At 40.7% G+C, this 144179-nt stretch overlaps 1 pseudogene; it reads right to left on the bottom strand.

The window, feature by feature from the left end:
• Positions 1-48956: 48956 nt before the first annotated feature.
• Positions 48957-123564, bottom strand: Tox4-ps1 (TOX high mobility group box family member 4, pseudogene 1; annotated as a pseudogene).
• Between the last annotated feature and the right edge of the window lie 20615 nt (positions 123565-144179).

The following is a 144179-nucleotide window of genomic DNA, read 5'->3' as shown; positions in this document are numbered from 1 at the left end:
AAAATTTCCTGAACAAAACACCAATGGCTTATGCTCTAAGATCAAGAATCGACAAATGGGATCTCATAAAACTGCAAAGCTTCTGTAAGGCAAAGGACACTGTGGTTAGGACAAAACGACAACCAACAGATTGGGAAAAGATCTTTACCAATCCTATAACAGATAGAGGCCTTATATCCAAAATATACAAAGAACTCAAGAAGTTAGACCGCAGGGAAACAAATAACCCTATTAAAAAATGGGGTTCAGAGCTGAACAAAGAATTCACAGCTGAGGAATGCGGAATGGCTGAGAAACACCTAAAGAAATGTTCAACATCTTTAGTCATAAGGGAAATGCAAATCAAAACAACCCTGAGATTTCACCTCACACCAGTGAGAATGGCTAAGATCAAAAACTCAGGTGACAGCAGATGCTGGCGAGGATGTGGAGAAAGAGGAACACTCCTCCATTGTTGGTGGGATTGCAGACTGGTAAAACCATTCTGGAAGTCAGTCTGGAGGTTCCTCAGAAAATTGGACATTGAACTGCCTGAGGATCCAGCCATACCTCTCTTGGGCATATACCCAAAAGATGCCTCAACATATAAAAGAGACACGTGCTCCACTATGTTCATCGCAGCCTTATTTATAATAGCCAGAAGCTGGAAAGAACCCAGATGCCCTTCAACAGAGGAATGGATACAGAAAATGTGGTACATCTACACAATGGAATATTACTCAGCTATCAAAAACAACGAGTTTATGAAATTCGTAGGCAAATGGTTGGAACTGGAAAATATCATCCTGAGTGAGCTAACCCACTCACAGAAAGACATACATGGTATGCACTCATTGATAAGTGGCTATTAGCCCAAATGCTTGAATTACCCTAGATCCCTAGAACAAAGGAAACTCAAGACGGATGATCAAAATGTGAATGCTTCACTCCTTCTTTAAATGAGGAAAAAGAATACCCTTGGCAGGGAAGGGAGAGGCAAAGATTAAAACAGAGACTGAAGGAACACCCATTCAGAGCCTGCCCCACAGGTGGCCCATACATATACAGCCACCCAATTAGACAAGATGGATGAAGCAAAGAAGTGCAGACCGACAGGAGCCGGATGTAGATCGCTCCTGAGAGACACAGCCAGAATACAGCAAATATAGAGGCGAATGCCAGCAGCAAACCACTGAACTGAGAATAGGTCCCCCGTTGAAGGAATCAGAGAAAGAACTGGAAGAGCTTGAAGGTGCTCGAGACCCCAAAAGTACAACAATGTCAAGCAACCAGAGCTTCCAGAGACTAAGCCACTACCTAAAGACTATACATGGACCGACCCTGGACTCTGACCTCATAGGTAGCAATGAATATCCTAGTAAGAGCACCAGTAGAAGGGGAAGCCCTGGGTCCTGCTGAGACTGAACCCCCAGTGAACTAGACTATGCGGGGAGGGTGGCAATGGGGGGAGGTTTGGGAGGGGAACACCCACAAGGAAGGGGAGGGGGGAGGGTGATGTCTGTCCGGAAACCGGGAAAGGGAATAACACTTGAAATGTATATAAGAAATACTCAAGATAATAAAAAAAAATAAAATAAAAAAAAATAAATAAATAAATCCTGGAAAAAAGAAATAAAAGAGCATGACATCTATCTGCTAGCTGAGAGATAAGATCTAAAAAAAAAAAAAAAAAGAAAGGCAGGCAGGCAGGCAAGCATGACGACAGACCAACAAACACAGACACACAGATGCTCCTCTTCCCCTATATACACATTTAAGTAATAAACAATTTCTATTCTAAATACTGCATAAAAGACTCATTTCCCTATAAGACAATGATTAAACACATTCACCTTTGCCCATGGATAAAGGAACTTTTTATACAGATTAGAGTAACTTACACAAAGCAGAGTACATCTTCATTTAAGAAGTGTGTTCTCTCTCTCTCTCTCTGTCTCTGTGTGTGTATGTGTGTGTGTATGTGTGTGTGTATGTGTGTGTATGTGTGTGTATGTGTGTGTATGTGTGTGTATGTGTGTGTGTATGTGTGTGTATGTGTGTGTGTATGTGTGTGTATGTGTGTATGTGTGTGTATGTGTGTGTGTATGTGTGTGTATGTGTGTGTGTATGTGTGTGTATGTGTGTGTGTATGTGTGTGTGTATGTGTGTGTGTATGTGTGTGTATGTGTGTGTGTATGTGTGTGTGTGTGTGTGTGTGTGTGTGTGTGTGTGTGTGTGTGGCTGTGGGCAGCAAGGAAGGATGTGTGTTGGAAATGTGATCATCTTCCATTTCCACATGAGTGGAAGTTTCCTTACAACAAAGCAAGTATCTTCTGCAAAGGTGAACTCAATTGCTCACGTCTTAAAAAAGAATTATTTTAAGGTTTTGAAGTAAGAGACTTCAAAGACCTTAGAACAGGGATTGAGTTAAAGTTCAATGTACACGTGCCTCTCTTTCTTACCACACACCACAGACTTTGCTCCTACTGGCCCAGGAGTGGAAATTGGAAGGGAGCTCTAGGACGGAAACAGGTGCATATCTGTTCCAGCTCTCCCTGATATCACCCAGGTATTCCAGCATCTTCACTCTTCCCCCTGCCTCTCTTCTGAATGTGTGTGTGTGTGTGTGTGTGTGTGTGTGTGTGTGTGTGTGTGTGTGTGTATGCTGGTGTGAACATGAAGGCAAACTGAATATAAATTTCATCAAGCATCCAGCTGTTTTCAGAAATCTGTCATCACATACTTGATTGAAAGACGCTTTAACTCAACACCTGATCTTTGTTGTATCAACTCAGTAAAATGAAACAGCTTTTTAGAACTGGTAGGGACTACTTTGGCTCAAATACTTTTTAAGTCAATCTAAAATCATTTGTCTCGTGTAATGGGTCATATCTCTTATGACCCTAGCATAAATTAACATCTCTTAAATCCTGGCTCTGTTGGGATGGACAATACTGACAGAACTTTTAGGTCCCTTGTGGAGGTGCTTCTCCCACCGAGCTCTCCTCACGCATTGTTCTCATGGATGCTAATGAGCAAGTGTTACTGAACTTCTCATAGTGAGCCCCAATTTGGAAATTCATAGCGTTCACATGCATAGTGCTTACTCTTGAGAAATGAGAATCCTACTTCTCTTTTCTAGCTCTTAGTTGGTAAACCATCCAACACATACTAGACCAGCTGTTCACACCCCGTGGATTGAAATCCCCTGCACATCAGATATTCACGTTATGATTTATAATAGAAAATTTACAGTTATGAAACAGCAATGAAATAATTGTATGGCTGGGGATCACCACAACATGAGGATCTGTATTAAAAGTCCCAACATTGAGAAGGTTGAGAACTACTGTTCTAGACACTGTTCTCTAAGGCATAGGAATAATGTGTGCTTCCAAGTATTCAACACATTCACACTAGCAATGCTCTTGTTATAACATACCTTGTTTCTCTCACATATTGTCTTCCTCTAGTCCCTCCATACTCTTAGTTAAACTTGTTGTACATGTATGCCTAGCTGAAGCCTTAGTTTTAGGTGAGCTCAACCTAAAAGAATTTGTACTAAAAGTGGTCATAGGAGTTTCTCAGAATAGGACCCTGGAAATGAATTATGCACTGGCAAGGGGAAAATCCAGTGAAGATTGAAATGAGAGGCACTGGCATGCAAGGACATGCTATTTTAAAAGACTTGCTATACTGATGACCAGATACAGGGGCAGGTGGGAGCTAAGTTGTAGAGTATGTGAGGAAAAAAGGTCAAAGGTAACTTTAGGTTCTGAGGACAGGTTGCTTTTCTTAAAGTTTTAGCAGCCATAAAGAAAGCAAAGGATGACCAATCTGGGATAGCTACCTATTGTGATGAAAGCCAGCAAGTCTCCAGCTCCACTGAAAGAAATCCTTATCTCTTATAGCTGTGGGGATTACTAAACTGAAAATCAGAGTCAGGACCTGATTACAGGGGTAAAAGCCTGTGGATAGAAGTCCATCCATATCCTCACATGTCTCTGAAGTCAATCTCATAACTCAAGATCTAAATTGAGTGGACATGCCTTAGAGTGTCAGACCTCTTTTCTTTTACAAAGGAGATCCCTCTTTTGTCTCAAGAGAACCCCAGACTGCTGCACTCAAGGCAGGTACTTCACAAGCTGACGACCATTGGCTTGAATATATGTATGTCATTCACCATTGCTACTATGTTAATTACTAGAAATTTCAGTTCACTATGAGGCAAAGAGGAAATATGCCTGCAAACAGAATTAGAGGAGCCAGCTAATTATCAGTGGACACAATCCTAGAGAAAGGGAGTAGGGTTGCATGAGAAGATCAGAATCTAAGGGCAATCAGCAGAGGATTTATGGAGATAAGGATCTTGGGATTTGGGTTTTAACCTCTTGGCAAAGGCACTTGGACCTGGTCCTCATGTAATTTTGGCATGACTCCACAGCACTAACCTGGATGGAAAAGAGTGAAGAACTTATCAGAAGGCACAGAGCTTTATTCTTTAAGAGCAAGGAACCCAACATCTCACTATTCTTGAAAGAGTCCAGAGGACATCTCTTTCATTTAAGCAATAAGATCCCCACTGGTTTTATTGAGACTTTCAGTAATAACTTTCTTCTTAGCTATGCTTCCCCAAAGGAGATTATATTATGGAACTCCCTGGTGTCAATGTTGATGGTCGGCTTTTTGGAGTATAAAAAACACCATTTAAACAGCAGAGGCAACACAACTACCATTGCTGTTATAGCCAATAAGAGTAGACTGTGCACATAGGAATCTTTGACTCTTGGAAATGTGGGCCAGTGGCTAATAGATGGGAAAAGTCCTAGAGAAAATGGCAACAGATGAGCTTTGTTTTACTTATATAAACCAAAAATAAAAATAAAAATAAAAATTTGTCAAACACAATTGAAAAATGGTGACCCCTTATCTAGTTTCTAGATCTAGGCTGGTTCATAATTGAGAAGCTGCTTCTCCTTCTTCCTCTCTCTGTTCTTCTTCCCCCTTTCCTTGTCTTCTCTGTCTCTATTCTCTTCAATGTCACCATATCACCACAAATAAATATAGCCAACATCCTTTTAATCCTTCCTCAAAGCACTTTCTAACAAAATTGGCTACTGGGGATATGAACACACCACTTGATTTAAAGAGCTAGGCTCATACCAGGAGAATTAAGTAGCATCATATTCCTTCCTCTGGAGAAATGAGGAGAGCCAAGGAGATAGTGCATTTGACACTTTTCTTGCTATGAAAAAAATACCTGACAAAAACAGTTTGGGGGAGAAAGGGATTGCTTGAGTTATAGGCCGGGTCATCATGGCTGTAGAAGCTTGGGACAGCTTGAAGCATGACACTGATTATCAGGATACAGAAAACAACGGATTCTGGTGCTTATCTTATTTTCTCCTTTTTATGTATTCCAGTACCTTGTTCCAAGTAATAGTGCCACCCAAATTCAGGGGGAGTCTCCCCACCTTAATTAACCTAATCAAGACCTTCTCTCAAAGACACTCCCAGAGTCTTGTCCATGATACTATTAGGATGACAAGAGGATCAGTAATAAAGGAAGAGACTTGGGCTGAATCTACTTTCGTACATAGCTATGGGTCTGCACACTCACCTTCTCTGTTATTTCTCTGTTTTCTCTGTGTGGTATAGAAATAGAGTTCCCTAGCCTCTGGCAGAACTGAAACTGTTGTATTCATTTTATGGCCTGTGTTTAAAAAATCCATTAAAATAGGAAAGGTAAAGTCAACACACATAAGTTTTTTTTCTTAAAGTAGTGCCCTTAGAATCTACTCTCTGAGGGGCAACTCATAAAATCATAATTTATTCCTATCTACAAGGATAATCCAGAAGGCGTATCATCTTTCAGATGAGTTACAACATTATTGCCAGTATCAGAAACACAAGGGATGCAGGAAGGTCTTCTAAATCAGATGTCAGCTATCCTATAGTCAACATGGTGGCAAAGACTCTGTAGAAAAGTCTATGTGGATATTGTTAGTCAGTTTAAGAAAGGGTAGTCTAACTGCCAGTGCCATATTGCCGACGTTATCTTTACTGGGACACAGCACTCCTGGCAATAACTCTGTGTCTATTAACTTAGCATACATTCTTTTAGCTTCTTTAGTATGGAAGACCAAACGCACTATAGTACGCTCCACATGGGCTTTAGTCATCTTGGCCATGTGTAGAACACAGTGTCGTCTTCAGCTTTCCCATGTAGGTCATTATCCTCCATGCTGAAATTTTAATAGAGGCCAGAAAAGGTTCTCAACAATCATGGCTTCCCTTCCATGAAGATTGGCATTCTCTGGACATTGTTATTTAATTCTCACATGAAACCTAGGCAGATAATTTACCAAACCTATTTAAAGACTGAAAGAAAGAGTGGTCAAAGTTTGCAGAAATCCAAAGTAGACATCTAAGACTCAAATCAGGTCTGCATATCAACATAGTACCATACTTTGTATGTTTTAGTCTGAAGGTCAATTTAATGTGACACTGTTGATCAGTCTCTCTTGCTCTAAAAAATGCTTTCACAGAGTACTCTATGTATCAAGTTTGTGTATTGCTTTATGTTTGTGTTTGCTTGCTTCCTTTTTGAGACCAGGTCATGTGTAGCCTTAGTCTAGCTTCAATATATCTATTCAACTATGGCGGCCCTTCCTTGCTTCCACCTCCCAACTTCTGAGTTTAGTAATAAATGCTACCTACAACTGGTTTGCATCCCTATGTAACAGTAAAGATGTCCTTCCTACATCTTAGAGCCCTTAACTTAGTGCTTTTTTCTGAATTACCTTTTCAGAATCTTGTGACAGTATTAAAAGATACATAAAATTGTGAGTCAACATTAGTAGGAGAGAAAAATGGATCTTGATGGTTTAAATCATGTTCAATATCATTTAGACGTCTAAACTGTATCTATCCACTAAGCTATACTATATTTTTCTGAAGATTTCAGGGCGAAAGAGATGCAGAAGTGGGGTGCTGAACTAAAAGCTGAAGTCCAAAGCATGCATGTGTAAGCACATGAATTATATAAACGATGTGGCTGTGATTCACCCATTTCCATATGTTGTGTTGCACATTTTGTATCACTGACTTGTCATCCCAGGTTCTTCCAGAAACAACCTTCAGTTCCCAATTTCTATGGTCCTATATCTCATTGTTTGAGGACAAATAGATCTGAGGAGGGAGAGTTAAAGGGGGAATCTAACACACTTTGTTATGTGGGCAGCTGTAGTTAGAAGTGACATGCATTAGAAGAGAGACATATTTTTTGGCTGGAGCATTTTTTGTCACTTGTTGTTCAAGGAAAATTACAAAGTTGTGAAAATAAGACATCTGGCTATTTCACCTTGCTGACAAGTATTCAGAAGTGATTGATGGCTCCAGCTTGGACCACAAAATACACATGTAATGATGCTATAAAATCTTTTCCCGTTCATACATCTCAATTAAATTCCCAACATTATTGATATACTTGGTGAACAAATACCAAGCATGAGGTTTCAGGGAGGAGGGTAAGCCTAGAAAAGTGAATTGAGTTGACATAAGTGAATTAGACAGATGCTCAAAGACAGCACCCTATGAAAGTAAATATTAAATGGAGGATGGCACATGGGTCAGTCCTCTCCACCATGGGACACAGGTGACTTATGATGGTAAGAAACGTATCTGGCCCAAAGAATGGTTGTGAAAGGATGTTTTAGTTCCAGTGTGTCCCACCATAGCGCTGGATGTCATCATTTTACACAGTAATCATCCTTAAAGCATTCTTTGGTATTGGATGGCCTATGAGCTTGGGAGTACAGGTTTGGAAGAGCCACTATCTTACAACCATAGGTGGAGAAAAAAATAAAAACAAAGCTATTCCCCAAACACAGTCATGGGCCTATTACCATATTTCTGACAGGGTCAGAAACTTATCTCTTGAAAAGTGAGCAGAATTTGTGGTGAGAGGAGAAGAAAGAGGTCCATACATTGGATGCAGCCTATATATATCACAGGGGAACTAAAGTATCTGGGACTCTCAGACTTATACAGAAAGAGGGCTGATGAGACTGAGAGATAGAAAAGCATTGACAATCTAAAAAAATATGAATTTTCTAGATATCCACAAAGATTGTTGCAAAACACAAGAGATGAATGTCAGGACCAGTGCGTACTGCCACCAAATAGAGGCAATGATACACCTAGTGGCTATGTTTTCCCATTCATTCTTTTGAAAATCATTCATGTACATGTTAGAACAATTTTGAGCTAGGACATACATGTTTACTCTGAACTGATAAGAGAATGGCTCAGAATCTAGCCAATGAAGACTGTGATTACTGTAGAAATCAAAGAAATAGAAAGGGGTGAGGCTGATGTGGCAAGGCCCAGAGAGAAGCTGACCCAAGAATAGCATTGCATCACTTGTAAACTTATGGGGAACTGTCCTAAAACTTGTCCACAAAGCTCATTTCTTCTGAGCAAGACAAGAACATGCTAAAAAAAAATTTCAAACCCCATACTATTCACTGATTCATAATAAAAGAGTTTGTTCACTGTCTGTACAGTTCCAGATGTTTCTACCCACAGTCATCTGGTTCTCTTTCCCCCAGGCCTATATCCAGGCGAAAACACCATAATTTAAAAGTTTGGTAGAGGAAAGCTGTTTGCTTCATGGAAAAAGATGGCAGGGAGGGGCTGAGGATACCAGATGCCTTTCAAAGGAACCATTGCACAGACCCATCTCTTCCAACAGTGTCTTCCAATTAATATTCCTTTCAGTTATGAACTCAAGCATTTGTCCACCTGTGATAGACATCATCATGATCATCTCTCAGCAGGACTACCCACTGGGGACATGTTATCTATTGGGGTTGATCTTTCTCATCCAGTGTTTATGGAACAGTGGACTGATCTTGCATGTGTGGCATGCACCTGGTCCAAGGAGAAGAATGTACATATATGTCAGTGTTACAAAAAAGGCTTGTCATGTGATTGCAATCTGCAGAAGCTGCGGGAGAACATGACCACTTGTTTCATTTTCTAGGGGCAGCATTTCTACTGGGAACTGGTTTTGTCTGTCCATGAGTCATGTTTCCAAATGGATTAATGTATTTCAGGACTGAGGATTTCCAATGAAGTGGCTGATTGGAGAACTAACATCAAGTGACTGAGCATTCTGTATAGTGTTGTAGTCTATGTTCCTTTGCTAAGGTGGCCATGAATACCTCAGACTAGACAGGCTAAACAATAAAAATTTATTCTCTGGAGTCTGGAATGCTAAAATCAAGGAGTTTTCATTTTGTGTTGTCTCTGTAGCACTTGGAAGTGACAATATTCTTTTTGTATCATTTTAAGGACTCTCCTCAGTGTGTGTCTCTATGTCCAAATTTCTTTCCTTTTCTTTGTTTCTTTGATTCTTTGATTTCTTTCTTTCTTTCTTTCTTTCTTTCTTTCTTTCTTTCTTTCTTTCTTTCTTTCTTCTTCCTTCCTTCCTTCCTTCTCTTTCTTTCTTTCTTCCTTCCTTCCTTCCTTCCTTCCTTCCTTCCTTCCTTCCTTCCTTTCTTTCTTACTTTAATACTCACACCAGTAATACTGTATTTGGACCAATCTTACCACCTCATTTAAGCTGAGCAACATTTGTGAACACCTTACCTCCAAATTCTTCTATATTTTTGTTTATTAGAGGGCAGGACCTTGGTGTGTGAGTTTTAAGATTACATAATTCAACTGATGGCAGAGCTTCATGTAGCCATGTCAAAGTGAAGGCAGCCAAAGTATGAAACTGTATTACTGTTCTCTCTGAACCGTAATCAGGATGCCTTTGAAGACATCCTGTCTGGCATGACGCTATAATCTCCCTGATAAATTGTGTGGCTAGGAAGATGACTCAGTCAGTTAACTGTTTGACTTGAAAGCCTGAGGACTCATGTTCAGTTCCCTAGTTCCTACGTAAAAACTAAGTTTGGCAGTGCAGATTTTACTCCCAGTGCTGAGAGAACAGAACAAGGTGGATTCCTGAAATTCACTGGGAAGGTGGTCTAGCTGCACTCACACATATACACACAATTGTAGTTGTGTTCCTCCAGCAATGCATGCACATATATTTACACACATTCACACATACATACCACATATACATACACATCCACAGAGGAGAGACTTTAAGCAACACGGAGATAGTTTTCTTTAAGCTCCCATAGGCTGGGGTCCAGACCACTAATTTTGGAGGAAATTCAGCCTTGGAAGAGATGGTATTTGGTGGTGACCCTGTTTTATCTCTCTTAGTGAACTGCTGTGGTTGTAAGACATTTGGCTCAGTGTATTCAGAATCATATCACCCACTTTGGGGACAGAGAGAAAATCCAACAGAACCCTACACAGAAGGTTTTGAAATATAAGTTGTCTACCCTATGACTTAAAGAGCCATTAACTAAAACCAGGAATTCTTACCTCATACTCCTCCTAAGCTCTTCCTCCGTCACCTCTGCCTCTAGAGTTACATGTAGAGTCTTACATGCCTCAGTTGAGTTTACATGCATTGTTCTATTTAACACAAAATGTTACAGGCAATAGTAACATTATTACTGTATACTTCCAAGTTTATCATTCAGTCCAACCTTATTTTGAAGGTCCCAATATTAAGGAAACAGTTGGGAAGGAAGAGACTCAGACATCAGACTTACAAAGCCTCTTTATTGGCACTAGTGATACAAATTCTGGAACCTACTTGTGTATTTATCCTAAGATCCACCAGGGCCACATGGGCTTGATCTCACTTGAGTTCTACTGAATCAAGTTACCCTTTCATTCTTTATACATCACTCTACTGTATATTGATTGTAGCCAAAAACAGCCTGATCTTTTGGCATTACAATTTCATAACTCAAATTACTTGATATTATCGCAAGATAACTATGTCTACATATTGATTCTTGTCATCTATTTCTTCATCAAAACTAGTCAGTCTAGGTACACTCATTTTTATCTCTTTCTCTTTATACTGTCAAAACCACCATGTCTTTCCCCCATCCTCCTCTATCTGCTCCACTGATTAAAGGGTTTGTCCCTGAGAAAGTTCAGACTTCAGGTGTAAGGCTCACAGCTTCAAGCTCTTTCTCTTCCAGAAGTCAAATATCATTTTATTTTGGTCCTGGATAATAATAATGTTGATGATGATAATAATATTATGTAGGTTATTCTATACCTTTTAAGCTATCCCAACGAATGTTTTGCTTTTAAACATTAAAAAAAAACCACAACACTGGGTCTTGGGGGTGATGATTTAGTGGGTAAATATTCTTTCTATGTAAGGTTTTAAATCTCCAACACCCATATTAAAAAAAATTAAGCTGGGCATAGCTGCATATGCCCGGAACCACAACATTAGGGGTAGATATAATCAGATCATGACAGCTTACAAGCAGTTCATTCTAGCAAAAAAGATAAGCAAGTTTGGCAAGAAACCATGTATTAAGGCAGTAAAGCTGAGAGCAATAGAGGAAGACAACTCATGTTCAGTTCTGACTTCTGCATGCAGTAGCATAGGAACGCATATTTTCACAGTCATGTGCATGCACCACACTCATATGCTGCACACACACACACACACACACACACACACACACACACACACTGGATATATCTAAAATGTAGTAATTGCAATGCCGTGAGAGTTACCTATTTCTGAGGAATTAGAGTGGGCCTTTTGGAGAGTGTTGAAATGTGTCTATCAGGCCAATTCCAATGAATGGCAATTTATCAAAATGCATCCATGTAACTGTCTTCTCAGCCATCCACTGGTACTTAGTGGTCAAGGCACATCTATTTATTCCATTACATCATGCAGATGGCCCTCAGCAACACCACAAACTCACCAGTAACCATCTCTCTTGTACAGCTCTGGAGTGATGTGTAGGAAGGGATGAAGATGGTGGAGGATGGCTGCATTTCTGCAAGCCAGGACCCATGATCAGAGAACTGCATCTGCCCACCCTTGCGGCACTGAACTCTTGCCATCCCTCAGCAGTTTCGTAGGTGGGTTCATTTAGACAAGCTTGTTCTGTTTTGGTTCTCCTTTTTGTTTGCTTTACTCCTATGTGCAGTTACTAAGTACTTTAATGCCATGTTGGTATCTCTTTCTGCATCCATTGATAAATAATGAGGGCATCCTCTTTCCCCATAACTCCCACCCATTGTCTCCTAGTTCTTCTGCATGAGAGACTGGAATTATAAGTCTTCTCTTTGCTCATCTTATTCAGAATAAAGCTTCATATTCCACAGATATCACTAGGAAGATCCTGCAGGTACCTTCTCACTTTCTCATCTTCCCCACCTTCCTTTCTCCTATATTTCTATCATTCCTTTCTTACATAGTCATAAACAGATTTGTGACAGAAAGGTATATTGCAAACTCTTTACCATTAAGAGTTCACGAAGGCATTATGTTTAGCTTGTTTCTAACTATGGTGGTTTGAATGTGCTTGGCCCAAGGAAAGTGGCACTATGAAGAGGTATGGCCTTGTTGAGGTGGGTGTGGCCTTGGGGTAGGTATGGCCTTGGAGGAAATACATCACTGAAGGGGTAGGCTTTAATGTCCTGTGCTTAAACTTTGCCCCATGCAGAAGAGACTCTCCTTCTGGCTGCATATGGAAGACAGTCTTCTCTTGACTGCTTTTGATCAAGATGTAAAACTCTTGGCTCCTCCAGCACTGTGTCATGCCTGCTGCCATATTTTCTGCCATGATGATAATGCACTGAATTTCTGAAATTGTAGGCAAGCCCCAATTACATGTTAGCCTTATAAGTGTTGCCTTGGTCATGGTGTTTCTTCGCAGCAGTAAAACCCTAAGGCATCTACCATGTCCGTGGTGACTAGCAGTGTCTCACCTATGCAGAGGTCAGCTCCTATTTACTAGTTGTTGTCAGAAAGACAAGCAGCCCTTAAAGAACTTACTATGTAATAAAAGGACCATAAGAAAACATTTTATATCCAGCGTGTGGGGTCTGAAAGGAGATTTGTGTCCAGGACAGTTATGTTCTTTGGAAAGGATCCTTGATTTTGGAAAGAAAAAGCTTTTCAGAGGAGAAGAGTTTTGATGTGATTTGATGAATATCCAAGGATTTACTAAGCAAGGAAAAAGGATGTCTAATCAAATAAGTGTAGTATGTGCAAGGTACTGAAGCCAAAGAGAAAGCCAAATGAGGAGGAAAATCCCTAGCATGTCAGTGTGTGCTGAGCCTTCACTGTGTACAGGGGATGCTCCATGTACCTTGGTTATGAGATGACTGCACGAGGATTTTAAGTCCAAGAGAAGGAGAGGACCAAGAACGCCTGTTATATTCCCACATAGACTTTGATCTGTTAATGGCTTCTTATTCACGATCCTTCCACTTTACAAGGTGCAGTCAACCACCCTGTACTGAGTAATGCATCATAAAATAGCAAGTGAAAAAAATAATTACATGTTCCTGAAATTGCTTGGTGGTTATCTTTGAAATATCAAATCATCCCGATGAATTACTTGGTAATGTAACTTTTCTTTTTTAATTTCATGATAATGTTCCAATTTACTAGTCCCAAAACTCCCTGACATCACTACCATCCCAGCAGCGTGGATATTTTAAGCAGTTTTGACAATATAATTATGGTTATTAGGTGGATATTTGTTTCCAATCAACTAAATAATAACACCTTGTCCCAAGAATCCAGGTTTCTTGGAACAGTCTCAAAGTGCTTTACCAACACGTATTATTTTTTCTGAAGGGGAAGCACAAAGCCCCCTGGATACCGGAAGCACGTCCCAGAGTATGCATGGAGGGAAGATAATTAAAGGAGATTTGGTCTAGGGGAGTGCTCAAGAGGAGCAAGTGTTAGGCTCACATAATCCCTACCTTGTCAGTGGGCTTGGAGCCTTAATGTACTCAGTCCCTGATCAGAGGACATCCCCATCGAAGACATTCAGGAATTTATTGCTTTCAATTTTGGAAGGACAGCTCTTAGAACCCGATACTGCTCCAATAACTAAATTATGTCCATGCAAGTTGACTGAACTTGACAAAGAAGATTTTACCCAGTGTATTCTTTTGCATCACAATAGCATCCATTAAATTATTTTGTGAAACATATGGCCTTATTAGTAATCGGAGTTAATATTGAATAAAAATTGCTTCTGATTTAGCACAAAATATCTTCTGGAAAAACAAATGCAGCTGGGAATAGAAAGAAACATGAGTTTTACATTGCTAGATCTTTGTAGAGAAAATTAATATTCAAATATACCTATCAAAACTGTTCCCTGTGTTGTGGGTGTGGCCCAGTGGTAAAGTATTGCCACATATATGTGTGCCAGGTACTGGGTTCAGTTCCTGACACCGCAAGCAAAGCAAACCCTGCCTTACACAAAATCCAAATCAAAAAGCAACAACAAACACCTTGTTTTCTTTGACTAATAAATTACTTTATATTTAAATGTAATTAAATAATGATGGTTTCAGTATGTTTCCTGGCACTGGCCATTGAGGAAGGTATGGAACTACTTTAACTCAGTCTTCCTAGAAAAGTAAAGCCTGCTATAGCTTGTGTGCTAATGTCCTTTTATATATAAAATACCACAATGGGAAAGGGGGGGTGACTATCAGTCTTAGTTGTCTCTTCCCCAATCCCTCCTTTACCCTCCTGGAGAGGATTTCTTAGCAAGTGAATTCTCATTGCCCATCTCTCTATTGTCAGAAGTCACTCTCTAATTATATATACTCCCAAATCATATTCCAGAGGTACCAAGAAACAGAGAGCAGAGGGCCGAGAGCCAGAAAGCAAGTGATGTTTCCTGCAAGTTAAAAACTCAGAGAAGGAACACAAATGATAGGGAAGCTGTTATAGCTGAATTGTGCCTAGCCCCAATTCACACTAACTCCAAGCATCCCTATGTAATTTTACTGGAAAATAATCTTAAGGATAACATCAGTCTAAGATCTGATTGTTTGAGCGGATGCCATCCAATATGACCTGCATCCTTTCTAAGAAGAAGCAATTTGAACATAGATGCACTCGGAGCGAAGCCCATGTGACGGGATAGATTCTCGTTGAGAAGACAAAGAAAGGCCTCCGAGAAAATCAATCGCTCCCAGTGCCTTGATTTTAGACCTCTGATCTGCAGGATTGTGAGAAGGCACATTTCTACTTGAGGAATGTAAGCTGTGGTATCTTGTGTCAGCCTGTTCAGGGCCACGATACAAAGTTGTTCACAAGGTTTGTGATTTACAAGCACAGATTTTATTTATTTATTTTTTTTTAATTTTTTTTTTTATTAACTTGAGTATTTCTTATATACATTTCGAGTGTTATTCCCTTTCCCGGTTTCCGGGCAAACATCCCCCTCCCCCCTCCCCTTCCTTATGGGTGTTCCCTTCCCAACCCTCCCCCCATTGCCGCCCTCTCCCCATAGACTAGTTCACTGGGGGTTCAGTCTTAGCAGGACCCAGGGCTTCCCCTTCCACTGGTGCTCTTACTAGGATATTCATTGCTACCTATGGGGTCAGAGTCCAGGGTCAGTCCATGTATAGTCTTTAGGTAGTGGCTTAGTCCCTGGAAGCTCTGGTTGCTTGGCATTGTTGTACTTTTGGGGTCTCGAGCCCCTTCAAGCTCTTCCAGTTCTTTCTCTGATTCCTTCAATAGGGGACCTATTCTCAGTTCAGTGGTTTGCTGCTGGCATTCGCCTCTATATTTGCTGTATTCTGGCTGTGTCTCTCAGGAGCGATCTACATCCGGCTCCTGTCGGTCTGCACTTCTTTGCTTCATCCATCTTGTCTAATTGGGTGGCTGTATATGTATGGGCCACATGTGGGGCAGGCTCTGAATGGGTGTTCCTTCAGTCTCTGTTTTAATCTTTGCCTCTCCCTTCCCTGCCAAGGGTATTCTTTTTCCTCATTTAAAGAAGGAGTGAAGCATTCACATTTTGATCATCCGTCTTGAGTTTCGTTTGTTCTAGGGATCTAGGGTAATTCAAGCATTTGGGCTAATAGCCACTTATCAATGAGTGCATACCATGTATGTCTTTCTGTGATTGGGTTAGCTCACTCAGGATGATATTTTCCAGTTCCAACCATTTGCCTACGAATTTCATAAACTCGTTGTTTTTGATAGCTGAGTAATATTCCATTGTGTAGATGTACCACATTTTCTGTATCCATTCCTCTGTTGAAGGGCATCTGGGTTCTTTCCAGTTTCTGGCTATTATAAATAAGGCTGCGATGAACATAGTGGAGCACGAAGCACAGATTTTATAAATGACAATCATCAGGACAATGTCTCAGACAGCCATTTTATGAACTAACATGCAACTGCTAAATAAAAGTCCTCTTCATACACATGAAATTGCCTGCATCAAATAATAGCCAGTAAAGTACACAGGGGTGGGAACAGAATGCCTATTCCATTCCCAGAAAAAATAAATGGCAGGGACAATTTAGGTACTATACAAAGAACCCCCTACCCATGAAAATGACTTGATTAGACTAATGAGAAGCTATAATTTAAAAAATCTGTCTTGCGTTTATTATTATTTCTTCTTTGAGTGTTTTGTTCTCATACATTTTTAAAAGAGAAAGGGTGTTTTCTTAAGTCATGGGCTCTTGTTTGTTGTGTTTACTCCTGGGAAAACTAAAATGCACCTCAAAGTTGTGTTGAAAGGGATTCTGAGGCTCTGCCTAGGCTAAGCATGGTAGCACTGTTTGGTGGCTGCCATGGTACACAAGTGCTCACCGTGACCTGGATCACTACGATATACTTTGGTAGTCACCATTCAACCCTCAGGGTTTGTGCAGGCTACTTTGAAATGAAGTTTTCTCCATTATCATCTACATCAGGAACAGTAAGGATATGTTTGAGCAGGTGTCCCAGAAACACTTGTCTGAGACATATGCAACCTCATTGACAGCCTGAAACTGTTCTCTGGTCCTGATGTGGGTTCAGATTTTTCTGCTCTCAGGGTTCGAGAAATCCATTCTTACTCAGATCGTACTATTTCCTAGCTGACCCCATACAGCTTGGTTTATATTTTCTAAAGTAAATGCAGCAATGAAGCAAACTTAAAGCCTTACACCTCTCTATCATTTAGACCTTTCATGGTCTATTTTAAAAAATGAGGCAGTGCTGTCATTTATGGGCCCAATTCTGTCTTCAGAATGTTCTTGGCACTTGTTTGATTCTTATAAATCAACCCCTGAGAAGGCAAGTACAGTCAAGTTACTGTTCACAGCTTACAGAGGAGGCTCTATGTGATTTTGCTGAGGGAGCATGGGAACACATTTTTGAACCTGGATTTGGTATATGATCATGAAAGTGAAAAGAAATCTGAAACTGATAGGGGTGAGGAGAGGGGCCATCTTCAGGATGAGACAGAGACCTGGGATATGGGAGGGTGTCCTTAGCTGTGACTCACAACATTGGGGATAAGGAACCTAAAGAGGCCACCTCCTATAGCCATAGAGGAACCCCAGTAGAACAATAGAAACACCAACTCACCCACAAATCTTTCAACTCAAAACTTACCCTATCTGTAAAAAAAAAATACAGGCATGGAGGATATAGCACAGACTGAGGGAATGGCCAACCAATAACTGCCCCAACCAGAGACCTATCTCCTAGACAAGCACCAATCCCTAACACTATCAATGGTACTCTATTATACTGCAGACAAGAGCATGTTGTCTTTTGAGAGGCCCCACCTAACAGCTGACTCAAACCGATACAGACACCCACAGCCAAAACATGGATGGAGCTTGGGGACTCTTAAAGAAGAATAGGAGGAATAATTTGGGGCCCTGAAGGAGATAGGAATTCTACAGGAAGACCAACAGATTCATCTAACCTGGACCTTTGTGGAGCTCAGAGTCTGAACCATCAACAAAAGAACATACATGGGCTAGACCTAGGCCTCCCCATTCATATGTAGCAGATGTACAGCTTGATCTCCGTGTGGGTCCTGAACAACTGGAGCAGGTGCTATCCCAAAAACTGTTGCCTATATGTGGGATATGTTCTTCTAGTTGGGCTGCCTTGTCTGGCATCAGTAGGAGAGGAAGTGCCCAGCCTTGTAGAGACTTGAAGTATCAGGGTAGGGGGTACTTAGGGGAGCCCCCACTTGCTCAGAAGCGAAAGGGAGGAGGAATGGGAGAAGGATTGTAGGAAGAGTGACGGGGTGGTAGTGAGTAGGATATAAAGTGAGTAAGTAAAAGTAAAATTTGATGATGATCATGATGATGATGGTGGTGATGATGATGGTGGTGGTGATGATGATGATGATGATAACAACTACCTGCATTTAGGTTCAACAGACACAAAGCCTCATGTCACACACAACAAATGACACCAAACTGTGTGGTGCACAGCACCATATTTCATTGAGTCTTGTGAAGACTATGGTGTGACTCTACTCCAACGTAGCCCCAATTTAGACTCAACCAATGTTCCACTAGGCAAGGTCAGTGCCCCACTCCTCCTTGACCATTCTGTTGTGTTCAGTGTATTTTAAGGGACATCATGATTGCCCTTGGTATGAAAAGTTCTCTCTCTCTCTCTCTCTCTCTCTCTCTCTGTGTGTGTGTGTGTGTGTGTGTGTGTGTGTGTGTGTGTGTGTGTGTGTGTGTAGACAGTTTTACTTTTAATGTAAAGAGGGATATGTTAGTCTCCCTGCCTAAAATGGGGTTCAGCACTCATAGCCAATGGGGAACAAGAAATGAGATGGAAAATAGAGGGTACCCTTTGCCAGCTCAGTGCTGCTGTCTGTTCAATAAGACCATCTGGGACCTCAACAAGGATTGATAAACCAACCCTCTTGATTTATTGAAGAGGCTCTTGAGGTTCTGAGAGGATTTTAATGTGGGGACGACAACTCTAGCTAGCCATCAGTCCAGAAATACTTCAGAGGCTTCCCAAGGCATTTTTCTTTCCTCACCAGAGCAAGGTCTCCAGCAGTGTGGGATCCACTGGGAGAAGACATAGACAGGTGGAGCGATGCCAAAGCAAATAGAAATGGACAAAGGAAAGGTGCTATGGGTATGGTACTGATAGCTGTTGCTTTGCTGAAAATTTGGCAGCATTTGCCAGAAAAGTTCCATTGCAGAACCCTGAGCATCATTCTGGACCATAGTGAGGTTGCTACAAATGATCAGACAACAAATGAGCCAGTGGATATTTGATGGGTTCTTTTATAGTTCTCATAGTGGTGACCTACTCCTATTCTAAGGAAAAAAGAATACTTCTATGTCTACAGCCATAGTCAAGTTATTTCCATAGCACAACTTTACCCTCTCTCTTTCTCTTTCATCTCTCTGTCAAACTCTGTCTATCTGTCTGTCTGTCTGCTTGTCTGCCTATCATCTATCAATCATATATCTGTGGTGGTTTGAATGAAAATGGCCTCCGCAGGCCCATAAAGAGTGTCACAATCAAGGGATGTGGCCTTTGAGTACGTGTGGCCTTATTGGTGGAAATATGGATAGGCTTTACTCCACTGGGGGTAGGCTTTAAGGTTCAAACCAAGCCTAGTGCCCCTCTTTGTCTGTCTTTCTGTCTCTCTCTGTTTCACTCTCTGTGTCTTTTTTTCTATCTCTTTCTCTCTTCCTGCTACCTGCCAATCAGGATGTAGAATTCTCCCTTCTTTTTCTAGCACCATGCTTGCCTATGCACAACCATATGTTCCACCATCATGACAATAGACTAAACTTCCAAACTGTAAGCCAGCCCTAATTAAATGTTTTCCTTTATGAAAGGTGGTGTGGTTGGGATGTCTCTTTACACCAATCCAAACCCTAAGATGCTATCATTGTCTATCAATCCACCCATTCACCCACAATCCATCCCTATCTACTTAAAAACAGTAATGGAGAGGAATAGATAGGTGGATAGCCCCTTGCCTGCCGTGTGTCTGGGGGATATATGAGCAAAAGAAGTGGGATTCTAGCGTTGTATAGTTTAGCTTACTTTCCACAGCTAAATTATAAAAATTGAATTTTACTGTATTTACTGATGTGGAACCAGAGAACAAAATCTAAGTCACTGTGTCAAAGTTGCATGGCTAGTTAAAATTGAAACAGGAGTTGGAAGTGACTCTATGGATTGTCTGTGAGAGCTTTGTGACTGCAGCTGTCTGGTCCCCTTGTCTGAACCACCTTACCACACTAGCCATGCCATTCAATTGCCTTTAAGACATTCTCCTCAAAAGTCTTCCCAGAATAGAATTATTCTCACAGTTTATTTGTTAACTTTGACTGGTAGACAGTTTACTGAAAATCTCCAGCTTAAGACAAGAAAAGAAAAACAGAATAACTAGAAAGGACTACAAGATGATGGGCTGACTGAAATTTCTAAGCTGTTATCAAATTAAAACAGGTTCACAGAATAAGTCAGGTTTAAGAACACAGAATGAGCTCATTGTTCCCAGCCCACCGCTCCCTGCTCCTAAACCCTGTGGGAGAGAAAGCTCATAGCCCAGACATGTGGGCAATCCTGAGACTGCAGGGCAGGAGAAACCGCCACTTCTGCCCACCTTTGCCCACATCTCTGGCCTAAGAGGAAACTGTATAGGGCCTCTGGGAACAGGAAGATAGGGACATTCAAGCTGCAGGAGCCCTGCGGTCTAGACTGCGCCCAGATCTGAAGGGACCTGGTTAAATAGCTCCCTGCACCCAAATCCAATGGGAGGGAGAGCTAGACCTTCAGAGGGGCAGACATGCCAGGGAAACCAGAGGAGACTACCCTCTGCCCACATTTCTGACTCTAGAGGAAAACACCTAATGCCATCAGGACCCCCTGAGCACAGGGACCCAGAAGTAGGGGCAGGCCTTTCTGGTTGCTGCCCTCAGGGAGAGCTGAAACCCAGCGCCAAGGAGCGACTTCAGGCCCGAGACCAGAGGTAAGACCAACTTTTCTGCTCCAAGTGATCTGCCTGGTGGACTCAGGACACATGCCCATAGGAACAGCTGAAAGCCAGTGGACAGGAACGACTACATGCCTGAAAATAGAACACTCTGTTCCCATAACTGATGGAAAGAAAACAGGAAAAAAGGTCTACAGCACTCCTGACACACAGGCCTATAGGAAGGTCAAGCAAATGTCAGAAATAGCAAAACAAGTAACACCAGAGACAACCTGATAGCAAAAGGCAAGCGCAGGAATCCAAGCAACAAAAACCAAGAATACATCGCATCATCGGAGCACAATTCTCCCACCAAAGCAAACACTGAATATCTAAACACAACAGAAAAGCAAGATCCAGATTTAAAATCACACTTGATCATGATGATGGAGGACTTTAAGAAAGACATAAAGAACTCCCTTAGAGAAAAGCAGGAGTCTACAGCCTTACCACCCTGAATGCGCCCGATCTCATCTGATCTCGGAAGCTAAGCAGGGTCGGGCCTGGTTAGTACTTGGATGGGAGAAAAGCAGGAAAACACAAGTAAACAAGTAGAAGCCCTTAGAGATGAAACACAAAAATACCTGAAAGAATTACAGGAAAACACAATCAAACAGGTGAAGGAATTGAAAATGGAAATAGATATAATAAAAAAAAGCACAAAGGGAGACAACCCTGGACATAGAAAAAAAATAAAGGAAGAGACAAGGAGCCGTAGATAGAAGTATCACCAACAGAATACAAGAGATAGAAGAGAGAATTTCAGGAGCAGAAGATTCCATAGAAATCACCGACACAACTGTCAAAGATAATGGAAAATGGAAAAAGCTACAGGCCCAAAACATACAGGAAATCCAGCACATAGTGAGAAGATCAAACCTAAAGATAATAGATATAGAAGAGAGTAAAGACTCCCAATTCAAAGGACCACTTAATATCTTCAACGAAATCATAAAAGAAAATTTCTCTAACCTAAAGAAAGAGATGCCCATAAACATACAAGAAGCCTGCAGAACTCCAAATAGATTGGACCAGAAAGGAAACTTCTCCCGTCACATAATAGTCAAAACACCAAATGTACAAAACAAAGAAAGAATATTAAAAGCAGTAAGGAAAAAAGGTCAAGTTAACATATAAAGGCAGTCCTATCAGAATCACATCAGACTTCTCACCAGAGACTATGAAAGCCAGAAGATCCTGGACAGATGTCATTCAGACCCTAAGAGAACACAAATGCCAGCCCAGGTTACTGCATCGAGCAAAACTCTGAATTAACATAGATGGATAAACCAAGATACTTCTTGACAAAACCAAATTTACACAATATCTTTCTACAAATCCAGCCCTACAAAGGATAATAAATGGTAAAACCCAACACCCTAGAAAAAGCAAGAAACTAATTGATTTGCAACAAAACAAGAAGACAAGCACACAAACATAATCTCACCCTCAAATACGAAGATAACAGGAAGCAACAATCATTATTCCTTAATATCTCTGAACATCAATGGACTCAACTCCCCAATAAAAAGACACAGGTTAACAAACTGGATACGTAATGAGGACCCAGCATTTTGCTGCCTAGAGGAAACACACCTCAGACACAAAGACAGACACTACCTCAGAGTTAAAGGCTAGAAAACAACTTTCCAAGCAAAGGGTCTGAAGAAGCAAGCTGGAGTAGCCATTCTACTATCGAATGAAATCGATTTTCAACCAAAAGTCATAAAAAAAGATAAGGAAGGACATTTCATATTCACCAAAGGGAAAATCCACCAAGATGAACTCTCAATCCTAAATATCTATGCCCCAAATACAAGGGCACCTACATATATAAAAAACTTTACTAAAGCTCAAAGCACACATTGCACCTCACACGATAGTAGTAAGAGATTTTAACACCCTACTATCATCAATGGACAGATCATAGAAACAGAAATTGAACAGAGACATAGACAGACTAAAAGATGAAACAAATGGACTTAACAGATATTTATAGGACATTCTATCCTAAAACAAAAGGATATACCTTCTTCTCACCACCTCATTGTACTTTCTCCAAAATTGACCATATAATCGGTCATAAAACAGGCCTCAACAGATACAGAAAGATAGAAATAATTCCATGCATCCTATCAGACCATCACGGGCTAAAGCTGGTCTTCAATAACAATAAGGAAAGATCACCCACATATACATGAAAGTTGAACAATGCTCTACTCAATGATAACCTGGTCAAGGAAGAAATAAAGAAAGAAATTAAAGACTTCTTAGAATTTAATGAAAATGAAGGTACAACATACCCAAACTTATGGGACACAATGAAAGCTGTGCTAAGAGGAAAACTCATAGATCTGAGTGCCTGCAGAAAGAAACAGGAGAGAGCATATATCAGCAGCTTGACAGCACACCTAAAAGCTCTAGAACAAAAAGAAGCAAATACACACAGGAGGAGTAGAAGGCAGGAAATAATCAAACCCAGAGCTGAAATCAACCAAGTAGAAACAAAAAGGACTATACAAAGAATCAACAGAACCAAAAGCTGGTTCTTTGAACAAATCAAAAAGATAGATAAACCCTTAGCCAGACTAACAAGAGGACACAGAGAGTGTGTCCAAATGAACAAAATCAGAAATGAAAAGGGAAACATAACAACAGAATCAGAGGAAATTCAAAAAATCATCAGATCCTACTACAAAAGCCTGTATTCAACAAAACTTGAAATTCTGGAGGAAATGGACAATTTCCTAGACAGATACCAGGTACCGAATTAAATCAGGAATAGATAAACCATTTAAACAACCCCATAACTCCTAAAGAAATAGAAGCAGTCATTAAAAGTCTCCCAACCAAAAGCACCCAGGTCCAGATGAGTTCAGTGCAGAATTCTACCAGACCCTCATAGAAGACATCATACCAATACTTTCCAAACTATTCCACAAATTTGAAACAGATGGAGCGCTACCGAATTCATTTTATGAAGCCACAATTAATCTTACACCTAAGCCACACAAAGACCCAACAAAAAAATAGAACTTCAGACCAGTTTCCCTTATGAATTCTTGAAAACCAAATGCAAGAACACATCAAAACGATCATCCATCATAATCAAGTAGGCTTCATTCCAAGGATGCAGGGATGGTTTAATACACGGAAAACCATCAACGTAATCCACTATATAAACAAACTGAAAGATAAAAACCACATGATCATTTCATTAGATGCTGAAAAAGCATTTGACAAAATTCAACACCGCTTCATGACAAAAGTCCTGGAAAGAATAGGAATTCAAGGCCCATACCTAAACCTAGTAAAAGCCATATACAGCAAAATAGTAGCTAACATTAAACTAAACGGAGAGAAACTTGAAGCAATCCCACTAAAATCAGGGACTAGACAAGGCTGCCCACTCTCTCCCTACTTATTCAATATAGTTCTCGAAGTCTTAGCAAGAGCAATCAGACAACAAAAGGAGATCAAAGGGATACAGATTGGAAAGGAAGTAATCAAAATATCTCTATTTGCAGAAGATATGATAGTTTATTTAAGTGATCCCAAAAGTTCCACCAGAGAACTACTTCAGCAAAGTGGCTGGTTATAAAATTAATTCAAATAAATCAGTAGCCTTCCTCTACACAAAAGAGAAACAAGCTGAGAAAGAAATTAGGCAACACCCTTCATAATAGTCCCAAATAATATAAAATACCTCAGTGTGACTTTAACCAAGCAAGTGAAAGATCTATATGATATGATATTCAAGCCTCTGAAGAAAGAAATTGAAGATCTCAGAAGATGGAAAGATCTCCCAAGCTCATGGACTGGTAGGATTAATATAGTAAAAATGGCCATTTTACCAAAAGTGATCTACAGATTCAATGCAATCCCCATCAAAATTCCAACCCAATTCTTCATAGAGTTAGACAGAACAATTTACAAATTTATCTGGAATAACAAAAAACCCAGGATAGCTAAAACTATCCTCAACAATAAAAGGACTTCCAGGGGAATCACTATCCCTGAACTCAGGCAGCATTACAGAGCAATAATGATAAAAACTCTATGGTATTGGTACGGAGACAGGCAGATAGACCAGTGGAATAGAAATGAAAACCCAGAAATGAACGCACACTCCTTTGGTCACTTGATTTTTGACAAAAGGGCCAATACTCTCCAATGGAAAAAAGATTGCATTTTAAGCAAATGGCCTTCGTTCAACTGGAGGTCAGCATGTAGAAGAATGCAGATCGATCCATGCTTATCACCCTGTACAAAGCTTAGGTCCAAGTGGATCAAGGTCCTCCACATCAAACCAGATACACTCAAACTAATAGAAGAAAAAGTGGGGAAGAATCTTGAACCCATGGGCACTGGAGAAAATTTCCTGAACAAAATACCAATGGCTTATGCTCTAAGATCAAGAATCGACAAATGGGATCTCATAAAACTGCAAAGCTTCTGGAAGGCACAGGACACTGTTGTTAGGACAAAATGGCAACCAAGAGATTGGGAAAAGATCTTTACCAATCCTACAACTGATAGAGGGCTTATATCCAAAATATACAGAAAACTTACAAAGTTAGACTGCAGAGAGACAAAATAACCCTATTAAAAATGGGGTTCAGAGCTAAACAAAGAATTCACAGCTGAGGAATGCTGAATGGCTGAGAAGCACCTAAAGAAATGTTCAACATCTTTAGTCATAAGGGAAATGCAAATCAAAACAACCTGAGATTACACCTAACACGAGTGAGAATGGCTAAGATCAAAACTCAGGTGACAGCAGATGCTGGTGAGGATGTGGAGAAAGAGGAACACTCCTCCATTGTTGGTGGGATTCCAGACTGGTACAACCATTCTGGAAATCAGTCTGGGGATTCCTCCGAAAATTGGACATTGAACTACCAGAGGACCCAGCTATACCTCTCATGTGCATATACCCAAAAGATGCTCCAACAAATAACAAAGACACATGCTCCACTATGTTCATCGCAGCCTTATTTATAACAGCCAGAAGCTGGAAAGAACCCAGATGCCCTTCAACAGAGGAATGGATACAGAAAATGTGGTACATCTACACAATGGAGTACTACTCAGCTATCAAAACAATGACTTTATGAAATTCATAGGAAAATGGAAGAAACTGGAAATATCATCCTGAGAGAGGTAACCCAATCACAGAAAAACACACATGGTATGGACTCATTGATAAGTGGCTATTAGCCCAAATGCTTGAATTACCCTAGATGCACAGAACACATGAAACTCAGGAAGGATTTCGAAATTGCGGATGCTTCACTCCTTTTTTTAAAACAGGAACAAGAATACCCTTAGTTGGGAATAGGGAGGCAAACTTTGAAACAGAGGCTGAAGGAACACCCATTCAGAGCCTGCCCCACACGTGGCCCATACATATTCAGCCACCAAACTAGATAAGATGGATGAAGCAAAGAAGTTCAGGCTGACAGGAACTGGGTGTAAATCTCTCCTGAGAGACACAGCCAGAATACAGCAAATACATAGGCGAATGCCATCATTAAGTCACTGAACTGAGAACGGGACCCCCATTGAAGGGATTAGATAAAGGACTGAAAGAGCCTAAGGGGCTTGAGTCCCCATATGAACAACAATGCCAACCAACCAGAGCTTTCAGGGACTAAGCCACTACCCAAAGACTATACATGGACTGACCCCGGGCTCCAACTGCATAGGTAGCAATGAATAGCCTAGTAAGGGCACCAGTGGAAGGGGAAGCCCTTGGTCCTACCAAGGCTGGACGCCCCCCCCCCCAGTGAAAGGGATTCTTGGGCGGAGGTCAGTAATGGGGGGAGGATGGGTAAGGGAACACCTATATAGAAGGGGAGGAGGAGGGGTTAGGGGGATGTTGGCCTGGAAACCGGGAAAGGAAATAACATTTGAAATGTAAATAAGAAATACCCAATTTAATAAAGATGAAAAAAACAGGTTGTCAAACAAAAAAAAAATCCTAACAGAATAAATGCATTAGGTGCATCCAGAATAAACAGATGGTGCTGAAAAGTGGCTCAAGGGTAGAGGCTCTTACTGCCAAGACTAATACCCTAAGCTTGCTTTCTGAACCCCACCTGTTAGAGAGGAGAACCAACCCCAAACCTTAGTTACCAATTAACAAACCTTAGATAGTGTTTCTATTATTTCAACTAAGCACTATGACCAAAAGGTGTGAAGGAAAGTAATTTGGCTTAAACTTTGATGTCATAGTTGATCATTTTAAAGGAAGCAAGAAGAGGAACTCCAACAGTGTTGGAATGTGGAGGCATAAGTTGATGCAGAGGCCATGGAGGGGTGCTGCTTACTGGCTTACTCCTCATGGCTTCCTCAGCCTTCTTTCTTATCGAACTCAGGACTACCAACCCAGAGATGGCACCACTCACATGGACTGGGCCCTCACCCATGGATTACTAATTAAAAAATACTTTATATCTGGTCCATAGAGAAATATGAAGACCCCCCTTCTTTCTGATGACTCTAGCTTGTTGACATAAAAACTAGTTACATACATGGTGGCACATGCCTCACCCCACCCCCAAATAAATAGATGTAATAAAATTCTTATAAAAGAACAAAGGTAATGTATAAGTATTTCAGAGAGAGAGGGGGGAGGGGTGTGTTGGAGATTTTTTGAAAGCTCTGACAATCTATTGGCACATTCATATTAAAAGGCTTGAGAACTTTTTTTTTATAAAAGCATGATTTTTCTCTAAAGGTTGGAGAGCAATAAGAGATAGCACAATTTCTATTTGGCAAAATGAAACAGCAAGATTTCTCTCACATAAGATTCAGGGAGGGAAGAGACTGGTTTGTCTCAGCTGCATTAGGGGAGCTTGGGAAACAGAGCACTGTTCCTGACCTGAGAGCATCTCTGACTGGCTGAAGCAGGGGAGGATGGACCTGCAGTAAGGACAAGCATGGATTCACACAGCCGGTTTCTATGTGGTACTACTCAATTCTTACTTTGCAGACTGCCAGATTCTTTCAAACATCTATCAGCCTCCCTATAAATTAAACACTATCCTAAAACGATGCCCCACTCACTTAGAATATTTGGATGCTGTCTTATATGGTATCTTAAACTCTGAAATGTGATTACATCAAGAGTTTGAGAGAGGATGGTGATTTAGATGGGGATTAAGAGTGGAAATGAGGTCCCTTACCAGAGATAACCAGGGGATGTTCAGTGATAAGGAGCAGCCAAAATGATGCCTGGGGCTAGATGCTGCTCTGTCCACTTTGAAGATAGAAGAGGCTAAGAGCTGAGAGGTGAGAGTGTAGTCCAAATTATGAGAAAGATGGGTGAAAACTGATCCCTCACTTTTGGAGAAGGAAAGCATTTCTATAACTTGATAGCATACTCCTGAAACAGGAGTTAGGGCTCTGACCTCTAGAAATACAAAAGCTAAATACACACATTCTTTTCAGCCCAATGTTTTGCAGTAATTTGTCACAGCAGAATACTATTTTGTTTTGTTCAGTTTTTGGTTTGATTATTTGTTTGTTTGTTTGCTTGCTTGCTTGTTTTTTACTTAAAGAACCAGCAAGAAACTAAAAGAACTGGTACTTGAACTCAAATCCTAGGATCAACAATCTGGTGTTACTCCCAGAAGTATATTGTTTCCTGCTCTGTGTAATAGATTATATAGTCAAAGGCACCATTCAATTTTTACACAGCCTCTACCTTCCCACATTGACTCCCAAACACCACTGTGAAAAGTCCCAGAGCCCATAGACCAAAAGCCCCCATAATTCCATTTAAGAGTAGGTGAATTCGATGCCATTTCTAAGGTCTAATTTGGGTAGCAGCAGCAGCACTTTCTATTTTTAATGCATCTAACATATATATTAAGAAAGAGAAAAAACTACACCAGAAGCCTCATCTTCCCTTTGAACACACAAATAATTGAGTGGAATACCGAGGTTTGGAAATGTTCCTATGTGGGAGATACATGTTCTTAGCAAAGCATCTACCTTCCATCGCCCCTGGGAGACCAAGCAGCTTTCCTGTCCATGAAGAGACTACAACAGATTCAGGCAACTTGATGTGGTATTTCTTAGGTATATGGTCACAAGGGACTATACATCATGTGGCCTAAAACAGCAGGTACTAAGTGACTCATGGTGCTAGAGGCTGGATGCTTATTAGAATCAAGGCATTAAGAAGGCAGGGTTTCCTCTGTAACCTAAAGAGGAGAACCTTCATTTTCCTGTTCCAGCCTGAGAGGTTCCTCACTGTCCTCAGTACTTCTTGGCTTGCTCTCTGTCTCCGCAGCTATGCAGTGGTCTTTGCCCCTAAGTGCCTTTGTGTTTCTTTTTACTTTCTTTTGGATGGGAGACCTACACTGACTCCAGCATCACTGCATCTTAATTTAACTAATTGCGTCTGCAATAATCATTTCCAAACAAGGTCATAGTCTGAACTACTGAGAGCTATGACTTCAGTGTATCTTCTGGGGGTACGCAATCCAATCTGTACCACTTGCCAAGGCCATTTAGCTAGTAAATGGCAGCGATGGACTCAAATATAGACCTGGCCCTTTTCCATTCTCCAACCTTGATGGAGTCTGTGTGCAAGTAAGTGGGTGTTCACCAAAAAGAGAATGAGTCTTAGGGCTTTTCCAGAAGCCTTCTTAAGTCCTTCTAGCAAGTTCCTGGCGCCAGGAAGTCTCCCAGGTACCTTTACTTGGGAGCTGCTCTTTGCTCCACTGAGCTCAAGTTGGAGGGAGCTTATGTTTGCAAGTCTTTTGTCCCTATTCCAAAAGGCTTAGCTACTTTATTTCCATTCTATTCTATTCGGCATGAAATTGCTCTCCTATGTGCAGACTAGGAAGCCTTTTATTGGAATGCATTTGTTTCTACCTAAGAACAGTTGGGTCTCCTGGTCTTTTGGATCATCTGCTGAAAGTTAACCATTTATATACTGGACATATTTTGAAATGTGGGGACCTTTGGTCTTTTTCTTCTAAGTTTATAACAGCTCTAACTACATCAACCTTTAGCTAACATATAGATTATAATTTTGATCTGTCACTTGTCTTTTGACATTGCTTTTTACTCTTCTCTCATGCAAACATTACACTCCCCCAGCGATCATGCATTTTGTTCTCCTTTGTTGCTATTAGAGTTCACATATGTCTCAGGAGCTTCTCTCTGCTCCCTTGGTGACACACATATACCCTCCTCAATTTCTCCTTTCTGCCCATTCTGATTCTTTGAATAGCTTTTTCTGTTATGCATAAATGGAATATGCAAATGATTAGGACGTTGATAATTCCACTAACCAGATTAATTGTGCTAAAGTTTGTTTATGTAGCACAAAATAATTGTAATAGTTTAGACTATTAACAACCCTATATGTTTTATGCATTTCAGTGAATGGGATCTTAGCTCATGGAATCCACAGTGTTGATCTCATAGGTGTTATTGTGACTGGGAGAATTGAAGTGAGACCTGTTGGATAGAAAAACAAAACAAAACCTACTCTCTTTTTTGTTCTTGTGTTTTATTTTAGCAAAGCTTGAGATTAATCATTAAGCAAATCAATGCCCTTATATCTACACACATACATGTTTAGGTCAGAGACTCTTGGGAATGGACCAAAACTCACATGCCTTCTGTAAGAGTGGTAAGATCACCAGAGTCCTGGGTCATAGCTGATAGTCCCAGGACAATAACCAACATATATTAGAAAGAAAAACTTATTACAGAGATGACTGGGCCAAAGGAACATATTATGATGCAAAAACTGGGGTAAATCTCTCAGGTTCTGTCTGTGCAGATCTCTCCTTGCCTTGCCATACATTCCTTCCCCAGGTGATGAGAAGGACCACTGTGTAATGATTACCTCGTTACCTCATTCCAATGGAAGCTGGTTATTGAGGGGCCTTTCTAAGTTCATAGCTTGCTTAGGGGAAATAGAGTTCTTGCTTTCATGATCGACCTTTAGAAAGATGAATTCTAGTTTCTGTGCCTTTCCTAGGGAGGAAATAGAATGGGAAAGAGGAAGAACAAAGGCCAGAGAGACTGCTTTAAGGCCTCCCAACCTCCTTCAGGTCAAAGTGTGCAGCAGCCAACATACTATTTGCCAAGGTTGTTTTAGCCTGACTCTGGTAGAAGGTGGGAAAGAAACTTGATGATTGTTTAAAACTGGCATGTTGGTGTGTTGTGGTAAATACTGTTTGAGGGTTTCTGTCCTACATTTGATCATTAAGTTCCCAAATAAAACCTAAAACATTGATATTTACAATAAGCCTTAAAACACTAGAGCTGGGTAGACATCAACCCTTTCTGCTATCTTGTTTACTTCTCTGTCAATAATCCCAATATACCACTTGTTATGTTCTACCTGGACTGCTCCTATTCCAACTGGCTGGACTTCATAGCCATGTGTTCATGATGGCACCTTCCTTCCTCTCCTCTCTCTCCTCTTCTGGTCTTGTCCCAGATTCCGTGTCCAGGAACCAAAGCCTCACCTACCTCTCTTCTCACCAGTTACAAGCTATAGCCATCTTTATCTAACCAACAGTTTTAAATTAAGGGAGCAAGGTTTGCACAGTAAAAACTGGTATATGAGAGAATTTGCTCATATTGAGGCAACTAGACCTTGAAACACAGAATTTAGCATTATAATACATAACAACAAGCCAAATCTCAACATTGGTGAAGTTCTGTAAAACTGTGAGAAATTAGGCACCTAGATTATATTGAGGCCTTCCCTTTGTACTCCATGGCCAGTTATAATACCTTATTTAAGCTTCCTATAAACAAAAGATGAGCAGAGTTTTTGGTGGGCCTCTTTGGATTTAGAGACTACCATATATGGTATCTCTGCTCCATTGTCCATTAGGATAACTCAGATATCTGCCAGTTTGATTGGCATTAAAAAAATGAGGCCTTGCAATGGGTTCATGACGGAGTAAAAGTTATTCTGCCTTGAATTTATTTAATACAGCTGACTGATGTCATATCCATCAGTAGCTGAAAACAGTATCAGCCACCCTGGGAAGCTCAAGAGAGAAATTAGCGTAGGTCTCTAGATTTTGTTTCACGAATGTGCTTTTATCATGGAGACACACATAGTGCTGAAAAAAAAATCTCTGCTACCAGTCTTAGTAAGGGCCACATATCTGTCTACAGAACACTGGCAAGGCAATTGTGGATGCCCCTTGATATCTGGGTATTGTCAGCTCTGCTAAGTAATAATGGTGGGTAGGTATAGCAACACTGATGACATGATGAAAACTGTCCATGATAGATCAAGTTTAGACTGGCCAAGAAATCACAGGTAAATTATATAAGGAGATAACATTTGTCACCTGCCTCTCTTATACCAGGCCCTTCCCTACCAACTATGGTATCTCACAGAGACAGCTCCCTACCCTATGACCAGAAAATGAAATCCCCAATCGTGGCTCTTGAGTGGGCTAGCTCTGTCAGTGTGCTGACCGTGGTTGGCTGCCCCACTCTGCCTGCCTCAGTAGGACCCATGAGAGTAAAGACTGTCTGTGAATCTCATTGATAAGTGGCTATTAGCCCAAATGCTTGAATTACCCTAGATGCCTAGAACACATGAAACTCAAGACGGATGATCAAAATGTGAATGTTTCAGTCCTTCTTTAAAAGGGGAACAAGAATACCCTTGGCAGGGAAGAGAGAGGCACAGATTAAAACAGAGACTGAAGGAACATCCATTCAGAGCCTGCCCCACATGTGGCCCATACATATACAGCCACCCAATTAGACAAGATGGGTGAAGCAAAGAAGTGCAGGCCGACAGGAGCCGGATGTAGATCGCTCCTGAGAGACACAGCCAGAATACAGCAAATACAGAGGCGAATGCCAGCAGCAAACTACTGATTTGAGAATAGGACCCCCGTTGAAGGAATCAGAGAAAGAACTGGAAGAGCTTGAAGGGGCTCGAGACCCCATATGTACAACAATGCCAAGCAACCAGAGCTTCCAGGGACTAAGCCACTACCTAAAGACTATACATGGACTCACCCTGGACTCTGACCTCATAGGTAGCAATGAATATCCTGGTAAGAGCACCAGTGGAAGGGGAAGCCCTGGGTCCGGCTAAGACTGAACCCCCAGTGAACTAGACTGTTGGGGGGAGGGCGGCAATGGGGGGAGGGTGGGGAGGGGAGCACCCATAGGGAAGGGGAGGGGGGAGGGGAATGTTTGCCCGGAAACCGGGAAAGGGAATAACACTCGAAATGTATATAAGAAATACTCAAGTTAATAATAATAAAAAAAAAGACAAAAAAAAGGAGTTTTCAAAAAAAAAAAAAAGACTGTCTGTGAATAACAACCGTGAGACATGGACCATCACCTTTCTATGGGAGTTGATGTGGCCTGAGAAAAGGACATGTTGAGTGGTGAATGGCTTAACTGAAAAACAAAGTATCTAAAGGAACAAGACTGGAAGAATGGAAGCAAGGACATCTACAGCAGAGTAACGTGTACAGACAAGATGAGTAGACCTTGAGAATATTGACATTTCTGGCCTTGCCACTACAATTTCTCTAACAGGTTTCATTGATCTTAAAAATATGCAACCTTTGTTTTGTTGAACTAAACATATTGTTACCAGGAGATGTGTTCAAGGATATTTCCGCTAGCCATCTTAAAGATTCTTCTAAGCTTGATACTGGCTGCTGTCTGCTTATGCTGATTGCTCATCCTAGTAGATCGAAAGGCTGATATCAAAGTAGTACCTGTCAGAGATGTGATTAGCTGCTTATCATGAGAGTTGAGGCCTCTGATTAGTTTAAAAACAAAGAGAAGCCAGTGTGGTCATGAGCAGATGCGGGTTATCAATGCCATTGGTAATTACAGTGAACATCAGGCATGGCAGAGTAAAGTCTTGTAAACAGAGGCTTCATGCCTTGAGGCTCAAGCACTGAGGTACAACTTTGCCCAGCAACATATGCTACCAGAGTCCCAGTCAAAGCAGAGAACAACCGGGTGGCTAACCCTGTGGTCAAGTCTAATACAGGCAGAAACTTCTTATGCTGTCACTTCTGCATGAATGCTTTGTCTGGGTAGAGAATTTTGCCAGCCTCAAGATTAGATTTAAAGGCCAGGTAGCTATTTCCCATCAGCTCCTACTCCTAAGAGTAACCATTATATAATAATGAATGTGAATCAATGAAGCTTCCTCTGTGAAGTCCCTCAGAAGTTCTTCTGCAGAAGCCAACATTAATAACCCACTGGTTACACACCCTTCCATGCATTCTATTATTACCCATTTCCACTCCCTCACTGTGCTCCCCCACTGTGTTCCCTTATAAATGGTATATAATAGCTCCTAAACTTTCTGTGTGTTTTTGTGGGAAGTCAAGCTTGGATCTTCAGTAGGCAATAAACACTAGGTTTTTTTTTTTCTACACCTCTTGGAGCATGCTTTTAATTCTTCTTTCTGACTTTGAAAGACAGGTTGATTACATTTCAGATGCCACCAAATTCTAAAACAACAGCAAATGCTGGAGGATCGGAAAGAACAAAAGAATGTGAGGGTTTTTTTTTTTGAAGCAAATTGGATGAGATTTAATATAGATAAATATAAGATAACACATCTGGGAAAGTCATAATCAGTGTTAATTTAAAGAGGGAGTCTGTAATTTGTAAAACAATCAAACCAAGGAAAAAACAGAAATAATAATGTGCAATAAATTATGAATGAAGAAATGCACTGCTTGCTAAATCAGTAGAGTCTGCAGTCTTATAACATATGGATGAAACATAAGCAGAAGCATCATTCTAAGACTTTTACTAAGACAGAACTAGACACCAAGGTCCAGTCAGTCATGGTGGAGTGGGCAACATTAGAATGGGTGTGAGATTTGACTGACACATGGGATAAATCTAGGACTGTAGAGCTCTGTTGCACCTCAAGTGTGTGATGATTATTAGGATAAGGGCTCAGCAGCAGAGTGTCACCTAGGCTGAGGGAGAGTATAGGGCAGCAGACACACAGTATCATCAGCAATGAAGGTCTTACTTGGGTCTAAGTGGCTTTGACCTCCTTTCTTTACTTGTCTGTGTCAGAGGAGAAATGAATTGCAGGATATGCTGATCTTCCTCTCTCCTAGGAACCGCAGGTGGGTCAAGGTACATACCTAATGGAGACAAGAGCTACATGCCTGGGGTGGTAACAGAAACCATTCACTTCTCACACTGGCTTATGTCACTTGTGATTCTATTTAGCTGTAAACGAGAGGAAGCTGGACATAGCAGCTTATATAAGTGCATATGTTATTTCTCTTATGAAGCAAGACAGGTTAAGTGTTGTCTATTTCTGGCCTTGGATAAGCTGTTTGTGGACATCAGGATCAGGTGCTCTGAGCATATCTTCGTAGGATGGCTTCCAAAATACTGGCTGTTGTGTGTGTTCCACTTACGTTAGGAAGGAGGGAACATAGGAAGGGGAAACAGGCATCATATACATGTTTTGATTCCAATAGATGGAAAAGGATACACTAAGCACAAGGACTTCTTTAGATAAACACAGAAATACTCAGTAGAAGGATGTGTCCAGCTATCACTATTAATTGCCTATCTAGAATATTTTGCTCCCTAATTGATTCAAAGCCCTAATTTTGTTTAGAAGCAAAATAATCAGCTCAAGTGAAGTATTTGCTTTCCCAACAATCCAACACATCGAGAAATAGCCAGGTCACAGAGTATGACCTATGAAAATTAATCTAAAATGTCTTTTCTCTGGTAATAATTAGTCCCTAATGATACATAAATAATCATGTAAGCACAGGGAACCACACTCTTCCATCCTCTTCCCTTCTTTCTGACTTGGACTAAAGCATCTTCCTAAACATTGGCAACCCCCTTGAGATCAGAAGGAAGGTCTAAGATGAGCACAGAATGCTCTATAACTTAGGGTTCAACTGCACTTGCCTTTTAACACAAGCGTTCCCAACCAGTTACAAGTAGACTTCGGACCTCTCTTACTTAGTCCTTCTATATTTTTTAACCTGCATTCATTGAATTCATGTTGCAGTGTATGTTTTGCATGTGTATTTTCTTGTCCATTAAAATATAAACATCTCAGAGCTGGATAGATGTCTCAGCAGTTAAGACCACTTGCTGTTCTGACAGAAAACCTGGGTTCAATTCCCAGTGTTCACGTTGTAACTTAGAAACAACTGTAATTCCAGTTTTAGATGACACAATGTACTCTTGTAATCTTCATGGACATGAGGTATACACTTGGTACACATATCCTCCATGCCAGCCAAAATTCATATATATATGAATTTACCTTAAAGTGTTTAAGATCCAACCAGCTCTTAAGGGGTAGGCATGGTGCTAGGCACAGAGTAAATATTTGCTAAGTTCATGCATAAGGTCCCTAGAAACTAGGAATCCCTAGTTCTAAGCAGTCATTTCCCTGAAAGAACCTCAAAGATTAAGCACCTTATGCAGAAACTGAGCTTGGAGGCCCAGTTGGACCATTCCATGTCTTGGGGCATTGGTTAAAGTAGTTCAGCTCTCAAATTTCATCTAAGCAAAGAGCAGGGTGGGACACGATCAATTTAAGGTGCTTTTCGTTAGTAAGGAATGCATTGACCTCTGATTTCTCTAGGTAACTTTTCTGATTTTAGGGAATGCCTTGGTCAGTATTGTACTGCTGTAAAGAGACACCATGACCATGGCAGTTCTTATAAAAGAAAGTATTTAATTGGGGGGTGTGTACATTCAGAGATTTAGTCCATCATCATCATGGCAGGAAGCATGGCAGCATGCCGACAGACGTAGTACTGGAGAAGTAACTAAGAGTTCTATATCCAGATCAGTAGGTAGCAGGAAGGAAGAAACGCTAGGATTAGCTTGGACTTTTGAGACCCCCAAAGCTCACCCCCAGTAATGTACTTTCTTCAACAAGGCACGCTTTCTAGTCCTTTCCAATAGCGCCACTCCCTAGTGAGAAAGTATTCAAATCAGTAAGCCTATGAGGCCATCCTCATTCAAACTATTACAGAGTTTGTTTGTTTATTGTCATTTAAAAGAGGTTTTCAATTATAAGACTCAGAAATAATGAATTTTACATCACAATTTACTGTGTATTATTTTGGGAATTATCTTTTCTTTGTACTTTCTCAAGATGCTTTTAGATTTATATCCTGTGTAGAATGTTAGCTTACAGTTATGTATGTTTGCTGTCTATGTGCTTTGTGCATGTAGAGATCAGAAGGAGGGTGCCAGATCACCTGAAATTGGAGTTACATATGACTGGAAGTCACCACATGAGTATTGAGAATTGAAACCAAGTCCCCTGCAAGAGGCTTAATAAACGCTCTTAACCCCTGAGCCACACATCTTCCTAGCCTTTATCTTTTCATTGTAACATTCAAATTTTTCATTTGAATTACTCTGTAACTGGCTGGTTACCTGAACTTGGGGGCCTTGTCCCATGCAATCTCTAATTAAAGCATAGCTCACTTGAAAAAATATTTAGTGGTGATGATATTAATTATATAATATATTATTAATAAATTGTAAAATCATTATTGTAGTGTAACCATATGCAACAACATGATAAAATAATAAATTCAGCATATGTATAGCCCTTCCAAGCTCACAGCGTATCTCATTTATTTATTGCATTAGTTCTCTAATGAGACTAAATCTAATTTTATATCAGAAAATGAGCTCAGAAAGCAATTAGTATGTCAAAGGCCCTTTTGTAAGCTAGTGGCAAAGCCAAGACTCAAACCATGAATTTAAATTCCTTGCTGAGATGTCTTTCTCCCTTAAAATGTGAATAAAAGTGTAGAAAATTAGGGGAGCCATGTCCATGACTCCTGCTGTAGGATTTCCTCTGCTGCAGCTACTCTGAGAAGCTAATTCCACTCTGGATGTTGGACGGGAGACCTAGGAACTCACAGACATGCGCAGACATGCTCCAGATGTCTAACAGCCTCATCAGGAAGATCCTGCCCCTTCTATGCCGCATAGGGCGAGTTGCTTGTCTTATTATCTTTTCGCTGAGAACACTTTTTATTTTTTCCATCTTTATTAACTTGAGTATTTCTTATTTACATTTCGATTGTTATACCCCTTCCGGGTTTCCAGGCCAACATCCCCCAATCCCTCCTTCTCCCCTTATGTACGGGTGTTCCCCTCCCCATCCTCCCCCCATTACCGCCCTCCCCCAACAATCACATTCACTGGGGGTTCAGTCTTGGCAGGACCAAGGGCTTCCCCTTCCACTGGTGCTCTTACTAGGCTATTCATTGCTACCTATGAGGTTGGAGCCCAGGGTCAGTCCATATATAGTCTTTGGTTAGTGGCTTAGTCCTGGAAGCTCTGGTTGCTTGGCATTGTTGTTCATATGGGGTCTCAAACCCCTTAAAGCTCTTTCACTCCTTCTAAGATTCTTTCAACAGGGGTCCCGTTCTCAGTTCAGTGGTTTACTGCTGGCGTTCGCCTATGTATTTGCTGTATTCTGGCTGTGTCTCTCAGGAGAGATTTACATCCAGTTCCTGTCGGCCTGCACTTCTTTGCTTCATCTATCTTATCTAATTGGGTGGCTGTTTATGTATGGGCAGGCTCTGAATGGGTGTTCCTTCTGCCTCTGTTCTAAACTTTGCCTCCCTATTCCCTGCCAAGGGTATTCTTGTTCCCCTTTTAAAGAAGGAGTGAAGCGTTCGAATTTTGGTCATCCTTCTTGAGTTTCATGTGTTCTGTGCATCTAGGGTAATTCAAGCATTTGGGCTAATATCCACTTATCAATGAGTGCATACCATGTGTGTTTTTCTATGATTGGGTTACCTCACTCAGGATATTTTTCAGTTCCATCCATTTGCCTATGAATTTCATAAAATCATTGTTTTTGATAGCTGAGTAATATTCCATTGTGTAGATGTACCACATTTTCTATATCCATTCCTCTGTTGAAGGGCATCTGGGTTCTTTCCAGCTTCTGGCTATTATAAATAAAGCTGCTATGAACATAGTGGAGCATGTGTCTTTTTATTTGTTGGAGCATCCTTTGGGTATATGCCCAAGAGAGATATAGCTGGGTCCTCTGGTACTTCAATGTCCAATTTTCTGAGGAACCTCCAGACTGATTTCCAGAATGGTTGTACCAGTCTGCAATCCCACCATCAATGGAGGAATGTTCCTCTTTCTCCACATCCTCGCCAGCATTTGCTGTCACCTGAGTTTTTGATCTTAGCCATTCTCACTGGTGTGAGGTGAAATCTCAGGGTTGTTTTGATTTGCATTTCCCTTATGACTAAAGATGTTGAACATTTCTTTAGGTGTTCACTGAGAACATTTTAATCAGTTTAACTACTTCAGACCTTGTTAAAGGTTGTTGTGGGAGCCCTGTAGGCAAGTTGAAGCTGTGGGCTTTTACGCAGCCCTGTCCTTTGCCAGGGATGTCTGCCTTTCAGCTTAACAGAGAGCCTTGCCTCTGAGATCGTGTTCACATGTCTGCTCCTGTTCTTTGACTTCTGCCTAATGTTATTCTCACTTTTACTCTTGCTCTTTCCATGTCCCAAATATTTGCTTCACATACATAACATAGCATCTGGCCATGTAGTGGGTGGTCATTAATTCTCTTTTAAAACACTCATTCAAGAGGCTGAAGGATTAAGGTGATGCAGAGCATGTGTTCTGCAGCAAATGAATTGCCAGAGACAGATCATTGATGAATGGGGAATCTCCTCATGCTTTGGTGACTTTACACGTGAGCCACATGGATGATGGCATGTGTAAGACATATCTCTCATTGCTGCTTTTCATTGCCTTAGGAACAAGCTGTGCCTTCAAGAGTGACTACATCAGTGGTTTGAACTCAGATGGTCTAGAGCTGGTGTTATGTTCATGAGGTCAATATCCAGGAGAGAAAGGGCAGCACTTTGATGTGGAGATGAACTCAAAGTATAGAAATTGTCACTTTTCTCCAGGAGCCAGACACAGATAGAGAATGAGGTGGGGGATCTCTAGGAGTTACTCTCAGGTACAGAGACTCTGTGACAACTTGGGGTCACAATGGTCTGTGCCAAAGATGATCTACTTTCTTCCTTCTTTCGTGCTACCCTCCTCCAATATCCACTGAGCTTCAGCTAGGTGCTGCTTTCAAATTATCAATCCCTGGGGCTGGAGAGATGATGTAGCATTTAAGAGCACTTGTTTCTCTTGCAGAGGACTCGAGTTTAGTTCCCAACAGCCCCAGTCTGTAGCACCAGTTTCTGGTGATCCAATGATCCAGATTCCAGGTGAACCCTCTTCTCACTTCCGTGGGTACTGCACACATATGGCACCTATACATTGCATGCAAAAACACTTATGTATGTAAAATAAAATGAACAAATACTTAAAAAGTTAAAAGAAAAAAGGAAACTGTAAACTGTTCTCCTTCATGGAGCTTGTCTCCTAGTAGGAGAAAACAGATAACAAATGCCTAAGGAAGCATTCATCATAGTCCTCATAAGCACAGAACATGTAGGATGTGGTTTGTTCATGGACTTGTCCCTCATGTGACAGTACTGGCAGATGTGGCCTCCTAAGCTTGAGCTCTTGAGCTTTAAAAAGTAGAAGCAGGGGGAGGGGAGATGGTATAGGGGGTTGACAGAGGGGAAACTGGGAAAGGGGATAACATTTGAAATGTATCTAATAAAATATCCAATAAAAGATAAAAATAAATAAAAAGTATGAACTAAACAAATGTCTTTCTTAGTAAAGTATATAGTCTCAAGTTTTTTTTGTAGCAACATGAACAGACAAATAGAGATAACTACTCTACTATTTTAAAAGTAGAATAGGGCAATTGGATAGAGAAGGTGGGGCAGATGTAAGATATTTAGTGGGGTCGTCACAAAAGACCTTTCAGGGGAGATTAACTTCTGGTTTACACTTGCGTGATATAAAAAAAAAGCCTACCACACAGTTTTGGTCACACAGAGGCAGAAGCCCCAGAAGGAGAGCAAGTCTGGTGTGTTTGAAGAACAGGGAGATCAGAGTCTCTGGAGTAGATCTTGATGAGGAGAGGAATAGTGGGTAAGATCAAGGGAAAGCTATAAGGACATCTCCACAGACATGTTCAGCTACATAATTCATGGTGCCCAGGGTAAAGTGAAAAAAAAACATGGCTCTTCACTCCAGAAGTATTACAAATCTCAGGACAGTGACACCAAAGAAACAAAGCAAGCTTGGAGTCCTGAGCACACAACATACTCCATTGTCTCTGTTTTTTTGTGGGGTTTTTTGTTTGTTTGTTCTGTAATAATATGCATGAACAAAGACAACTTTAAGGATGAAAGGATTTTTGTTATGGCTACAATTCCAAATCATGGTCAGTCACTGTGTGAAGACAATGCCCCAACCACAGTCAAGGGCAGAGAGAAAGGATCCATGCATACGCATTGCTAAAGTCATTTTCTCCTTGTTTGTCCAGCCCAGGTCCTAAACCCAGAGGTTGGTGCCTCCCCCTTTCAGGCTGACTCTTCCCTCATCAATTTTCATAATCATAGACATGCCTACAGGCCAACCTGATCTATAAAACCCCTCACTGAGAGTTTCATCCCAGATGAATCTAGTTTGTAGCAAGATGGCATTTAAAGCTAACAGTAATAGATATCAGTCTGGCTCTGTGTGTAGGCCTAGAAAGCCATTCCACTACATAACTCCGTATTATCTCCAATAGAAGATGCCAGAGGATTGGTGTATGGGGTTATAGTGAGTAACTTCCCTAAAATCACCAAATGTTTTGGGGAAGTTAATCGGGGCTATGGGATAGAGGAGGGCTGTCAACAAATTTCAGATCTACCATCTGAGGCAGAAGAAATGGTTGTCTTAAGTAGGATTTATCAATGGTGTAAAGAACTGGCATGTCAACAATATTGTGTGTATATGTGAGGAGGGGAGGAGTACTTCCTGATGGAAGTCATGAACTTGAAGCTACCTTGTTAGGTTTCATGGTGGCCTGTGGAACGGAGCCTCATGTTATTGACCAGGGAAGGTGGAGACGTCATGGTCTATAGAAGAGATGGAGCCTTGAAACCCATGTAATTAAACATGTGAATTACATATCTGAGTTGAGATATAGAGAAGATAGGGTAGATCAGACAGAATGGACAGACTAGAGATTATGATCTGTTTTATAAGAATGGTATGAGTTTGTAGTATTCAATAAAGAGTGTACACACATACATTTTATGTTCATCACAACCAAAGTCACATTAATATGTTGAGACAGCCCTGCAATATATCATCCATATGCCCTTGGACACATTTTTTGGTCTATTTGTATCTATAAAATAAGGGAAGTTGTAGAGATTAAATGGATTAATGTACCTAATGTCTGGTGTAGTGTCTGGCATAGTAAAGCTGGGTGGACAGTCATTTTTAACATTAAGGCAAATTGGCTTGTCTTCAAGAGATCAGCAATGCTGTGAACACTGTGCTCTGAAAGCTTTTTATCCAAGTAAAATGGATGAAGAGGTACAGTCAGGCAGGAAGAGTTCCCAGTCATGCCTGATACTGCACCCCATAATGTCAGAGGTTAAAGTTCATTTAAAGGTAGAATTGGTTAAGAGGCCACACAAATTCGTGATTTTTTTCCTTTTTTTTAATAAAAAATATTTTATGTTTCTCAGAATGGCTATAGAACCTCAGCTGTGCTTTCCGATTTTTCTTGCTTGTAGAATACTAAGGACCTTGCTGAGAATCCAGACCATCTGCTATATCCAGATAAGCAAAATAAATCTCTAAAGGACATAAGCAAACCTAGTTCTTTTAAGTATGTGATACATGGGGTTTGAGGTAGAAGTGCTGATTGTATTTTAAATCACAACAATGATACTCAAGAATATGGTTCTTGTTGGGGATGGTGGCCTACTAATTCTGGCAGCTGAGAAATAGTGCTTTCCCTAGCTTGTCAATTGCTATGTTTCACAGCCAAGCATGACAAAAGCTGCTTAGCTCTAATTGCTCAAGTTACAGAACAACCTACAAACTACAGAGAAGGATCAACAAAAACCCTCCACCTTGAGATTTGCTTGATATACCATTAATAAGTAATACACAAAACAGAAATGTCTCCACTCAGTGTTCTCTCTCTCTCTCTCTCTCTCTCTCTCTCTCTCTCTCTCTCTCTCTCTGTGTGTGTGTGTGTGTGTGTGTGTGTGTTTGCCTATACATGCATATGAAGAACAGAGGTGATGCCTGGTTTCTTCTTTGATTACTTTCCGTGTTCTATATTGAAAGAAGTTCTCTAATTTGAACCGAGAGTTTCTCATTTTGCCTAGTCTAGTAGTTGGGTTGCTCCAGGAATCCCCATCTCTGCCTTCCAGCTATTGGGATTACAGCTGATTCACCATTTCTGCTTGGCATTTACATGAACTCTGGTAATCTAAACTCTGATTCTCACATTTGTACAGCAAATCCTTTACAATTAAACCATTTCTCCAAGATCCTAAAATATGTGTTTATACACTTAATATAAATGTTTATACATTTAATATAAATGTATAACACACACGTGTTTTGTGACATATATAAACATTTCTCTGCTCAAATATATTTTGTATTTTTCAATCTTATTACTGCAATTCTTTATTTTAAATATAAAGTCTATTAATGTGTGCCCAGTTTATGAATTTTACTAATAAATATAACATCTCAAAAGTATATAATATTTTATCATTATTTCTCTACTAATGACTAATATCTTAGTTTCTTTTCCTGTCATTCTGATAGAAAACCCTGGCAAAAGCATTTTATGGGAGAAAGGATTCATTGTGTCATGCAGTTCCAGAGGGACACAATCTTTCTTGTCAGAGAAGACATGGCAGAAGGCAGGAAGTTGGTTGCTTACATTGCACCTGCACTGGGGAAGCAGAGAGTGAACACGCTATAAAAGCTCAAGGTCTTCTCTAGCCTTGTGTCTCTCTAGCACCCTCCAGCAAGGCTTCACCTCCTAAAACTCCCAGAAGCATTCCAAAGAGTTCAAATAAGTCTATGGGAGACATTTCACATTCAAACTACATCATACAGGAAGGTTATCAACCCCACCCCAACTTCCTTTCTATCCTTCCTTGCCTCTCTACTTTTCTTTCTCCTATGTTTCCTTCTTTGACACTTGTCACAAATGATTGTGGCTTTACCCTGGGGCATGAAAACCTATACACACTTTGCGGCCTCCCCTGTGCACTGTTAGCAAGTTAGTTGGAAGACGGAGCGGCATAGTAACTTACATTGCCAAGAATACCTTACTGCTTTCCTGGGTAGTTTTCCTTGTTTATACCTCTACAGTGATGAATGTGGGTTCCAGGTACTTCACAGTCTCATAAACATTAGGACTTTACTAAGCACCATGCAGGAAAGATACATCATTGTTACTTTAATTATATTTCTTTGATTTGTGTGTGGAGTGAACTTCTTTTCAGGTGCTTATTTTGGCTCTATTGCCCTGGCTGGGTTTCTATTAAGTTCAGCCAAATGTCAGCTCCTGTGGGTTTTTGTTTGTGACCTCTGTTACCCAGCTTGCCAAGGTCTACAGTGACAGCTTATAAAGGTGAGAAGGCAAAGAAGATTTAAAAGGATGTTACAATTCAATTCTGATTGTGCTGAACTGTTCAAGCCCAAATCTAAACAACTATATTTTTCCAAGGTGGTTCCATTTTGTGTCTAGCACATGGGTCCCTCCTTGACATGTCCTTAAAGGAACTGTCTAAACTTGGGAAAGTCGATTGACTTGACAGAAACATTTATGTAGTTCAATTCTGTATATATTTGTCAAATTTGTGTTATGAACTACACAGTGTTCCCCAGCACAGAGCAATTATTCCCTTCCTGAGCCAATTAAGACAGTGATTAAAACAAGGAACAGATGTGTCCTAGCTATATTTTTTTTCTCCCAAGGAATCAGGAACCCCAAGAGTGACAATATCTTCCTACCTCCTAGCCAGAGATGCCCATTCAGCCTCAACAAATAAGTCATCAGAACAATTCCCAGTCTCTGCAACTTTCTGTTCCCAGCACCTGAACACATCCTTCCATAGGATCCCCACACTTATGCCCACTCCCATCTCAGGGCTAGTTTGTGTATCATTACGAAAGCTCCTAACATTAACTTCAGCCACATTTGTATTTAAGAAAAAAAAATCACACATGAGAGTGTGCGCATGCGCGCGAGCACGCGCGCGCACACACACACACACACCTCACCACCACCACAGATGGTATTGTGGTTACAGGCTAATTGCAGCATATTTATCTGATAAGTAATTCTCATTCCACACTCGTCAAATGATTATGGAAACAAGTGATGGCTCCAGCCTTGTGCCTGTCAGGTCTGGTTAATAAAAAACAGGAAACAAAATTAAAGAGAGGAAAATTGCTCAGCCAAGAGTGGTCTTGGGACCAGGAGGCAGAATGTAAAAAGAAAAGCATACTTCTAGGCAATTAACAAGGATGGCTCAGGCCCCACAGCCTGTGTTGTCTCAGGAACATTCTGTTTCCTTATGTCCTCAAGCCTCAATTCCTGGGGTCAGATGGAAGATCTCAAGAGCTAGCTAGCCTGGCTCTGCCCTTTGCTCCCTTGCTTTGCTCCCTTGCTCTTGGTCCTTTGACCAAGAGACTTCTCACAGAGGGACTTGCTCTTGTACCTGGGGACATTGCTCTTGTTCTTGCATAGATCTTTGGGTCTAAGTCAGTGTAGAGGCTAGGGATGCAGGCTGAAAAGCGTCTGTCGTAGGTTCATAGGTCCAATCTCAGGACAATCACTCTTGAATCACTGTCTGACTCTGACAATCAGACCCTTCTGAGTCTCAACTCAAACAACAGCAAAGCAGTGGGCAGCATAGTCCTGCTACCTGCACAGCTCCTCTGGCTTCCAGAATGATAGTGAATGCAGAACTTTTCTCACAGTGGGCTTTCAGTCAAGGTCAAAACTCTAGAGCCATTTACTCCCAGAATGCTCACTGCTTCTCTTCTTTGTGGGCTGAGAAACCCCATGAGCTCAAAAACACTAGGCTTCCACAAGAGCACAGCATCATTTCAACTTAGGTTGATTGAGGAAATCAATGAAAATCAAAGGTGACATCTGGGGTCATCCAGAGATCAGAAGGCCAGAGTCATGAGTAAACAGTGATTGACAAGGAAGAAAAGGTGGGACAGCAGAAGGTCACACACTTAATAAAAGTATATTAAGTATTATCATAGTTTTGTGTGTGGTATGCATGTACAGACATTTTAGTGTGGATATGTAGATGTGTGTCTACATGTTGATGTGCAAATGCACATAGAGACCAGAGATTTATGACGAGGGTCTTCCTCAATCACTTCCCCTACCTATACTGTGAGGTGGGTTGAACTTAAAACATAGCTGTTTAGATAACCAGTGAGCTCTAGGGATCTACCTATCTTCACTTCTCCAGTGTTGGGATTATAGATGTGGGGTACCACCCCTAGGCTTTTAGGGGGTGATAGGAATCCAGAAGCAGGTGCTTATGCTTTCATGGAAGTCCTTTTATTGACTGAGTCACCTTTAGGACTCCTAATGTATTATCTTATGTGTAGAAAACTAGAAAATTGTGGGACAATAAGACACAATAAAGAACATATCTGGATAACCTTTGCAATTGGTAGGGCAAATACCAAAATTATAAAATAGATTCTATTTAGTTTTTTTATTACTCTGCATTTGAGAAGTAGTATGGGAACCTGGACAGCACTCTGAGGGGGCTAATGAATAGTAACTATTGGTTCTAATGTCCATGTGTTTATTTATTTATCCATCTACCAACAACCATTCTGGATTCCTGTGAAGACCATTCTTCAAGATCCAAGGCCATGACACCAGAATCTGAGAAGCCACTCAAAAGGAGACTGCACCATTCAAGCACAACAGGGCTCTGTGAGCAGAGTTCATGCACTGGTGCAGGTGAAGAACATAGAACTAGAGACTCTATGTCCAGCACAGGTGACAGTCCATGAAACAGGTGGTGTGACTGGGTAGCCCCTGGAACATCTTTGCACGCATGCTCTCTCAACTGCATCCTGACTTTGATGATACAGGTTGAAGGTCGGAGTCTTGTGACAACTGAGTTCTTGCTGCATTGTTACCCCTTACTAGACTACAGAATGCTGATTCTGCAGGTGCTAGACAACTGATGACATACAGGAGGACCCAGATCCTGCCTAAGTGACTTTTCTGACACCTAGAGAAGAAAGACTGTCCACAAGGGAAAGCCCACATGGCTCTCATAAGAGATTTCAACCTTGAAGAACCAGAAATGCTATTTAGACTTTTTCCTATTACTTTTATTTTAATACTTTCCATCCCTCCATAGTCTAAAAAGGATCAGAGACATCCAATTCTGCCCAGCAATGTAGCACTACAGCAAACCAGATGAGGAGAGCTGAACTTGAGATTGAACTAAAAAATGCAGGCAGATAATTCTACATGGAACCCTCTGCAAATCATCTCTATGTCCCAATTCATAACACGTCCTTCACCAAGAAGCCTTTTTACTCCTCCAACCCCCTTTTCTCCTCTTCTGCTCATACATTTTCTTTGTCCCATCCACAGTCCCTGCCTGGGTTCTGGAAGGCCTGTCTGCCTAGATGACTTTGGGATCGTAATGTTTGTCCTAGGCTTTTTGTTCGTTTTGGCACACTGTAGCTTCCTTTCCACATCTGAGTATTTCTTCAGGCAGGTATCTATCCTCTTATCCAAAGGAAGTTTTACAGAAAACACCAGGATGTGTGAGCTTTATAAATGAATTGACCCCTTGTGAATGTGTTTATTAATTTATTCACTCATTAACCATTTTTAATGCTAATGTTATTTTCCAGATTGGCGCTGAGGGTTTTAAAACAGAAGTCTTGCTAAAAATTAGGGCATCAGAGTTCCTGAACATGCAAACGCATCTCAGTGGGGGTAAGAAGGCACATTAGGAACCAGAGTCTAGGCAATTCTCAACTTTCAAAGTATCCACAGATGTCTGCAATAACTCACTCACTGATTAGTTACCGCCCTGATTGAAGTCCGACAGAAGGAAGTAACATTTGGCCTTTGGAAAGGTTAAATGTGTGTCCTAGGAACAATACTTATGTATACATAAACAGAGATTGGAATTCCAATCTCACTCCTATGCTATTTATTTTCTCATTAAAGGGGCCATCTAAGGTTAGAAAGTCAAAGGCCACCCAAGAGTTAGCAGCAACCCCCATTGTTTAAAATGGGCAGAGGCACAGAGGCATTAAAGTGAACATCTTTTCTTTGGGACCTTGCTTTTGAATTAGGCAGAGTTCAAAGTGAACTGATTCTTGGAATCCTCTGACAGTTTCTTGGCCTTGTGTATCGATCTGACTGACAAGTCCCTGGAGCCCCTTGTTTCCCAAGGGCTCGAGCCCTTGTTCTGAGCACATCAATAAATAAGGAAGCTTTATAATCAGCAAGTCACACACAGACCAGGGGAAGCAGAGACACTGGCAGGCCAGGAGGAAGAAGAAATAGGCAGAGGGTCCTGAGGATAGGGTGAGTGCTGGTATCACCCACAAGGGACTGACCCCCAGTGAGGCAGCTCTTCTTCCTCCTTGCATCTATCAATGGGAAGAAACACTATGTAAAACTGATTCTCAGCTCCTAGGATCCCTGGTGACCATATGTGAAAGGTGCTTATTTAAGAAGGGGCCCTCTCCCTCTGGGGCTCCCAGCAACGTCAAGCATCCAAGATGACTTTTGAGTCATGTACTCTGCTCTTGGCCTCTTCCCATAGCCTCAAGAAAGTTTAGTCTCGGGTTGGGGATTTAGCTCAGTGGTAGAGCGCTTGCCTAGGAAGCACAAGGCCCTGGGTTCGGTCCCCGGCTCTGAAAAAAAGAACCAAAAAAAAAAAAAAAAGAAAGTTTAGTCTCCTAATTCTTCTCTGTGTGCCCTCCCACCACTAGCCTGCCCTTGCTGCATTCAAAGCCAGAGCCCTGGGTCTTTTGGGTCTGGAAGATCTGGTGAGGAAACAAAGAAGAGATGTTCAGAGAAAGAAGAAATGTTCAAGATACTTAAACTAACTCCCCAGAACCCAGCACATTTTCTGAGTCTTTTTCAAAGTCACTGTTCTTGGCCTGAAGGCAAAAATAATGTTAATTATAGTTAGAATTAGGCAGTAAGACCTAGACATTTTACGTGCTAGCATTGTACTGGGTCTCACACAGGATCCTGACTCAGAGAAGCACAAAACCAGCCCTTACTGTATCCATCCAATGGTGAGAAAGAGAAAGAATGGCTGTGTATATAGCTCAGCCTTCTCTCAAGTGCCCATCCAATCTCCTCTTGCCTCTCCTCTAGCACCCTTCAGAAAGGGGATCCCAAGTCCAGAGAGCAAGTCTCTGACAAGCTTTTCCTTATCAGTGCATAGTCCCTGGTGAGGTCTGTTGTCTGTGCAAGGTGGCAGTGCTTGCATATAGGATCCTGTATTGTTAATGGATTCGCAGCTTTGATATCTACAGTCAGAGAAGCTATCAGACAGACCTGCATTGCATTTGTTTTTAGGCTTTATTTCCTCAATATCAATGTGATGGGTAATTTTCCTTTGTGTATTTATTTTTGAGATTATAAATTAATTACAGCATTTCCCCTTTCCTCTTTGCCCTCCAAACCGTTCCATTATCCCTTTTCACTTTTCCTTCACATTCATCGCTTTGTTTTTCATGAACTGTTATTGCATGCATATATGTATTTGAATATATATTACACACACGCATATATATATATATGTATATATATTCCCAATTATAACCTGTTGAGTCCCTATAATGTTTGTATGTATGTTTTTAGGGCTAGGACTAGCACTAGACAACCAAAGTGTGCTCTTCCCTGGGAAGGACCCTCTTTCTGACTCCCAGCTTTCCTCAGTTGCCTACAGTTCCTTTGGAGCCTTATGAGTTTATCCCCATCCAGTTTGGTATACTCTTTATTGTCAACCTTATCCAGCTCATGTTTGCGGGTCCTATTGGTGGCACTTTATCATTAACTTGATGGAATCTGAAATCAACTAAGGAGCATGCCTCTAGGACAGTCTCAGAGGGCATCTCTAGGGAGGATTAACTGGGAGAAGATCCTTCTCTAAGTAGGTGGTGGTCAGAGAAAAAGGTGTGTAATTCTTCATTTAATCCTCCCGACTGCACTGTTCGGTAAGAACAGCCAGTTTGCTTTCAGTGGAGGAAATGAGAGTTTCGGGTTGGGGTGACGGCTCATCGGATCACCTTATTTTGAAGGTGATTCAGGGTGGCTTCCCTAGGACCAGACCTGGACAGGGCAAGTGTAGAGTGATGTCTTAGGAGGTTTCTTGAGAGCAAACCCCACATATAGGGAAGTAGAACAAAGGGACAGAGACAAGTTAAAAAATGCTTAAAGAGCAGCTTCAGGACAAATCCCAAGAGTCCCAGAACTCTTTGCATATCATGGACAAACACAATTCACTTGCTCCCAGTATTCCTCCTTTGATTAAGGTTACACATGGCAAAGGCTAATCCTCAATATGTGGGGCTCTCTCTGACCAGCGAGGCAGTAAGTAGCATGCAGGAGGTTGTGGGGGTGTTAAGAGTAAGGTTTCAAATGGGGAGCCAGCATGGGAAAGATAACAAAGGGATTAGGTCTAAGACTGTGAGCTATAACCACAGCACCAAAAGGATTACTAGAGGTGCATGAATAAATAAAGCCTCCACAGAGGAGGTGACATTTACGAGAAGGAGTGAACAGCAGTGGAAGCTGGCATGGGATGGCACAGAAAGCACCACAGAGCACAGAAGGTTGGAAATGGACACTAGTCAGCTCCTCTTTAGCCTTCTTATTTCATATAGGTAAGAGAGAGGGAAAGTGATCTCAAACAGACTGAACAGCTTCCCCAGGGCGACACAATTCTTGAGGTCAAAGGGAGCTCAACCCAGACTTTAATTCTGACACGCATGTCCAGGTGATGGGTACAGCATGCAAGAAAGACTCCGTTGTTGGCAGGACATTGAAGAGCTGGAGGGATGGCTCAGGAAAAGCAATGAAAGAGATAAAGTCCCAGATCCCTGCCTGCTGCACACCCCACCCCCACACTCGCATGTTATTTCTTAGAACAGAAGAGCCTCTCAAGTACATGGATACGACTCAGCAGACACAGTTATAAATAAAGTGACAGATACCATGGCAACAGGGGAAGCAAAATGAAATGCATCATCTTATTGTAAAGGGCAAAACCTACTCTATATATACAGCAGCGAGCGTCTCCGTCCTCTTTCCAGCCCTTTTTTTGCACAAACACTTCAGACTTCACATGAAGAAGGTTTGCCTCCTTAGCAGCAATGATTCAGTCACATAATGTATGTGTATTTTTGTACATGTCTCTGGCTCTCTGTGTGCTCATGTGTTCAATTATATAAAGAAGTGGCTAGGTCTCTGTCTATGGAGACACATACTGAGATAGATACAAACATAACAGTAAAATAGTAAGATGGATGGATGTAGGATCTCTGGCAGATTGCAATTTTCAAAGGTGGCCATGGTGATATTTTATATCTCCTTGCTTGCCTACAGGGAGACCCTGATGCTCTCATCCTTGCTCAAAGAGTCTGTAAACAGTCATGATTAACTCAGCCAAGTACGCGGTCAATGTGGTGTTACGTAGCTTATGTGGATTCATTAAATACCAGACTTCTTCCTCTGGTTCTTCTTGAGATACTCACTCCATGGAAAACGAGTCCTTATGCAGAGAGGCTAATGGCTCCGAGCCTACCTCCCACCTCCAACCCTGGGAAGACTATACATTATAACTCTAGCCCAGAGTATAGGCTCAGATTAGTTCTACAGTGTCCATGCTGGAGATCTGAGCACGGCAATCTGGATGCTTCAGGAGCAAGTTCCCCAAAAGACTCCTGGGATGCCTCAGAGAACAGAAAATCAACCACATCCTGCTTGCATCTGCAACCCATCGAATTCATGAGGTATAATTAATGTCGTTTCTTAAAGCCACTAAACTTAGGGAAATCACTTAGACTGCCCTAAATGATGGAAATCCTCCCGCAGACATCAAAGCAGATCCCATTTTCACCTGCCCAGCATGAGCCCCACTCTAGACTGAGACTTCATGTGTAACAACTCATTTAGTGGCCCAGTCCACACCATCAGGAAAAACTGTTTGCTTTTAGATGAGAAAATTGATGTTGATGGCTGGGGTAATGGTTTATTAGTTAAATCCCTGGACAACCCAACATGAGGGCCAGAGTTCAGATCCCCAGAACCCACATGAATGCCAGGTTGGAATAGTAGCTTACCTTTCATCCTAGCCTTGGAAGGTTAGACAGCAAGCGAGCTATTGAGACTGTCCATATCAGAGAACTCTGGGTTTGACAGAGACCTTCAGCCTCGATGAACGAAAGGGATAGAGCAGTGCAGATGTGGACTTGAACCTGGGGCCTGCTCATGCATACTCACACATGAACACATACAGTGCCATGCATGGTCCCACACAAAGCATGCATGCCAACCACACATGTAAAATGGAAAAGAAAAATTAAATAAAAAAACTGAAAGTAGGAGTTGAAATGGCCCCCAGACATGTCTAGGAGCTAAGAGTAACATCTGTTTCCCTGGGTTCCCCTTCTTACCACAAGTTGATCCCTGAGATCAAAAGCGGATGTTAAGGCCTCATTGATGTACTCTCTTTACTTTTCCCTACGTAGCTCTTCCTCCCCTTTTTCTTTCTTGTCTTTTTTTTTTTCAGAGAAATGGTTGCTACTATGTAACTCGCCCCTGTCCACTAACAGATTCCTAAGCTAATTCTCACAGATCTGTGTTATTATTATAGATGGCACACTGTAGCACACTGGATAGATTTACTCTGATTCATTATCCAGTCCTCCTGAGGGTGGATATTTGGGTTGTTTAAATCATTATTTTTCACTCCTACAAATAATGTTTTAGGAAACGACCTTGCATGTGTGTCTCCATGCCCCAGTATAATTATTTTCCACTTGCTGCACATCAATAAATTGAGCTCTGTGGAGGTTTTGCTCGAATTCTTCCTTCTGTATACTGACTTGTGTTCAGTCACAGCCTTCGAATCATGGGGGAGTCTCCTCTGACTTTTATTTCTGACAACGGCATTCTTTCCATGTTTGTTGAGGTCTGATGAAAGTTGGTTTGGTGGTGAGAATATAGTTTCCTTCCCTCTATAAAGTGATAAAAGGTGTTTTTAAAATGCACTTGAATGGACAGATTGGAGGTATAAATCTCAATGTTTGATTGTACTGGGAATGAGCCTATAGGGACACCATTGATAGGTCACGTGACTTGTCTAGGCCAGTTCCTTTACCTCTGACATGGGCATAGAGATTGTGTTTTCTCTCAGGATTCATATCAAGGCAATCATGGGTATTCTGAGCTTTTAGCCTGATATCTATTTAGCAGCGAGAATATAAACCTGAGGCCCTGAGCAGGGCATATCACTAAGTTAAGACATAATATTATTTTGGGTAAGAGAACACCTCTCAGTGTATCTGACCACAGAATTTCCAAAGTCCTAGGGGAAAAAAAAGCAGACTGTGGGTGTGAAAGCAGGTGGCTCAAACAACACCAGTCTCATCTCCAGAGACTCACATCCCACAAACTCTTAAGTTCTCCTGAAGACTCACCGAGCATAATCCGTAGCATCAAGTTACTTAACAACTGTCCTCAAACTTGGAAAAACTTAAAAACATTTTAATTTTATGACTGTTATCAGTTGAAAGTGCCTTGTCTCTCATAAAGTCTCCATATGCTTGAGTACTTGCTGACTAGTTTGTGGCATTTCTAGGAAGCAGGGACTGGCTATCAGAGGTGAATCTCTGTGGGCTTGGAGTCTATTGATTCGAGGGTTATAATCCATCTCTGATTCTGCTCCTATTCTCTGTGTTTTTCTCTGGTCCAGGTGCCAAGTTAGCATTATCTCAGAGACAGAAAGCCTCCCCACCTGGCTTTCCTAGCCATAATGGACTGAAACTCTGAAACGGTGAGCCAATATAGTCTTCTCCACTTAAATTGCTTCTGCTGAGCATTTTATTGCATCAAAGAGAAAGTGTAACCAACATGAATAGAGAAAAGAAAAGATAGGAGGAGGGAGATTATCCATGAGAATGTGGCTGGGCTCCTTATATGTATTCCACTGGACAGAGCTTGGCCGTCCAAACTGCAGGAGTAGTAGCAGCCTAGCAAGCCCTCACCCCTTTTCAGTGTATCACATCTCTGCCCATTTTCCTCAGCAAAACAAAACTACCTATCTGGAAATAAAAGCTAAGTGTGGAGAGCAGCAAGCAATGAAACCTTGAGCATGGGGAGGAAGACAGACAGACAGACAGAGAGAGACAGAGGCAGAAAGAGACACAGAGAAAGAGAGAGACAGAGATAGAAAATACAGAGAGAGAGATAAACAGAAAGATACAGAGACAGATAAAGAGACAAAGAGACAGAGACAGAGAAACAGATTTATTTTTTCACCCCTTTGCTTCCTTTGAATCAACTGGGATTGTCAGCTAGAGGTACATTATTCACATCACAGACCCTAGACATGCCACAGGTCACCCAAATACCGCTTCTTTTTTCCTACCTGTACTTTTCCTAGGTTAACCTTTGCCACAAAAGACTCCAGTGTCAGTTTTTCCTAGGCTAAGGAACTTACTCCTTATTATTCAATCCAGAGTCCTCAGTAAGCTCAACTTGTTGTCCACAGAATGTCTAGATGCTTTACACTGGGAATAAGTGTCCCAAAAGACCCTTAGACACATGAATCCTTTTGTTATCAGCCTTTCTAGGCTTGCTCCTGAGTAGATAGCATTAGGCTGGTATGGGTACAGCTTCTTCAAACACTCCTTGATTATTGAAACTGAACTGTGGTCTTTCCACACCCACTGTATAAAGAGCTAACAAAAGGACTATAGCACAGAACTACTCTTTCCTCAACTTTCACTCACTCACCACCAATTTAGCAGTGATCCTAGGGTCTGATCTCTAACTCCAGTGAGATAGTCACTGCCATCAAAGAATACAAGGAGGATCCCAGGGCATCTAAGTGAAGACAACAAATACTGGTTGCAATTGCCAGGTGGGCTATCACAGGTGTCAGGTTCATTGGCTGAGAGTGAGGAATACATGTATCGGTTGATTTGTTTCCATATGAATTATCTCCCTGTCTATTCTGTCTCTGCTCTTTGACGGTAGTTGTTGGGAAATGTCTGTCTGATTAATAAAGTGCATTACCAAAAGCAAGTTTGAAAAAAAAGACTTTATTTTGGCTTATGATTCCAGAGGGATTGCTAGAACCTCTCATGGCAAGCAAGATATGGCAACAGGTAGACCTAGAGACAGAAGCAGGAAGTTACATCCACATACTGGAAGCAGCAAGATGGAGATCAGGAAGTAAGATAAGGCGACAAACCTTCAAGGCTCACCCCAGGGAAGCACTTCTTCCAACAAAGCTCTACTTCCTAAAGGTTCTGTGATTTTCTTCCAAACAGGCTGACATGAACCTATGGGAGACATTTTTCTTTCAAACTACCATATGTGTGTACCTAACTATCCATACCTGCTATCAGTTCTAAGGTGACTCTGGTTCTCCTGTCACCATAAGCCAGAATCACTGTGATCCAGCAAAGCCTACCAGCTGCTTGAGATGCAGGGCTTCTGTTCTTCTATGCCTCTCACTATGACCTCATACTGGGATCTACCTCTCACACAGAAAGATCCTAAGCAGAATATTTGACTACTGAAATGGCAGACCTAAAGTCTCATGAGCTATGATGTCTCTTGGGAGCTATGACACTGGAACTTTACTTCCCCTTAACTTTAGCTTTATAACTATTCAAGCTTTAGAAGTGTCACCCAGGTAACAACTAAATATGTCTTTCTCCTCTCCTTGGTAGAACATATACATTTAATGGTCCAATTTTTGCTAATTTCTAAACTTACTACTAACATCTCTTTTTTTGGTGGAATTCATATCATTAGCTTTCTTCTATAACATTCTTTTCCTTTTATACCCTCTTGGCATAGCCTTTTTTGGTTTTGTTTTGTTTTTCATTATTTTCCCTCAGCTTTACTAGTAAGGGAATTTCATTTTCAACAACACTGTAGATTTTAACTAGTGAGTGTAATGTAGCAAAACAGATGAGGTCAAGAAGATGTGGGGTGCTGACATGCTTTGATATCATCTTTAGAGGCCCTCTACAGTAACCATGCTTTTCCTGGATTCCAACTCTAAAACTTGTGTGTGAATTTTATGTGTTACTGCCATCCTTTTCTGGCTAACCATTTGGCTAAACTGTCCTAGAGTCTAAGTAGAGGTTGCTGAGTTGTCAAAAAATAATGGGTCTACCTAGTTTTGAGCATAAGCACCATAAGGTGTTTCTGACCCAAGACTGGCTCACAGAGCATCACTGTGGTTTACTTGCTTAGCTCCTGGATCTTACTCTGTGAAAGGCTTGTTTTGTCCTTGCTATTTTCCATGATTTCTGCTCTACTTGATCCACCATCAAGAATGTTAGCCCCAAGTGTATGTCCGTTATCTCTGCACATCTGTTTTGCTTAACCTCTGGGAATTAACTGCTACTTTGAATGGATCTAGATCATAACCTCGGGCAAAAGGCAACTGCCTCTTTCTAAGGTTTTGTTATCCTGATTTCTTCCATTTCTATTTCTTGGTTTGATATCAAAGATGAGACTTTCAAATTAACTAGTTGAATTCATCCATGACTTTATGCAAAATTAGATACATTATTACTATTTATTTTCTAACTCAACTTGAGAAATTAACATTAACCTTATGTCATAAGAAGCTATAACCTTTCAATTGTTCACTGAAATTATCCTATCTCTGTCTCCGTTTCTACCTCTACCTATAGCTATCATTCATCTATCATCTGCCTATTTATCATCTATCTACCTACCTATCATCTCGATAGCTAGCTATAATCATCTATCATACAGCAATCATGTACTTACCTATTCATTCTCCATCTCCATATGTCACTTTTTATGTGTCTCTTTCTCTCACTTTTTCATGATCATCACTGGTGAGTGGGTGCAGCAAAATCTGTCTCTTAAATATAAACCATGGTTTCAGATAAAGTCCCAGTGTTAAGAGTGAATAACGAATCTAAGGATGTACCTCAACCTGCTCCCTTTCTTGGCATTTTGGCTTCAATACCCAACCTTTATACATTTAGTAGCTCTGCACCTCATGTGAAATTTAATCATTTTTCCAATTTTAAGTTCTGGCTTACAATCCTTGCTGAGAAACACAGTAAAGGAAGCAAAGTGATTATTCCTCCTACCACCGTCTTAAAAGCCCAGAAATGGAAGCAATGACTGTCTTTGGGCTGAGCTTCCCTGGAAGATCATCATGTGAGCTGATACTTGCCTGAAGTCAGAGTCAGCCAGCCAAACCTTGGACAAGAATCACTAGTGACCTATGGCTGGTATTCTTTAGGAGTTGTTCAACAACCACAGTAGAAAATGCCAAAAATCACAGAAGGAAGTTCATTTTCCGAAGCACAGAAGCCTTCCACTCTGGCCATGCCAGAAACTGAGTCTCTATGTATAACTTTGTGCTTCAAGTGACCACATCGGAAGGTTTCAGATAAATTCATTCATGCATGGGAGTTTAAAGTAAGGCATTAAGTATTTTTGGGTTTCCTTGGAGTTTCAAATAAATCAAACAGCAGCACACAAGTGCCAGAAAGGTGAAAATTAACACATCAGTCCATTTGTCAGCTGACGTAGGGAAGGGAATAATATGCAGCTTCAATGAGCTTTCTTCTTCCCTCCAGTCCTACCACAATAAACTTGGCCAGCACTACCTCTAGGCTTTCTTCACCAGCGGAACAGTTTGCTATTCCTCCAAGTCTGTCATTTGAAAGCAGAAGTCCAAGGCAAATGAAGTCCCCAAACCACTCATCAGAACCTAGCCTGCCTGCTTTTCCCCCAGTTTTCTGTAAGAACCTAGAGCTGGAGTGGTTCAAAGAAGGTCCACAAGTAGGAATTCCCAGAATGTAAGTAAGTGTTCCTTTAACAGTGGTCCTGGTGCATGTTTTTCTTTCCTCGATACTCTTGTTTACATCATTCTAAAGTTCCATGTGCATTCAGAGCACGCTGAGTCACAATGGAATGTTCCACTAAACACAAGTATATACCATACTGAGCAAGATGAAAGGCATACAAGAGCTGGGAAGTATCTAAAAATGTTCTACAAATTTCTGCATATGCTACATCTATAGCACATCCTGTCTCTTTAAATCTATCAGAAGAGGTCACACTCCAGTTCCAACGTAGGTCCACCTTTAGGAGAGACTCAGTAGAGAACAAGAAGGTGGAGGTAGATAGGAACTCAGTGATCACGTCCAGGGAGACCTCGAGTGAAATCTCAGCAGAATGAGGATGGAGTGGGCTAGGAGTTAAAGAAGATTTTAAAATAATGGCCTTCCTGCTGCACAAAGCATACACTTGCTTGACCCCACTAGGCAGAAGGGTGAAGTTATTGGATTCTAAAACATCTTGGTTTAATAAATAAGGAAGCAGAGAGCTGTGAAGGCAAAGTGTATTAGTCACTGTACACTGTGGCTGAGCTGGAATTTGAATCTGCATTTCTGATTCCCACGCTCCTGCTCTCTGGTAGCAGTAGTCTCTTTTTGGACAAACATAACCAAGGCTACATAACTCTGCCATATGTCTTCATGCCACAGAGGGGTCTCCAGGTCAGTACTGGACTCCAACGTTGCTTCACAATTGACATGCAGATCACCTCCTACCTTAACCTGGAGTGACGTGCAGTTCATAAAAAGACCAGGCATGTATACACAAATATTCCCCCATGTTTGGAGTAGGTAAGAATTCTTTTGGCATAAGTGGGGAAAGGCATAAACAAATGTATAACATATAACATCACCAGTAATGGCAAAAACAAAGTCTGAGTTGAATCACAAAAGAACAAAATCTTAGAACAGAAAGCAAAACCACTTGAAGAAAATATCATAAAAACAGCATCCTCCCCCAGCTTGCAGCTTCCACTCTCCTTCCTCGTTTGCTCCCACCAGCTGGTGTCTCAGCTCCACCTGACACAGCTTCCAGACCCTGTTTGAAATTCTTGTAAAGAGACACCACCCTGTTCCTCAGCTTTGAACCTTGGAGGTCTCAAGTTTACAGGGTTTTTCTTTCTCTGATATTTGTTTGACTGACCCACCTCATCCTTCCTGGCCAAGTTATCCATTGATTCTTTTGAGTGGACTCTCTGCTTCAAAATATTTTATGGCATAAAATTGTACCAGTTTGTATAGGTGCATGGAAGCAAAATATACAGAAATATGATAATCCCAAAGGCCATGAACCGTAATATTAAGTTGTTTGCCATTATCAATAGAACTATAACATGCTTTTTGAGGACAACACTTGGGAAGTCTATAATTCATACAGTTCACTGCAGTAGTTTAGAGATGAATGTTCACAAGTATTAGCACATTCTTTTCAACTGAGAGAGGAGAGTCTTTAGTGTGCCCACCTATAATTCAGTTAAGGCTTATGAAGACTTTCCTATTTTTGACACAAAATTGAGGTTGATTGATTTTATACTGGAGCCTATAAAATTCAAACTTAGATAGAAATATTGCAGCTACAATAGCTAATAAGGGTTATCATATCAAGGGTTTAAGAAAATATAAGCCTAAAATTAAGTGGCATTGGTAGGGGATGAGAGATATCTGACTTAATGTTTAATAGCAATCCATATGTCAGTGTCAAAAATCACAGAGGTTGAAGATGGTGTTTTGAAAAAGTTTCCCAGTATGCATTTCTACCAATGTCAGGTCTTTCAACCTAGTAATCTACCTTTGGAATACTCTTCTCAGTAAGTAGCAATAAACTCTCACAAAGATATTTACAAACAAAAGAATTAAATTAATGTAGCATTAAAGTAATATGAAATAGAAATAACTTTAAATTCCAGTAATAGAAATGTTCAGTGGGGCAGAAGGAACACCCATTCAGAGCCTGCCCCACATATGGCCCATACATATACAGCCACCCAATTAGACAAGATGGGTGAAGCAAAGAAGTGCAGGCTGACAGGAACTGGATGTAGATCTCTCCTGAGAGACACACCCAGAATACAGCAAACACATAGGAGAATGCCAGCAGCAAACCACTGAACTGAGAATAGGACCCCCGTTGAAGGAATCAGAGAAAGGACTGGAAGAGCTTGAAGGGGCTCAAGACCCCGTATGAACAACAATGCCAACTAACCAGAGCATCCAGGGACTAAGCCACTACCCAAAGACTATACATGGACTGACCCTGGGCTCCAACCTCATAGGTAGCAATGAATAGCCTAGTAAGAGTACCAGGGGAAGGGGAAGCCCTTGGTCTTGCTAAGACTGAACCCCCAATGAATGTGATTGTTGGGGGGAGGGCAGTAATGTGGGGAGGATGGGGGAAAAAAAGAAATGTTCAGTGGACTATTATATACTCATTATGAGTTAAACTTTCAAAAAACATTCAATAGCAGTGATTCATCCATTGCATATTTTAGTATAAAATATTGCATATGTATTTATATAAAATATAACTCAGTTTCTCTAATGACAACATTTGAGGCTTTGTTAAAAAGTTGGAGAAGAGGATTAAGGAATAAGTGATCTCATCCATGCAGTGACTTCCTCTGACTCTATATAAGGTCATCCTCTGAATGCTCCCATTGTTCTTCAAGAAGGTGCAACTTGGAAAGGCCATCTGAGAATAAAGAAAGATCAAACATCAGAGACCTGGGATGAGTACCCATCTCATCTAGACATGGGACCAAAGCTAACATTAGTCATAGTTAGTGACCCTGAGAGAATTATGCTACAAGGCACTTTTCTATCCATATTTATTCCTCAACCAAAATATACAGATTACTTAGAGCTGGTCTTTGTTTGTGCCCTATGACATCTATCTTTCATGTTGTATGAAGAAATAGATGTTTCTGTCACTCTCTCTGCAGCTGTCATTAACACCAGAGAAAACCATGCTTTCTGTTTCTTCCTGGATCTTCCGTGTTCATCCTCAGGCCTGACTGAGAAAGGAGATAAAGATGATAAACTCCACTGTCTCCTCTTCTTCATCTGCCAGAGAATAGCAAGCGAATGAATCTAATGAAACTCTAGAGAGAAGGCACCAGGAAATTTCTGGGACAGAGTGAACTAATAGGTGTCTTGGATCTCAGGCTCCTGCTTACAGGCACAGGGATCAAAGACATTTTAAAGAAAAAGGGAAGATTATTAGGGTCATCTATCCTGAGAATGGGTAGGGAATATTGAAAAGCAGTAAGATCAGAGGTTTGTGGTTAAGCAAGACCTTGCTTTGTACAGGTTAACCCTTCTACCATTTTAGATGAAAGCATGGCTGACCTGTTGCTTGGATTTTAGTGTAATGCACACAAAACAGCATCTACCTTCCAGTAGCACTCATAGAAGTGATGGTGTGTCTAACAGTATTGAATGTGCTGGCCAACTCAGTCATTACTGGACAACTAGGGATCACTTTCCTATTACAGTGAATATAAGGCTTCAGAATAAATCAGACTTGGGTTCAAATCTTTATTGTTTTATTTGTTGTCTTTCAAGATGTGAAATGCATTCAGGTCTGTTAAACTTTGGTTTTACATACTTAACATGGAAGTAAATGCTTCTTTCTGTAGGTACTTGATGTGTTAACTTGTCTTAGAAAATGATCAGTATTCCGTGTTTTTCATCCTCTCTTTTGCATTATTCTGATGAGATGCCAAGTGATGTGCTGTCTTATGGGCATATATCTTATGAGCGCCCAAACCACAATCATTCACTTACATAGGACAGCCTTGCTTTAGCCAGACATAATTTATCCAGAATTGTGTCTTTAAAAGCTTCTTCTCTGTTTATTTGTGTTTAAAAAGATTCCATGAAAAAGAATAGTGTGGGAGTTTAGACCAGGAAATAAAAAGATGTTTCCAGATAGAAAAGCAACATTCTATTTGTTTAGAAACTCATCCAGTACAGGCCACAGGCAACACTATGGTGGGATAAAACATGAGACCCCTTTCCTTTCAGACTGTATTTTTGAAGCTTTCTGACCTTTGTCCCCTAGGAAATGAAGCTATTTTGGGCTTGAAGTGACATCTGAAACATATCTTACTGTACACATGAACTACATGAGACTCTGAGAAGAAAGGTTTCAACAGCAGGGGTAGATAATAGCCAGGACCAGACCAAGAAATATTGGCACATTTGTTCTGGATCATCCAAACACAGGAACTACATGCACTTCCTGTTTCAGGCTAAACTATGTAACAAGATTCAGACTCTGGCCTTAATAAGCGCTGGTATTTAAAGGTAGACTCTGACAGGAGAGCCTGCCAGCACGACCAACCAAGGTCTATAATAGGAAAGGTATCTGGAGCATCTTTCAGCACAAAGGAGAGCTCCCAATGAACCACAAAATGTGAGTCTATTATAGTAATGGAGAGGGGGAGGCACCCAGGAGGCACCCAGAAGACAGTAACACTCACTCTTCAGTGATTGATGGGAGAGAGATATTGTCTTTGGTAGTATAGCCATGGGTAATGTACCTGCGCTCCTTACCTAAGCATAGATAAGGGATTGCTTCCAGTATAACATGTTAGCTCATGTCAGATTCAATTTGAAATTCTGGTATTTTTAAAAATTTCCTCTTGCTCCTCAATGTTGCTATTCTCTCCCAATAGTTGTAGTCATATATATTATTTAATAACATTCATATACTTGTATAAATACATACCATTTTGAGCTTATAAATGTTAAAAATATAAATAATGTTGTCCTGAAATTCATGTTCTCTTTTTATTTTACTATTTTTCTACTCTGGTTTTGACCAACCATGCTATTTTAAGCTTATCAAGTTCAATGCCTTTTCCCATTGCATATAATTTAAACGTATGTAAGTACTGTATTATATGAATCCATTTCCTTAGTAATAGGCACTTGGTTTGGCTTCAGATTCCCATTAGCACAAAATTGCTGATCGGTCATGTGGAAAAGGCATGTTGAATTTTGATAAATATTTCAACAGTTTTAAATCATGATTAAATTTTAAAAACAAAAAATCGGTTTCTCTATACCAGCAACAATCAAACCTCAAATTCAATATATGCATGAAATGGGAAAGGTTTATGGGTCGAGTCCAGTGGGAAATTCTGTTTAGTAGGGGAACCTTAACTCATCTATTGTCATAACCCTCATGCTCATAGCTGACACTTTTGTTGAACTTGGCTATAGAATTACTCTCAGGGGGAATGTCAGGTTCCAACCAGTCCTCTTCTGAGGAGAGCTGTTCTTCTGCCATCTATGACAGACACTGTGTGTTCCATTGCCTCAGAACTTCAAATACTGGAAAAACTAAGCAAGTTTTTATTCCTTTTTCCTGTAAACATTTATTCGATAACTACTATGCGTCAGACACTTCTCCAGTGCTGGGGATGCCAGATGAATAGGCATGGTTCTTCCTTGTATAATGTGACATCTGTGTAAACAAAAAGCTACAAGAGTAGACATGTTGACAGACAGAGTGGTACATGATGAATGAGAAAAGAGAAATCAGTTGGGAAGGAAAGTACATGTACCCTTTTCTCCCCATGAGACTCAGACCTTTTGGGCAAGCACATCTATGTTTTTCTTGTCCATCATTGTACTATGGTGCCTGATAAAGATGTTGATACACAGTATAATATGTTATTCTGAATGGATACATAAAATGAACTCTTGACAACCATGATGTATTTACATGTCAAGGTAAACGTATACCATATTTTAAAACATATTAAATATCCCTGAACTATTGAGAATCTTGATGTGATTCCAGATTTCCTGAGGTTTAAAGCTGGGTAAGACTGCAAAGGAATAGATCTATGGATTATTTTGAGGAGACTAGATTTTATCCTGTGAACAATAGTGCCTATGAAAAAAATTTAACCCAGGAAGGAGAATGATCAAATCTGCATTTTAGAAATAAGCATGGAGAAAGACTGATGCCTCTGTAAGAGGAAACATGAAAAAAATGATGTATGAAGACACCTTAGGAGGCTTGTAATTGTGGCATTATCAAAAAATGATTATGGTCTGACCTAATTTGAAACAGTGTGAATGATTGGCTAGACTATGAGTGTAAGTAGACAGGAGTCTCTTGGTTCTTTAACACAGTAGTAGGTGTCTGTCTACTTGTAACTGTGAACAGAACTATGGGACAGAGATAAAACTTGTCTTCTCATGCAAGGTCTAATCTAGTCCAGTTTTGTTCTAAATAGTTGAAGACTACTAATGCCTGTAACACCAGGAGCATAAGTCCAACAATTAGATGTCCGGTGGAGCCACTCAATAAGTCGTCTTCCTGTAGGAAGTAAAAGATGGAGAAATTATCCTAAGGGAGTGAGACAAAGGGATGTGAGGTTGTGGCTACCATTTCACAGTAAAAAAAAAAAAACAACACATTTCACTTGGAAGTTAAGGAGTCCGACATGCTAATAGCATGCATTCATGGAGGATCTGGTGAAAGCTGGAGGTTTTCTCAGGGCTGTTCCTTAGAAACTTCTGTGAAGACATGAGAAGGCACTTGGGCTTTGCTCTAGGAACAGGAGCTGCCATGGGATGAAGAGAGAAGTCATGTGACCATACTTGCTTTCCTGAGTACTGTATGATCTCAAGAGCAGGGTAATCTTGAGAGACAGGGGAAGTGCTCTGTCTGACTAGGCCAGAAGGCAGAATGATGCTTGGGGTGTGATTACACGTGAAAAGATACTTTTGCTACTGTATTCATAGGAGTTGATAATCAATTTTCCATGAAGGAAAGGAGATGGGAATTAAAGATGAAGACCATTTTGAGTAGAAATAACTGGATGATACCAGTAGCCTCCTTTAAAAGGGCATACTGGGGAAGTCAAAGCGTATATTGAGGGCATGCATGCCCCTCTTCCCTCTCCTTCCCTCCCTCCCCCCATCGTGTGTGTATGTGTGTGTGTGTGTGTGTGTGTGTGTGTGTGTGTGTGTGTGTGTGTGTGTAGTATTACAATATCTAGTTGAAGTAATTTTGAATGTAAGACAACCTGAATCAGGAACTGTAAGCTCTTGGGATAATGCCATAGATAAACCTGCTAGTCTAAAAAAACACTAAATGAACCAATAACTTAGGGATAAATGACCAAGATGAAGTGGTTTCACCACTAAGCCCAGAGAGAATTCTGGACTTCTTGGTCTTCAGTTTGCTCTTAGTCACATCTCTTGGCCCCTTCTTTTGGAGAATGGTAATTTTTCTTTCTAAATATTGGTGCCAATATGGGGAAGGAACAGACGTGTGAACAGAGGATGTAACTTGGTGGGAAATTTGTATTTTTCACAATGTTCTAGGAAATGAGATTGAGAGATTACATCATTTTCTAAGACATAACAGAAAATCCTGCCAGATTCAAGTCTGTAACCAACCCCAGATGTCTAGTGAGGTACTGTCCAGATCACTGGTTTCTGCCATGCCCCCTTCCTATTGATTTAGGGCTGATGGTGGAAATGCAGGGGAAAATGGTTCAAAGAGTACTCATTGGTAAATAGCATGACTAAGGTTCTGGGAAGAAAGTTCTAGAGAAACTTTGCATCTTGGCTCTACCTCTTGCTTTTTTAGTATGATTCAGTTTTGATGAGAAATGAAGTGTTTTGGCTGCTCCTCAAGAACAGAGCCTGTTGTCGATATGGATTGGGGACAACGTGCTCTTCTTTGCTCCAAAGCCCCGCTGTCCTCTCTTCCAGCATCCTTATGTGATGCTAGGGAAGAAACAGCAAACCCAGCATGGGTATGTCAGCTCTGACCTGTGTTTGCAACAGCAGGCCACCTGCAGGGGGCCAGATCTGCCAGCCTGTCACCAAGTAGAGAAATCCTCTTTACAAAGAGTGAATGTTTTCACCCTTTCTCCTCTTACCACTTAGAAGTTCTTGCTTCTGTAACTGAGTTTTTGGAGGCTTATGATAAATATGCCCATACCTGAAGTCAGGGGTGTGGTTTCTTATTCTCCACATTGTGTCACAGTTGAATATCTGCTCACAACAGTGTACAGAGGCCAGAGCCAAGAAGAAATTCCACGTTGTAAATTTGATGCTTAGATTTTGAAAATTTTCTCTGTTATCCCCCTCAGAGTTTCAATGCAACAGTTACAGGATGTGGCTTGGCATCAAAGTTCTATGATTCTTTAAACCCTAGTTGAAAAGGTGTCTCTCAAACTTTAATTTGCACTGGAGTCAGCTGGGCATCATATAAAAATAAAGCCTTTGATTCAGTGGCCCGAGGGCTAGCCTAGGATTATTAATTTCTACAAGATCCAAGCTCCAACATGGTGCTGATGTGGCTGATCTAAAGACATGCCAAGCAGCGAGTCTCTAGACTACTGCTAAATCTTGGCCTGTGCAGAGAATGAGTTCAAGTCTCAGTTACAACATCCCTTGTTCCTCAAAGATCTTATTAACATCTTAGGACATTCTTCTGACCTCTATAGAAAAAAACATACCTTTTTTTCTGTCCTCATTTGAACTGGCACGAATTTCTATCACAACTCTGGAGCCATCTACTCTCAGGCTCTTGATGTCTCTATATATGTCTACTTTCTTTGAAAGCCTTTGCAGAGTACACAGAACAATCTGGGAAAAGGAAGGAGTCTGTCTTAGCTGTTCCATTTCTTCTGCTTTATTCTTCTTCATTGCTATTATGATATTTTACAGGACCTGTCTCTCCTCAATAGAGTGTAACAAAACAGTACAGAATAACCAAGATACAGTCCACAGACTCAAAAGGTCAACAAGCTGAAGAGCCCAAGTGAGGATGCCTCAGTCCCACTTGGGAAGGAGAAGAAAGCAACCACAAGGGGGAGGAGGAAAGGAGAAACCTGGGAAAGAAAGGGGACAGGGGTGGGTGGGTAGAGGGGGACATGATCTAGTATTCAGTGGAAAAGAAAGGACTGAATCCCTGAGAACCAGCAGAAAGAAAGGAAACAGTCAACCTTGGGAGATAGGAGGTTGGGAAGACCCTCCAGAGTATACCAGAGACCTGGGAGTTGAGAGACCCTCAGGACTCAAAAGGAGTGACCTTAGATGAAATGCTCTACAGTGGGGAAAGGGAACTTGTAAAGCCCATCTCCAGCAGAAAGACAGGGCATTCAAGTGTGGGATGGGGTTGTTATTCCAAAGTCAAAACTCTGACCTATAATTATTCCTGTCTGAAAAACTGCAGGAATGGAAATGGAGAAGAGCCTGAGGAAAAGAAGGCCTAGAAACAGGACCAAAGTGGGATTCAGCTCAAGGGGAGGCCCCAGGCCTGACACTATTACTGAGGCTATGGAGCACTCACAAAAAATGACCTATCATGACTGCCCTCCAAAAGACCTAACAAGCAGCTGAAAGAGTCAGATGCAAATATTTGCACCCAACCAAAGAACAGAAACTGCTGACCCCTGTGGTTCAATTAGGGAAAAGCTAGAAGAAGCTGCGGAAGAGGGTGACCCTCTAGGAGGACCAGTAGTCTCAATTTAACCTTGACCCCCGAGATCTCTCAGACGCTGGATCACCAACCAGGCAGCATACACCCACTGATATGAGTTCCTCAACACAGAGAGGAGGACTGTGAGGTCTGAGTTCAGTCAGAGATGATGAACCTAACCCTCAAGAAACTAGAGACCCTAGGGAGTTTAGAGGTCTGGTGGGGATGGGAGGTGAGAACCTCCTCATGGAGAAAGGGGGACAGGGAGGAGGTATGGGGTGTGGAACATTCAGAGGGTGAACCAGGAGGGGAATAAAATCCGGAGTGTTAAAAAAAAGAAAAGGCTTCAAATAAGTGTGTGTGTATGTGTGTGTGTGCATGTGTGTGTGTAGTAGTAGTAGTAGTAGTAGTAGTAGTAGTAGTAGTAGTAGTAGTAGTAGTATACTACTACTACTATACAACAGATGATAAATCTTTCTTGAGGGATGATGAGAACAAGCACTAGATAAGGCACCACATGCATATGAGCCAATGTCTAATCACAGATGACAAGGTACTTGTCATTCATTAAGATGGACAGATGGGGAGTGGGATGAAAGGAGGAATTCAACTGGAGGACACAGTACAACAGAAATAGGAGACAAATCAGAATTAAACTTTCTAGGCAACAAAGTAGAGTCCATACTAGCTACCTCTTAACAGAGTATGATATACGCTCTTTGCTGAACCATTCATTTAGCTTATCCATCTTCTACCATCAAATGGTCTCTCCTCCTTCTTTTCTACTTCTCCTCTTCATACTTTCATCATTTTCTTGTGTCACCACCACCACCACCACCATCATCACAGTCATCATCATCGTCATCGTCGTCGTCGTCGTCATCATCATCATCATTATCATAAGTACTGGAGTTCACATCCAGGGCCTCATAAGTACTAGACAAGTGCTTCACACTGGCATATGTCGGCAGTCCTTTTTCATTGACATTCAGAGAGCTTTCTAGAACCCATCACTGCCTTGTCTGTGCACACCAGCTACAAACCACCTGAATACTTTACACTATTGACCTTCTCTTACTACCTATCTGTTGTAATAATATTATTTAATCACACTGAGCATTAACTAGTGATGAAATGAATTTGCGAATGTCCCTTTAGTTTTAGTCATTTTTTTCCAATCTTGAAGTTGCCAACTGTTTTGAACTGTTTCCTCTAGAAAGAAAAAGCTGTTTGGCTCAGCATTATCTAATTCGAGCACTATGATTAATCCACTATCAGTTTGAGAATATGTGCAGATATCTGTGAGCTGCAAATTATCCAAAAACTATCTCCATTTGTTCTCTCAGTCAAGTGGAAAATTATGAGAACAAAGCCTTATAAATTATTTTTTGACCTGTTCTATGATATCTGGCCAGATTGTTACCTATCTCTAGTGTCTATATTACATATGTATGTATATACACACATTCCTTGTTACTAGGAAATATATATATATATATATATATATATATATATATATATATAGAGAGAGAGAGAGAGAGAGAGAGAGAGAGAGAGAGAGAGAGAATTCAGAGGTGCCATAGTAGCTGTGAAGGGCATCCAACAACCATTTGAGTTATTCCTATTGATTCTAACATGAACAATGAATTTCCTGGATAGTGGGTGAAAATAGGGTTATTATAGGCAGATACTGAAATAATGTACAAGCACGACATTCACAAATATGTCTAAGTGTCCTAGGAAAAGTGAGGGTCAAATTCATAGATGTTAAATGTCACTAGTACTTTATTATTTGGCACTTGTAAATGCAGGATGATGAAATTGAAAAAAAGACCAAGAAAGTAGAAAGTATGGAAGGAAAAAAAAAACCTAACCATATGTTACCATTAATGGCTACAGCATCCTAGGGAGCTTCAAGGAGTCTCTGCAGGTTGCTTGGAAGGGGGTCTACTCCACATGTGAGCTACAGTGGAATGATGGGATGTTTGAGGACACCCCACTGTGGAGCAGAATTTTGCAGAGAAATGATTGCAAAATCACTTTTTTTTTGTCTAGGTTCTGTTTCTTCACTTTAAATTAAGTAAAATACCATTATCTTGACAACCTCTCTTCTGCATCCTCTAGCGTCTTTAGTGGATACTAAAAGTGCTAGGTCCTACATCCTACTGTTTCGTGACATTTCTTTAATTCTAGAAATAATGTTAGGAACCAGAACTTGATGGGTGCAGCTTATCAACCTGTCTACGTGTTAGTGGCCAATTCAGAGATACAGATCATCTTCTTACTAATTTGCTAACCATGAAAGCCACAGTCATCTGAAAGCAAGGTAGTCAGAGTAGAAATGGCCCATGATATTATATGTAGTCCATATTCTATACAGTTGGGATCTTAGGGAGATCTCAGACCAATTTATTCATTTCACTTAGAAAAAAATAACTTGGAGTGAGATTATGGCTTGCCTAATTCCCTGAGCCTTATAAATGTCACACCTGGCATACAGAAGGAAGGATTAGTGCCTATGACTTTCTTGGCATCTGCTCCAGCGACATGGTGGGTAGTATCTATTTATTTTAGCACCATAGATACCTGTATTTCTTGGTAAAATGACTGGATGGTTAAGACCCTGTGCCTGGATAGGTGTCCTACATCAAGATTAAATTCTGACTGTTCACTTACTTCCTTTAGAGTTCTGATCAACCAATTTGATCCCAAATGTTCTCATCAATTAAGGGGATATAAGAACAATGGAAAATGTCTGGTGTTATTAAGAGACCTCTGAAATATGCAGTATCTGATACACAGATATACAAACAACCTAAAATTACTATAGTTAGCAATAGTGTAATACATTTTCTCTAATTCAATATAGTTATTTCAGGGTTGGGGATTTGGCTCAGTGGTAGAGCGCTTGCCTGGCAAGCACAAGGCCCTGGGTTCGGTCCCCAGCTCCGGAAAAAAAAAGAGAATGCCATCAATATAGTTATTTCATTGCCTCTGTAATAAGCCCAGTGTCATATATATCTATATTCTTATGCTCATTCCATCCATTCACCCCTCCATTTATTTACCCTCTACCTATCAGTCTAACCATTCATTTATCTATCTATCCACTCATGCACATATACATTTTTGTTAATAGTCAATAATAGGACAAAGAATTTTATTAACCAGGAGAATATGCTAGTGACTTTATTCAATTGTTACAAACAGCAAATATATTATTAAAAATACTTTTAATTGATGAGTGAAAAGTCTAAGTGCCAGGATAACTCAGAAAGAAATGCATTTAATACCAAAGGCACAAAAAGAACTCTTTTTTTCTCTTCATTTTCACCTCAGTCTTGCATAGGCATGCATATTCATCTTTATTTATAATGAGCCGAGGTCAATCAGAAATGAAATATCTTGCCCATTGCAGAATTCATCTCAGAATTTTTCTGGACAGAATAGGAGGGGAGAAGAAGCAGAAAAAGGAGGCAGGATTAACTTTTCAGGCACATCCAATGTAACACTGTTGAGAGATGATATTGTCTAGATGGTTCTACAGAGACCTGCCAAAAATAAGATTGGAGGTAATAGGGCTGGACAGGGCTCATCCGGACAATCACTTCACATTGCTCACTAGATAAAATGGTTCCCTGAGATGTGCTTTACGGTTATTTGTCCAGATTTCTATGATCTTAACAGATTGCTCCTGGGTAGAAAATAGCTTGCCTTTTCCAAGCCCTGACTTAATTCAGCCTCGTTAATTCCTTTGTAGCCTATATGAATCCCAGAGGGAAACATAATTATCTAACTATCTCATTTGGTGCCTGGTTTCTCAAAGATAGTCAGGGATACTGTACTTGATGACTTCGAGTGGTGCAGATACCAGGAGAAAATATTGTGCTTCTCATAGGTACTTAGCTTTAGCAAAGCATCAAACCTATTCCAACTGTGTTTCTAAAAATGGTCTGTTACACCAACCCTGCATTTCTCTAAGATCTAACAGGCCAGGGACTGGAGTGACATGGAGAAGTAGCAGCAAGGTTTGTTGAGACAATAGTTTTAAACTTCCAGTGGTTACAAGCAAGGGCTAGCTTTCTGACATGATTGCCCTTCCTCATTATTCACCCTCACTGTCAAATGATTATCAAATAAAAATTGACATTTTCCTTTTGATGTAAAAAACAAATGAACAAAAACACACATGGTATGTGATTATTTTGACTGATGGTTGACATTGTAAAGGAGTTTGGTTCCATGTCAACCGAAGATCAACAATGGCCAGATCCTTGCACTTCTCTTTGTTTCTGTCAGCCTTTATTCCAGCCTTTTTCTACAGTAGAAGACACAGTACACTCGCAAGTGCACGCTTGGTATTCATGTCCAGCTGTGCCCTGCACTTGCTAGGTGACCTCTCAAAGTTTATCAGCATCATTATTGTCAGTGGTGAAGTAGGGATCACAAAAGCACCAACCTCATGGGGGTTGGAAAAGAAAAATATGCATTTCTATTTACAAAGTATTAAAAATAATGCCTGATGTCTAGCAGGTGTGCTGTAAACATATGCAACTTTAAAAAAATAAAGAGTCCATGACTTTAGGTAAAGAACTTTTTTGCAAGTCTGGGGACCTGAGTTTGGATTCTGAGAACCGATGTAAAGCCGAATGTGGTAGCACTCATCTGTAACCCCATCAATCATATGGTGAGATGGGAAACAGAGACAAGACATTCTTCAGAAGCATGGAGGTCAGCAAGCCTGACTGTATAAAACAGCAAACAAGAGACCTTGTCTCAAGCAAGATGGGAAGTCAGTGCCATTTATACACACATAAAGATAAATAGACACACCCACTCACACATACACACTAAGACCAACACACATTCACACACACACACACACACACACAAACACACACACACACACAAACACATGGGTAATGCACTCATACACATAAAACTGCATATACCACAGAACACATGAAACTCAAGAAGGATGACCAAAATGCGAATGCTTCACTCCTTCTTTAAAAGGGGAACAAGAGGCAGGTCTTCCTGGCTGCTGCCACCGCGGAGAGCTCGTAAGCAACACCCCACGAGCAAACTTGAGCCTCGGGACCACAGGTAAGACAAACCTTCCTGCTGCAAGCGACCTGCCTGGTGAACTCAGGACACACAGAGGCAAAATTCCTCTAGGACAGGGCACTTCCGGTGTTTACAGGGAGTCCCAAACCCGCGGATCCCGGCCCACAGCAGCTCTCTGCTCCCAAACACCTTGGGAGAGAGACCTCACCGCCTGGTCAGGTGGGCACTCCTGAGGCTGCAGAGCAGAAGAGACCACCAACACTGCCCACCCCTGCCCACATCCCTGGCCCAAGAGGAAACTGTATATGGTCTCTGGGTTCCCATAGAGGAGGGCCCAGGAGCAGCAGGTCCGCTGCGTCTGAGACACTACGTGAACCTGAAGGGAACGACCAGATAAACAGTTTTCTGCACCCAAATCCTGTGGGAGCTAAACCTTCAGAGAGGCAGACATGCCTGGGAAACCAGAAGAGCCTGCACAATGCCCACATCTCTGATGCCAGAGCAAAACACCAAACGCGCCATCTGGAACCCTGGTGCACAGAAGCTCCAGGAAAGGGCGGCGCAGATCTTCCTGGTTGCTGCCGCCATGGAGAGCTCGTAAGCAACACCCCACGAGGAAACTTGAGCCTCGGGACCACAGGTAAGACAAACCTACCTACTCCAAGCGACCTGCCTAGTGAACTCAGGACACAGGCCCACAGGAACTGTGTTACAGCTGAAGACCTGTAGATAAGAAAAACTACACACCTGAAAGCAGAACACTCTGTTCAATAACTGGCTGAAAGAAAATAGGAAAACAGGTCTACAGCACCCCTGACACACAGGCTTATAGGACAGTCTAGCCACTGTCCTCTCGTAACACTAGAGATAATCTGATGGCGAGAGGCAAATGCAGGAATCCAAGCAACAGAAAGCAAGACTACATGGCATCATCGGAGCCAAATACTCCCACCAAAGCAAACACTGAATATCCAAACACAACAGAAAAGCAAGATCTAGTTTCAAAATCATATTTGATCATGATGCTGGAGGACTTCAAGAAAGACATGAAGAACTCCCTTAGAGAAACACAGGAAAACATAAATAAACAAGTAGAAGCCTACAGAGAGGAATCACAAAAATCCCTGAAAGAATTCCAGGAAAACACAATCAAACAGTTGAAGGAATTAAAAATGGAAATAGAAGCAATCAAGAAAGAACACGAGGAAACAACCCTGGATATAGAAAACCAAAAGAAGAGACAAGGAGCCGTAGATACAAGTTTCAGCAACAGAATGCAAGAGATAGAAGAGAGAATCTGTGGAGCAGAAGATTCCATAGAAATCATTGACTCAACTGTCAAAGATAATGTAAAACGGAAAAAGCTATTGGTCCAAAACATACAGGAAATCCAGGACTCAATGAGGAGATCAAACCTAAGGATAATAGGTATAGAAGAGAGTGAAGACTCCCAGCTCAAAGGACCAGTAAATATCTTCAACAAAATCATAGAAGAAAACATCCCTAACCTAAAGAAAGAGATACCCACAAGCATACAAGAAGCCTACAGAACTCCAAATAGATTGGACAAGAAAAGAAACTCCTCCTGTCACATAATAGTCAAAACACCAAATGCACAAAATGAAGAAAGAATATTAAAAGCAGTAAGGGAAAAAGGTCAAGTAACATATAAAGGCAGACCTATCAGAATTACACCAGACTTTTCGCCAGGGACGATGAAAGTCAGAAGATCCTGGACAGATGTCATAAAGACCCTAAGAGAACAAAACTGCCAGCCCTGGTTACTGTATACTGCAAAACTCTCAATAAACATAGATGGAGATACCAAGATATTCCATGACAAAACCAAATTTACACAATATCTTTCTACAAATCCAGCACTACAAAGGATAATAAATGGTAAAGCCCAACATAAGGAGGCAAGCTACACCCTAGAAGAAGCAAGAAACCAATCGTCTTGGCAACAAAACAAAGAGAAGAAAAGCACACAAACATAACCTCATATCCAAATATGAATATAACAGGAAGCAATAATCACTATTCCTTAATATCTCTCAACATCACTGGCCTCAACTCCCCAATAAAAAGACATAGATTAACAAACTGGATATGCAACGAGGACCCTGCATTCTGCTGCCTACAGGAAACACACCTCAGAGACAAAGACAGACACTACCTCACAGTGAAAGGCTGGAAAACAACTTTCTAAGAAAATGGATAGAAGAAGCAAGCTGGAATAGCCATTCTAATATCAAATAAAATCAATTTTCAACTAAAAGTCATCAAAAAAGATAAGGAAGGACACTTCATATTCATCAAAGGAAAAATCCACCAAGTTGAACTCTCAATCCTAAATATCTATGCCCCAAATACAAGGGCACCTACATACGTAAAAGAAACCTTACTAAAGCTCAAAACACACATTGCACCTCACACAATAATAGTAGGAGATTTCAACACCCCACTCTCATCAATGGACAGATCATGGAAACAGAAATTAAACAGAGACATAGACAGACTAAGAGAAGTCATGAGCCAAATGGACTTAACAGATATTTATAGAACATTCTATCCTAAAACAAAAGGATATACCTTCTTCTCAGCTCCTCATGGTACTTCCTCCAAAATTGACCATATAATTGGCCAAAAAACGGGCCTCAACAGGTACAGAAAGGTAGAAATAATCCGATGCGTGCTATCAGACCACCATGGCCTAAAGCTGGTCTTCAATAACAATAAGGGAAGAACGCGCACATATACGTGGAAGTTGAACAATGCTCTACTCAATGATAACCTGGTCAAGGAAGAAATAAAGAAAGAAACTAAAGCCTTTTTAGAATTTAATGAAAATGAAGGTACAACATAACCAAACTTATGAGACACAATGAAAGCTGTGCTAAGAGGAAAACTCATAGCTCTGAGTGCCTACAGAAAGAAACAGGAAAGAGCATATGTCACCAGCTTGACAGCACACCGAAAATCTCTAGAACAAAAAGAAGTAAATACACCCAGGAGGAGTAGAAGGCAGGATATAATCAAACTCAGAGCTGAAATCAACCAAGTAGAAACAAAAAGGACCATAGAAAGAATCAACAGAACCAAAAATTGGTTCTTGCAGAAAATCAACAAGATAGATAAACCCTTAGCCAGACTAACGAAAGACACAGAGAGTGTATCCAAATTAACAAAATCAGAAATGAAAAGGGAGACATAACTAGAGATTCAGAGGAAATTCAAAAAATCATCAAACCTTACTATAAAAGCCTATATTCAACAAAACTTGAAAATCTGCAGGAAATGGACAATTTCCTAGACAGATACCAGGTACTGAAGTTAAATCAGGAACAGATTAACCAGTAACACAACCCCATAAATCCTAAGGAAATAGAAGCAGTCATTAAAGGTCTCCCAACCAAAAAGACCCCAGGTCCAGACAGGTTTAGTGTAGAATTCTATCAGACCTTCATAGGAGACCTTGTACCAATATTATCCAAACTATTGCACAAAATTGAAACAGAGGGAGCACTGCTGAATTCCACCTATCAAGCCACAATTACTCTTATACCTAAACCACACAAAGACCCAACAAAGAAAGAGAACTTCAGACCAATTTCCCTTATGAATATCGACGCAAAAATACTCAATAATATACTGGCAAACGGAATCCAAGAGCACATCAAAACAATCATCCACCATGATCAAGTAGGCTTCATCCCAGGCATGTAGGGATGGTATAATATACGGAAAAACATCAACGTGATCCATTATATAAACAAACTGAAAGAACAAAACCACATGATCATTTCATTAGATGCTGAGAAAGCATTTGACAAAATTCAACACCCCTTCATGATAAAAGTCCTGGAAAGAATAGGAATTCAAGGCCCATACCTAAACATAGTAAAAGCCATATACAACAAACCAGTTGCTAACATTAAACTAAATGGAGAGAAACTTGAAGCAATCCCACTAAAATCAGGGACTAGACAAGGTTGCCCACTCTCTCCCTACTTATTCAATATAGTTCTTGAAGTTCTAGCCAGAGCAATCAGATAAAAAAAGGAGGTCAAGGGGATACAGATCGGAAAAGAAGAAGTCAAAATATCACTTTTTGCAGATGATATGATAGTATATTTAAGTGATCCCAAACGTTCCACCAGAGAACTACTAAAGCTGATAAACAACTTCAGCAAAGTGGCTGGGTATAAAATTAATTCAAATAGATCAGTAGCCTTCCTCTACACAAAAGAGAAACAAGCCGAGAAAGAAATAAGGGAAACGACACCCTTCATAATAGACCCAAATAACATAATGTACCTCGGTGTGACTTTAACCAAGCAAGTAAAAGATCTGTACAATAAGAACTTCAAGACTCTGAAGAACGTAATTGAAGAAGACCTCAGAAGATGAAAAGATCTTCCATGCTCATGGATTGGCAGGATTAATATAGTAAAAATGGCCATTTTACCAAAAGCGATCTACAGATTCAATGCAATCCCCATCAAAATACCAATCCATTTCTTCAAAGAGTTAGAACAATTTGCAAATTCATCTGGAATAACAAAAAACCCAGGATAGCTAAAACTATCCTGAACAATAAAAGGACTTCAGGGGGAATCACTATCCCTGAACTCAAGCAGTATTACAGAGCAATAGTGATAAAAACTGCATGGTATTGGTACAGAGACAGACAGATAGACCAATGGAACAGAATTGAAGACCCAGAAATGAACCCACGCACCTATGAGCACTTGATTTTTGACAAAGGAGCCAAAACCATCAAATGGAAAAAAGATAGCATTTTCAGCAAATGGTGCTGGTTCAACTGGAGGTCAACATGTCGAAGAATGCAGATCGATCCATGCTTATCACCCTGTACAAAGCTTAAGTCCAAGTGGATCAAGGACCTCCACATCAAACCAGATACACTCAAACTAATAGAAGAAAAACTAGGGAAGCATCTCGAACACATGGGCACTGGAAAAAATTTCCTGAACAAAACACCAATGGCTTATGCTCTAAGAACAAGAATCGACAAATGGGATCTCATAAAACTGCAAAGCTTCTGTAAGGCAAAGGACACTGTGGTTAGGACAAAACGGCAACCAACAGATTGGGAAAAGATCTTTACCAATCCTACAACAGATAGAGGGCTTTTATCCAAAATATACAAAGAACTCAAGAAGTTAGACCGCAGAGAGACAAATAACCCTATTAAAAAATGGAGTTCAGAGCTAAACAAAGAATTCACAGCTGAGGAATGCCAAATGGCTGAGAAGCACCTAAAGAAATGTTCAACAACTTTAGTCATAAGGGAAATGCAAATCAAAACAACCCTGAGATTTCACCTCACACCAGAGAGAATGGCTAAGATCAAAAACTCAGGTGACAGCAAATGCTGGCAAGGATGTGGAGAAAGAGGAACACTCCTCCATTGTTGGTGGGATTGCAGACTGGTACAACCATTCTGGAAATCAGTCTGGAGGTTCCTCAGAAAATTGGACATTGAACTGCCTGAGGATCCAGCTATACCCCTCTTGGGCATATTCCCACAAGATTCCCCAACATATAAAAGAGACACGTGCTCCACTATGTTCATAGCAGCCTTATTTATACTAGCCAGAAGCTGGAAAGAACCCAGATGCCCTTCAACAGAGGAATGGATACAGAAAATGTGGTACATCTACACAATGGAATATTACTCAGCTATCAAAAACAATGACTTTATGAAATTCGTAGGCAAATGGTTGGAAAAGGAAAATATCATCCTGAGTGAGGTAACCCAATCACAGAAAAACACACATGGTATGCACTCATTGATAAGTGGCTATTAGCCCAAATGCTTGTATTACCCTAGATGCCTAGAACACATGAAACTCAAGACGGATGTTACAAATGTGAGTGCTTCACTCCTTCTTTAAAAGGGGAACAGGAATACCCTTGGCAGGGAAGAGAGAGGCAAAGATTAAAACAGAGGCTGAAGGAACACTCATTCAGAGCCTGCCCCACATGTGGTCCATAAATATACAGCCACCCAATTAGACAAGATGGATGAAGCAAAGAAGTGCAGGTAGACAGGAACCACATGTAGATCTCTCCTGAGAAACACAGCAAGAAAACAACAAATACAGAGGCGAATGCCAGCAGCAAACCACTGAACTGAGAACAGAACCCCTGTTGAAGGAATCAGAGAAAGAACTGGAAGAGCTTGAAGGGGCTCGAGACCCCATATGTACAACAATGCCAAGCAACCAGAGCTTCCAGGGACTAAGCCACTACCTAAAGACTATACATGGACTGACCCTGGACTCTGACCTCATAGGTAGCAATGAATATCCTAGTAAGATCATCAGTGTAAGGGGAAGCCCTGGATCCTGCTAAGACTGAACTAATTGTCGGGTGGAGGTCGGCAATGGGGGAAGGATGGGGAGGGGAACGCCTATAAAGAAGGGGAGGGGTAGGGATTAGGGGGATGTTGGCCCATAAACCAGGAAAGGGAATAACACTCGAAATGTAAATAAGAAATACTCAAGTTAAAAAATAAAATAAAATAAAAATAATAATAAATAAATAAATAAATAAATAAATAAATAAATAAATAAATAAATAAATAAATAAATAAAAAGGAGAACAAGAATACCCTTGGCAGGGAATAGGGAGGCAAAGTTTAGAACAGAGGCAGAAGGAACACCCATTCAGAGCCTGCCCCACATGTGGCCCATACATATACAGCCACCAAACTAGATAAGACAGATGAAGCAAGAAGTGCAGGCCAACCGGAACCAGATGTAGATCTCACCTGAGAGACACAACCAGAATAAAGCAAATACATAGGTGAATGCCATTATTAAATCACTGAACTGTGAATGGGACCCCCGTTGAAGGTATCTTAGAAAGGACTGGAAGAGCTTAAAGGGCTCGAGACCCCATCTGAACAACAGTGCCAACCAACCAGAGCTTCCAGGGAGTAAGCCACTACACAAATACTATACATGGACTGACCCTGGACTCTGACCCCATAGGTAGCAATGAATAGCCTAGTAAGAGCACCAGTGGAAGGGGAAGCCCTGGGTCCTGCCAAGACTGAACCCCCAGTGAACGTGATTGTTGGGGGGAGGGCGGTAATGGGGGAAGGATGGAGAGGGGAACACCCATAGAGAAGGGGAGGGGGAGGGGCTAGGAGAATAACAATTGAAATGTAAATAAGAAATAATCATTTTAATAAAAATGGAAAAAAATGCATACATATATACATACATAATCCACTGATACATACATGTATATATACACATGTACATTCACATATATACACACATAAAGATGGACACACCCAGTCACACACATACACACTAAGACATACAGACATTCACACATACACATAAACACATGGGCAATACACTCATACACAGAATACTGCATACATATTTACATACATCAATCACTCATATATACATACACACATGTACACTCACATATACACATACACATATAGAAGCACACACCTACATATGTATGCCTGCGTGCTCACACACACACACACACACACACACACACAAGCAAGCAAGACACCAAGGGTCTCGAGTTAAGGCTTATTTCAGCTTAAGGTGTAACTTGTCATCTCAATGGATACTTCCAGCTGTCAAACCATGACTTGCTTTGTTAGTTCCCCTTTTCCTGAACTCTCAGATTCTTTGGGAAAACACCTTCACTCTTCTTACATACACAAAGGAACATGATTAGAGACAGTAACAGCTTTAGTCTAGAAAATAATTTTGCTAGAAATTATCAGTGAACTTGAAAATTATCATTGCAGCTTTTAATAAAAAATGAATCAGGTCCTCACTGTGGTATTTCTGATCACCACTGTTGCAAAATCCAGGTCAGAAATGACTCCCATTAATTTCTTTCAGAAAACTCATTTTTCTTATGCTTTGTTCTAGGAAAAAAATAAATGTCTAAAACCAAAAATCTAAATACCCCAGTTTTCTGCAGTGATCTTTTTCATTCATAAAGCAATGTGCAAAGATTCAATCTTCATTCACAGTGTTCACACTTACAGGTTTCAAAGTTTACTCTTACAGGGAGTTTTGGAAGTCATCTTTTCAGGAAAATGAACTAAGACATTGACAGATAGGCTGAGATTCTTGAAAAAACAAAATGGAATATGTACATACATATGCTCACATGTGAATGTCAGACACTGAGGTCAGAAGTTTTCTTCAAATGATGGAGAAAACTCCTTTTGAAAGAGGGTCTCTCATTCAACCTGAAGGTCATCAGTTAGGCAAGGCTGGCTAGCTAATGAATTCCTGGAATCCACCAGACTCTGCCCAAGCCTACATGCCACCTTCACACCTCCACTCTGAGATTTTAGATGTGGATCATGTATAGCTTTTACATTGGTGCTGGTAATCCTTCTCAGGTCTTCAGGCTTGTGTAACAGACATTTTAATATTTAAGCCACCCCCCCCAGTCCCGTATTACTGATTCTTCAAGTATTAAAGCTTTAGGGGGACAATCTTGCCCCTCCGTCATTGATTCTCTACTATTAGATAATCACATCAAGTTTAATAGCTTTGTATACTGCATACATTATCCTCCTATTGACTTGACATATTTACTGATGGTGTTCCTATTACAATGTAAATTCTGAGGTAGCGGGATTTCAAGTCTTATGCAACTTTCTGTATCATCAGAGCCTAAACAGCATTAGAACTTGATACTTGGAACTGGGTACAAGCTAAATGTTTAAAACGGGAAAAAAATGTTAACTTTAAAAAGGGAAAACATTTACTTCAAAGTGCATTGCTTCTGACATCAGCAACGGAGACCCAGGTTTCTCCATCCGTGCAGTTGGCAAGTGGGTTGATTCTCTGTGGGGGTTATTCTGTACACTGAAGATGTTTAGAAGCATCCTTGGCTTCTACCTTCTAAATATCAGTGTGACAGCGGCAGCAACAACAACAAACTGCTTCAAACATTTCTAAATGTATTGCACAGGGCAAAATAACCCTTTCTCATAATGACTAAGCCACTAGAAAACCAGAAATAAAAGAAAAATCAGGGTTCTATTTTCAGCTTGATGAAATCCTATAATTTAGATGATAGTGTTAACTACCTTCCTCAGCCTCATTTAGATATCAAGAGTTTGAACCATGTAGTGACATTGTAGTTGTGAAGATTACCTATATCCACCCCCCCCAAATAACCAGTGTGGTGTCCAATTGATGCCCACTCCCTTCTTGTCTTTTGGACTGATCCATTACCTAATGAGGTCATGGTCTCATTTCTAGCTCCAAAGCTCATTTCTTTGATTTCTGTCTCAAATTTCAATTCCTAAAATGTTTCAAGATCTTAGATGCGTCTTTTGTCTGCCCCTAACATCTAGGTCTTCTTGTCTGCTCCTGTCTTCTGACAAGCTCTCTACAACCATTCTTTTTTTATTGAATATTTTACTTATTTACATTTCAAGTGTTATCCCTTTTCCTGGTTTTCCCTCTGCAACCCCACTGTCCTGTCTCCTCTTACCCTGCTTATATGAGGGTGCCCCCCGACCCATCCAGCCATTCCTGTCTCACTGTCCTATCATTTCCCTACAATGAAGAATCAAGCCTTCCCAGGACCAGGGGCCTCCACTCCCATTGATGCCAGATAAGGCTTCTCCAGCTCCTTTGGTCCTTCCTCTAACTCCTTCATTGGGGTCCCCATGATCAGTCAGATGGTTGGCTTCGAGCATCCACATCTGCATTGGTGCAGATATGGCAGAGTCTCTCAGGAGACAGCTATATCAGGCTCCTCTCAGCAAGCATTTCTTGGCATCAGCAATAGTGTCTGGGTTTGATGTCTGTATAAGGGATGGATCCTCAAGTGGGGCAGTTTCTGGATGGCCTTTCCTTCAGTCTCTGCTCCACCTTTGTCCCTGTATTTACTGTAGATAGGAACCATTCTGGACTAAAATTTTGGAGATGGGTGGGCAGCCCCATCCCTCAACTGAGAACCATGCCTAACCTCAGGATATGATCTCGACAGGCTCTCCCTCCCCTTTGTAGGGTATTTCAGCTAATGTCATCCCCGTGGGATCTTGGAAGCTCTTGCATTCCTCGTCTCTGGAACTTTCTGGTTGCTGCTTCCAGTTTCCCATTCCCTATTGCAACACACCTCTGTTCAACTTCCTAACACTCTGCACATCTCCTCCCATACCTGATTCTGATCCTCTTTTTTACCCTCCCACCCCTCTCTTCCTCCTAAGTCCCTCCCACCCTCTACTTCCCTTGATTATTTTGTTCCCCCTTCTAAGGAAGATGGAAGCATCCACCCTTTGGTTTTCCTTCCTCTTGAGCTTCATGTGGTCCATGAGTTATATCATGGGTATTGCAAGCTCTTTGCCTAATATCCACTTATCAGGGAGTACATACCATGTGTGTTCTTTTGTGACTGAGTTACCTCACTCAGGATGATATTTTCTAGATCTATCCATTTGCCTGAGAATTTCATGAAATCGTTGTTTTTAATAGATGAGTATTCCATTGTGTAAATGTACCACATTTTCTGTATTCATTCCCCTGTTGAGGGACAACCATTCTTATAGCTACTTGATATTTTTCACTTCTGAATTCTCCCTCTTGAGAACTGCAACTCTATCCTCTCTATTTTCATCTAGGCATTTATATATTTATCATTTTAAAATAGCTTTTTGTTGTATTTTTGAGATGGGTTGTTACTATGTAGCTTGGGCTGACTACAAACCAGTAATCCTCCAACCTAGTCCTTTCAAGTGTTGGGATTACAGGTGGTTGCCACCACTCTGAGATTTGAACTATCTTCTCATCTCACACCATCTGTTTAGGCCTGCCACCCAGGCTTAAACAAAGACATACTATGCTTGCACCCACAGCTATGTGAGAGAATATAACATGTCTGGGATTAGTCTGATAGTTTCAGTAGCATATAAGAACACTGTTTGCTTGGGTCCTGTATTTTTGATTGATAAGATTAGTTAAGGAGACATTTCTTTCACATTAGCTATTAGATAAATAAAATAGTGAAAATCTTGAACTAGAAAATCCTAAAAGTCCTCGCAATTGAAAACAGTTAAAGGAGACAGAAATTTCAATCAGAACTATGGTCTGTCCCTGTCTGTCTGTCTGTCTGTCTGTCTGTCTGTCTGTCTGTCTCTCTCTGTCTCTCTCTGTCTCTCTCTGTCTCTCTCTCTCTCTCTCTCTCTCTCTCTCTCTCTCTCTCTCTCTCTTTCTTTTCAGTTTTGAATAAAGGCAAAGGCCCAGGTTTAGAGATCAGATAGAGACAGAATCCTCAAGTATTACCTATTACAGCTTTTTTTTCTTTTTTCACCAAAAGCAGTTTTTATGAAAATGTAAGCAAGAATATATGGGCAGTATGCATGTGGCACAGAACTGGGGAGATAATTCAGTGGATAATTGCTTCTTTCACAGTTACAAGTACCTGGGTTCTATTCTCAGAATGTATGTTTCAAAAGTCAGGTGTGGTGGTACATGCCTTTAATTCCACAGCTAGGGAAATAGAAACTGGTGAGATTCTGAGGTTTACAGGTTAACTAGTCTAGCCTATTTGACAAGTACCAGCCTAGTGAGGGACACTGGTTTGTTTGGGGACAGTTATTTGTTTTGATTTTTAACTGTTGCAGGATATTGATTACAACCTGTTTCTACTTGTGGTGTGTCTCATCTCTTAGCACACTACTTTAATCCCTCTGGCTGGAATACATAATATACACCAACCCTAGTACACACCTTTAATCACAAACAATGAAGATAAAGTTAGTTTATGGAAAGAAGCACCAGTGTTTACTAGTGATGTCTAATTGAGTGGTAGACAAAAATGACAAATCAGAGAAAAAAAATACAATATGCCCAACTCTCATGAGAAGAGAGAAAGGGGGCAAGCTACTTGACGGGCAGTGCAAGCCAGCCATATCTTAACTAATTGCTAGAGTTATTTTGAAGTCAAGTAGAGCAATTCAGGTCAGGCAGACACACACACACACACACACACATACACACACACACACACAGAGAGAGAGAGAGAGAGAGAGAGAGAGAGAGAGAGAGAGAGAGAGAGAGAGAGACTAGACTGAACCAGGCAGCTTGGAGTCGAGTTAGAGTCAGAATAGCCAGCCAGACTTCAGAAAGAAGTAGAAAAGGGTTAGCTTACTCAACAGCAAGTCTTAAAAGTTGAAAACATCTAGACATAGATTAGATTGTGTAGAGGCTAGGAGCTTCCAGGATGAGGTCTACGTTAGGAGACATAGACAGAAAGCCGCCGAGACAACAATTACTACAGGAGAATAAAAGTTACAACTATATTTAACTTTTACTCTTCTCTCATATGCTAATTACATCTTGATTGCAGTTTCTATTCGTTCCATTTCTTCTAGTCTCTCCCACCACCTCCAAAATCATCTCCTCTGTTTCCAGAAAGAAAGAAAGAAAGAAAGAAAGAAAGAAAGAAAGAAAGGAAGGAAGGAAGGAAGAAAGACAGCAGACCTCCTAGGACTGAACGTGGTCTAATAAGTTATAATAAATCTGGGCACAAATTTTCATATCACAGCTGGATGAAAGAGGCCTTCAATTTCCAACTATCTGTAACCCAGTAGGAGGAAAAGGGTCTCAAGCACAGGCAAGAGAGTCAGAGACAGCCCCATTCTCATTGTTGGGAGTCCCACAAGTACACCAAGCTACACAATAAAATACATGCAAAGGGCCTAGCTCAGAGCCATGTGAGATTTATGTTCAGGGCTTCAGTTTCTGTGAACCACTCTGAGCACTGTTTAGTTGATTATGTGGACTGTGTTCCCATGGTGCTCTTTAGCTCTCTGAAGATTTTGTTTAAAAGGAAAATAAAATGTAAACAGTGCTTGAATAACACACACACACACACACACACACACACACACACACACACCTGACATGATGAACTTTCCTTAAATATTATCAACTCCTACTTTTACTTTCCAAACCTTCTATATAATGTTTATATTCTGTAGTAAAATTTTATTCTTAAACCTACAGAGAGGCAGACACGCCTGGGAAACCAGAAGAGACTGCACTCTGCACACATCTCTGACGCCAGAAGAAAACACCAAATGCTGTCTGGAACCCTGGTGCACGGAGGCTCCAGGAAACAGCGGCACAGATCTTCCTGGTTGCTGCCGCCACGCAGAGCTCGTAGGCAGCACCCCACGAGCAAACTTGAGCCTCGGGACCACAGGTAAGACCAACTTTTCTGCTGCAAGAGACCTGCCTGGTGAACTCAGGACACACAGAGGCAAAATTCCTCTAGGACCGGGCACTTCCTGTGTTTACCGGTAGTCCCAAACCCTCGGATCCCAGCCCGCAGCAGCTCTCTGCTCCCAAACCCCATTGGGGAGAGACCTCACCACATGGTCAGGTGGACACTCCTGAGGCTGCAGAGCGGAAGAGACCACCAACACTGCCCAGCCCTGCCCACATCCCTGGCCCAAGAGGAAACTGTATACAGCCTCTGGGTTCCCGTGGGGGAGGGCCCAGGAGCGGCAGGACCCCTGCGCCTGAGACACCACTGGAACCTGAAGGGACAGACCAGGATAAACAGTTCTCTGCACCCAAATCCTGTGGGAGGGAGAGCTAAACCTACAGAGAGGCAGACACGCCTGGAAAACCAGAAGACACTGCACTCTGCACACATCTCTGATGCCAGACGAAAACACTAAACGCCATCTGGAACCCTGGGGCACGGAGGCTCCCGGAAACAGCAGCGCAGATCTTCCTGGTTGCTGCCGCCGCGCAGAGCTCGAAGGCAGCACCGCACGAGCAAACTTGAGCATCGGGACCACAGGTAAGACCAACTTTTCTGCTGCAAGTGACCTACCTGGTGAACACCAGACACAGGCCCACAGGAACAGCTGAAGGCCTGTAGATAGGAAAAACTACACGCCCGAAAGCAGAACACTCTGTCCCCATAACTGGCTGAAAGAAAACAGGAAAACAGGTCTACAGCACTCCTGACACACAGGCTTATAGGACAGTCTAGCCACTGTCAGAAATAGTAGAACAAAGTAACACTAGAGATAATCTGATGGCGAGAGGCAAGCACAGGAACCCAAGCAACAGAAACCAAGACTACGTGGCATCATCAGTGCCCAAATCTCCCACCAAAGCAAACACTGAATATCCAAACACACCAGAAAAGCAAGATCTAGTTGCAAAATCATATTTGATCAGGATGCTGGAGGACTTCAAGAAAGACGTGAAGAACTCCCTTAGAGAACAAGTAGAATCCTACAGAGAGGAATCGCAAAAATCCCTGAAAGAATTCCAGGAAATCATAAATAAACAAGTAGAAGCCCATAGAGAGGAGTCACAAAAAGCCCTGGAAGAATTCCAGGAAATCATAAATAAACAAGTAGAAGCCCATAGAGAGGAGTCACAAAAATCCCTGAAAGAATTCCAGGAAAACACAAACAAACAGTTGAAGGAATTAAAAATGGAAATAGAAGCAATCAAGAAAGAACACATGGAAACAACCCTGGATATAGAAAACCAAAAGAAGAGACAAGGAGCTGTAGATACAAGCTTCAACAACAGAATACAAGAGATGGAAGAGAGAATATCAGGAGCAGAAGATTCCATAGAAATCATTGACTCAACTGTCAAAGATAATGTAAAGCGGAAAAAGCTACTGGTCCAAAACATACAGGAAATCCAAGAGTCAATGAGAAGATCAAACCTAAGGATAATAGGTATAGAAGAGAGTGAAGACTCCCAGCACAAAGGACCAGTAAATATCTTCAACAAAATCATAGAAGAAAACTTCCCTAACCTAAAAAAAGAGATACCCATAGGCATACAAGAAGCCTACAGAACTCCAAATAGATTGGACAAGAAAAGAAACACCTCCCGTCTCATAATAGTCAAAACACCAAACGCACAAAATAAAGAAAGAATATTAAAAGCAGTAAGGGAAAAAGGTCAAGTAACATATAAAGGCAGACCTATCAGAATTACACCAGACTTTTCGCCAGAAACTATGAAAGCCAGAAGATCCACAGATGTCATACAGACCCTAAGAGAACACAAATGCCAGCCCAGGTTACTGTATCCGGCAAAACTCTCAATTAACATAGATGGAGAAACCAAGATATTCCATGACAAAACCAAATTTACACAATATCATTCTACAAATCCAGCACTACAAAGGACAACAAATGGTAAAGCCCAACATAAGGAGGCAAGCTATTCCCTAGAAGAAGCAAGAAACTAATCGTCCTGGCAACAAAACAAAGAGAATGAAAGCACACAAACATAACATCACATCCAAATATGAATATAACAGGAAGCAAAAATCACTATTCCTTAATATCTCTCAACATCAATGCACCCAACTCCCCAATAAAAAGACATAGATTAACAAACTGGATACTCAACGAGGACCCTGCATTCTGCTGCCTACAGGAAACACACCTCAGAGACAAAGACAGACACTACCTCAGAGTGAAAGGCTGGAAAACAACTTTCCAAGCAAATGGTCAGAAGAAGCAAGCTGGAGTAGCCATTCTAATATCAAATAAAATCAATTTCCAACTAAAAGTCATCAAAAAAGATAAGGAAGGACACTTCATATTCATCAAAGGAAAATCCACCAAGATGAACTCTCAATCCTAAATATCTATGCCCCAAATACAAGGGCACCTACATACGTAAAAGAAACCTTATTAAAGCTCAAAACACACATTGCACCTCACACAATAATAGTGGGAGATTTCAACACCCCACTCTCATCAATGGACAGATCATGGAAACAGAAATTAAACAGAGACATAGACAGACTAAGAGAAGTCATGAGCCAAATGGACTTAACAGATATTTATAGAACATTCTACCCTAAAGCAAAAGGATATACCTTCTTCTCAGCTCCTCATGGTACTTTCTCCAAAATTGACCATATAATTGGCCAAAAAACGGGCCTCAACAGGTACAGAAAGATAGAAATAATCCCATGCGTGCTATCGGACCACCACTGCCTAAAATTGGTCCTCAAAAACAATAAGGGAAGAATGCCCACATATACGTGGAAATTGAACAATGCTCTACTCAATGATAACCCGGTCAAGGAAGAAATAAAGAAAGAAACTAAAGACTTTTTAGAATTTAATGAAAATGAAGGTGCAACATACCCAAACTTATGGAACACAATGAAAGCTGTGCTAAGAGGAAAACTCATAGCTCTGAGTGCCTACAGAAAGAAACAGGAAAGAGCATATGTCACCAGCTTGACAGCACACCGAAAATCTCTAGAACAAAAAGAAGCAAACACACCCAGGAGGAGTAGAAGGCAGGAAATAATCAAACTCAGAGCTGAAATCAACCAAGTAGAAACAAAGAGGACCATAGAAAGAATCAACAGCACCAAAAATTGGTTCTTGCAGAAAATCAACAAGATAGATAAACCCTTAGCCAGACTAACGAAAGACACAGAGAGTGTATCCAAATTAAAAAAATCAGCAATGAAAAGGGAGACATAACTAGAGATTCAGAGGAAATTCAAAAAATCATCAAACCTTACTATAAAAGCCTATATTCAACAAAACTTGAAAATCTGCAGGAAATGGACAATTACCTAGACAGATACCAGGTACTGAAGTTAAATCAGGAACAGATAAACCAGTAACACAACCCCATAACTCCTAAGGAAATAGAAGCAGTCATTAAAGGTCTCCCAACCAAAAAGAGCCGAGGTCCAGACGGGTTTAGTGCAGAATTCTATCAGACCTTCATAGGAGACCTCGTACCAATATTATCCAAGCTATACCACAAAATTGAAACAGACGGAGCACTACAGAATTCCTTCTATGAAGCCACAATTACTCCTATACCTAAACCACACAAAGACCCAACAAAGAAAGAGAACTTCAGACCAATTTCCCTTATGAATATCGACACAAAAATACTCAATAATATTCTGGCAAACGGAATCCAAGAGCACATCAAAACAATCATCCACCATGATCAAGTAGGCTTCATTCCAGGCATGTAGGGATGGTTTAATATACGGAAAACCATCAACGTGATCCATTATATAAACAAACTGAAAGAACAAAACCACATGATCATTTCATTAGATGCTGAGAAAGCATTTGACAAAATTCAACACCCCTTCATGATAAAAGTCCTGGAAAGAATAGGAATTCAAGGCCCATACCTAAACATAGTAAAAGCCATATACAGCAAACCAGTTGCTAACATTAAACTAAATGGAGAGAAACTTGAAGCAATCCCACTAAAATCAGGGACTAGACAAGACTGCCCACTCTCTCCCTACTTGTTCAATATAGTTCTTGAATTTATAGCCAGAGCAATCAGACAACAAAAGGAGGTCAAGGGGATACAGATCGGAAAAGAAGAAGTCAAAATATCACTATTTGCAGATGATATGATAGTTTATTTAAGTGATCCCAAAAGTTCCACCAGAGAACTACTAAAGCTGATAGACAACTTCAGCAAAGTGGCTGGGTATAAAATTAACTCAAATAGATCAGTAGCCTTCCTCTACACAAAAGAGAAACAAGCCGAGAAAGAAATTAGGGAAACGACACCCTTCATAATAGACCCAAATAATATAAAGTACCTCGGTGTGACTTTACCCAAGCAAGTAAAAGATCTGTACAATAAGAACTTCAAGACTCTGAAGAAAGTAATTGAAGAAGTCCTCAGAAGATGGAAAGATCTCCCATGCTCATGGATTGGCAGGATTAATATAGTAAAAATGGCCATTTTACCAAAAGCGATCTACAGATTCAATGCAATCCCCATCAAAATACCAATCCAATTCTTCAAAGGGTTAGACAGAACAATTTGCAAATTCATCTGGAATAACAAAAAACCCAGGATAGCTAAAACTATCCTCAACAATAAAAGGACTTCAGGGGGAATCACTATCCCTGAACTCAAGCAGTATTACAGAGCAATTGTGATAAAAACTGCATGGTATTGGTACAGAGACAGACAGATAGACCAATGGAACAGAATTGAAGACCCAGAAATGAACCCACACACCTATGGTCACTTGATTTTTGACAAAGGAGCCAAAACCATCAAATGGAAAAAAGATAGCATTTTCAGCAAATGGTGCTGGTTCAACGGGAGGGCAACATGTAGAAGAATGCAGATCGATCCATCCTTATCACCCTGTACAAAGCTTAAGTCCAAGTGGATCAAGGACCTCCACATCAAACCAGATACACTCAAACTAATAGAATAAAAACTAGGGAAGCATCTGGAACACATGGGCACTGGAAAAAATTTCCTGAACAAAACACCAATGGCTTATGCTCTAAGATCAAGAATCGACAAATGGGATCTCATAAAACTGCAAAGCTTCTGTAAGGCAAAGGACACTGTGGTTAGGACAAAACAGCAACCAACAGATTGGGAAAAGATCTTTACCAATCCTACAACAGATAGAGGCCTTATATCCAAAATATACAAAGAACTCAAGAAGTTAGACCGCAGGGAGACAAATAACCCTATTAAAAATGGGGTTCAGAGCTAAACAAAGAATTCACAGCTGAGGAATGCCGAATGGCTGAGAAACACCTAAAGAAATGTTCAACATCTTTAGTCATAAGGGAAATGCAAATCAAAACAACCCTGAGATTTCACCTCACACCAGTGAGAATGGCTAAGATCAAAAACTCAGGTGACAGCAGATGCTGGCGAGGATGTGGAGAAAGAGGAACACTCCTCCATTGTTGGTGGAATTGCAGACTGGTACAACCATTCTGGAAATCAGTCTGGAGGTTCCTCAGAAAATTGGACATTGAACTGCCTGAGGATCCAGCTATACCTCTGTTGGGCACATACCCAAAAGATGCCCCAACATATAAAAAGACATGTGCTCCACTATGTTCATCACAGCCTTATTTATAATAGCCAGAAGCTGGAAAGAACCCAGATGCCCTTCAACAGAGGAATGGATACAGAAAATATGGTACATCTACACAATGGAATACTATTCAGCTATCAAAAACAATGACTTTATGAAATTCGTAGGCAAATGGTTGGAACTGGAAAATATCATCCTGAGTGAGGTAACCCAATCACAGAAAAACACACATGATGTGCACTCATTGATAAGTGGCTATTAGCCCAAATGCTTGAATTACCCTAGATGCCTAGAACAAATGAAACTCAAGATGGATGATCAAAATGTGAATGTTTCACTCCTTCTTTAAAAGGGGTACAAGAATACCCTTGGCAGGGAATAGAGAGGCAACGATTAAAACAGAGGCTGAAGGAACACCCATTCAGAGCCTGCCCCACATGTGGCCCATGCATATACATTCATCCAATTAGACAAGATGGATGAAGCAAAGAAGCGCAGGCTGACAGGAGCTGGATGTAGATCTCTCCAGAGAGACACAGCCAGAATACAGCAAACACAGAGGTGAATGCCAGCAGCAAACCACTGAATTGAGAATAGGACCCCCGTTGAAGGAATCAGAGAAAGAACTGGAAGAGCTTGAAGGGGCTCGAGACCCCATATGTACAACAATGCCAAGCAACCAGAGCTTCCAGGGACTAAGCCACTTCCTAAAGACTATACATGGACTGACCCTGGACTCTGACCTCATAGGTAGCAATGAATATCCTAGTAAGATCATCAGTGTAAGGGGAAGCCCTGGATCCTGCTAAGACTGAACTAATTGTCGGGGGGAGGTCGGCAATGGGGGGAGGATGGGGAGGGGAACGCCTATAAAGAAGGGGAGGGGTAGGGATTAGGGGGATGTTGGCCCATAAACCAGGAAAGGGAATAACACTCGAAATGTAAATAAGAAATACTCAAGTTAAAAAATAAAATAAAATAAAAATAATAATAAATAAATAAATAAATAAATAAATAAATAAATAAATAAATAAAAAGGAGAACAAGAATACCCTTGGCAGGGAATAGAGAGGCAAAGATTAAAACAGAGGCTGAAGGAACACCCATTCAGAGCCTGCCCCACATGTGGCCCATGCATATACATTCATCCAATTAGACAAGATGAATGAAGCAAAGAAGCGCAGGCTGACAGGAGCCGGATGTAGATCTCTCCAGAGAGACACAGCCAGAATACAGCAAACACAGAGGTGAATGCCAGCAGCAAACCACTGAATTGAGAATAGGACCCCCGTTGAAGGAATCAGAGAAAGAACTGGAAGAGCTTGAAGGGGCTCGAGACCCCATATGTACAACAATGCCAAGCAACCAGAGCTTCCAGGGACTAAGCCACTACCTAAAGACTAAACATGAACTGACCCTGGACTCTGACCTCAGAGGTAGCAATGAATATCTTAGTAAGAGCACCAGTGGAAGGGGAAGCCCTGGGTCCTGCTAAGACTGAACCCCCAGTGAACTAGATTGTTGGGGGGAGGGCGGCAAGGGGGGGAGGATGGGGAGGGGAACACCCATAGGGAAGGGGAGGGGTGAGGGGGATGTTTGCCTGGAAACCGGAAAAGGGAATAACACTCAAAATGTATATAAGAAATACTCAAGTTAATTAAAAAATAATTTATTCTTTTGAACAATTGCAAAACTTTCACCAATATTTAAAATTTCCCAACATCTTTGCTGGGATTTGAATGTGAGTTTTTCCCTACAGGCTCATTGTTGGAATACCTGACCTCCAGCCACTGGTTCTATTTGGAGGGTGGTAAAACCTTTAAGCGATTGACACCCTGGCTGAAATGGAGCAACCATGGGGGAGGGGGTGGCTCCAAGCATAATAAGCCTTACCTCTCTTCTTGCTCTGCTTTGTAACTGTGGAGTCGGTGTAATCACCACTTCATGACTTTGTCCCCATGTCTTCCCCCACCCTAATGAAATGGCTTCTTCAAACTGTAAGCACAATAAACTCTTGCCTAAGATGGTTCTGGTCAGGTATTTCTTCATAGCAAGAAGGAAAGTGAGTAATGCAGTATCTTTCTGGGATGTTGTCTTTCTATAGTTATGACATAGTTATGACTCAGTTATGTATCCATTGCATTAAAATCTATCATACCTATGATTGGAGTCTATCATATCACCACAAAATAGGAGAGATAATTATGTTGTTACAAAGTATAATTGCAATTAATATAAAAATCAGAAGTTTTCTAACCCAAAACAATAAAAAGAACTTAACCTGAGAGTTCAATATGTTATCAATAGTAGGCTTTGTAAGTGTGAGATATGACTTAGAGGAACCCTGAGTTTCTGGTTAGACTTATCATGAATCTGGCAGCGTACCAGGAAAGTGATATATCAAGTAATAACTGTTTTGTGGAGCTTGTGTAATGTACCTAAATCTTCATGGTGTTATTTGTAAGTAATCATTTTGCATCTCAGGGACAAATTCTTTTAATTTGATAAAAGCAGAAGTGATAAAAAGGATAGAACAAATTAACAGAGACATGGGAAGGAGCCAGGTCCCTGAGTGTGCTTTTTGTGTCACACGGAGCATTGTGACCACCTCAGAGATTCCTTATGGCCTTGGCCACCCTGACATTTCTTTGTGTAAATGGGATCAGTAAGGATTCCCAAGGGGTGAAAAACCATGTTGTACCACACATTGGAAGAGCTCTTAGACAAGCTAGAGGAAGCAGTGGAATAGTGAGTGACCTAGACACCAGTTCGGTTATAATGTTTACAAGCTGCCCAATACGAAGCCAGTTGCCTATCCTTTCTGATGCTCCTGTCTGTGTATTCATGGAGCAGCCATGCTAAAAGAGACCTTCAATTTCCAACTATCTGTAAGGACTAGCTGAGCTTGGAGAATCCTTCCATTCTTTGGAGTGTATGGCTACAACATGAGGTTCAATTTCCCAATGTAAATTAAACATTTATATTCGAGGGCAGACATACTGAGAAGATGGTGTTGGAGGAAACGAACACTTCAGGACATCAAAAAACTTCTGGGATGCAAGGGACCTGCCATGTCAATCAGGGGAATGATGCAAGCCCTGGCCAATGAGCCTGGGTTGAAGAAAGGAACCAAAGAAGGTCTTTTGCATCCCAGCATGCTCCCTCCATGCCAGCCAGTCTCTGAACTGCTGAGGAGCAGATAATTTCTACACCAATGTGAGCCGACCCTCATGGAAATCTCCAAATTTCTTACAAGAGCCAATCTAGTTCTGTGAGATGGGTTCTTGTCTTCAACTCCAATCATATTGCTAGGTTGCTTCCACAACCCATGTATCCTCTTCTTTACTGACAATGGAGCTAGGTTAACATACCTGAACACCTCTCTCTCTCTCTCTCTCTCTCTCTCTCTCTCTCTCTCTCTCTCTCTCTCTCTCTCTCCTCTCTCTCTCCTTTCTTCTACCCAGCATTTAAACTTATTTTTTACTTAGATCTTTGATCAAGTCTGTGAAAAAGATTTCATTTCCATTTTCAGAAACAAGTAACAAGCAACTCCCTTTTCAAGAGTTTACTTGACTTGGCCAATGTTACATTTAGGAAACAAGAAGACCAGCATCTACACTGAAGAATTCAGCTCTAGTCTCAGTCACTGTGCTAACTGTTAGTTACCAATGACAATAGACAATGGACACCATAAGGGATGGTTTAGACTGTTTACATGGTACCCAGTCTGGGGCTCAGGAGATTTTGGCCTTGATGAATCAGTTTTCCCGTTTGTGGCACATTCAACACCCTCCCGTACTGATGAATTACCCTCGCTTCAGTCTTTGGTGGAGGAAGATCTCCTTGCTTCTTAGAAATCCTGCTCCTCTTCACCTGCACTAATTCACTAATTTTCCAGGCAATTATTGATCCTGGTACTATGTCAGACCCTTCCAGAGTCTGAATCCAGAAAGATAAACAGATATAACCTCTGCCCTTCACAGTTCACTATCTAGATAGATATGAGTGTGCAAACCAGCCCAACTGGACAAGACCCCTGGTCTATGCATGAAAAGGGCTAGGCAAAAGGAAGTTTAGCCTGTTTGTTTTACAAAATAGTACCACCATTTTCCAGAATGAAAATGGTTTGTCCTGGTGTGTAAAGCCAAAGATCAGCTCTCATCACCAGACAGGCAGTCTAAAGCCCCTGGTAAACATTTTTCTGAGCAGTATGTTCTGTTTTCCTGATCCTTTCCACCATCCTTTCCTCCTTCTTCCTCCCCACTTCTCTTCCCCCTCCTCTCTTCTCGCCATTCCCCACATCTCCTTTTTCCTTTATCATCGCTTAAGGATGATATGCATATCTGTTTTTCTCCCTTTTTGCCAGACCCTATCTTTGACACTTATCAAACTTTATCTTAGGGTGCACCTGCAGAAGCCCTGTCATGAACCACAAGTTCTCAAAGAAAGTGGCATGGAGCCTCTTTTTTTGTCTCCTACTGACCCCTTCATGAACTCCCTACCATGTTTGTTGTGTGCCTCTTGATAAAACTATACATAAAGGGGAAGAGCTCTTATATAGAGTTACAGCATTTATTCACAGAGTAAGTTAATTGATTAGTGGACGTCATTCTATATATAAGTAAATTAAATTCAAAAGAGAAAAATGAAATGTCATAGATTTCTGCATAAAGGGAATACAATTATAGAGCTCTTAGGCTTTCTTGCAACCCATGTCTATTAGATATTCCAAGCTTCCTAAATCCTCCTGATTATGCAAGGAGGCTGCGAGCCTAATTCTTCTTTACTTAGCATATTTCTCATGATATCAGGAATCTCTGATACATCTCCTTACTTAAGACTTGGTACAATCTCTGATTTTGGAAAATGATTTTTTTTATTGACCTATTTTCCCAAGTAAGGAAATACTTGAATATTTAATTAAAGACATGGTGATCCACAGTATAATATCATCTAAAAGCTCAATCAGCCAGGTGTAGTAAAGGGAAGCCGTCATTTCTGCCTTTAAAGGCACAAGACATTCTGGCTACTCACCCATCAGTACTACTGGATGGAGTACACTCTATCCATACAGTAAATTTTTTTCTTAGACAGGGACCATGCTTAATGGATAGAAGAACAGAGAAGCAAACAGAACTTGAGTCTTGCAGCTTGGAATGCTCAAACCGAGACATAGAAGAAGAAATATTAGAAATAGACTTTAATATTGCTCAAGACATTGTCTACTTTGAGTTTTGGCTTCTGTTGCATGCAATGATAAACTAATATGTCCTAGTATGCAAATCCTCTTATTATAGAAAATGATTACAGGAGACTCGTGAAATTTAAGAAGTAACCCAATCCAGTTTTCTATAGCCTATTTGGACTCAGGGATACTAAGTTTGTTTTTCAAGTGACAGGATCTGACTTCAGATTGGACTCCTAATTTTGTAGGCAAGGTTCCAGTGAAGACTATTTGGTGGTGCTTTGGTAATAATTTAAGTTTTTGATAAACATTCATTAATGTATGCATACATGAATGCATATGTACACTTACTAACATATTAGTGAATATTTTTTAAAATCAGGCACAGAACATCACCCCTCATATAACCTCTAATAGGTTAGCTCAGTATTAAACAAGATAAAATGTAAATAGCTTTACGATAAACCCATTTAAGTACTTAGGGAAATGAAAAGGTGGCAGAGGAGATCTACCGGGAATCAAAGAGCACTGTGTGAAGTATTTCAACTGAGCTAGAAAGATGAGAAGGAACTGGACATTAAAGTGTAAGGAAAGATGGTCCATTCAAGGAAACAGCTTGTATAAAGATTTTAAGAGAATGAGGTAGATTATTAAAGAGCTGTCAAGAATGTCAGTAGGGTGAAATTGAGTACCCTGAGTTGAGGTTGAGGTACAGACCAGGGCAGGATCATGTAGTCCCAAGAGGTCTTTTGAGTGACTGCTAACAAATCTGGGCATCTAGCTAAATGAGAATCCATTAAACACCCCCCCTTCCCTTTGTTGAGAGAGATGAGTGATGAGATTATGGATTTTTAACAGACCATTAGGGTTGCTTCATAAAAAATGAATTGAGAAGGTGAGAACCAGTAGATACAGGAAAACCATGGGAGAATATATTTATTCATACACATATCTAGCCAAATTGGGTAATTATGATAGGTTTGAAATGTATTTGGGTGTAGGGTTTATTTCATCTTTATACAAGGTTGGTTAAAGAAGGAGGACAAAGTATACATAAGGGAAGAGCTTAGTCTTTGATGATTATTTATGGTATTTGTGAGCAAAGAGAGCATATGTTTATTCTGATACAACCCACATTGGCCTCACTGACTTGACCTTCTCCAGAATGCACAAGACAAGCAAGATTGAAATATAAATTCCTTTAGCAAACCAGATCCCCTACTATGGAAAGGGGTGGAAGTTAAACATTCAAAATAAGGTTAAGAAAGATTCCCTTATTTCCTGTAGACAAAAGTGCAACAGATCACACAGTGATAGGATTTGAAAATATATGCTACAGATTTTGACTTAAACTGATATGAGTTTAATGGAAAGAACTATTTAGGACTTCAAAGATATCTGACAAGTCTCCTTTAATTACTCACAATTATGTCTCTATGGCAATAACTTACACTCTGGTTCACGCTAATTTCTATAATAACCTTAATAGATTTTTATTATTTTTGCTTCAGTTTTAGAAAAACAAGTCTCAAAGCTGCTAAAGTCCCAGTAAGGTCCAGTAGGATCACAGCCAGCATTTGGAGGAAAGCACTGTTGAATCAAGCCATTCTGAGGCTGGCCTTACATCACTCTGTATAAACTTCCCATGTAACTTACTATTCAAATTCCTTTATTTCCAGAAGCAAAGGATACTCAGATATTCCAAGAAGTGAAATTCCCTCAGCCATCCTGCATCCTGAGATAATTCTTAAAACTTTTATTCTCTCGTGGTAGATTTATTGGTCCCAATTGTTTCATCTTTCATCTTAGACACCTTTCCATATAAATTTAAAAAATGATAATTAATGACTTAATTTATCCCCTTTAGATATTGTTAAGTTAAAATATAGTAATATTGTTCACCTTTCCCTCCCTCTCACCAAACCCTGCCCTGATCCCCTCCATTCCCTCTCAAATACATTATTTATATGTATGTGTATGCATATGTATAAATATATAAATACAACATGCTGAGCTCATTTGGAATTGCTTATATGTGTGCGGTTTCAGGGCTGGCCATTTGGTATTAGATAACCAACTAAGGTGGTCATCCCTGGAGAAGATTTCTCCTACTTTCAGCATTCCCTGGCTGGCTGAAGTTCTTTGCTCAGGTGTGGGACCCTGCAAGATTTACTCCTTCCATATTAGCATGTCCATTGTTGTATTTGTTCAAGTCTTGTTTAGGAAACCATATTGTTGAGGTATTGTTGAGGTATAGTGGGTGAAGTTTCCTTATCATTTCTAGGAGACACAATCACATCAGATTTCCTGTTCCTCCAGCTCTTACAGTCTCTCTCTCTCTCTCTCTCTCTCTCTCTCTCTCTCTCTCTCTCTCTCCCTCCCTCTCTCCCTCCCTCCCTCCCTTTCTCTCTCTCTCTCTCTCTCTCTCTCTCTCTCTCTCTCTTCCTCTCTCTCTCCTCTCAATGTTCCCTGAGATTTGGGTGCAGTATTGTAGATGAATCTACTGGGGACAGACATGCCATAATCAATTGTTCTCTACATTGTGAACAACAGTTGTGGTTTTCTCTAATTGGCTCTGTGTGAAGCTTCTCTGATGAGGATGAGAGCTACATTATCCATTGGCTGGAGGCCTTACTTCTTCACTTCTCTACAGATTACACAACCACATGATGTATCGTCTGGCTTCCCTCAGAGCAAACAAATGGTTTCCCAGGAACGTACCAAAGGAATACTGAAGACAGTTTTATACCCTCATCTTGGAAGTTATATACCAGCTCTCTTTCATTATCCTGCTAACAGCCAGTCAAGAATGGAGGCAGGTCTATGACCACAGGGTGAACTATAACCTTCAAACAGCTGCAGCACTGACTGACAAATGGACTGCAACTAAGAGCTAGAACTATTCAGTTGAGCCAACCTCAAGTTCTTGATCCCCATAAGTTATAGAATAAAGTAGGTTCTTTTAAACACATTGTTTTGTGGTGATGTCTTGGGCAACAATAGATAACTAATACAGCCACTTTTCTCAAGCCCCGAAGGCATAATACTGCTTCAGCAGTTTATAGTAATCACTTTGGAAACAATTATAAATATGTTTATCACCTTTACATTTCATAAACAGTTTTCTTCCTAATGCTTATTTTGCAGAAGAACCATTCTCATCCCTTCCCCAGCAGTAGTAAAATTCCCAGGGATTAACTTTTGCTGGTGTTCAGCAGAGTATGTCAGGAACTATGGTCTTAAGAGTCAGATAGATTGGGTTATTTTAACTGATGCAAATTTCCATACACAGATTGCTACAGGTACGGATTAATGAGAATTTTGCAAATGCACACTCCCCTTGACCAAAAGCATCTGAGAGGGAAGAGTCATAATTCATACTGGGGGCAGGACGGTTAGTGTCTCACATGCAGATGTTAGAATTCTCATGTAATTTGGGAACCCAATTAACATAAGCAATAAACCAAATCAACAGCAGGAACATAGTGATATTTTTTTGTGGACTAACTTGATTATTTCCTGATATAACTATTGATGGAGAACTTACTCTATAGACTAATTACTTGCCTACAGATCATCTTTCATAAAGTACCTGTTCAACTCCTAGACATGTTTAAATGTCTTTTTAAAATTATTGATTCATGAGATCATTGTATATTACATCTATAAGTACTTTATTCAGACTTATATCATTTCTTTCAACATGTACTGTTTTCTTCCACCTTATAATGGACTGTTTCTTAACAACTGGGGATTTTTATATTTGATGAAGTTTACTTTTTAATTTTTTATTTCTTTTGGAGTGAACATTTGTTGGGTCTCTTCTAAGCAACCTTTACCTAACTAAAGTTCAAATATATTCTTTGTTGACTTCAGTTGTATTTCACTCACACACACACACACACACACACACACACACACACACACACATAAACATAAACACAGATTCACACACACATAAACATAAACACAGATACACACACACACACACACACACACACACACACACATGATGATCTAGGGTTCATTTTAATACTTCAGTAGGAAAATGTTGAGATCATTTCTACCCCATTTGCTGAATAGCTGTTCCGTTCCTGTTAAATAGAGAGTGTGCTTATTTATTTAATTACTTACTAAAACTCAAATGATCCAAACATGTGGGTCTATTTTTGGATACTTTCCCTGTGTTGCATGGATTTATTTGCTTACCTTAGGCAAATGCCACATGGCACTTACAGATGAGATTTATAGCAAGTCTAGAAATAAAAGTGCACAAACTTTCTGCATTTTTTAATCAAGATTTTAGTATTTCTATGTACTTTGTCTTCCCACTTAAGTTTGAGAAATAATTCAATGTATGCAAATATTGTTCAACTTTTACAAAGTTGCACTGTTCAGACAGTTTTTTCCATTTCATTCCACATTGGGTTTCCTTTATTGTCTCTCTATTTCTTTAAGATATGTACTCTTTTCCCATCTTTCATTCTTCCTAGAGTTTATTTATACTTATATTCTGCTTCTCTAAGGCTTTTGAATCTATGGATAAATTTTCTTAATTAAATTTGGGAAACTTGGACAATTATTTCCTCAAATATTTTTAAATTATTTGCTTTATTTTTGAGATTATGATTTTGAGATTATGATTTTGAGATTATGAGATTATCATTTCTTCCTTCCGTTTTCTGCCTCCAAACCTTACCATTTATTCCTTCTTGCTTTCTTTCAAATCCATAGCCTCTTTTTTCATGTATGTAGAATATATATATTATTGTATATTTATATGTTATATAATATATTATATATAATATATGCATTTAAGTGCAACTTGCTCAGTTTCTATGGTGTTACTTATATATTTTTTTCAGAGATCACCATTTGTTATTGAATAACTGATTGGTGTGCTCTTCCATGGGAAGAACCTTTTCTGCCATGTTGTCATGTTGTCTACATCCTCTTCTTTACAGGCCTTGCTTATGCATATACCACAGATCATTGGGGCTCATTTCTTTTCTCAGCTTTTTATCCATATTCATGAATTAGGATTCTCTCTCTTTCTCTCCCCCTCTCCCCTGGTCCCCCATGTGTGTGGCTGTGTATGTGTGTGTGTATATGTGTAGGTGTTCATTTTTGTGCACAAGTATGAGCATATATGAGTTCATGTTTGTGAGTATGGACACACTCACCTTACTTTTTGAGACAAAGTTATTTATTGAGCCTGAAGATCACCAGGTATGCTACACTGGCTGGCCAGCAAGCCCCAGGTATTTTCCTGTCTCTGTCTGACCACCAGCTCAGTTCATGGATTATAGGGCTATGCCATCTGTAATCTAAAATTTTGCAAGGATGCTGGGGTTCTCAGTTCAGATCTTCCTGCTTGTGCAGCAAATATTTTAACAATTGAGCTCACTCCTAACCCCCAACCCCACTGGGATTATTTCTAAAATTTATCTTATTTAAGTTTTATAACTTCAAAATCATACAAGCAAGGAGAAGGGAGGGGGAATGGGAGAGGGGGAAAGGGAATAATACTTAAAATGTAAATACATAAACTATCTAATAAATATAAATAAAATACTTTTAAGAAAATAAAAGAAATAGTCTCCACTGTTTCTGAGGCGGCTTGTCTTTTCAATGTCTGAGTTTTCTTTTATATTCCTAAACTTGTCCATTTATTTTATTTTGTAAAACCTCTTATTAAGGGTACAGAGTTCTGCCACTTACATGCAAAACTTATAATCAAGTCAGGTAAAGAAATTTGGACTGCGGAAATATTGGAGAGAAAAACGAGATACTCCCGTAGGATGTCATTTCCCTTCCAGTGCAATAATCCCAGCAGGAGGAGGAGGGGGAGAGTAGGAGTGTGTCAGGAGCAGAGAGAAAACCTTTAGACAGGATCTCACTGTATAGCCCTGGCTAGCTCCAGACTCAGAGATCCAACTGCCTCTACCTCACAAGTGCTGGCTTAAAGGAGAGTGTCTTCACACACAGCCTCTGTCTTTTTAAAAAACAATGCGCAACTATGTGAGTACAGTTTAACTTTGAACTTATAGAAATCCTTCGACTTCTACCTCCAAAATCCTGGGATTAAAGGCATGAGCCACCATGATCTGCACAAACTCTGTTTTATCCTTGTCCCATGTGTCCTAGACTCCCGAAAACCCATTAGTGGCCAAAGACGACCTTGAACTGCGGATCTCCCTGTTTTTAAACTGAACCCAGAGTTTTGTTACTGCTAGGTAATAATTTCAGTCTCCCCAAACCTTTGTTCTTAAAGTGCTATATAGATTAATAATAGTTCCTCTCTAAAGGGATATTTTATTTTAAATCAGTATTTTTTATCCCTCTTTAAAACTCATTTATTAATTTGGGATTAAAATCAGTGCACTTTACCACTGAGCTGTAACCCCAAGCCTCTCTTATCCCAGTGCTGTTTTCTCCTAGGATCAAAGCTAAGTACTTTCCCATCGTTTTAATAATGTTTAAAGCAAGTCTTTGACAATTTTACCAAGACATTTCTTCTAATAACCCCCTATGATTTGCTTCCATATTCCATTCACCTTCCCCTGTGCTATTAACCTGGTATTTTCGCTTGCAGTTGCGAGGAAAAAAGCAATTCTCAATTACAGTAAATTCGCTGCCCTTGCTACATGCTCTGGCCGCTGCTGAAAAGAGAAAACGGAGGTAGGGGCAAAAAGGACCATGGGTAGAGGTCATGAACTACTAGAAGCCCAGCTTATGTTTCAAAACCAGGCTCTTTGACTTGTGTCAAGCCAATGAATCCTCAGTGCTTTGGAGAAGAAGAAAGGCTACTTCTTAAACAGCAGAGTTTGGATTCTTAGAGGCTATGCAGGCCAAGAATACACCCCTGCACTTCTTCACCATATATACATTGCTTCAGTTCTCATTGTCTTACTCTTCCTGATAATGGAAGAGTGCTCACAATAAGATGTCCTTCATTGAGGCTCGGATGAAAATGTCACAGAGGGGTGCACTGAAGCTCTCGGAAGGGGCGGCACAGGTCTTCCTGGTTGCTGCCGCTGCGGAGAGCCCGTGGGCAGCACCCCACGAGCGAACTTGAGCCTCGGGACCACAGGTAAGACCAACTTTTCTGCTGCAAGAAAGCTGCCTGGTGAACTTGGGACACACGGAAGCAGAATTCCTCTAGGACCGGGTACGTTCTGTGTTTACCGGAAGTCCCACACCAGCAGATCCCGGCCCGCAGCAGCTCTCTGCTCCCAGACCCTGTGAGAGAGAGACCCAACCGCCTGGTCAGGTGGGCACTCCTGAGGCTGCAGAGCGGAAGAGACCACCAACACTGCTCACCCCTGCCCACATCCCTGGCCCAAGTGGAAACTGTATAAGGCCTCTGGGCTCCCGTGGGGGAGGGCCCAGGAGCGGCAGGACCCCTGCCTGAGACACCGCCAGAACCTAGAGAAAACAGACCGGATAAACAGTTCTCTGCACCCAAATCCCGTGGGAGGGAGAGCTAAACCTTCAGAGAGGCAGACAAGCCTGGGAAACCAGAAGAGACTGCTCTCTGCACAAACATCTCAGACGCCAGAGGAAAAAGCCAAAGACCATCTGGAACCCTGGTGCACTGAAGCTCCCGGAAGGGGCGGCACAGGTCTTCCTGGTTGCTGCCGCTGCAGAGAGCCCGTGGGCAGCACCCCACGAGCGAACTTGAGCCTCGGGACCACAGGTAAGACCAAATTTTCTGCTGCAAGAAAGCTGCCTGGTGAACTCAAGACACAGGCCCACAGGAACAGCTGAAGACCTGTAGAGAGGAAAAACTACACGCCCGAAAGCAGAACACTCTGTCCCCATAACTGACTGAAAGAGAGGAAAATAGGTGTACAGCACTCCTGACACACAGGCTTATAGGACAGTCTAGCCACTGTCAGAAATAGCAGAACAAAGTAACACTAGAGATAATCTGATGGCGAGAGGCAAGCGCAGGAACCCAAGCAACAGAAACCAAGACTACATGGCACCATCGGAGCCCAATTCTCCCATCAAAACAAACATGGAATATCCAAACACACCAGAAAAGCAAGATCTAGTTTCAAAATCATTTTTGATCATGATGCTGGAGGACTTCAAGAAAGACGTGAAGAACTCCCTTAGAGAACAAGTAGAAGCCTACAGAGAGGAATTGCAAAAATGCCTGAAAGAATTCCAGGAAAACATAAATAAACAAGTAGAAGCCCATAGAGAGGAGACACAAAAATCCCTGAAAGAATTCCAGGAAAACACAATCAAACAGTTGAAGGAATTAAAAATGGAAATAGAAGCAATCAAGAAAGAACACATGGAAACAACCCTGGATATAGAAAACCAAAAGAAGAGACAAGGAGCTGTAGATACAAGCTTCACCAACAGAATACAAGAGATGGAAGAGAGAATCTCAGGAGCAGAAGATTCCATAGAAATCATTGACTCAACTGTCAAAGATAATGTAAAGCAGAAAAAGTTACTGGTCCAAAACATACAGGAAATCCAAGAGTCAATGAGAAGATCAAACCTAAGGATAATAGTTATAGAAGAGAGTGAAGACTCCCAGCTCAAAGGACCAGTAAATATCTTCAACAAAATCATAGAAGAAAACTTCCCTAACCTAAAAAAGGAGATACCCATAGACATACAAGAAGCCTACAGAACTCCAAATAGATTGGACCAGAAAAGAAACACCTCCCATCACATAATTGTCAAAACACCAAATGCACAAAATAAAGAAAGAATATTAAAAGCAGTAAGGGAAAAAGGTCAAGAAACATATAAAGGCAGACCTATCAGAATCACACCAGACTTCTCGCCAGAAACTATGAAGGCCAGAAGATCCTGGACTGATGTCATACAGACCTGAAGAGAACACAAATGCCAGCCCAGGTTACTGTATCCAGCAAAACTCTCAATTAACATTGATGGAGAAACCAAGATATTCCATGACAAAACCAAATTTACACAATATCTTTCTACAAATCCAGCACTACAAAGGATAATAAATGGTAAAGCCCAACATAAGGAGGCAAGCTATACCCTAGAAGAAGCAAGAAACTAATCGTCCTGGCAACAAAACAAAGAGAATGAAAGCACACAAACATAACCTCACATCCAAATATGAATATAACGGGAAGCAATAATCACTATTCCTTAATATCTCTCAATATCAATGGCCTCAACTCCCCAATAAAAAGACATAGATTAACAAACTGGATACGCAACGAGGACCCTGCATTCTGCTGCCTACAGGAAACACACCTCAGAGACAAAGACAGACACTACCTCAGAGTGAAAGGCTGGAAAACAACTTTCCAAGCAAATGGTCAGAAGAAGCAAGCTGGAGTAGCCATTCTAATATCAAATAAAATCAATTTCCAACTAAAAGTCATCAAAAAAGATAAGGAAGGACACTTCATATTCATCAAAGGAAAAATCAACCAAGATGAACTCTCAATCCTAAATATCTATGCCCCAAATACAAGGGCACCTACATACGTAAAAGAAACCTGACTAAAGCTCAAAACACACATTGCACCTCACACAATAATAGTGGGAGATTTCAACACCCCACTCTCATCAATGGACAGACCATGGAAACAGAAATTAAACAGTGATGTCGACAGACTAAGAGAAGTCATGAGCCAAATGGACTTAACGGATATTTATAGAACATTCTATCCTAAAGCAAAAGGATATACCTTCTTCTCAGCTCCTCATGGTACTTTCTCCAAAATTGACCATATAATTGGTCAAAAAACGGGCCTCAACAGGTACAGAAAGATAGAAATAATCCCATGCGTGCTATCGGACCACCACGGCCTAAAACTGGTCCTCAATAACAATAAGGGAAGAATGCCCACATATACATGGAAATTGAACAATGCTCTACTCAATGATAACCTGGTCAAGGAAGAAATAAAGAAAGAAATTAAAAACTTTTTAGAATTTGATGAAAATGAAGGTACAACATACCCAAACTTATGGGACACAATGAAAGCTGTGCTAAGAGGAAAACACATAGCACTGAGTGCCTGCAGAAAGAAACAGGAAAGAGCATATGTCAGCAGCTTGACAGCACACCGAAAAGCTCTAGAACAAAAAGAAGCAAATACACCCAGGAGGAGTAGAAGGCAGGAAATAATCAAACTCAGAGCTGAAATCAACCAAGTAGAAACAAAAAGGACCATAGAAAGAATCAACAGAACCAAAAGTTGGTTCTTTGAGAAAATCAACAAGATAGATAAACCCTTAGCCAGACTAACGAGAGGACACAGAGAGTGCGTCCAAATCAACAAAATCAGAAATGAAAAGGGAGACATAACTACAGATTCGGAGGAAATTCAAAAAATCATCAGATCTTACTATAAAAACCTATATTCAACAAAACTTGAAAATCTTCAGGAAATGGACAATTTCCTAGACAGATACCAGGTATGGAAGTTAAATCAGGAACAGATAAACCAGTTAAACAACCCCTTAACTCCTAAGGAAATAGAAGCAGTCATTAAAGGTCTCCCAACCAAAAAGAGCCCAGGTCCAGACGGGTTTAGTGCAGAATTCTATCAAACCTACATAGAAGACCTCATACCAATATTATCCAAACTATTCCACAAATTTGAAACAGATGGAGCCCTACCGAATTCCTTCTACGAAGCCACAACTACTCTTATACCTAAACCACACAAAGACACAACAAAGAAAGAGAACTTCAGACCAATTTCCCTTATGAATATCGACGCAAAAATACTCAATAAAATTCTGGCAAACCGAATTCAAGAGCACATCAAAACAATCATCCACCATGATCAAGTAGGCTTCATCCCAGGCATGTAGGGATGGTTTAATATACGGAAAACCATCAACGTGATCCATTATATAAACAAACTGAAAGAACAGAACCACATGATCATTTCATTAGATACTGAGAAAGCATTTGACAAAATTCAACACCCCTTCATGATAAAAGTCCTGGAAAGAATAGGAATTCAAGGCCCATACCTAAACATAGTAAAAGCCATATACAGCAAACCAGTTGCTAACATTAAACTAAATGGAGAGAAACTTGAAGCAATCCCACTAAAATCAGGGACTAGACAAGGCTGCCCACTCTCTCCCTACTTATTCAATATAGTTCTTGAAGTTCTAGCCAGAGCAATGAGACAACAAAAGGAGATCAAGGGGATACAGATCAGAAAAGAAGAAGTCAAAATATCACTATTTGCAGATGACATGATAGTATATTTAAGTGATCCCAAAAGTTCCACCAGAGAACTACTAAAGCTGATAAACAACTTCAGCAAAGTGGCTGGGTATAAAATTAATTCAAATAGATCAGTAGCCTTCCTCTACACAAAAGAGAAACAAGCCGAGAAAGAAATTAGGGAAACGACACCCTTCATAATAGACCCAAATAATATAAAGTACCTCGGTGTGCCTTTAACCAAGCAAGTAAAAGATCTGTACAATAAGAACTTCAAGACTCTGAAGAAAGTAATTGAAGAAGACCTCAGAAGATGGAAAGATCTCCCATGCTCATGGATTGGCAGGATTAATATAGTAAAAATGGTCATTTTACCAAAAGCAATCTACAGATTCAATGCAATCCCCATCAAAATACCAATCCAATTCTTCAAAGAGTTAGACAGAACAATTTGCAAATTCATCTGGAATAACAAAAAACCCAGGATAGCTAAAGCTATCCTCAACAATAAAAGGACTTCAGGGGGAATCACTATCCCTGAACTCAAGCAGTATTACAGAGCAATAGTGATTAAAAACTGCATGGTATTGGTACAGAGACAGACAGATAGACCAATGGAATAGAATTGAAGACCCAGAAATGAACCCACACACCTATGGTCACTTGATTTTTGACAAAGGAGCCAAAACCATCAAATGGAAAAAAGATAGCATTTTCAGCAAATAGTGCTGGTTCGACGGGAGGGCAACATGTAGAAGAATGCAGATCGATCCATCCTTATCACCCTGTACAAAGCTTAAGTCCAAGTGGATCAAGGACCTCCACATCAAACCAGATACACTCAAACTAATAGAATAAAAACTAGGGAAGCATCTGGAACACATGGGCACTGGAAAAAATTTCCTGAACAAAACACCAATGGCTTATGCTCTAAGATCAAGAATCGACAAATGGCATCTCATAAAACTGCAAAGCTTCTGTAAGGCAAAGGACACTGTGGTTAGGACAAAACGGCAACCAACAGATTGGGAAAAGATCTTTACCAATCCTACAACAGATAGAGGCCTTATATCCAAAATATACAAAGAACTCAAGAAGTTAGATCGCAGGGAAACAAATAACCCTATTAAAAAATGGGGTTCAGAGCTAAACAAAGAATTCACAGCTGAGGAATGCTGAATGGCTGAGAAACACCTAAAGAAATGTTCAACATCTTTAGTCATAAGGGAAATACAAATCAAAACAACCCTGAGATTTCACCTCACACCAGTGAGAATGGCTAAGATCAAAAACTCAGGTGACAGAAGATGCTGGCGAGGATGTGGAGAAAGAGGAAAACTCCTCCATTGTTGGTTGGATTGCAGACTGGTAAAACCATTCTGGAAATCAGTCTGGAGGTTCCTCAGAAAATTGGACATTGAACTGCCTGAGGATCCAGCTATACCTCTCTTGGGCATATACCCAAAAGATGCCTCAACATATAAAAGAGACACGTGCTCCACTATGTTCATCGCAGCCTTATTTATAATAGCCAGAAGCTGGAAAGAACCCAGATGCCCTTCAACAGAGGAATGGATACAGAAAATGTGGTACATCTACACAATGGAATATTACTCAGCTATCAAAAACAACGAGTTTATGAAATTCGTAGGCAAATGGTTGGAACTGGAAAATATCATCCTGAGTGAGCTAACCCAATCACAGAAAGACATACATGGTATGCACTCATTGATAAGTGGCTATTAGCCCAAAGGCTTGAATTACCCTAGATCCCTAGAACAAACGAAACTCAAGATGGATGATCAAAATGTGAATGCTTCACTCCTTCTTTAAATGAGGAAAAAGAATACCCTTGGCAGGGAAGGGAGAGGCAAAGATTAAAACAGAGACTGAAGGAACACCCATTCAGAGCCTGCCCCACATGTGGCCCATACATATACAGCCACCCAATTAGACAAGATGGATGAAGCAAAGAAGTGCAGACCGACAGGAGCTGGTTGTAGATCGCTCCTGAGAGACACAGCCAGAATACAGCAAATACAGAGGCGAATGCCAGCAGCAAACCACTGAACTGAGAGTAGGTCCCCTGTTGAAGGAATCAGAGAAAGAACTGGAAGAGCTTGAAGGGGCTCGAGACCCCAAAAGTACAACAATGCCAAGCAACCAGAGCTTCCAGGGACTAAGCCACTACCTAAAGACTATACATTGACTGACCCTGGACTCTGACCCCATAGGTAGCAATGAATATCCTAGTAAGAGCACCAGTGGAAGGGGAAGCCCTGGGTCCTGCTAAGACTGAACCCCCAGTGAACTAGTCTATGGGGGGAGGGCGGCAATGGGGGGAGGGTTGGGAGGGGAACACCCATAAGGAAGGGGAGGGGGGAGGGGGATGTTTGCCCGGAAACCGGGAAAAGGAATAACACTCGAAATGTATATAAGAAATACTCAAGTTAATAAAAAAAAAAAGAAATACTCAAGTTAATAAAAAAAAATTAACACCCGCGGATCCCGGCCTGCAGCAGCTCTCTGCTCCCAGACCCGGTGAGAGAGAGACCCAACCGCCTGGTCAGGTGGGCACTCCTGAGGCTGCAGAGCGGAAGAGACCACCAACACTGCTCACCCCTGCCCACATCCCTGGCCCAAGAGGAAACTGTATAAGGCCTCTGGGCTCCCGTGGGGGAGGACCCAGGAGCGGCAGGACCCCTGCCAGAGACACCGCCGGACCCTGAAGGAAACAGACCGGATAAACAGTTCTCTGCACCCAAATCCCGTGGGAGGGAGAGCTAAACCTTCAGAGAGGCAGACAAGCCTGGGAAACCAGAAGAGACTGCTCCCTGCACACACATCTCAGACGCCAGAGGAAAAAGCCAAAGACCATCTGGAACCCTGGTGCACTGAAGCTCCCGGAAGGGGCGGCACAGGTCTTCCTGGTTGCTGCCGCTGCAGAGAGCCCCTGGGAAGCACCCCACGAGCAAACCTGAGCCTCGGGACCACAGGTAAGACCAAATTTTCTGCTGCAAGAAAGCTGCCTGGTGAACTCAAGACACAGGCCCACAGGAACAGCTGAAGACCTGTAGAGAGGAAAAACTACACGCCCGAAAGCAGAACACTCTGTCCCCATAACTGACTGAAAGAGAGGAAAACAGGTCTACAGCACTCCTGACACACAGGCTTATAGGACAGTCTAGCCACTGTCAGAAATAGCAGAACAAAGTAACACTAGAGATAATCTGATGGCGAGAGGCAAGCGCAGGAACCCAAGCAACAGAAACCAAGACTACATGCCATCATCGGAGCCCAATTCTCCCACCAAAACAAACATGGAATATCCAAACACACCAGAAAAGCAAGATCTAGTTTCAAAATCATATTTGATCATGATGCTGGAGGACTTCAAGAAAGACATGAACACACTCAGGGAAGCACAGGAAAACATTAATAAACAAGTAAAAGCCTACAGAGAGGAATCACAAAAATCCCTGAGAGAATTCCAGGAAAACACAATCAAACAGTTGAAGGAATTAAAAATGGAAATAGAAGCAATCAAGAAAGAACACATGGAAACAACCCTGGATATAGAAAACCAAAAGAAGAGACAAGGAGCTGTAGATACAAGCTTCACCAACAGAATACAAGAGATGGAAGAGAGAATCTCAGGAGCAGAAGATTCCATAGAAATCATTGACTCAACTGTCAAAGATAATGTAAAGCAGAAAAAGTTACTGGTCCAAAACATACAGGAAATCCAAGAGTCAATGAGAAGATCAAACCTAAGGATAATAGTTATAGAAGAGAGTGAAGACTCCCAGCTCAAAGGACCAGTAAATATCTTCAACAAAATCATAGAAGAAAACTTCCCTAACCTAAAAAAGGAGATACCCATAGACATACAAGAAGCCTACAGAACTCCAAATAGATTGGACCAGAAAAGAAACACCTCCCATCACATAATTGTCAAAACACCAAATGCACAAAATAAAGAAAGAATATTAAAAGCAGTAAGGGAAAAAGGTCAAGAAACATATAAAGGCAGACCTATCAGAATCACACCAGACTTCTCGCCAGAAACTATGAAGGCCAGAAGATCCTGGACTGATGTCATACAGACCTGAAGAGAACACAAATGCCAGCCCAGGTTACTGTATCCAGCAAAACTCTCAATTAACATTGATGGAGAAACCAAGATATTCCATGACAAAACCAAATTTACACAATATCTTTCTACAAATCCAGCACTAGAAAGGATAATAAATGGTAAAGCCCAACATAAGGAGGCAAGCTATACCCTAGAAGAAGCAAGAAACTAATCGTCCTGGCAACAAAACAAAGAGAATGAAAGCACACAAACATAACCTCACATCCAAATATGAATATAACGGGAAGCAATAATCACTATTCCTTAATATCTCTCAATATCAATGGCCTCAACTCCCCAATAAAAAGACATAGATTAACAAACTGGATACGCAACGAGGACCCTGCATTCTGCTGCCTACAGGAAACACACCTCAGAGACAAAGACAGACACTACCTCAGAGTGAAAGGCTGGAAAACAACTTTCCAAGCAAATGGTCAGAAGAAGCAAGCTGGAGTAGCCATTCTAATATCAAATAAAATCAATTTCCAACTAAAAGTCATCAAAAAAGATAAGGAAGGACACTTTATTCATCAAAGGAAAAATCAACCAAGATGAACTCTCAATCCTAAATATCTATGCCCCAAATACAAGGGCACCTACATACGTAAAAGAAACCTTACTAAAGCTCAAAACACACATTGCACCTCACACAATAATAGTGGGAGATTTCAACACCCCACTCTCATCAATGGACAGATCATGGAAACAGAAATTAAACAGTGATGTCGACAGACTAAGAGAAGTCATGAGCCTAATGGACTTAACGGATATTTATAGAACATTCTGTCCTAAAGCAAAAGGATATACCTTCTTCTCAGCTCCTCATGGTACTTTCTCCAAAATTGACCATATAATTGGTCAAAAAACGGGCCTCAATAGGTACAGAAAGATAGAGATAATCCCATGCGTGCTATCGGACCACCACGGCCTAAAACTGGTCTTCAATAACAATAAGGGAAGAATGCCCACATATACGTGGAAATTGAACAATGCTCTACTCAATGATAACCTGGTCAAGGAAGAAATAAAGAAAGAAATTAAAAACTTTTTAGAATTTAATGAAAATGAAGATACAACATACTCAAACTTATGGGACACACTGAAAGCTGTGCTAAGAGGAAAACTCATAGCGCTGAGTGCCTGCAGAAAGAAACAGGAAAGAGCATATGTCAGCAGCTTGACAGCACACCTAAAAGCTCTAGAACAAAAAGAAGCAAATACACCCAGGAGGAGTAGAAGGCAGGAAATAATCAAACTCAGAGCTGAAATCAACCAAGTAGAAACAAAAAGGACCATAGAAAGAATCAACAGAACCAAAAGTTGGTTCTTTGAGAAAATCAACAAGATAGATAAACCCTTAGCCAGACTAACGAGAGGACACAGAGAGTGTGTCCAAATTAACAAAATCAGAAATGAAAAGGGAGACATAACTACAGATTCGGAGGAAATTCAAAAAATCATCAGATCTTACTATAAAAACCTATATTCAACAAAATTTGAAAATCTTCAGGAAATGGACAATTTCCTAGACAGATACCAGGTATGGAAGTTAAATCAGGAACAGATAAACCAGTTAAACAACCCCATAACTCCTAAGGAAATAGAAGCAGTCATTAAAGGTCTCCCAACCAAAAAGAGCCCAGGTCCAGACGGGTTTAGTGCAGAATTCTATCAAACCTTCATAGAAGACCTCATACCAATATTATCCAAACTATTCCACAAAATTGAAACAGATGGAGCCCTACCGAATTCCTTCTATGAAGCCACAACTACTCTTATACCTAAACCACACAAAGACACAACAAAGAAAGAGAACTTCAGACCAATTTCCCTTATGAATATCGACGCAAAAATACTCAATAAAATTCTGGCAAACCGAATTCAAGAGCACATCAAAACAATCATCCACCATGATCAAGTAGGCTTCATCCCAGGCATGTAGGGATGGTTTAATATACGGAAAACCATCAACGTGATCCATTATATAAACAAACTGAAAGAACAAAACCACATGATCATTTCATTAGATGCTGAGAAAGCATTTGACAAAATTCAACACCCCTTCATGATAAAAGTCCTGGAAAGAATAGGAATTCAAGGCCCATACCTAAACATAGTAAAAGCCATATACAGCAAACCAGTTGCTAACATTAAACTAAATGGAGAGAAACTTGAAGCAATCCCACTAAAATCAGGGACTAGACAAGGCTGCCCACTCTCTCCCTACTTATTCAATATAGTTCTTGAAGTTCTAGCCAGAGCAATCAGACAACAAAAGGAGATCAAAGGGATACAGATCGGAAAAGAAGAGGTCAAAATATCACTATTTGCAGATGACATGATAGTATATTTAAGTGATCCCAAAAGTTCCACCAGAGAACTACTAAAGCTGATAAACAACTTCAGCAAAGTGGCTGGGTATAAAATTAACTCAAATAAATCAGTTGCCTTCCTCTATACAAAAGAGAAACAAGCCGAGAAAGAAACTAGGGAAACGACACCCTTCATAATAGACCCAAATAATATAAAGTACCTCGGTGTGACTTTAACCAAGCAAGTAAAAGATCTGTACAATAAGAACTTCAAGACACTGAGGAAAGAAATTGAAGAAGACCTCAGAAGATGGAAAGATCTCCCATGCTCATGGATTGGCAGGATTAATATAGTAAAAATGGCCATTTTACCAAAAGCAATCTATAGATTCAATGCAATCCCCATCAAAATACCAATCCAATTCTTCAAAGAGTTAGACAGAACAATTTGCAAATTCATCTGGAATAACAAAAAACCCAGGATAGCTAAAGCTATCCTCAACAATAAAAGGACTTCAGGGGGAATCACTATCCCTGAACTCAAGCAGTATTACAGAGCAATAGTGATAAAAACTGCATGGTATTGGTACAGAGACAGACAGATAGACCAATGGAATAGAATTGAAGACCCAGAAATGAACCCACACACCTATGGTCACTTGATTTTTGACAAAGGAGCCAAAACCATCCAATGGAAAAAAGATAGCATTTTCAGCAAATGGTGCTGGTTCAACTGGAGGGCAACATGTAGAAGAATGCAGATCGATCCATGCTTATCACCCTGTACAAAGCTTAAGTCCAAGTGGATCAAGGACCTCCACATCAAACCAGACACACTCAAACTAATAGAAGAAAAACTAGGGAAGCATCTGGAACACATGGGCACTGGAAAAAATTTCCTGAACAAAACACCAATGGCTTATGCTCTAAGATCAAGAATCGACAAATGGCATCTCATAAAACTGCAAAGCTTCTGTAAGGCAAAGGACACTGTGGTTAGGACAAAACGGCAACCAACAGATTGGGAAAAGATCTTTACCAATCCTACAACAGATAGAGGCCTTATATCCAAAATATACAAAGAACTCAAGAAGTTAGACCGCAGGGAAACAAATAACCCTATTAAAAAATGGGGTTCAGAGCTAAAGAAAGAATTCACAGCTGAGGAATGCCGAATGGCTGAGAAACACCTAAAGAAATGTTCAACATCTTTAGTCATAAGGGAAATACAAATCAAAACAACCCTGAGATTTCACCTCACACCAGTGCGATTGGCTAAGATCAAAAACTCAGGCGACAGCAGATGCTGGCGAGGATGTGGAGAAAGAGGAACACTCCTCCATTGTTGGTGGGATTGCAGACTGGTAAAACCATTCTGGAAATCAGTCTGGAGGTTCCTCAGAAAATTGGACATTGAACTGCCTGAGGATCCAGCTATACCTCTCTTGGGCATATACCCAAAAGATGCCTCAACATATAAAAGAGACACGTGCTCCACTATGTTCATCGCAGCCTTATTTATAATAGCCAGAAGCTGGAAAGAACCCAGATGCCCTTCAACAGAGGAATGGATACAGAAAATGTGGTACATCTACACAATGGAATATTACTCAGCTATCAAAAACAACGAGTTTATGAAATTCGTAGGCAAATGGTTGGAACTGGAAAATATCATCCTGAGTGAGCTAACCCAATCACAGAAAGACATACATGGTATACACTCATTGATAAGTGGCTATTAGCCCAAATGCTTGAATTACCCTAGATCCCTAGAACAAACGAAACTCAAGACGGATGATCAAAATGTGAATGCTTCACTCCTTCTTTAAATGAGGAAAAAGAATACCCTTGGCAGGGAAGGGAGAGGCAAAGATTAAAACAGAGACTGAAGGAACACCCATTCAGAGCCTGCCCCACATGTGGCCCATACATATACAGCCACCCAATTAGACAAGATGGATGAAGCAAAGAAGTGCAGACCGACAGGAGCCGGATGTAGATCGCTCCTGAGAGACACAGCCAGAATACAGCAAATACAGAGGCGAATGCCAGCAGCAAACCACTGAACTGAGAATAGGTCCCCTGTTGAAGGAATCAGAGAAAGAACTGGAAGAGCTTGAAGGGGCTCGAGACCCCAAAAGTACAACAATGTCAAGCAACCAGAGCTTCCAGGGACTAAGCCACTACCTAAAGACTATACATGGACTGACCCTGGACTCAGACCCCATAGGTAGCAATGAATATCGTAGTAAGAGCACCAGTGTAAAGGGAAGCCCTGGGTCCTGCTAAGACTGAACCCCCAGTGAACTAGACTATGGGGGGAGGGCGGCAATGGGGGGAGGGTTGGTAGGGGAACACCCATAAGGAAGGGGAGGGGGGAGGGGGATGTTTGCCCGGAAACCGGGAAAGGGAATAACACTCGAAATGCATATAAGAAATACTCAAGTTAATAAAAAAAATAAAAAGAAAAAAAAAGAAAAATAAAAAAATAAAAATAAAGGTCTAAACTGGTAAAAAAAAATTAAAGAAAATGTCACAGAGGAGCCACTCACCAATTCCTCATTCATCTGAGGAGACTCCACCTCAGGCACCACATCTGCGACCATTTTCACGGATTCTCAGAAGTTGCCTCTACCACGAGGGCCTCAGGGCTGCAGTTTATACTGTGCTCAGGACCACACTGTCCACAGTTGCAGGGACCAAGATAGTCTACATTTTCAAAGTGGGTAGAAGCAAAATGTTCCTCTGCCGATGAGGTAACTGTGGTTTTTAAGTTGATTCTAACTTTCTGATAGGACTGTCACATGGCCTGAAGTGAAAGAGGTTGCTGCAGAATGATGATTTGCTGTTGAGTTGAGGGATGAGGTATTTGTTATCATGGAAGGAGTGTAGTCAGGGTGGAGGCAGTTGCACAGAAGGCAGGAGTTACTGCCATCTGCAATGCTGACTGCATGGTTGCTAGGCCTGTTGGCCAGGCTGGGTAGTAGTTGTACTTGTTTGATCTAGTGGAGTCCAGAGGAAGTAACCACTGTGGCTGGGATAACAATAACCATTTCTCCTTATAATAATAATGATAATAATAATAATACATAATAAATAATAAAGGAGGGCAACATTTGATTGGATAATCAACTTGGTAATATTGGCATGATTCAGCCCCAGTAGATGCCTGATTTGTCACATAAGAAGACACTATGGAATTAACTAAAGTCCAAGGGGACAAAGCAGACAACTCTGTTGAGGTTGATGCTGGAGATGATGAGTTCTCAGTGAACAAAGGCAGTGGTGAAGGAGTCCATAACTGTAACATGGTATCTTCCAGAGTAGCCTCACACTCCCCCTTGTCTTTATAAGCAGCTAGAACATTGAGACACTTTCTGGGATATTTCAGTTTTCCATTTCTACACTTATTTTACTCTTTTCCAAGACTCTCCCACCTGAAAATCATGATCTTCGAAACCTCACCAAAGGTGTCATGAGGGTTCTGGGCCTTGACGGCAGGCAGTGTGAGTATCATGAAAGAATAATTTGAACACACAGTCAGGCTTCTGGGGTTCTTTAGGGTTTCTTTTTGCTCTTCTTGGAGACTTTGCTTTTTCCGTTTTCATTGTCTTCTGCCTGCCATTTGCCTCTGGGTACCATCAAAACTGTCCTTGTGAAGTGAATGGTAGGAGAAGAAGTAGCTGACAGATGATCCTCAAATAACTGGGAAGGTAGAAAAGTGGTGCTACCTCCTAAGCTCACACCAACTGGGGGATCCAGTGACTGATCAATAGTGGTCATATGACTATGTCCCATTAAGTCAGATGTCATGTCTGTTATTGGTACATCACCTATAACAGGTGGGCTGCCACTACACTGAGTTCCTATAGAAAGGTCCAGTTTTATAGTCAAGTGCTCACTCAAGAGTCCCTCTCCAATCCTCCACCCTGGTCCATGAAGCTTTAGATCATACCTGTCCAATGTTTGTAACCCATGTTGAGCTGAAAAGCTCCCATGGTATGAAGAAGAGGGGTCTGCCAGGTCATCAAAGTAGGCCAACCACATCTGAGACAGCCAGTGACGGATCAGAATCCAGGCATGTAGGTGGGAATTTGAATTCCCTATCACCCAAGTTTTGTGTATGAAATGTCTCATCTCATGACTGAAAATGGTGCAAGGGCCCAATGATCATCAGGTAATTGTCATTTCCTCTGGGAATCTTTGTCTTCACACCTGTCTGAAAGGTATGTATGGTAGCTTTTTTAAAGCCTCTACTTTCAAATTTTAATGGTTATATTTTCTTGTGGTCAGTATCCATTGATTTATTTTCATATGCCTTATAGACTACTCTCATTGCTTCCTTTCACATCTAACAATTTTTAATTTATTCTTTCAATTTTTTTGAGAATTTCATACATGAGTAGTGTATTTGCATTATTTATGTTCCTCATTCCTGCCTCCTATGTCCTTCCAACTTCTCTCAGTTAACTCTTCTTTAATTATTTTACATATATATGCAAATATATAATATGTAAATATATATAATGGACTAATATATGTAATATTATATATGTGTCTACATATACATTAGTCCCTTTACTGTTGCTTTTATGTACATATGCTTAGGGCTGATTGCTTGCGACTAGATACCCTATTAGAGGGTCTCATCCCTAAAGAAAACTCTCTCTCTCTCTCTCTCTCTCTCTCCCTTTCTCTCTCTCTCTCTCTCTCTCTCTCTCTCTCAGCAGCTACTGATTGCTTGCAGCTCTTCATTAAGGAATGGAACCTTGAAAAATTTCTTCTATCCTCTTTGACATGTCTACTGGTGTGGTTATTGTGCAGGTTTGTTTGGACAACCATATTGTTGAGAGTTACTATATCTCCTCTGTCATGTCTAGAAGACATTCTATCACAGAAGGCATCCTGGTCCTCTGGATATTATAACCTTTCCTTCCTCTTGGCCATGTTTATTTCTGAGTTTTGGGTACAGAAGTTGTGTTCTCTATATGTCAGTTGGGGTTGGGCACTTCACAGTCATGTATGCTCTGCATACAGGCTAGTTGTGGATCTCTGTAATAATCTCCACTTGGGGCACCAAGTAGTTTCTTTGATGAATGCTAAGAGCTACACTCTGACTCTCTCCTCCAGCCGAGCAAGATGCTCAAAGGAAAGAAGGCCAAGGGGAAGAAGGTGGCCCCGGCCCCTGCCGTGGTCAAGAAACAAGAGGCCAAAAAGGTGGTCAACCCTTTGTTTGAGAAAAGGCCTAAGAACTTCGGCATTGGGCAGGACATCCAGCCCAAAAGAGATCTCACGCGCTTCGTCAAATGGCCCGGCTACATCACGCTGCAGCGGCAAAGAGCCATCCTCTATAAGCGGCTCAAAGTACCTCCTGCCATCAACCAGTTTACCCAGGCCCTGGACAGGCAAACAGCAACTCAGCTGCTTAAGCTTGCCCACAAGTACAGGCCAGAGACAAAGCAGGAGAAGAAGCAGAGGCTGCTGGCCTGTGCTGAGAAGAAAGCTGCTGGCAAAGGGGACGTTTCAACTAAGAGACCACCTGTCCTCCGAGCAGGGGTCAATACAGTCACCACCTTGGTGGAGAACAAGAAGGCTCAGTTGGTGGTGATTGCCCATGATGTAGACCCCATTGAGCTGGTGGTTTTCCTGCCTGCCCTGTGTCGAAAGATGGGGGTGCTCTACTGCATCATCAAGGGAAAGGCCAGGCTGGGGCGCCTGGTCCACAGGAAGACATGCACCACTGTTGTCTTCACACAGGTTAACTCGGAAGACAAGGGTGCTCTGGCTAAGCTGGTGGGAGCTATTAGGACCAATTATAATGACAGATACAACGAGATCCGCCGCCACTGGGGAGGCAACGTCCTGGGTCCTAAGTCTGTGGCTCGCATTGCCAAGCTAGAAAAGGCAAAGGCTAAAGAACTCGCCACTAAGCTGGGTTAAATGTACACTTAAGTTTTCTGTACATAAATATAACTACAAAATTAAAAAAAAGAGCTACACTCTGTGGGCATTGTGTGGCAGAACTTCCCTAGGGATATTCAATATACTCATTTCTATATACGAGAGAGAGAGAGAGAGAGAGAGAGAGAGAGAGAGAACTCATGACAGACCAAAGTAATGATTGTACCAAGGTCTAATCAGGTGAATCAATGAGTTTTTATTGGTATTGCTAAGACAAGTATGGGAGAGAGGTAGCATAGAAGGGACAGTGAAGACTCAAAAGCAGTTGCATCACCCAAAATCCCACCCTAACCCATGTTAAGTCATGAGAGCTGTAATCCTGTGATCCTAGTGCTTTCCATAGATCTTACAGGCATTGATAGTTCAAATCTCTCTCTCTCTCTCTCTCTCTCTCTCTCTCTCTCTCTCTCTCTCTCTCTCTCTCTAGTGTGCAGACTGCTCAGAGACTTTTCCTCAGCCTTCTTTTTACTCCTTCTTTTACTGCTGAGAATCTTCCGTATATATGCATTCCCAGACAAATGACCCTTTATTCATCATCTTCATCATCATCAGCTCATAAGTTCCTCCTGCATGGAAGATATGTTTCAATTTCGAGGAAATTGCCATATAACAGTGTGTATAAGAATAAGTATTTAGAACACTGTTATAGTCTTTTTCCCCCCATCTTTATTAACTTGAGTATTTCTTATTTACATTTCGATTGTTATTCCACTTCCCGGTTTCCGGGCCAACATCCTCCTAACCCCTCTCCATCTTCCCCCCATTACCACCCTCCCTCCAGCAATCCTATTCACTGGGGGTTCAGTCTTGGCAGGACCAAAGGCTTCCCCTTCCACTGGTGCTCTTACTAGGCTATTCATTGCTACCTATGAGGTTGGAGCCCAGGATCAGTCCATGTATAGTCTTTGGGTAGTGGCTTAGTCCTGGAAGCTCTGGTTGCTTGGCATTGTTGTTCATATGGGGTCTCAAGCCCCTTCAAGCTCTTCCAGTCCTTTCTCTGATTCCTTCAACGGGGGTCCTATTCTCAGTTCAGTGATTTGCTGCTGGCATTCGCCTATGTATTTGCTGTATTCTGGCTTTGTCTCTCAGAAGAGATCTACATCCGGTTTCTACTGTTATATACACATACATACACATACATATATGTATCACCTATAGTTAGTAGCTTCTTCTGCTTTAGTACTCTCTTAAGTAAACTCAGTGCCAACCTTCTAAGCTCAACAATATCATTTCAGGTGGAACACCATCATTCCATATAGAACTTGCACCCCTGAGCTGAAAGACAGAAAAAAGAAATATGAAGTTCAAATTGTGTGATCCTCATTTTCTTTTCAGACTTTCAGTCTTGAGTTGCTTAATGTCCAGGGCCTAGAAACATTATCTCCATATAATTTTTATAGTTTTATCAACTACTTGGGTCAGGAAGATCTGTCTGTATTAGTTATTCTATTGCGGCCTAGGCCAAATTTATTTCTCTCTCTTGTCCTGACATTCTCTTGCTATATGACCTTGGTCAAGTTAATCCATCTATTGTGTTTTCGGTTTGTTTGTTTACAAATGTAGGTCAACATATTTAGACTCCAAAGTCAATAAGAATTGCCTTCTGTGCTCTTTGACTCAGATCTGAATCTCCAAAGCTTAAACAGGATGCCTAGCTTGTAGAAAGTCATCAACACATGTTCATTATTAAGTCGTATTAATTCATCACTTTGCCCATTCATTCCAGAAAGGTTACTAAATGAACACCTCACAGAGACATTGCAAAGAATATATCAAGTGAAATCCTTTATGTAATATGCTCAGTACAAAACTTTGCTCGGAGTAAAAATGTAGGACATTATAAATATTTTAAAAATCATTGCTATATATAATTTGAGTATAATTATACTTCCAGAACTAAGTCTTACAGAGACAACATCGAAGGAATAAAATTAATACCATCAACCTTCCTCATGTTATGTCCTTACTGAACAGTTTGTGAATGTCCCTGCTAACCTAAAGGGTATGAGGTGAGATCGTCTTCATGACTTATTCTAGACCCTGGGGATATTGTAAACCAAGTGCTCTTGGTATGAGAGTCAGAGATTTGATTGGTTGGTCAGTGGGTATTGGTGTTTTCATCCAGGTGGGATTAACAGGCTAGCTAGCTTGCTTAGGTAAACCTGTACTCCCCCGAAGGATCAATGTTACTGCTCCGAGTAAAGAGTCTTTCCACTTAGACAGTTTGTAAACAAGCCATATGTACTAGCTGGTTTATGGGTCAACTTGACACAAGCTGAAATAATCACAGAGAAAGGAGTCTCCCTTGAGAAAATGTCTCCATCAGATCCAGGGAAAAGGCATTTTCTCAACTAGTGATCAAGAGGGGAGGACCCTGCCCACTGTGGATGGTGCCATCCCTGGACTAATAGTCTTGGGTTTCTGTAGCAGGCTGAGCAAGCCAGGGGAAGGAAGCCAGTAAGTGACATCCCTCCATGGCCTCTGCATCAGCTCCTGCTTCCTGCCCCGTGTGAGTTCAAGTCCTGACTTCCTTTGATGATGAACAGCAATGTGAATGTGTAAGCTGAATAAACCCTTTCCTCCCCAACTTGCTTCTTGGCCATGATGCTTGTGCAGGAATAGAAACCCTGACTAAGACACCATAATTTCTTGTTCAGTATGAATAACAGCTACAGCAGAGAGGGCAGAAGAATGAAGAACAAGAGAATGCCAGATCTATGAGACTCCAGGGTGACATGCATGCCTCTGCCCTCTGGCAATGCAGCATCTGTTTGACTAACATCTTCACAATCTACTTTAGCTTCCGCTGTGCTGCTCACATTGTTGACCTCTGTCAATACTGCTGTCTCCTAATGGACAAATAATAGAATTGTATGTCATCATTTTACAGAGAAGGAATCAGGGCAAGAAAGAAACAATGGGCCTTGGCCAAGGAACCAAAACCAGGAACTTTGAAAATCTAGTTGGGAATGCTCACAACAAAGCATTTTTGCTATTTCCATGATCTAGAAACATGGATTTTACTCTAGTGGTGACCACTGAGCTAAAAAAAATAAGGATCCTCTGCCTTGATGTAGAAATCTGAGCAAGTTGAAACTAGTAGAGCCCGAGGAATCAACAGATCTAGCTCTCTTAAAATACAGAAGCTAAAACAAAAGTTCAAACTACTCTAGTCACTTACTGAAATCCAACATCCAGTTTGCAGTAGAGCCTAGTCTGGGCTCATATATCCCAGTGTGCATAATGCATATATCCTCACTTTTGCTGGTTGTGTAAAAGCCTCTTTGGCCTTTGGCTTTACAAAATCAAAGAGAATAAGACAGCGACAGCTTTGGGACAAGGACATAGCTCGGACCCAGACTCTGGGACAGGATGTAGGTCAATTTGACAGGTTACTATCAAAAAGGGTCTTTATAGAGGCAGTGCTTCGAGCCCCCATCCACCATGGTTAGTTCTCTAACCTTAAGCTGAGTTGTATTGATCAGGACCAGTTGGGAAATGAATTACAGAGGTTGATCTATAAAGAAATTCAATCTAGAGATGGAGCAAACTATTGTCAGGATTCCTTATTAGGCATTTCACACCACAGGCTAACTGAAGCAAACAAACAGGCCCCAAACAAAGGCAGGCTTTGGGGGGGAGTGGAATAAAAATGGCGATATGGCAGGGGACCACAAGTTCAGCAAACAGGGTAATTGACTGCTTTTTAATAACCAACAAATGAATCTTTCTGTAATGGTACCTTTGAGAAGTGAGTTTAAAAGACACTGCATTAACAGAGGGGAACCAAATGAACTTAAACTTCAAACTCGGCTTTTACAGTGTCCATAAGAAGAACAAGAGACTCTTGCAGAAGCTGTATTCTACTGAGAATACAAACTTTCCTTCCCCTAATTAGCAGAAGGAAGGGTTAGAAAGATGGGGGTGGGGAATCTTCTGAGTGAGGAAAAACCAACAAAAAGATCGACTTCAATTTCAAAATTGCTTAGCAAAAACAATTTTAATTGCCACCTTTGTTATAAAAGATTAAAGGTAGTTATGTCCTTGTGAAGCTCACTTAAAGCAATCAATACATTCCTCAGTAGTTATGTGCAAATCAAATTTTTGTAAATCAAATCCAATTTTAAATGTCCTTAGAGAGCATAGTGTTTCAAGGAATCCCTATAGCAAATCTTTATTGAAGACCTAAAACTATCCCCTAATTTATTAGTTTAATTTTTTATAGATAATGATAAATCAAGACAATGAAATGCTTTCCTCACCCTGTGTAGAGGAGAAAAGGAGGGAAAATAAAATGGAAGTGAAGTGTCTTAGTATAATGGCCAGTGGCCCCTCTGGTGACAGTTTCATAAGCGTCATAGTGAGCTTCTGTGACTTCTCCATTCACAACTAAAACACTGAGCAGCAATAGGTGTTTAACATGAAGACAATGAGAGAAAGAAGCTAGGGATTTCCGGGAAAGAATTTGAAGCTCAGTCTGTTCCAGCCTTGCTCACAGGTTTTCCTTTGAGACATTCCACAATAATGAATATTTAGGTAGGCCTTAGGAACTGCTTGAATGTATTGTGGCATTCATTCATAAATTAACTCATTAAATATTTATTGGGCCTTAAATTCATGGGGGAACTAGGTTTGAGGGAAACAGGAAAAACTTCACACAGTGTTCACTTTATAGAATTAATATCCCTAGAAGGGCAGACATAAATAAGTACAAATGCAGACAATGAACACAGACAGTGGATATTTTGCAACTGAGATAGTCTATGAATTTTAACTCTGTCATGATATATGGATTAAAACAGGTCTTCTCAAAAGTTCCCAGGTTGAGAACTAACTTCCCAATGCAGCAGTGTTGAGAATTCCACATGTAAGGGTGACTTGGTCACCACAAGGACCCTGATCATACCAATGGGCTGGTTAGCCTGAGCATAGGTTCTTGAGGAGAAAGCCTGAAATGTAAATAAAAAAAACATATCTAATAAAAAATGCTAACTTCCTCTCTTTTATAGGATGTTTCTTTACATACTTACCATTTTCTTATATAACAGTAAGTTGTATATGTTTAAATGTATTGCTTTTAGAACCTCCTCCCCCCCAAAAAAAAGAAAGAAAAGAAAGAAAGAAAGAAAGCCTGATGCCTGCCTCCTGTTTTCTAGACATGGCCTCTCACCAGGTTTTCTTTCCACATCAGGATGCAACAAAATCCCAAGGCAGGTTTTCAGTGCTGGGCTGTCCAGCTTGAGTAAAGACCAAACTGGTTATAAGTTACCATCTCAGGACAGGAATTCAAGGCCCACACCTAAACATAGTAAAAGCCATATACAGCAAACCAGTAGCTAACATTAAACTAAATGGAGAGAAACTTGAAGCAATCCCACTAAAAACAGGGACTAGACAAGGGTGCCCACTCTCTCCCTACTTATTCAATATAGTTCTTGAAGTTCTAGCCAGAGCAATCAGACAACAAAAGGAGATCAAAGGGATACAGATCGGAAAGGAAGAAGTCACAACATCACTATTTGCCAATGATATGATAGTATATTTAAGTGATCCCAAAAGTTCCACCAGAGAACTACTAAACCTGATAAACAACTTCAGCAAAGTGGCTGGGTATAAAATTAACTCAAATAAATCAGTAGCCTTCCTCTACACAAAAGAGAAACAAGCCGAGAAAGAAATTAGGGAAATGACACCTTTCATAATAGTCCCAAATAATATAAAATACCTCAGTGTGACTCTAACCAAGCAAGTGAAAGATCTGTATGATAAGAACTTCAAAACTCTGAAGAAAGGAATTGAAGAAGATCTCAGAAGATGGAAAGATCTCCCATGCTCATGGATTGGCAGGATTAATATAGTAAAAATGGCCATTTTACCAAAAGTGATCTACAGATTCAGTGCAATCCCCATCAAAATACTAATCCAATTCTTCATAGAGTTAGACAAAAAAATTTGCAAATTCATCTGGAATAACAAAAAACTCAGGATAGCTAAAACTGTCCTCAACAATTAAAGGACTTCAGAGGGAATCACCATCCCTGATCTCAAGCAGTATTACAGATAAATAGTGATAAAAACTGTGTGGTATTGGTACAGAGACAGACAGATAGACCAATGGAATTGAATTGAAGACCCAGAAATGAACCCACACACCTATGGTCACTTGATTTTTGACAAAGGAGCCAAAACCATGCAATGGAAAAAAGATAGCATTTTCAGCAAATGGTGCTGGTTCAACTGGAGGTCTGCATGTGGGAGATTGCAAATCGATCCATTCTTATAACCCTGTACAAAGCTTAAATCCAAGTTGATCAAAAACCTCCACATCAAACCAGATACACTCAAATTAATAGAAGAAAAAGTGGGGAAGAATCTCGAACACATGGGCACTGGAGAAAATTTCCTGAACAGAACACCAATGGCTTATACTCTAAGATTAAGAATCGACAAATTGGTTTGGGAGGGGAACACCCATAAGGAAGGGGAGGGGGGAGGGTGATGTTTGTCCGGAAACCGGGAAAGGGAATAACACTTGAAATGTATATAAGAAATACTCAAGTTAATAAAAAAAAAAAAAGAAAAAAAAAGAGTGTAGCTTACAGAGTCAAAAGATAGTGTGATACTTTACTGAGTAATTTTCATTTAATTTTCATTAGGTCTAATTATTTACTTTGTATATGTGTTTGTGGATGATAGGGAAGATGCAAACTACAATGTGTACCTGGGGTTGGGGGCAGAGGGGAAATGGTGAGCATCCATTTACTCTTTTTGTCATATGGTTTCTGGGGATCAAAGACATGTCATGAGGCACGACAGCAAACAACTTCAACAGCTGAGGAACTGTTAATAAGGAACTCCCTAATGAGTACTTCTTAAAAATGAAAATAATTCTATATGTTGAATCACACCAGCCAGTTGGGACTTTTGCATTGTTACATGTTTAAAAGAAGTCTAGTATTTTCTGTGACCCAGGATCCACTTACTAAAACCATAATGATATTGTCTTCTGCATTCTTTCTGAAATACAATCAGGTCTTCACATAATAGTTGTTGAAAATGTCTTCCCAGGGCAGGGTGGTAGAAGGGAGTAGGTGGGTGGGTGGAGGAGCACACGCACAGAAGCTGGGGTAAGAGGGATGGGATAGGGGATTTCTGGAGGGGAAAGAGCATAACATTTAAAATATAAATAAAGAAAATATCTAATAAAAAAAAGAATCGACAAATTGGATCTCATAAAACCACAAAGCTTCTGTAAGGCAAAGGACACTGTGGTTAGGACAAAACAGCAACCAACAGATTGGGAAAAGATCTTTACCAATCCTACAACTGGTAGAGGGCTTATATCCAAAATATACAAAGAACTCACAAACTTAGACTGCAGGGAGACAAATAACCTTATCTAAAAATGGGGTTCAGAGCTAAACAAAGAATTCACAGCTGAGGAATGCCGAATGGCTGAGAAGCACCTAAAGAAATGTTCAACATCTCTAGTCATAGGGAAATGCAAATCAAAACAACACTGAGATTCCACCTCACACCAGTCAGAATGGCTAAGATCTGAAACTCCGGCAAGAGCAGATGCTGGTGAGGATGTGGAGAAAGAGGAACACTCCTCCATTGTTGGTGGGATTGCAGACTGGTACAACCATTCTGGAAATCAATCTGGAGGTTCCTCAGAAAATTGGACATTGCACTACCTGAGGACCCAGCTATACCTTTCTTGGGCATATATCCAAAAGATGCTCCAACATATAACAAAGACACATGCTCCACCATGTTCATAGCAGTCTTATTTATAACAGCCAGAAGCTGGAAAGAACCCAGATGCCCTTCAACAGAGGAATGGATACAGAAAATGTGGTACATCTACACAATGGAATACTACTCAGCTATCAAAAACAATGACTTTATGAAATTCATAGGAAAATGGATGGAACTTGAAAATATCATCCTGAGTGAGGTAACCCAATCACAGAAAAATACACATGGTATGCACTCACTGATAGGTGGATATTAGCCCAAGTGCTCGAATTACCCTAGAGGCACAGAACACATGAAACTCAAAAAGGATGACCAAAATGCAGATGCTTCACTCCTTCTTTAAAAGGGGAACAAGAATACCCTTGGGAGGGGATAGGGAGGCAACGATTAGAACAGAGGCTGAAGGAAAACCCAATCAGAGCCTGCCCCACATATGGCCCAAGCTAGGTAAGGTGGATGAAGCAAAGAAGTGCAGGCTGACAGGAACCAGATGTAGATCTCTCCTGAAAGACACAGCCAGAATACAGCAAATACATAGGCTAATGCCAGCAGCAAACCACTGAACTGAGAATGGGACTCCCATTGAAGGAATCAGAGAAAGGACTGAAATAGCTGAAGGGGCTTGAAACCCCATATGAACAACAATGCCAACCAACCAGAGCTTCCAGGGACTAAGTCATGGACTGACCCTGGGCTCCAACCTCATAGGTAGCAATGAATAGCCTAGTAAGAGCACCAGTGGAAGGGGAAGCCCTTGGTCCTGCCAAGACTGAACCACCAGTGAATGTGATTGTTGGGGGGAGGGTGATAATGGGGGGAGGATGGGGAGGGGAACAACCATATAGAAGGGGAGAGGGAGGGCTTAGGGGGATGTTGGCCTGGAAACACGGGAAAGGGAATAACAATTGAAATGTAAATAAGAAATACCCCATTTAATAAAGATGGGAAAAAATAAAATGGACTAATATAGAATGCCATAAAATTTGTTCAGGAAAAATTTATCTAAGGAAGTTGCATGTACGACCTGAATGAAGATGCGGAGATGGCTTAATAGCTATGAGGGACTACTGCTCTGACAAGACTCAAGTTCAATTCCTAACAACTGCATTGCTTTACAATTGCCTATAACTTCAGCTGCAAGGGGATTGGATGCCTCTCATCTCAGCGGGCACCCGCACTCATGTGCACATATCTACAAACATGCGCATATAATTAAACATGAAAAACAAATCTTAAAAAATAAGAATAAGAAAGATAGAGGCTAAGACAAAGAAGAACATGTAGAGTACAGTAAGTTCAGGTTTGCAAATTCCACATGGGTTTGAAAAGCTCACACTAGTTTTGTTGTGGAAAACAGAGGCAAAGATTGGAGACAGGGTAGAGTTGGTGTCAAAGATGCTAGTGGCTTAGGTCACCATGTTGACCATAGAGAAGACAGAAGTAGGTTCTACTGGAAAGCTATGGGGTGTTGAATTGACAGAATGGAGTGGCTGGCTAAGCGTGAGCAAAGAGATGGATGATGTGATGGTTAATCTTGATTTTCAACTTTATTGAATCTGGGATCAAAAAGGCACATCTCTGGGCAGGTTTATAAAGAATCCTCTCCCCAGGCCATCAGCACCAGATTGGGACTGTTGAGTGGAATGGAATGAGTAGCTACAAGACTTTCAGGCTCTCTGGTGTGCAGACAGTCAATGTTGGAGTATCCAGCCCCAGTAACTTGAGGCAGTACAATAAATCCCCTTTAAAGTACATATTTTTCTACCTGTTCTCTTCCTCTAGAGAAACCTAGTTAGCAGAGATGCCTCTGCATCTTTGCATTTAAAAAACCGTACTGATATTCACTGCAACTGAATGCATCCAGACAAAAGTAAACTGAGATGGCAAGATTTAGAACAATTGATTATTGACATATTGATGTGGCTTAAAAGCAGTGAAGATGTTTAGGAACTGAGTTATTCTAACCCATCAGACTGTCTTCATTGTGTAGGAAGGCCAGAGTGCCACAGTTCTCCAGCACTGGTTCAGAGTTAAATGTGTAGATTCAATATCCAAGAGGATCAACGTTATAGTGAGGCTAAGGTATCAGGACAAGAGCCTGGACTACAATGGTAGTACATGAGCAGGGGCTGAGTGACAAGAAGCTGCAGAGCCACGGGAGTACAGCTGGAGCTTATCTTTACGTCATTGAGTTAATGACAGCATACCAGCAGCATGTTTAACCTTTGATGCTCTCAAGTATTCTACTTGGTGGCCATGTGGTATTAGAACTCAGAACTTGTGAAAAGTGTTCATAAAATAGTAAGTTCCAACTCTATTTTAGGCACATAACATATCAGACAGATGTGATACTTGGCACAGCTATGCATCTTTGCCATATTAGGCAGCAATAGGATGGTCTGGAAAGATGATAGCTGGGGTTTAGTTCTATCTTGTTACTCCATTAATCCATTTCCTTGAGTCGCACATGACCAAAGAGTACATGAAACATTAGTGAAAGTTATTATTCTGGATTACTTATAGGTCCATGTACAAGAACTGGGAAAATCCAAGTGTCTCCTAGAACGGAAGCAGTTGGGACAGCAGGGCCGTGCTTCCTCCAGTTGACCAGTGTGAAGAACCTCACCCAGAAACTGCCAGTGCACACGTTGGCTACCAGATCAGGCTAGGCTATTGACAGGGAGACAGTGCAGGGTGCATTGTATCATTTGCTGTCCCTAACTCTTCTAGAATAATTTTGATTTTGTTTTTTATCTGGGCCTGTAGATTTTAGTTTCTGTCCGAAGTAGTGACTTTGTCACTTGAAACCTGAAAACTTTATGCATATGATTCATTTTCTCTCACCTTGGCGATCAAACTACATGCCTACAGTTGACTAAAAGTGCTATTTGCCTGTTCCTTGGAATTCCCCCTGATACCCAGTTTCCAGGAATGGAGTCTACAGATTAGATTGTGTGATCACACTGGAGTGTGTAGGTACAGGAAGATGTGTTACAGACCGTGACACTCTCAGAATGGCAAGGATGGGAAGAAGCCAACACAAGAGGATTGTGGTACTGAATTATGGCAATGATGAAGCACTAAGGAGATGACCTTACATAAGCAGGTGTCTTCTATCCACAGGAGAGAAGGATTCTTTTCAGACAAAATGCTAAAGTTACAGAACCTATGTAGACCAAAATGCACATGTTGTGCTAATCCAAATTAAAGATTCTCTATTGCCCAAAGGCCATTTCTGAGAAACACAAACTACATGAAAAATGACTTAAGTAGATTTGAAATATCTAACAGTCTACACTCCAGAAATACATCTATTCATTTGCACATGTACATCAAAATTTCCAGAACAACCTGAAGTGATATATAGACTGGAGAGAAATAGTTGACAGTCTAAGTTTTGCTAAGCCTTCTCCGAGTCCTTTCCTTGGAGGCAAAATTAGCTCTTGGTCCTAGTGCCTAGGCTTCATGTCGCGTGTGAGGAATATGCCAGTGACTGCAATGGGAAGGAGGGAGCAAGCATGCAGCCAAGCAGCACCTTGTAGAACAAATAGCAAACCAACATTCTAGAGTCTACAATTAGAAATCACATCATGTCCTGACAAGACTGAACCCCCAGTGAATGTGATTGTTGGTGGGATGGTGGTAATGGGGAGAGAATTGGGAGGGGAACACCCATATCGAAGGGGAGGGGTTAGGGGGATGTTGGCCTGGAAACTGGGAAAGGTAATAACAATTGAAATGTAAATAAGAAATACCCAAGTTAATAAAGATGGAGGAAAAACAAAAGAAATCACATCATGTTCTGGGGATTCCATAAGACTGGGGTTCTGCTCCATTGTCATCACTCCCTGAATAATCTTAATTCTCAGAAAATAGTATCCTCTGAAGAAAAACTAGCATCAAGGCCAAGGTCTTCCATGTGTCGTGTCTCCCTTCCATTCTTCCACTTCTTCTTTATCACATCTTACTTACCAAAGCTATTTCTGTCTGTGGAGAGTTAGCAGGAAGATCACATATTGTACAGAGAATGGGGTGTTAAATTTATGCAAAGGGAAGCAATGTGTTGTGGTAAAAAATTATTTATTGCATGGCATCTCCCTTGAGGGTTAGTCTCTTGCTAGAGATTTAAGGATGGCAAATCTATATTTGTCTCGTGGCAGAGCCATCCTCCTGCCTGCCGCCCACTGCCAGTGCCAAGAGCATTTATGTAAAGTCGTGATGCAAACCTGCCACCTTTGGGAGGCACGATCTGGTCTAACAGAGTGTGTTTCCTCATACTCATTTGTATCCTGAAAAAGGTGAGTTTTCAGCCAGCAAAAAGGAAAGATGAGAAGAGTGTTGGGTATGCTGGAATCATCACACATCCCATTAGAACAGCTAGTTGAACAGAGACATTTTGTTGAAGTCTGGGGATTTTAGGAAGTGGCGTGCTGTTGTTTAATAGGAGACCTATAAAAGAAAAAAAGCTAGAGGCCACATCTAACCCTTGCTAGTATGGGTCTTGGAAAGTTTGTTGACAGCTACTTTTTGCCTGTTGCTTAAATTCAAAGCTGAAACACACTTCCAGGCTCAGGTTTTTAATGTGTGTTCCCAACTAGTAGTGCTATTTGGGGAGCTTGTGGAATTTTTAGGAACCATGTAGCAGCTTGTGGAAGCAGGTCATCGCAGGAGAGCCTTCGAAGGTTTCCTAGGCTCCTAACTTCTTTCTGCTTTCTCTGCTTCCTGGTCCTGAGCTATGTGAACAAGTTTTGACACAGATTCCCGCTGCTTTGGGCTCAGCTGCTCCACCATGACTACTCGATCATAATGAATGAAGCCCTTTGAAACCACAAGTACAAACAAACCCCTCCTCCCTTATGCTGTCTTTGCCAGGTACTGCAGGCAGAGTCATGCAAATATTAGGGAGTGAGCACTCCTTCCCATCTGCACTGTGCTGTGAGAGGTGAAACTCATTGTCACCTGAAGATCTTATATTTGGAATCATTTCTCCTTCCACTTTTAATAACATTAAATATTAAGGCATTCATTAAGTTAAAGGTGTTCATTTTCCGGGAGCATATGACTAGTTCCCCTTAAACAGGGATGGCAAATGCTTGGTAGCCTTAACCACAAACCCCTCCTTCCTTTCTTTCACCAGACATTTCTTTGACTCTACTTCTCCTTGAAGACTTTTCAGGAGTCTTCTCAACACGGTGCTTCAGGTGGTCACTGAAAGTCGGTGGAGATATAAAATGAAGCACTTCTCCATCTGTGAGCCACATCATGTTCATAAATTATTCTGTTGATTATTACACGAGGAATGTGCAGATGGTTTTAATGTACATTAAATGTACAAATGGCCCTCTAGGTGCTTAGAGGACAGGCACTTGTGAAAGATGTGCCAGCATATTCTGATTCAAACATTGCAATCCCAGAATATCGATCTCTGGTTTGGACATTAATATCCCACAGCATATGTTCTTAAAAGGAGAAACGTGTCAGCTCATCTTCAGCTTCTCTGGTATGTCCAGGGTCATTGCTGCTCAGAGAGGCAGTGTGCATCAGAGGGGAAGGAGCAAGCTTTGTGGTAAGATAACCTCTGCTATGTCTATGTTATGTGAATCTAGCTAAGTTAAATAAGCATACTGAGCCTCAGTTTCCCAATTTGTACAATGAACATAATGAATGCCCAATGCTAGGCCAGTCGTGAGGATTCTAAGAGACAGTTCAGGTAAAGGACTGAGTAGAGCCACACACTTATTATCTTCAGTGTTTATTATCATTACTATCATGATGATCCTCCCCATCACCATCACTGTCATACCCACTAACATCAAAACAATCACCATTAATATCACCACTCAGGTCATTGTTATCATCTTCATCATCATTATTATTATCATTGTCATCACTGGTATGGCCATCATCATCACCATCTGCAGCAGCATCTGGAATACAATACAAAAAGGAAGATCCCAAGAAACTAAAAATAATTCTATAAAATAATAAAAAAGAATTTGAAACTGAAGCTTGGAGAAAACAATGCTGTAGCCAGATCCAAATACATCAGACAGATTTGACAGTGTAGTTGATTATACTACAATTCTCAAATATTGGAGCTCCTCATCTTGATCATGGAATGGTTCCTCCCTCCTGCTTACTCCACTAGACCAAGTAAAACATGTGCCTTCACCATGGACCTCCCAAAGAACAAAAGGAGAGGCTCAGATCATCAGGAGTTGACATAAAAAGCAACAGAACTTTCTTGTTGAAAACCACATTGATCTTGGGAGACAGTTGTTACTTTAATAGAACTTAACTGGGCTAAGATATTGGTATTTTATCCTTACGGCTCATAATCATTTGACACCCAAAGGATATGAAAGAGTTCTTCTCATATAGAAAATTACCCTATTAATAACAACTATATGGAAAACAGAGAGGGCTGCCTCAGTAGGGAGCACACTGAATAACAGGAGAACTATCTGGAAGATGTATTACTATCTTCAAATTGGTGGAGCTGTGGCAGTCCTATGAAAAGACAGAGTTCTCCCAGTTTTTAGAAGGAAATGGGTCAGAGATCATTATTTAAGACCAGTCATTGAGTTTAATGTACTGATATTTACTAACTCAAGGAAAAGATATCCCATACATAGTGTTTTCAAAACATACTTGACCAAACAACCCAACACATCTCACCAGTGAAATAGCACTACCACTCTGAAAAGAACACCATGTGGTAAAATTGCTTTTTATAAAACACATTTCAGGAAATGCCATGTTGACAGCTGCATGACTGGAACTGGATTTCAGCCACATAGTATCTCAGAGGGGTTTTATAGTACTGAGGGCTTCATGGACTAGTAATGATCTGAGCCTTTAAAGAGGATGCCAAAGATATATTTACAATATGAAAGTACTGGTGTGCTGGTAATAATGAAGAATTTGATACTCAGAATGAGTACATCTGAATGTGGCTCCCTCCTCTTTTGACTTGCTATTTTATCTTGAGAATGTCCATTCACCTAGTGTTGAAGAGTCACATCCTGTTAGTAGGTCTATTCCATTCTGGAAAGACCATATCCATATCATTTATTTCTGCATTTGCCCAATCTTTCTACTTCAGTAAACCACACTAGTGAAATGCTGGATTCTGTTCAGCAGTCATTCTTATTCTTCCCTCAAAGATTTTATCCTTTGATTCATTGATGATATTCTTCTGATTGATCTTCCAGTTCTCTAGTCCTCTTCAGCTGTATCTAGCTTGATATTTTACTAACATGGCAGATTTTTAAGTTCAGGAACTCAATTCTTACTGTCTAGTCATTCAAGATTCTTTTTGTACAAAGTAATACAGCTTTCTTTAAAATGTCTTATTGTCTCTTTATGGTTACTACTCTTCTCTTCATTTAATTAATACTTTTAGAATATTCCTTTTGCGTAGTCCCTTTGGATTGTTCTGTTGTCTCAATGTCTTGGAAGTGTTGGGTCCCCTGTTAACCATGATCATTGAGATTCTCCTGTGGTAAGCCAATGCTTGTGTAATTTGTACATGTTTTTGATTAATTCATCTTCAGAGAAAGCTAATTTTGTCTTATGGGAAATGTATACATTTGAGGAGTAAATCTGTGCTTCTAAGCACTTTGTTTTGGCTCTCATCAAGGGCTTCGGGGATGCTATAACACAAGGATCATGTTTTACACTAATATGCTGAGCTGAGATTTCTGAACTTGCATTCTGGAGTCCATTTTCCAAACATACATGAACTGAAGGGTTGGATCCCACTCCCGTAGAGCTCTGTTTGAAGAAATACTTCTTTTTTAATTCCTACCTTCATAATTGCATTTTTTATTCTATTTTTCAATAAGAATTTAGGTTCTACTCTAATTTCAGCTTTTTATAGACTTAGTTATACCTTCTTGCCTATCATAATTTACAGACTTATCCTCTATGTATATGTGACATTGAAACACAGGGTAGTCATATTGAGTATATTTTCTTTATTCATTGCTATCTGCTCTCCACTAAAGGTGCCACACTATAACATGTTGCAGACCCTACTCTAACTTTCAACTGATTCTGTATTCTGTTTAGTAATTTTCCTTACTTGGAAATTAGAGTAGAGTAATCCATTTTATCTTTTAAAATTATTATGCTTTACTCACCAATTCTGTTAATTTATGATATACCTTCAGCATATAGAGTTCTGTACTATCTCAGAATGTATACTAGTCAGGATTAAAACAATCTACTCATTTGTATAAAACAATATACTCATTGTGTAAAACTGATTCGAAAATTTGCAATTCATTAGCTAATATGATGATAAAATAGGTAATTGTTTTAGTGAACTCAATATAGTGTAAAATGTGTATTAAGTGCTCAATAAATATCGGGCATTATTTATTTTGCTATTTAAATACATAAAAACTTGGGAAATACTGGAAGATTTTTTTTTTGCACCCAAATCCCTTAATCTGTTATCTCCTAGAACATAGGATTCAGTTCCATTTCACTTCCTGGTACTCCTTTAGAATAAGTTTTTTTTTTTATTATTATTAACTTGAGTATTTCTTATATACATTTCGAGTGTTATTCCCTTTCCCAGTTTCCGGGCAAACATCCGCCTCCCCCCTCCCCTTTCTTATCGGTGTTCCCCTCCCCACCCTCCCCCCACTGTCCCCCTCCCCCCAACAGTCTAGTTCACTGGGGGTTCAGTCTTAGCAGGACCCAGGGCTTCCCCTTCCACTGGTGCTCTTACTAAGATATTCATTGCTACCTATGAGGTCAGAGTCCAGGGTCAGTCCATGTATAGTCTTTAGGTAGTGGCTTAGTCCCTGGAAGCTCTGGTTGCTTGGCATTGTTGTACATATGGGGTCTCGAGCCCCTTCAAGCTCTTCCAGTTCTTTCTCTGATTCCTTCAACGGGGGTCCTATTCTCAGTTCAGTGGTTTGCTGCTGGTATTCGCCTCTGTATTTGCTGTATTCTGGCTGTGTCTCTCAGGAGCGATCTACATCCGGCTCCTGTCGGTCTGCACTTCTTTGCTTCATCCATCTTGTCTAATTGGATGGCTGTATATGCATGGGCCACATGTGGGGCAGACTCTGAATGGGTGTTCCTTCAGTCTCTGTTTTAATCTTTGCCTCTCTCTTCCCTGCCAAGAGTATTCTTGTTCCCCTTTTAAAGAAGGAGTGAACCATTCACATTTTGATCATCTGTCTTGAGTTTCATTTGTTCTAGGCATTTAGGGTAATTCAAGCATTTGGGCTAATAGCCACTTATCAGTGAGTGCATACCATGTATGTCTTTCTGTGTTTGTGTTAGCTCACTCAGGATGATATTTTCCAGTTCCAGCCATTTGCCTACGAATTTCATAAAGTCGTTGTTTTTGATAGCTGAGTAATATTCCATTGTGTAGATGTACCACATTTTCTGTATCCATTCCTCTGTTGAAGGGCATCTGGGTTCTTTCCAGCTTCTGGCTATTATAAATAAGGCTGCAATGAACATAGTGGAGCACGTGTCTTTTTTATATGTTGGGGCATCTTTTGGGTATATGCCCAAGAGAGGTATAGCTGGATCCTCAGGCAGTTCAATGTCCAATTTTCTGAGGATCCTCCAGACTGATTTCCAGAATGGTTGTACCAGTTTGCAATCCCACCAACAATGGAGGAGTGTTCCTCTTTCTCCACATCCTCGCCAGCATCTGTTGTCCCCTGAGTTTTTGATCTTAGCCATTCTCACTGGTGTGAGGTGAAATCTCAGGGTTGTTTTGATTTGCATTTCCCTTATGACTAAAGATGTTGAACATTTCTTTAGGTGTTTCTCTGCCATTCGGCATTCCTCAGCTGTGAATTCTTTGTTTAGCTTTAAAAGACAGCAGTAGTTCTTTTCATCGATTTCTAGTTTTGTTTTTTTGTTGTTGTTTGTTAGTTTGTTTTCCCAGGATTTTTTTTTGTGTTGTTTGTTTTGTTTTTACCTAAAGACAGAGTGGGCTCCTGAGAAGAGTCATGGGAATCCTCTCTCTAACCCCTCTGAGGCCTTGGGCATAGACATGTGCTTGAAATTGTGGAGGTAGATTTCAGTAGCTAAGAATTAAGTGTGTTATCCCACTATTTTTCATCAGAACAAAGAAGAGTTGAAGGATCTGACCTTAGGGATTTTGTGAGTAATAATTAGACACAGAGGGAATATGATAGCAAGAGAAATAATAGTTTGAAAGGTTACTAGAGAGGAATCTGTGTTACCAAAGCACTCTATAAAGGAGCATAAATCTCACCCTGGGATTTGAGAGTGTTGTGGACTCTGATCCTCACTCTCCTTCTCTCTGTGGTCCTAGCTTAGAAGCCAAGAAAGAACTTGGGGTAGAAATAAAGTTTGGGCTTTGCATTAGAAGGGTTAGGGATCATACACAGTAATAGAGAAGAAAGCTAGTAAGTCTTACTTACTCATGACCCTTGGCACCCAACTCACTTTCCCAGCAATTGACTAAGGCAACAATTATTTCAGTGCTTCTGCTCACCAGACAGACACTGCCAAGACCCCATCTGGGCTTTGCTTTTATGCTTACTTTTGGAGCTTCACTTGTGTATAATGTTGGATTTTCTTTCTGGTTCTAGATGATTTAACCTGGTTGTTGAAGTGCTTCAGTGTCTGTTTCTCTTTTCTTTTAGCACTCTATATTCTAGATGTCCACTTCCTCCCACCCTCCAATTGTATTGAAGCCACAACTCATTATTAAACCACTTTTCCTCCATGACATGTGAAGCCTAAAGAGACTGTTCTCTAAACCTTGGAAGCCATGTTTGAACAATGTGGTCCCCTTAGGGCTCAAATATGCCTCTGAACTCCAGTGAGCCAGTTTCCCATACTTGCTCTATTCTCTTCTCTATGCAAAGACATTTAAAAGTCTTTGAAGTCTGGACTTATTCATGTTGACAGTAAAAACATATATTCTTTAAACTCATTCTCTTGGAATCATGAAGAAGACAGGATAAAACCAAGAGCTTGGCAAGAGAAGGAATCCTTCTTAGTGTAAATGGCCCAAGTTTATTGGAGTTCTTAAACAGAAATCTAAAGACATTTCTCTGATTTTCTATTGTACTGTTTATTTCTATTGACATTCCTCAACTGATTATTATATTTATGTGTGTCTGTTTGCATGTACCCAAATGTTATATGCAGACAGATACATTTGGCCACCATGTATTAATAAATGTATAATAAAATGCACTAGACTCTTAGTAGAGGCCTGTAGAATAGTTAGGCATACAAACAAGTCAGAAGAATGGAAACCTGAGCCAACGTCTATGTTCATGTCATGTTGTTGTCTTAATCATGATGATCCAAGAATGGAAAAGATGAATAGAACTAAGTCAGAGCATTCTTCCTTGTTCTAGGTTGCAACTTTCAAAGGACAGGTTTTAAAAATAGATAGGAAGATGTTACTACTAAGAAACATTAAATATTTAGAAATAAGGGGATGGATTTCTCTACATAGAAAAGACAAGATGAATTTGAAATGTCTGGAATTGTCTGGCAGAGAAGAGAAAGGACCCTGGGAATCTGGATATAATGGGAGGAAATCAAAGAGGGAAAAATTCTCCCAGAGATCCTGTAGATAATAGAATTAGGAAAGAGAAATGTGTAACAGGGGATTTTTTTCTTGATTTTGCTGAGGGCTGTGCTTTGTTAGTTTTCTCCACTGTATAACTGTCAGCCCACATTGCTCACTAATAGTCTGGTACAAGTGGAATCTTCAGGGGGAATAGAACAGCTGTTGAAGTCTGCAGCCAGGTGGGTAATGAGATAAACTAGAGACATTGCATGTGGCCAGTATGTTTGAAAGATGGGCTCATAATTGACATATGGTTTACATTCCTTAATGCTGTGTACTAGGAAGAAGTTAGAAGAAGTCTCACACTGAGACATACCAAGACTTCTACTCTAGCTTATGTCAAAGAAAGAAAATTGATGAAAGTTGCCCAATGCATTTGTCTTATAAGAATACAAGTTACTTCACACAAAAGTAGCAGAAGAAGCCTACAGGTAGGAGTCATCAAGCCCTAGTGAGTAGATCAGACTCCTTTCCCCTGTAATTGACATCCTAAACTTCTCCATGATCTTCTTTAGACTGTGACAGAGAGACTGCAGATAAAACCTTCAAACATAATGTATACCCTGAGGGAAAACTTCCATCTCTAGATTCCTGGTTGATAAACATTTGTTATAATTTACCACTCAAGGGTCTGTGTACAGACTGAGTCCCAGTATAATGGCACTGAGAAGTGGTAAAACTTTTAGAGATTGTGTTAGTTATAGTTCTGCTGCTGTCTGACCAATAAAACTTGTGGAAAGAAGTGTTTATTTTGTCTCACAATGATAGAGTGCCTGGCATTATGACTGGGAGGACATAGTGACAGGAACATGAGGCAGCTGATCACACTTTGTCCATTCAGAAAGCAGAGACGTAACAGCTGGTACTCCGATCGCTTTCTTCTTTTTATTCTGTGTACCTTAATTGCATCTAATCTCCTGAGCCATGGAAACAAGCAAAAATGTGATTGCTATGTTCATCAAATAGTCCATAGAATAAGGCTACCCATGCTTTGGTGGAGTTTCCTTCCTCACAAAAACCTAAGTCTAGAAACTTTCTCACAGACATGCCCAGACACGTGTGTTGACCATCAATGTAGATCATTGTGAAAGTGGAGCTAAGAGAAAGAAGACTCGGGCTAGTAAGCAACACCTTTGAGGCAGAACAATGCTCATGTCCTGGGAGTACATTAGGTCCTATGAGATTAGACTGATGACTGAGAATAGATTACTGTAGTATCATTTGGCTTTCCAAATGTTCATTCCTGCTTCTGCTCTCACCAAGTAGCTATGCCTTTCTTCTACACATACCACTCTCACCTGGGTTCCAACAGTGTGATGCCAGCAAAGCTGCAATGACAGAATAAGGCTCTTGCTAGATACACTGCCTTCGTGTGAACTTATAGCCTTCAAAGCAGTGAGCTAAATAAATCTCTTTTCTTTATAAATATTGATCTCATACATTTTTTATTATAGCAACAGAAAACAGAGTAAGATGGAGACAAACCAGAGAGAAAGAGGTCTAATAGAGATGAAGTGGGGCTTTCAACTCAGAGCAAGTATTATACACCTAAAAATAAATGGGTGAATCCATTTTATGTTTTCCAATGCAAGCTGCCTGTACTGACATCATGTGAGACATTGATGAAACATTCTATTTAACTGCCTCTAAACTCCTGAGCCATGTAAGCAAGCAAAAATGTAGTTTCTATTTTCATCAAATTAAAAGAACATAACTACATTGTCATTAAGCCCCACATGCTTTTCTGTACAAGCATCTTTTTTGTTGTTCCGAGTTATTCTTTCTGTTAACGTGGTTTGTTGTCATCTCTCTCTCTCTTGCCCTTGGAGATGAAGGCTCTGGAAAGTTTACTGAATAGGCTCATTTGGGGCCTGGTAAATCAAGAGTTCAAAGGTTCTTCCTGATAATGAGTTTGAAGAAATTGAAATAACAAAATACAAACTCTAGGGAGTTGACCTATATTGTGCAACCAGCTGCTGGTTGAGGTCTTTGTCCTCTCTCCTCAGAGGATAATTAGTACCTAAAGTTGTGAAGTGCCCTTCACACAAGGATGGCAGACAAAACCCTTCCTTGGGATATCACAGAGAAGGTGATCTCCAAGGAAGTCTAATTAAAAATGTGTTTGCTTGTAAGCAGCCAAGACTTGGTTATTAAGATACCTGTCAGCACTTAGAAATTTGTCTTGATAATAGATTTTTTTTCATCAGAAGATTGTTCATCACATCAAGGACTTTAGGCTACAATTGACCTTCAGGTAAAAATACCCTGGGATAGATACATGGCTCACAGGATATTCTAGACAACAATTATAAAGCCTTATTTACAGGACTGGAAAGAACTGTGGAGGTGGTACGAGTGAGAGGAAGCTGTGGTGACTGAAGTTTTCTAATTTAAGGATGCTTGCTGGAGCTGGAATCAAGTTTTTCTGTTATTGATTCAGATCCCTGGGGACAACTCTGGTATTATTCTTTAGAGGACAATGTTGAGAAGGATTCTCAGTGTTCTTCAGAGCCTGGTGGTTAAGACTTCCTTAGTAAATGATAATTACTTCTACATAACAAAAGTCCAAGGGTAGAAATCTATGCCACATGTCTATCATATTCTACATTGTTCCTACTTTAGTTTATGGCTGGGACTAAGAAGGACACATGTGTGCAAAGAAAGAGTCAATGTACTTGGGAAATTGGTAAGAAAATAGAGTCACATTTAAGGACTGCTCTTTGATTTGCCTGTACTGTTTTCCTAATTTAGGCCCAATATTAGGAACAAGATATCTCTCTCTCTCTCTCTCTCTCTCTCTCTCTCTCTCTCTCTCTCTCTCTCAATAATGAGATTCATTTCCTTCATTTACACCATGTTTTAAGGTTTCCATTCATAGCTCCTTCTTATGTCCTGAGATTCAGAGAAGCCTGAGTCTTACCCCATCTCCAATCTTAAGTGACAAACACAGAGATTAAAACTTCACTTTTTGGAAAGGGGAGTTGGAACAAGGCTCTTTTTGATAATATTTGTATAAATTTCTTATACTTCAGCGTCTGAGATTTTGGGTTGTTTGTTTGTTTGTTTGTTTGTTTGTTTGTTTGAGACACTATATCCCTATCTAGCCCTCATCTGGAGCTTGCTATGTAGAGAGGCTGGCAGTGAATCAATGGGGATCAACCTACCTCTGCCTCCCAAGTTTTGGAATTAAAGAATGTGCCACCACACCAAGCAAAACACTTTATAATTTCCAAATGAATACCACTAAGATGGTTAAGTTCTTATCTCCAGATGTATCTATGTTCTCCTCTGATCAGAATAAGCTCAAAAATTCAGAAGCAGTGGACACTGAGCTATTTAGGTGATGTACTCTGTCATTCCCCTATTAAAACATGAGCCCAGCTAGTTATTGGATTCCCTGTATATAACAAAAAAATTAAGTGTGAGCATCTGACTTTTAGTACAGAAATTTCTAGATTCATCATAGGTTTCAGATACAGCAAATCCATTGTACGTTGCAAAGTCACTGGGTAGAGAAGGCATTCAGTGCACCTGAACTACTGAGCGTGTTAGCTTAACAAAAGAACACTATAGCATCTCAGTTTCATCACTCTCAGATCACATGACTACTTGGGATCTGCAGCTCACTCCCACTGCCAACTCCAGACAGGGTATAATACTACATAGCACTAACCTGGGAATGGTCAAAATTCAGAAGATTCCCTTCATGGTCTGACTGACTGAGAACTGTGGGTCCTTAGGCCAGGAAAAGATCCAAATTAAAACTATATTTTCTTCCACATTTAGTGACATATAACATGTCATCACAGCTTGACGAGCAGGGCAGGCACATCACACAAGTCTGAGATCACCATGGTCTGCACAGTAAGTTCTAGACTACTCTGGGCTACATAGTAAAACTGTAACTCAAAACAGACAAAAAGTGAATCAGAATGCAGTGTCTACTAGATCCATGTTGCTTTTATGTCAATGTAAGCATGAAAGTTGTCAACTGAAACACCCTAATCAGGACCTGACAAGATCTGAGTTCCTGGTGATTCAAGATAGTATACAGAGGAAGAAATGCTCCTGTCTCTTTTTCAGCCTGGGCTCTAAGTAACCAACAGTTCCAACTGACATTCTACTTCTGGGCTGTTGACATGTGCTCAACCTTTGGGGACCTGCTTCTCATTACAGATGGAAATGCTTTTGCAACAGAGTGGACACCCTCCAGCTGCTGACTCTATGACCTTTATGGATAAAGATCATCTCATTTTCCTCTAAGCTTCTTTAGCTTGGTTGGACTTTGACAAGCACTTAAGCCTTTGCAATATATTTTTTGCATATTTTTCACACACGTTGGCCCCATGTGCCTGTGTCTACCTAACTGCATAGCTCTAGAACACTGCTGCTAGTTATGCCATAGCGTACAGCATACCCAGGCATTCCCTAGTTTATTACAATGCACTGGAAGAATTTAGCAGGGGGTTTTATAGGCATGATGCCAGAGGCTGCTCTGATAAACTATAGCTCATAATGTTCGAGTTAATCGCCTTCCTGTATTAGATTTACTTCGGATCTCCATTTAAGAGGCCTCTTCTTCCTGGATCTCATTGCTTTGGGGC

Source organism: Rattus norvegicus, chromosome 7 (genome assembly GCF_036323735.1).
Source record: "Rattus norvegicus strain BN/NHsdMcwi chromosome 7, GRCr8, whole genome shotgun sequence".
Taxonomy (NCBI): domain Eukaryota; kingdom Metazoa; phylum Chordata; class Mammalia; order Rodentia; family Muridae; genus Rattus; species Rattus norvegicus.
Note: the sequence above shows the minus strand (reverse complement) of the source record. Positions and strands in the feature narration are given on the sequence as shown.